This window comes from Acartia tonsa, chromosome 15 (genome assembly GCF_053477335.1).
Source record: "Acartia tonsa isolate MP-2025a chromosome 15, ASM5347733v1, whole genome shotgun sequence".
NCBI classification, from domain to species: Eukaryota; Metazoa; Arthropoda; class Copepoda; order Calanoida; family Acartiidae; genus Acartia; species Acartia tonsa.
In genome coordinates, this window is record NC_137274.1 from 22,863,019 (window position 1) to 23,007,197 (window position 144,179).

At 31.6% G+C, this 144,179-nt stretch overlaps 3 protein-coding genes and 2 long non-coding RNA genes across 5 annotated transcripts; 2 read left to right on the forward strand and 3 right to left on the reverse strand.

The window, feature by feature from the left end:
* The first annotated feature begins 21,771 nt into the window (after positions 1-21,771).
* Positions 21,772-73,633, forward strand: LOC145307665 (uncharacterized). The gene is made up of 16 exons (XM_080150157.1): positions 21,772-21,825; positions 23,090-23,135; positions 23,905-23,964; positions 24,893-24,988; positions 27,057-27,173; positions 28,478-28,576; positions 29,831-29,929; positions 30,102-30,167; positions 30,312-30,410; positions 30,771-30,869; positions 67,261-67,359; positions 67,529-67,627; positions 67,789-67,887; positions 70,935-71,033; positions 72,193-72,247; positions 73,568-73,633. Exons 1-15 carry the CDS (start codon positions 21,808-21,810, stop codon positions 72,219-72,221), a joined length of 1,224 nt encoding a protein of 407 aa, XP_080006283.1. The 5' UTR covers positions 21,772-21,807; the 3' UTR covers positions 72,222-72,247; positions 73,568-73,633.
* Positions 31,787-34,075, forward strand: LOC145307666 (uncharacterized). Its single transcript, XM_080150158.1, has 7 exons — positions 31,787-31,881; positions 32,040-32,138; positions 32,306-32,404; positions 32,558-32,656; positions 33,172-33,270; positions 33,519-33,573; positions 34,020-34,075. Exons 1-6 carry the CDS (start codon positions 31,797-31,799, stop codon positions 33,545-33,547), a joined length of 510 nt encoding a protein of 169 aa, XP_080006284.1. The 5' UTR covers positions 31,787-31,796; the 3' UTR covers positions 33,548-33,573; positions 34,020-34,075.
* A 4,632-nt stretch (positions 73,634-78,265) lies between the features above and the next one.
* LOC145307006 (thimet oligopeptidase-like) lies at positions 78,266-81,547 on the reverse strand. The gene is made up of 4 exons (XM_080149346.1): positions 81,436-81,547; positions 80,313-80,444; positions 78,792-78,896; positions 78,266-78,358 (listed from the first exon to the last, which is right to left on the reverse strand). The coding sequence occupies exons 1-4, from the start codon at positions 81,442-81,444 to the stop codon at positions 78,266-78,268; spliced, it is 339 nt and encodes a 112-aa protein (XP_080005472.1). The 5' UTR covers positions 81,445-81,547.
* A 23,207-nt stretch (positions 81,548-104,754) lies between these two features.
* On the reverse strand, positions 104,755-105,697 carry LOC145307256 (uncharacterized). Its single transcript, XR_013875371.1, has 3 exons — positions 105,669-105,697; positions 105,150-105,246; positions 104,755-104,905 (listed from the first exon to the last, which is right to left on the reverse strand). It is a non-coding gene; the product is annotated as an uncharacterized LOC145307256 (long non-coding RNA).
* Positions 105,698-115,354: 9,657 nt separating this feature from the next.
* LOC145306786 (uncharacterized) lies at positions 115,355-116,297 on the reverse strand. Its single transcript, XR_013875207.1, has 3 exons — positions 116,269-116,297; positions 115,750-115,846; positions 115,355-115,505 (listed from the first exon to the last, which is right to left on the reverse strand). It is a non-coding gene; the product is annotated as an uncharacterized LOC145306786 (long non-coding RNA).
* Between the last annotated feature and the right edge of the window lie 27,882 nt (positions 116,298-144,179).

Sequence of the window (144,179 nt, forward strand, 5' to 3'; positions counted from 1 at the left end):
CATAATGACCATGAAAGACAAAATAACACAATAAAGGAGGTTAGGTGAAATACTCTAGAAATAAAAGTAAAATTTGATCACCAATAGTAATTTAAAAATTTTCTACTATGGGAAGGTACTAATTCAATTTAGGGAAAGCATGTTCTGAACTCACCATAAGGTCCCAGTACATCCTGCATGTGTAAACCATTTCCATATTTTTTTTCTAATCCAACAAGTATAGTAAAGTATAAAAATTTAGGCAAATCTTATTTTTATAATATTAAGATGGCTCCATTTTTAATGTGAATTTAAGGTTTAAATAGTGCAATATATCTAAAAAATAGCAAGAAACATGTTTTATTTTGCATATTTGTCATACTTTAAATTGCTTGAATCATCTGAATTTTTATTTATAAAAAAAATATATATATATTTGTCCCTCATTTTGGTTAGCAAGATAAACTATAGTTAAACATCTTTTATTGAATTTAACCAACATAAACACATATGCGCCCCACCCTGAGAGCTATTGAGAGGTCTCCAATCTCCCATTGTTTTCACAGAAAATAACAAAGTTTTGGGTTCCAGATGTTTTTCTTTGAACATATCTTAACTTTTAAAAATTTAGGTTAAAGTCAGTCTGGCTATTTACAGGATCTTCTGGGATATACACAAAAAACACATATAAATATAAATTTAATTTAATATTTAGAAATGACAGTGTATGTAATCTTTTGGAAAACAAACCAGAGTCACTAGGAAAGTATTCTTATTTACAGCAAAAAAATAAAGTGTTATCAGAATGTTTCATTTGGAAATTATTCCATGATATAAATTAAAATAGAAATTTACCACACAAAATGTTTGCATGCTTTAAAAGATTTTATGAGGCAAAATTAAAAATTATTAAATGGATTTTTTTGCCATATCATTTATAGTTTATTGTAATTTATATTATATTTATGGTGAAAACTACAAGGTGTTTAAATAAAACCCTGCATTTTCCGGTTTTGGGAAACAACCAGTAGGAGTATGAAAACAATGATTATACAGGGTGCGCAACATATAACCAGACTTTTTCTAAATTGCAAACAAATGAACATAAAATCGTCAATTTTAAAGATTTTATTAAATTTCAAAAACTGGGAAGCAAAATATGTATATGACTATTAGATTATTGAATAAAATCGTTGCCAGCATCAATCACCGCCTCTACCCGCCTCCTCAACTGCCGGCAGGCCCAGGTCAAAATTTACCTGTCCAAGCTGACAAAGTTCTCCTTGATAGTGGCAATGAGGGAGGTCTTTGTGGCATGGGCACGTCTATTGGTGCATGCTTCAAAGTAGCCCCAGGCCCAAAAGTCCATTGAATGAAGATCGGCTGCCGGGAGGCCCCATTTCCTTAGAAACGTGAGTAACCACAGGATCAAAATTCACCCAACTTTCAAGCTACCCTTTGACACGGAGGCCTTTATTTGGACCACAGTTGGGCTAAAACGATGTTTTATACCTTTTTAGAAATGGCATGAAGATTCAGCCTGGATTTTCAGTCCATAGTCTATAGTCTAAAATGAGTTTTTAAGTTCCATATGGGTCTCTAACGTCGAGAAATAAGAAATTTTCATGATTTTACATGATTTTTGACGTTTTTGACATCTCTAAATCTGTCACGCTTCACTTTGCTGGAGTACTACAGCCAAGCCACAGATTTAAGATCAGGCATTTTAACCATACATTTACCTTTCACTACGGCCGCATTTTTGGTGATATCTAAAAAAAAATGGTATGTACATTTTTACAGAGAATATGGAGCTATAATTATTTTTTTCATGCTCCTTCTGGTTCATTTCAAAATCTGGAAAACGCAGTTTTTTAAAACACCTTGTAGATTTGAGGGAAAACACCTTGTAACGATTTAAAATTTATTTGTGCAAACAGGGGAATTCCAAGATTTATATATTTGACTAGCTGCTCTGTATGATATCTTAAAATATAAATCTATCTTGACTTTGTAAACTAACATTAGCCGAATATAAAGCTTGGAAATGTAAAATTTCATTACAAAAAAGCTTTTCCATTTTACATCTATAAAAATACTCATATTATTAGTTGTATCTACTCTCCATGAAATGATCAACAGTGCCAGCACCGATTATAGGAAACCAGATAACAAATTTGAATGGGCAGAGAAAATTATTTCAAGATGCAGACCAAAACACAAAATGTGGACAAAAACAGGGCAAGTTTATATTTTTTATTAGCAAAACTACTCAATCTTTCATTTTGTCCATCTGAATTTTCTAAACTCCCATTTAATGTATAAAGCTTAAATGTTTAATGATGTTTCCTTTGAAAATGAGAACATCCAATTTACTCATTATTTGTTCCATTTGTTTGTCGGTAAAGCTATGAGAGTCATTTTACAGGGAAAATATGATTTACACATCTAATTCTATGTATTAAAACAAGGCTATCAGTTATTGTAAAGAAAATAAATTAAAAATTACAAAAAAACTTTAAATCATTATAAAATTATTTAGGAATGATGTGAAAATTTTGACAGCTTTTCATACAACAATTTTTGTGTGCAGATAAATTAGAGATTGTCCTTATGATCAAGGTAATAGTTGATTTAAATTTGCTACATTGTGGATTTGTTACCTAGATGCTTCCCTCATAGTTAATGGGAAGTCCAACTCCTATAAATATAGAATCGATCTTAAAGCCCAGTTCTACCTTTTTTTCCACATGTCAACCTAAACATGTACAATAACAAGTACCTTTATACAATTGTTTACCTAAATCTTCTAATTATCACTAAAGTCTTTTGTGAAATAGGTATTTGAGATTTTATCAAAAAATTTCTTTTGTCAAATTCGCCCCATAGTGATGTAATTAATTGTTTTTGTATACAAGAGAATAGCCTAAAACCACTACAGCACCAGGAAGTAAATTCAATGTAGAGTTGAACCCACTGAGCTCAGTGGTTACTAAGATACTAAGCTTCTGATGAACAGATATTGTTCTATTATGTATTATAGACTAGCAGTTGTGTTTCTAGATTCTATGCAGGAAATAGCTTAAAACGTTACCATGAATTAATTCTAAAACCATCACAACTGTGATTGGTTTTTGAGCAGATATAGCATTCTGATTAACTGGATTCTAACAGAAGTTAGAGCAGTGTATTTATTGCAGGCTTGCTTTAATTCATTAGACAATAAACCCTCAACTAATTATTCATGTCATTCAGTTGACAAATCTGCGGTATGTACCATTTTCATTTATCTTTTATGACCCCTTTTCGCCATCCAGGATTAATCTGAGAGCAAATTAATACATTGACAAATAGCATGGAGTTTTCACTGAAAGGCAATAAAAACCAGATTTATTCAAAATTAGTTCTAAGAAAAAAAAATTTACTTGAAAAGTAGGTTACCATTGCATCACAATGTAGAAAACTTACTTTAATTAATCAATAGAAAAATTGTTCTTAGAACTTTGTCATCCCTTCTTCTATATCATTATCTGCCATCTACATTCAAGATAACACATTAGGGTTCTTAGTTTGTTTATTACATAAATGTCACAGTAGAGTGTCAACACATGAAATGATATTTTCTTGGAAAAAATATTTTTAGAACCAGCCGCAATAATTTAATTATATATAAACATTTTTGTCTACTAGAAATTGTGTTTATTATTTTTATTGATTTTTGTTTGCTAGGATCATAACAAATTCAGGAGCATATGCACTTTAGTACCCAAAGTCCACCAAATCTGGTTAAATCATTCATGAACACTTTGGGTTGATACCCAAGAGACTTGAATATTTAATCCATTGTCCCCTCCTTTACTCCCTGGACAAATAAGCTATAAATATAGGTTGGTTGGCCTACCAAAAGATGCTGATTACAATATTTAAACATTCTTAAACTGTACAAAATATGAAATTTTCTATAAAATATTTCAGATGATTGTAGAAAGTATCTTTCTCAATGCATCAACTTATTTGATACTGTGGTAATGGTTTACAAAGATGATATAAACATCCAAGATGAAGAAGGTGAAATTTATTAATACAATAAATTATTTTATATACATTTTAAATTTAGTAAAAATCACAAGGTTCAGTTTTCAAATATGTTTTGTAATCAGGAAGAAAACCTCTTGTAATGGCAGGTGGTGATCCTCGTTTTGTGTTGAAAATTAAACAGGCTGGTGGGGATTTTGGACAAAGTCAATGTGGAGGTTTGGCTGCTTTTTGTTATATTTATACACGGTGTTTCAGAAAAAACTGCGTTTTCCGTTTTTCTGACACAACCAGAAGGAATACAGAAAAAACGATTATATGTCCTTATTCTCTGTAAAAAAGTACATCAAATTTATAACAGGTGTTTTTCATTATCTCTAAAAATACGGCCTCTATGATAGGTACATAGTTTCCAAAAATGCTTTATGTGAAATATGTTGTGCAAGAAAAATTAAAATAACTCTTCTATTATGTATAAAAAATCGTAGAATTTCAATATTAATTTAGAAAAAGGTATAAGAAAAGTACCTTAATGAGTTTCAAAGGTGAAATGCTTTTTAGCTCCTCACAAAAGCATTTTTAAGAAACTACAATTTGTCATTTTTTCACATTTCTTGATTGTGATGCATTTGCAATAAAAGAATCTTCTTTAATAACGTAGGTTATAGTAAAAAGAAAAAAACTCCTTTTTATATGACAAAAAAATCTCTAAAGTTTGAATTTTTTTTATTAAAGCATTTAATTACAAATTATGGATAAATTATGAGTTTATATCTTAACCTGTCAATCAAATTAAAGGATTATAGGAATAAATGAGGGGTGGGGATTTACGAATGTGAGCAATTTTTAAGGTCATGTTTTTTAAGTATACAAAAAGAAAAACTGAATATTTGTTTTCAGTGAGGGAATTTTAAATGAAATTTTTAGTGTAATTGGTAGAAAATTGTATTGGCCGTATTAAGATGTTGTTTTCAAGTGAATAAATTTTTGAAAACCAACCTTAAAGTGATCGCGAATTTAATTTTTCAAAATGCATTTTTGTTTACCTTTTCGTATTTTTAAAGTAATTTTCAAAGTATAATGCCTTAAAAGTTCAACTAAGTTAGAAAAAAATCAGTTTAAAATGCAAAGAGTATTTCCACATGAAAATAATGTTAAAATCTGTGCAAGAATTAAATTATGAAATAATAAGCTATTTCTTCGCTCACAGATAAAAACAAAAAAAACAATACTTAGGAAACATTTTTATAATACATCTCTAATATTATTAGTCTTCGAACTTTCTTTAAAATGTAATGAAAAAGTTTGGTTTATTTTATAAAATTATTGACCGAATTTCGGTATGCTTGAGCTGGTATAAAGACAATAGAAAAAGTGTTTAAATCTATAGAAAGAATGATATTTAAGAATTAAATTGTTTAAAAAGTAAAAATGTATTATATTTGCTATATACTTCAGCAAAAAATTCAATCATTTTATTAAAGTTTTTCCATAAAAACAAACATTATTTTTTTTTGTTCCAATGAAAAGTTATTGTAATTTGTCACACACACACACACACACACACACACACACACACGCACACACACACACATACCTTACCTATCTTGCCACACACACGCACACACACACTATCGTAGTATAACACACACACACACTTAACGCACCACCCACGAACCCACTTGCTACATAAATAACCAGGGAATTAGAGGCATAAGACAATGGCCGATAAATTAATGGATATTTTCAATGAAAATATACACAAAATTACCCATTTGTAAACAATATTTGGTGGTTTAAACATTTGGACACTCAAAGTAATAAACCAACCAATTAAAATTCTATGAAAGTCCCCAAAGTTAATTAGCCAACTAACAAAATGTCATTAACTTTGGGAACTAATGTAATAAAAAGCCAAATATCCATTTCCTCCCTGCATACAATTACGTACAGAAGGGTTGTACAGAAGGGTAGTTTTAAATGAAAATATTTAACAATATCCTAATTTATAAAGTTGTAAGCTTTTTTTATCTGTAGAGAAGGGACCGCTGAAACGATATGGTTCACTTTTACAGTGAAGCTTCTTATAGTTTTTGGGAAAGGTTTTAGGCTATTTTATTTTTATTAAAAAAGTCGTTTGTTGGTTTTAAGCTATTTTTCTGCCCTTTTATAGAAAAATATAAATTTATATTTGGTTTCTTTTAATACATTAAATAATATTTATTTAACAACTAAACCCCCAGGTAAAAATCTGAATGTGTGAGAAAGAAAAACAGAGAGAGAGGGAGAGAGAGAGAGAAAGAGAGAGAGAGAGAGAGAGAGAGAGGGGTTATACTCAACAAATGCCTATCTTAGAAAACGCTTATAATAAAAACTTTTGTTCATGGAAAGGATACAAATACAACAAAACCTGCAAACTTGTTTCCTTTCCATGACCTAAAACTTATAAATTATTTTGTGTTTTAAAGCTTATTTGGAATATCTACTATAAGTAGCCCTCTTTCTGTTTAAGTTAATAAATTATATTTAAGTAATACACACATCCTAAATATAAATTGTTAAAATAATGTAACAGGATGTCTGTATTCTTTGTCTGTTCTAAAGGATCTTGCTAACAGCTGAACCAGTATGGTTCTCCTTTACAGGGTAGCTCGTCATAAGTTCTTGAAATGTTTATAACTATTTTGGAGGAGAATACCACCACCCTCAAAAACGATTTATACATTATACATTAAAAATTTTAATTTTTAAAATTTTAATTTTTTATGGAAGTTTGAAGCTTTTTTAGCAAGTAGTAATTATTGAGATAGGATGAGGATGCTATGTTACAATCGACAACTATAAATCAGCTGACCTTATATCCATATTTGGTAATATCTTTTTGATTATCTGTAAAAATCGTTTAATCTCCCCGTAAAAAGAAATTATAAACCTTTTTGGTTAGTTTGATATGTATGTAACAAAAGAATTTATTCTACTCTAAATTTGCAAGTAAACCTTAACATAAAGATTGTTATTTGTCGATTTTGATAGGTTTTAAGATATGTATAATAAAACACAAAATACATCAATGTTTTCAAGGGAATAAATTCGTTTTTTTAAAGTTTGATTTATTTTAAAATGGGAAGTAATTAAGACTTAATTCTCAAAATAGTACTCTTAAAAAACATTAATCAGTGACATATATCAACTTTTTCCCAGCTTCGTGAACACTTTAAGGCACAAAATTCTACCAGAAAAAAGCATCATACGCAGCTTTTGAAATACTTATGCTTTAAAATGCGCCGTTATTTTCAGAGATATTAAAAAACACCTGTAACAATTTCGATGCATATTTTTATAGAGAATATTGACATATAATTTTTTTTTTGTACTCCTAATGGTTGTTTCCCAAATTTGGAAAACGCAGTTTTTTTTTAAATGCCCTGTATATATTTGTATTAATTTTAAAGCCCTCACATATAAGAAAAACAATATTAATAGATTTTGAATCAAAATTAAATAATTAATTATTTATTCTTAGCATCAGAAGTAAGCTACAAGACAGGCGGTAAATATACAATAATAATACTTTGATAAATAAGTTTTTTTCTAAAACAAATTTGGGCAGAATATAAAAATAAAACAGAATGCAACACATGATCATTGACATATTTAAAGCAACAATGCAATTAACATTCAACAATATCTATAATTCTAAACAAGTAAATCTGTTCCAATTCATATTTTCCTCTTTCAATTATATAAAGATTCTATTGCACTAAAGTCTGATGTAACTTTAAAGAAATCATTTCATATTACAGCCTGGCTATTAATATAATATTTCTTTTACAGCTTTGTTTGCAGCATCAGAACTTGGAGACTATATGGAAGTAGAGAATATTTTGAAAACTGGTCAATTTTTTGTTGATGAAACTAACTATTACGGTAACATTTATTAGACAGAGTAAAGAAATTTCAGTCACAGAAGCTTTTACATTAAGATTAGTAAATTATACACATTATTTATTAGGTAATGTGACAATTTTAAGAATTTACTTTAAAAATTGTAAATAATTGTAAGAAGAAAAAGATTTAATTTGCTTTGGATAGAAATAAATTAAAACATTGAAACAAAAAATATCCTACAATTTAAAAAATATTTGATTCACAAATTCCATTTTCTCAAAATTACTTATCTATTTATTACCTATCTATCTATCTATCTATTTTTTTTTATCTACTTATGGTTCCATCTATTTATCCATACAATTATCCATCTATTTATCAATCTATCTATTTATCTACTATTTATGCATCTATTTATCTATCTATTTAACTGTCTATCAATCTGATTATTTGTCTTTCTATTAGATTTATATCTAACTTTCTATCTATTACCTATATTATGAACTTGAGTATGAGCTAGGGGCAAAACTAATGGCAGTACAGACTTTTAATGCACAAAAATATAATTGACGTTAGAAGGCAAACTAAAAATTTTCATTATTCAAGAATCTGAGGTTAATTTAAGTAAGCAACATAGTAAAATAAGCATAATTCTGGTCATTTTTGTTTATTGTTTAAGTATAGCTTGCTCCAAATGCACATAAAAACCTTATCTATATCAGATTTTTTTGGTGGCCTACAATACCAGTTTTTATAGTGTCTGGAGTAAATATCTATCTGTACCTATCTATCTATCTTTATATCTATATAATCTAACTATCTCTCTATCTATCTTAATTTTTTTCTATCAAACTTCCTATCTATCTATAACTATCTCTCCACATATATCTACATATATATCTATAACTGTACTCTGAACTAAAGAATATATAATGTAACTAATATATTTATATCTAGGTAAGACAAGTCTTATGTATGCAGCAGAGTATGGAAAAACAGAAGTAGTCAGACTACTTCTACAATATGGAGCTGATGTCAACCAAACAGATAATGATGGTTAGTTACATAATATTATTTTACTATTTAGTATATTCTATCTATCTATATACATATATATTAATTTAACTATATAACTACCTATCTCTCCACATATATCTTTCTGTATATTTATAACTGTACTCTGAACTAAAGAATATATAATATAACTAATATATTTATATCTAGGTCAGATAAGTCTTATGTTGGCAGCAAAGTATGGAAAGACAGAAACAGTCAGACTGCTTCTGGAACATGAAGCCGATGTCAACTATAAAACAGATGGTTAGTTACATAATATTATTATACCATATATTGTATCTTTAATATATTTCATATAAATATTAACGTTGCAATTATTTTCTTATCTATTCATTAATAGTTCTAATTGCTTTTTAACTGTTTAATTATCTATCTATTTATCTAATTATCTTTCTGCATGTATATATCTTTCTATCAATTTATTTTCTTTATAATGAATTAAAAACTCACAAATGTATTTATTAAACTTAAAATACATTTTGTATTATTAATAGTTTGATGCACAGATATGTATTATACATTCTTCTTTAAACTTCTTTCATCAGTCTCTCTCTTTCTCTTTCTCTCTCTCTCTTTCTCACTTTCTCATACTCTCTCTCTCTATCTATCTCTCTTTGTCTATTTCTATCTCTATCTATCTCTCTACTCAGTAATACTTTGCTATGTTGCTTGTCCATTTACCTTGTAAACATTATGTTTATGTGTACAATTCAAATATAGTTTATGCCAACTTTATAAACTAAATAAAAGTCATATTGCTGACATATTAACAATATTAATAATATTGTAATCATATTATGACTACTTGACTATTATCATTTAACATTGCAAAATTTTGACAGCGTTAATATAGTGTATTATTAGATAATCAATAAATATCATAGGAAACACAGCTCTGGATGAGGCTCTTAATGAATATCCTTGGGACAATGAAAAAAGAATAAAAGGAAAGAGAGAAATAGCAGATATACTTAGAAAAAAAGGTAAGCTTTTCAAGAAATGTGAAAATGTTGTTAAAAAATCATCACATATAGATATAGTCTTTAGTTTATTCAATAGGCGTGCAGTACAGAGGCTATGGGGCCCTTATTTCAAAATTAAGGAGGGGGGGAGGGAAAATCTTGGTTAATCATAAAGGTTTTTTGATTTGTCCTTTAAGATAACCAAGTAACTAATTTAGTTAAAAATTTTAGGGCAATTCACATAGATCCTAAAACTTAAAATCTTTTTTAGGAGCTAAGAAAGGAAGTGAGATTGAGTAAAGTCAGAATAATAACATTATAACAAGGTAAAACATTTAAATAAATTCTTATGAAAAGTTTAAAGAAGAAAAGAGTTGGCTATATCAGTGCTTTCACTTAAAGTGCCTAGGGAGCACAGATCACTCCTCTTCATATTTGTGTAATAGAATTTACAAAGAGAGTCCATTCATTTTTTTTACCATCTTACCTATATATATACATATATATATCTGTCCATTTATTCATTTACTTATCTGTATATATTGTAATTGTATACTTAGCTTATTATCTAATATCTTATAATATAATCCTCAATTTTAAATCTATAACTTTTTAAATTTATAATCTATCTTTACATCTATATATATTTTTATTTATCTAAATATATCAAATCTAAAAATCTCAATGAACATACAAAAATAACTTTCTTTTTAATTTTTAGCTTCTCTATATCTATCTGTGAATTTTTCCAGTCCATCTGTTTATATCTTAGATCTGTTATTTTCCAATATAATTTTTAATAATCAATATAACCATTATTTCAGAACATGACTCCTTTGGGTGAACAAAATGATACCTACAATGCTTCTTAAAAATATTGTGCTTTTTTTATATGAAAATTGATTATTGTATGATTCATAATTTTCAAAATAAGAATAATTAGATTTTAAAGTTGTTTTTTCAATAATTCTATTTTTGCTGCTTAGCTACTTTTAATTTACTTTGTGTGTTTGTTTGTGAGTAACAAGTCTGAAATAGTTATTTTGCACATTGGGTCAATGGAAAATTTAACATAGTCTTTCAGTTTTGAAGAAACCAAAAGTATATTTATTATTTGTCTTTTATGTTTTGAGAAGTTCTAAAAAAAATATTGTAAATATAATCATCCTTAATAGAAAAGAAGAAAAGTATTGTTTACCCATTAAGATCTCAATGACTAAAACTATTGATTTCTTTATTTTATAGGATCTTCATATAGGTTATGAAATACATTAAGGCTTACTTGTGTATAAATTTGAATCTTTAGATTTTTTTCTGTCACCTTTCATTCAATATGATTCCCTTGATGCTAGGGGAGTAGTGGTAAGGAGAATCTATAAGTATAAAGTGTTTAAAGTCATTTGATTACTAAAATTAATAAAAGTAATCAACTAATGTTAGTAGTGCATATTATATCATGGTAATTAATGAATTTGAAAGATATGAAAATTATAAAAATACTCAACCAATGTAATGAGTAATAAAGCTTAACTAAGATCTTTAGTTGTATTGCAGTAAATGTCCGACTTTTGATTATTACTGCCAGATGGGCATCTTTACATGCTTGGATGATACAGGTAAAAATCCTACTGTCAGAAACTGTGGCGACTAGTAATTAAGGTTCCAAATAAATATCAAAAATCAAGAAGCATAACATTAATTACTAAAAGATATACAGGGTGTTCCAAGATAAATGTCTTTTTTAAAAACTTAATTTTGCATAGAAAATAAAAGAATTATATAAAATGCTTTATATATTTAGAAAACCTGTTCTGGTCCATTTATGTTTCAAATACTTAAAAATGATTTTTTCAACAAATTATGCATTAAAAACCGGTTTTTTTCCAAGGCTTTATTTTTGAAGATTTTTTAGGTTTAAAGGTTGAGGAAAAAATATGCAAATTTTTAAAATTCCAATAGCGCAGCTTGTATTAATAGTAGAAAAATTGTATGCATACTTTATGAAATCGTCATAAACTCTAGTTTTTGGAAATATAAGTACTATTTTATGCTATTTGTAATTTAGGAGCTACATTGAAAAATGTGAGAAAAAGGATGAAGAGTTTAAATTGAGTTGGAACATTTTACTATTTAGCTCCTATACTATACTATAGCACAAGAATGATCCTCATATTTCCAAAAAATGGCAAGGTTTTAGAAAAATAGAATGTTTCTTAAAACAAAAATACTCATTTCTAGAATCAAATTATTGGAAGAAAAGTTAAGACACTGTTGATTGGTGGGGAGGGTGGGGACATTGGAATGTTTATCTTAATAGTCCCCTAAGCTTTACATAACAATTTCTTATTCGTTGATTCAACAACTTTGGGGACTTTTATTATATTTTGATTGATTTGTTCATTAAGTTGAGTGTCCAAATGATTTAACTACAAATTATAATCTAAAGAAGAAGTAATTTTGTATCTAATCATTGGTGTTGTACAATAATTTATCGGCCATTGTCTTATCCTTTTACATCCCTGTTTTGTTAGTTTTAATTGTAAGCGCTGTCCATTTGGATCTTATAAGAAAATTGGCGATATAATAAGATTACTATGATGGCAAATTAACAAAATTATAAATTCTGTGGGTTTAAATTAATGGTTGAAAAGTTAAGACAATGCTGGTTTTTACAATCAAATCAAGTCCCAAAAGATTTTAATCAAAGAAAAGTGATAAATTTTTTTGGGAACCAGTAATATTTACAGTCTAATGTCTCCTCCCTCCCTGGCTGTCAATCTACAATTGCTTCCAGTTCATTTGCCTGGCAATTTGTTGAGATTTGCTTCTATGGATGTTGTCATCCTTGTGTATTAAATATTTTACCTTAGTTGATGCTTATTACATTTTATTCTTCAGATGCCAGTAAAAAGTAAAATATAATCTTTAAAGTTCACGGATTTTTCAATTTTAATTTGACGGATTTTTTTTACATGTTTAATTCTTGAAATATCTTTATCAAATTAATTATTAATGTTTAGTTAAAAAACAAGGATGTTAACATCAATAAAAGCGAAGCTCTGAAATGGTAGGACAAATGAACATTAGCACGTGTAGAGTGTCAGAACTGAATAATATTATAATATAAATGTATAGAGTCGTAACTAAATTAAAAGTGAATTTCTTGAAAAACTGCTTAATACAGGATAATGTTTTAGGACATACTTACATTTTTAGGACTTGATTATAGAGATGCTCTGCTTATAACGTTGTACTTTGTTGTCATATTAATCAGTATTCCAAAAATTAGATGAATCAGATAATTTCATCACATAAAAATTTTCTGTTAAAATAGTTAAAAATCAACATGGATGTACGGATTATAGAGTTGCTACGCTATATAAATCCTACATAACTACTACAGGAATCACCATGTAAAGTTTAAAATCTATAAGACAATTCTAACATGTTTTAATTAATGAAAAGAGCTAACCGTTACGGACTGACAGACTGACGGACGGACCATAATTAAAGAAAAGCTTCGCTTTTAAACACAAGGATGACAACATCAACATAGTTGAAATTAGGCAGACAGACAGACGGACAAATTAATGATGATATTAAATAATTAAATAATTAATTCTTAACAAAATTTAATGGTTCTGTCTCAAAATTATTTATATATTGTGCATTATTTGCCAAATGTACCACTTTTCTGCACTACCTCTCCGATTTTGTTAAAACTCTAATTTTGGTCCGTTGGGTCATTCAAGGATGCTGGATGGCCAAAAAAAGTTTCTCTGGATGTCTAGATATCTAGCTATCTATGAAGGTAGGTAACAAAATTTAAAAAACACCCATTTTTTCACAATTTTAAAAATAAATTTTTTCATCAATCTTACATCCAACCTATACATTTTATACACCAAAATGATCGTTTATTCCTGTAAAAAGCGCACATGATGCTATTTTGGCCAAAACTCTAATTTTACAGGGTGTCCAACAAAAAATTGTATTTTGGATATCTAGTGTAATACCCAAAATACCTGTCCGAAAAAAAATCATTTTTTTAGCTTAAATCCTGTGTTTTATCTGTGGGCATATGTTGTATATAACGGTTCGGAGGACCCGGGACTTTATGGTTGTCAAATTTCAATTTGGGACACCCTGTAAATATGATTTTTGTGTCTGTAGAGCTAAAACTTGGTCCAAATTGACTATTTTTTTCAAATTACTCTAATATGTGTCTTAGTATGTTTGGCCATAGTGTTTTCTGACCAGATCAATATTTTCCTATTTTTTGGACACCCTGTATTTTCAAAAAAAGAGAAAAAAAAATTTTTCAAATTTTTTTTCTATTTTCAAGTTACTTAAACTGTCATATAGATACAGATTTTGACTAATAACAATATTATTTGCCTATTTTACAAATTTTTACACTTTTGGGACACCCTGTGCATGTTTTTAAAAAATGATGGTTTTTGCCCATTTTTGGGAGGAAGGAGTCGTTTAAGGGCCATAGACTATTTTTTTATTTTTGTAGAACTTCTCAAGATACATCATTTGTTATTTATGCAAAAAGCGCAATAACCGAACCGTTTTGCCGTTAATCACTGCCAAAGGCGGAATTTTTTACGTTTTTTGCCGTTCCCGAGGTTCTTATGGGCATTTAAGGTAGGAAGACGTTGATTTTTAAATTTCATGTGAAGTAAAAATTTTTGTATATCCAAACGATTTTTGTCAAAAGGAATTTCAAATGCACATGGTTTATGTTTCTTTTATTACTTATGTTATAGCAATTATTTATATTATATTCACTTCATTTTCTTTTTTTAACAATTGAAATCCATCTCGACGAAAAACGGTTAGCTGCACAAAACATTTGACTTCACATGAAATTTAGTAAATTAAAATGCCTAAATAAAAGTATTTCAAAAAACATAAAATTCCGCCTTTGGCAGTGAATAACGGCAAAACGGTTCGGTTTAGAGGAAGACGATTCCCTTTTCTCCCATCTCTTTTGAAGAGATTTTCTTCCTCCCTTCCCTTTTTCTTTTCCGAAATGTATATGACGTCACAGTAATCGTCTTCAAAAGTGACACAAAAGTTATGTAGTTTATTCTTTCTCCTGAAAATAATATATGTAGAGTAAATAGAGTGTGGTTTAGGACAGATGCGGATTTAAGTGGCAGATTCTAAGCCCCAGGAAAGTGTAGTAATGGGGGACGGTATATATCTATCTATCTATCTATATTTCTATCTATCTATCTATCTATCTATCTATCTATCTATCTATCTATCTATCTATCTATCTATCTATCTATCTATCTATCTATCTATCTATCTATCTATCTATCTATCTATCTATCTATCTATCTATCTATCTATCTATCTATCTATCTATCTATCTATCTATCTATCTATCTATCTATCTATCTATCTATCTATCTATCTATCTATCTATCTATCTATCTATCTATCTATCTATCTATCTATCTATCTATCTATCTATCTATCTATCTATCTATCTATCTATCTATCTATCTATCTATCTATCTATCTATCTATCTATCTATCTATATATCTATCTATCTATCTATCTATCTATCTATCTATCTATCTATCTATCTATCTATCTATCTATCTATCTATACACCCTGTACATAGCATGCTCCGCCCCTAGTTTTCTGATTATTGTAATTGTAACTGTTGGCACTCCACCCTCTCTATTATTAGAACGAACGTCCGGTGCAGGGCTGTCAGCCGCAGCTACATACCACAAAAGCTCTCTTGAATATGCGTGGCTGCAGCCTTAGCCATGTTACTGAGAGTTGCTAACAGTGTGTGGCTTATTCTGGTGCTTAAGAGGTCATGTAGCTTGTTTGTGAGCCTTTTATATGCTAGGCTGCGCATGAGAGGGTGGCTTTCATATGATTCAACTTGTCTTCCTTTTTTTTCTTTGATTAAACCTCGCTAACCCTGCAGAACCTATACCCGTGGTAACGAACAAGAAAAAATAGAAAACAAGGGTTTATTATGGAGAGGTTGTTGGTGATATAATTGACAAACTTAAAATACTTATAGAGTAGCTTTGCTGCTAAATTTAAAATGTATGATGTTTGAATTTTTTGTTTAGGAAGTAGACTCGTTATCAGTTAAGCTAGAATTCTTTTATTAAAAGCGAAGCTTTTTATAATTATGGTCGGTCCGTCCATCCGTCACAGAGAGATAAGTATGTCCATGAACATTATCCTTTATCAAGCAGTTTTTCAACAAATTTACTTACAATTTTGCTTCGACTCTTAAACATTTATATTCTGATTATTCAGTTCTGACTCTATACAAGTTTTAATGTCCGTTTGTCCCTCCGTTTCAGTGCTTCACTTTTATGGATGTTGTCATCCTTGTTTTATGATATAATTTTCCTCTTTTCCTCCACAGTCGGACGGACAAACTAACCATAATTCTATTTGATCCATTTGTTTTTATAAATATTGTTTTTTTTGCACTAGACTGCTGCAATATCATATAGTAGGGACTTAACTATAAGTTAGCTATACTAGCGGCTACGCCCCATGATGCCTCTAATTGCACTTTAAATGTTTTTTTTATATTTAAAATATGTCTATGTTGCGTTTGACGTTTATGAATTTTTGTAAATTCTCTTGGGAGGGTGGTGGTACCCTCCCCCAAAATAGTTTAAAACCTTCCCGGAACCTACTGTGTTAAGGAGAACCTGATCGGTTCAGCGGTTAGCACGATCCTTCGGTACAGACACACAGACAAACATCCTGTTACTATCATATAGTAGGACCTCAACAGGGATCTTAAGGGATAAGACAATGGATAATAAATTAATAGACATACCCACACGGATGATAGACAAGATTATTCCTTCTACCCCAAAAATAAAGTGGTTATATGACTTTGGGTACCAGTGATAGTTACAGTCCAATATCCCCTCCCTGCCTGGGGCCTCCAAAGTAGGTTGTAAAGTTTAATTTGTTTTGGATATAAAGGGAAAAGACAATGGCCTAAAATTTGATGCACTTCCCCATTCATGATACACATAATTGCCCCATCTGTAAATAATAATTAGTGGTTGAAACGTTTGGACACTGAACTCAATGAACCAATCACAATTGAATAAAAGTCCCAAAAATTATTAAGAATACGAATAAGAAAATTCAGTGTGAGAAAATGTTATTATAAAACTTTGGGGACTAGTGTAATAAACAGCCCAATGTCCCTTTCCTCCTTGGGGCCCCCCAAACATATCTACGCATCATTGTATATACAATAGATTTACAACCATAGATGGACTCTTGGACACTTAAATCCGTCAAACTTAAAAAGGAAAAGTGGAGGGTGTAAAATCAGGGATCTAAAGGGATAAGACAATGGCCGATAAATTGATGTACATCCCCAATGATGATGCACAAAATTACTCTTTCTGTAGATTACAATTAGCGGCTGAAACTTGAAAATTAATAGTGGCCTTATTTCATTACAGTTTTGTAATTATTTTTGTTAAATTCAGGTATTTTAGAATCGTCCCAACAATTTAAAACTTTGCAAGCTTATTCCTGCAATAGTTAGGCATTTCATATTTGTAATGACATTTCTAGAACAACAAGGTACTAGAAGCCAAGAATCCTAGATATGTAAGTATGTCCTAAAACAATATCATTTATTTGATTTTTAAATCATAATTTTATATTATTTTGATTTGATCTATAGATTAATATTCTGAATTATTAAGTTATGTTTGTCAAACTGTCTGGTGCTTCACTTTTATGTATGTTGTCATCCTTGTTACAACCACAGGTGGAATTTTTATAAGCCTAGTGCATAAACACAGAAAGATAGACATATAGACGTTGTTCTACATTGTATTATTGATATAATTTTTAAAAGAAATTCTTATCAGTCTTATCAGACAGTTTGGGTACATCCAGGCATAATGATCAATATGGCTTCAAAACCGATTCATATCCACTGGATTAGAACTAATTCCTAAAAGAAACTTCTTGCCAATATTCCCTTCATTTACCATAATTAAGTATAAAAAATACATGACTGCTTTTAAGCAGCTTTTTAGCTGCTTTTCTCAAAGACATAAACTTGTTTTTGTAAGGTTTCGTGTTTTTAAGAGTTTGCATATTATCTCTCTTTCTTTTCTTTGGTATAATTACAAATAAACTGATCTATAACTCACTTTGTCAGATAGATTTTGTGCTTTGCTACTTATGGATGCTGTTGTCCTTGTTTAATTATTAATGCCAACAATTATTTTTTTACAAAAAAATAAATAAATATTTACTCAAACTCGACATTCATACAGACTGCAAAAGTTGTAAGAGTAGGAGAAATAGCTCGCCTCTAAACAGTTTTAACTCATTACCATGCATAGTTAGGACTTCTAGATAAAAGTTGTATAATCAAAGGATGGAATGGTGAAATAGATACTTGTTTGGTAAATAAGAGGGCTAGAGTGTATCAAAATAAGACAGAAAGGGAGGTAGAGATAAAATACTATTTTATTTCCTCGGGGAAAATTTGATTTTTATAAGCTCGACGCAAATTTGATTTTCTTTTCATATTCAAAATCAGAACAATGTAGGAGAGGGAAGTTGTATTGTATTTTAGCAAAATCTAAATATGGGGGGGGGGGGGTGATGTTAATCAAGTTTTGGGGAAGTAAAATGGCACATAAAAGCATTTTTAATGCACTAAAAATACTCTTATTTCTACCCAATTGGTAAAATTTAAAAATACAAGGGTGTTTAAAAAGCCTCCACCCCCCCTTAAAATTTCTAAGGGAGTAAAAACCAAAATTATATGTATAAAATGTCAAAACTTTAAATGATGAATAAAATCCAAAGGCTTTGAATCAATATCTTAAAGAAATTCTTAATATTTACACTGGTTTTAACCTATTTTTGAAAGGGATGTTAAAAATATAGTCTGACACCTGTATAATCATACATCAGTATTAATAATAAGTATAATAAGTTAATAACTCACATAAATTTTTATTAGGATTAAAAATTTTAATTTATCATATTCATTAAGTACATTTGGTTATATTTTTACGTGTCTTTCCTTTTCTGGTAATTTATGTAAGAATTATGTTTATGATTGGGAGCATAAAGTGTAACACTGCCTGTATAATAGTATATAGAGAGTATGTCTGCTTTTCATAAACGTGAGTCTAGGTTCTGAGGCGCCTTAAATGTATTTTTACAATGAGTAAAGCTACTCGATCACTTACAAGTAATATTACTCAGGGATCTAAAGGGATAAGACAATGGCCGATAAATTGATATACATCCCTAATGATGATACACAAAATTACCCCTTCAATAGATGAAATTAATAATTAACCAATCAAAATTAACCAAAGTCCCCAAAGTTGTTAAGCCAACTTATAAGAAAACGTTACTATAAAGCCATGGGAACTAGCGTAATAAACAGCCCATTGTCCCCTCACTTTCTGAATACTACCCCCACCCATAAAAAAATGGAAAGTTAATCATTTATGTAAATTCAATGGATAGTTGGTAATAGTCCAGGGCAAGTTTTAGGCATTCTTGTGGGTATAAAGTTCCCCATCTTGCAAAAATAATTCTTTTTGTTTTGGCTTTTCTTAGTTAATCAATCCTTATTATTTCTCTGCTTGGGGAAAAGACTTTATTGTCCTTGTAAAATAAAAGTTTGTGTTATTTTTAAAACTGAAACTTTTCTATGATTAGGGTTGGTCTGTACTTCCAGAACGGATAGCTTTTTTTTGTTAATTTAGAATTGTTAGAATTGTCATATAGATTTCAAACTTTTCATGGTGATTACTGTAGTAGTTAGGTATGATTTTAGATAATCATTGCCAGAATGTCCGTATGTCAGTTTTAAATATGACAATTTTTTATTTAAAAAAAAAACAAGTTTTTTATATGATATAATTATCCGATTGATCTGATTTTTGGAATACTTATTTCTAAAACAACAATGTACATGTACAATGTTATAAGCAAAGCATATCTACTGTTTCAGAGCTCTGCTTTTATGGATGTTGTCATCTTTGTTATGTAGCTAATAAGGAGCTCTGGAGAAAGGGAATTTCCCGATTTTATCAAAAATCCTGAATTTTTTTGTCATGCATTTTTTAGAAATATAAGCTAAATGCTTAAATACTTTTAAGATTAAGAAAATATCAAATATCAATTTAAGATAAAAAATGATAAATTTTAAAGTGACATTTTTAAATTCATATAATAAAGTAACAGGATGTCAGTCTGTCTGTTTTTCTGTTTGTTTTTACTGAAGGATATTGAACTGCTTAATTAATATGATTCTTCTTTACAATACAGCTTCTCATAAGTCATAGAAAGGTTTATAACTAATTCTGTGATGAGTTTGTGTGTGTGTGTGTGTGTGTATGTGTGTGTGTGTGTGTGTATGTGTGAGTGTGTCTGGTGTGTGTGTGTCTGGTGTGTGAGTGTGTCTGGTGTGTGAGTGTGTCTGGTGTGTGTGTGTCTGGTGTGTGAGTGTGTCTGGTGTGTGAGTGTGTCTGGTGTGTGAGTGTGTATGGTGTGTGTGTGTGTATGTGTGTGTGTGTGTCTGGTGTGTGAGTGTGTCTGGTGTGTGAGTTTGTCTGGTGTGTGAGTGTGTCTGGTGTGTGAGTGTGTCTGGTGTGTGAGTTTGTATGGTGTGTGAGTGTGTATGGTGTGTGAGTGTGTCTGGTGTGTGAGTGTGTCTGGTGTGTGTGTGTGTATGTGTGTGTGTGTGTCTGGTGTGTGAGTGTGTCTGGTGTGTGAGTTTGTCTGGTGTGTGAGTGTGTCTGGTGTGTGAGTGTGTCTGGTGTGTGAGTGTGTCTGGTGTGTCTGGTGTGTGAGTGTGTCTGGTGTGTGAGTGTGTCTGGTGTGTGAGTGTGTATGTGTGGTGTGTGTGCGCGCATATGACCAACACCTACAAAAGACCAACACTACAAAAGACCAACACTACAAAAGACCAACACCTACAAAAGACCAACACTACAAAAGACCAACAAATATATATTGTTATATAAACATCAATTTATTAATAAAGTAATACATAATCAAGCCTGCCTAGCCGTGGGCGCTCGGCCCCCTTGCCTATAACCTAACCTAACCTTATCTAAATCTTGTAAAAAAATATTAAAAATTTGAAAAAAATCTACCAACCACTTTTTGTAAAATCCACGAAATTCTAAACTATAAATAAGTTCATGGACATTAAACATTCTAAAATATAGGTTAGGTTAGGTTAGGTTATATGCAAGGGGGCCGAGCGCCCGCCGCTAGGCAGGCCAGGGGGCCCAGCTCTGCGGCCATGACCTTCTAGCATTTTGTAAGTGTTGATCTTTTGTAGGTGTTGGTCTTTTGTAGTGTTGGTCTTTTGTAGAGTTGATCTTTTGTAGCAACGCCCAAAATAAGAAAATGCTATAATAAACCCCGTCCATTGTCCCCTCTCTCTTTGTGTGTGGGGACGTTTTAGTTCTGGTATTTGTGTGTGTTGGTATGTGCAGGAAGGGAGAGGACAGTGGTCTGTAATAATGTTTTCTTATTCGTTGGCTTAATAACTTTGGGGACTTTTTTTGATTGGTTGATTCATTAAGTTGAGTGTCCAAACATTTCCACCACTAATTTAAATCTACAGAAAGGGTTATCTTGTATATCATCATTGGGGATGTACATCAATTTATCGGCCATTGTTTTATCCCTTTAGATCACTACACACACACATACACTGAAAAGTTGGCTTGTGAATTACAATTTAAAAAGAAAACTTGTTGGCCCTGAAAAAAGAGAAATGTGAAGGTCGCTAGCAGCACCACCACCACTAGTTCAGTTCTTTCTCATACGTGATCATGATAACATTTAGTTTTGTGAGTACATCTTATACACATATCTATCTATCTATCTATCTATCTATCTATCTATCTATCTATCTATCTATCTATCTATCTATCTATCTATCTATCTATCTATCTATCTATCTATCTATCTATCTATCTATCTATCTATCTATCTATCTATTTATCTATCTATCTATCTATCTATCTATCTATCTATCTATCTATCTATCTATCTATCTATTTATCTATCTATCTATCTATCTATCTATCTATCTATCTATCTATCTATCTATCTATCTATCTATCTATCTATCTATCTATCTATCTATCTATCTATCTATCTATCTATCTATCTATCTATCTATCTATCTATCTATCTATCTATCTATCTATCTATCTATCTATCTATCTATCTATCTATCTATCTATCTATCTATCTATTTATCTATCTATCTATCTATCTATCTATCTATCTATCTATCTATCTATCTATCTATCTATTTATCTATCTATCTATCTATCTATCTATCTATCTATCTATCTATCTATCTATCTATCTATCTATCTATCTATCTATCTATCTATCTATCTATCTATCTATCTATCTATCTATCTATCTATCTATCTATCTATCTATCTATCTATCTATCTATCTATCTATCTATCTATCTATCTATCTATCTATCTATCTATCTATCTATCTATCTATCTATCTATCTATCTATATATCTTTCTATCTATCTATCTATCTATATCCTAATTATATTGTAACAGGATGTATTTTTGTCTGTCTGTTTGTACCAAAGAATCCCAGTAACTGCTGAATATATAGGCTTCTCCTTTACAGGGTTGCTTATCATAGGTTCTGGGAAGGTTTATAACTATTTTGGGGGAGGGTACAACCTTACTCAGAAGAGAAATCTCCCCTAGAAAATTTTAACCCCACGTTTTTTAAAAAACATTAATATTGGAAGCCTAATTTTCTTATCTGTTCCCCCCAATTCATTAATTACGGACAGACTGACAGATGGACGGACATTGTGAACTATTGAGTAGCTTTGCTACTAAAAAAAGTATATAATATTTATTTCTTGCATCATATTAATTATAAACAGCTTTCCGCGCATATAAAATGTACAATTATAAGATTAAAACCAGTTTTTATATTTGTAGAAAACTGGATATAATATGATGATAGACATAGTTTGTTCGTATTGATGAGAACCAGTTCTAATCCACTGGATATTAATCCGTTTAGAATGAATACGATAAAATTAAAAAAAAAATATTTAAGGTTTGTTTGCTGCTAAATGTTGGAGGATGCTTATCCAAAGCTATAGGTGAGATTTTATTGTCAGGGGGGGGGGGGGAATTGCGCTGTTTATTATACTAGTCCCCAAAGTCTTATAACAACATTTTCTTATTTGTTGACTTAACAACCTTTGGGACTTTTATTGAAATTTGAGTTTTGGTTTATTTAGTTGAGTGTCCAAACGAAACTACTAATTGTAATCAACAGAGATGTACATCAATTTATCTGCCATTGTCTTACCCCTTTAGATCCTTGTTTAATTGTGCTTTCTCTCGAATTATTCTTACCCCAACCCCTATTTATAAAATGAGTTGGTTTCTTTTTTGCCTAACCCATGTGGATGGCATTAACCCTGCAAGTCTCAAATCTAAAAACTAACCCTCCAGGGCTGCCCTGCCTCTAATAAAACTTTACCAAAAAACAAAACACCCCATTTAGATAAGCCCAAAATGTAATCTGTATAAAAAGGTAACAGGATCTGTACTAAAGAATCTCACTAGCTGCTGAACCAACATGGTTCACCTATATAATGTAGCTATGAATAGGTCCTTGAAAGGTTCATAACTATTTTAGGTGAGGGTTCCTTCACCCTCCCAAGATAAATTGTTCCTAGAAAAAAAATTGTATAAAATATTCTAAAGTGCCACTAGTTTTGCTGAAAACCGGTTCTAATCCAGCGAATATTAATCATTTAGAAGGCATTCTGGAAATATTTTTTGGGGTCTAAGGTGAACAGAAAATTACCTAAAAAAAAAAATCTTAAAAGAATGATAAACTTTTGATACATCTTTGTTTAGACATTAAAGAAGATGAAAAAGGATTAGAAAATGATAACAGATATACTGATGTGGATCCGGGTAAGCAATTTTCTTGTATTCATTTGACACAGGTGGATTAGAACCGGTTCTGATTTTTGGAATACTGATTCCTAGAGGAGTAACTCTATAATCAAATCTTTAAAATGTAAGTATGTACTTAACAATTAGCCTGTATGTAAGCATTTTTCAACAAATTTACTTTCAATTTTGTTAACATTTATATATGATTGTTAAGTTATGCCCCTCTACAAGTGTTAAAGTTCGTTTGTCCTACGGTTTCAAAACTTCGCTTCTATGGATGTTGTCATAATTTTATCTAGTTTTATCACTCTTTTCCACACGTAGCGAAGCTTTTTTTATAATTAGGGTAGGTCCGTCTGTATGTAACTTATCCCTTTTTTTTGTTAATTTAGATATGTTAAGGTCTTAGCAATCTACATGTCATTTTATTCTAAAATTTGTTTGAGATAGAAGGTGGTCAAAAAGTAAATAATGAGCATAAATTCAAAACAAACAAAGATTATTTTTATGATAAAAATATTTTTGCTCCTAATTTGAACATTATTAACCTAAAATGTCATGTTTTTTTGGAATCATAAGATCAACACAGAAATAAGGTAGAACCAACGAGCGAGTTTAATCTAGATAATATATTTGGGGGGCAGATGGAGAGGTCGTCAATTTTACATATTTTTTTTCAAATTAATTTATTTTCTGTATGAGCTGAGATTAAACTATGTCTAGGTTGAAACCAATTGTATAGTGTACATTTACATACACAAATACACTCTTAAAAGGGTTTCTTCTAATTAATTACCGACTTATATTAACAACAAAAACAATATGTTATTTCAGCTGTCGTTGGGGGGCAACACATCGCAAAATTGACAAATATTGTTTCAGATTTATTTTGCTTGTTGGTTATACCTTATACCTAATTAATTACATACTTTAATAAATTGTTTAGAATCAAGAAAAGCTGTATGTAATGGAAATGTTTCTACTGACCTTGTTAACAAGTTTCTGGAGCCTAGAGCAAAAATACAAGAGAACAGTTTGTCTGGTAAATTTATTCATTATTTTCTCAACTTTTAAAAGTGAAGCTTTTCTATAATTAGGCTCTGTCCGTACGTCCGGGATTGATAGCTTTTATTTGTTAATTTAGGCATGTTAGAATTGTCCCATCGATTTCAAACTTTGCATGATGATTCTTGTAGTAGTTAGGTACGATCTAGATAGCGTAGCAACTCTATAATCATTACAATAATATCCGTACGTACATTTTAAACATGCTGATTTTTCTACTTTTTTAACAACAAATTTTTATGTGATCTAATTATCCGTTTGATCTGATCTTTGGTATATTGATTCATGGGACAACAAAGAACAATATTATAAGCAGAGCAACTCTATGATCAAGTGCTAAATATGTAAGTATGTCCAAAAACATTATCCTGTATCAAGCAGTTTTTCAACAAATTTACTTTCAATTTTGCTTTGACTCTTATACTTTTATATTCTGATTATTCAGTTCAGACACTATACAACTATTCAGAGCTTTGCTTCGCTTTGTCATCCTTGTTTAAAAACAAACTTGACGATTAACACTTAACAATCAGGGGAGGGGGGGGGGAGTTCTGGTTAGAGGCTGGACCATCAAGGGGAAAGAAATTAAAGGGTTTTAATAATCAAATCAAGCCTGAGTCATATATATATTCATTTTTAGTAGCGAAGCTGCTCTATAATTCACTTTGTCCGTCAGTCAGTCCGTAACGCTATGGGGGAAATGGGATTTACTCAGCTCCTATAAAAAAATTGAATGCTTAAATTTTTAGACAACATTCCCATAATTAACAAGCACAATTGATTATATAACAACAATGGCGGTAGGACCGCTTTTTAGCAGGTTTTAGGCTATTTTTGTATTTCTTACATTTTTCTCCATTATCTTCAGTGTTTATGGTCCGATTTTAAAATTTTTTCAGTTATAGATAACAAAATTAAATTTCCTGTCCTTTAAAGAAAACAACTATGACGGTCAGACTGTGTTTCAGCAGGTTTTAGGCTATTTTTGTATTTTTAACATTTTTCTCCATATCTTTGGTGTTTTTGGTCCGATTTCCAAAATTTTTTCAGTTATATATATCAAAATTAAATTTCCTGTTGTTTAAAGAAAACAACCATGAAGGTCAGACTGCCTCTTTGGAGGTTTTTGGCTATTTTTGATTTTTTCCCTTATTTTTCCATATCTCTGATATATATAGTCCGATTTTCCAAATTTTTTAAGTTAAGGATTTAAAAATTTAATTTCCTGTCGTTTTAAGAAAACAACCATGGTGGTCAGACTGCTTTTAGCAGGTTTTTGGCTTTTTTAAATTTTTTCCCTTATTTTTCCATATCTCTGATGTATATAGTCCGATTTTCTAAATTTTTTAAGGATTTAAAAATTTAATTTCCTGTTGTTTGAAGAAAAAAACCATCGTGGTCAGACTGCCTTTTAGCAGGTTTTTGGCTATTTTTATGTATTTTACATATTTCCCCATATCTTTGGTTTTTTTGGTCGGAAATTCATTATCAAACAGGGGACTTGCACAAAAAATTTTAGCCATCTAGCTCTAATAGGAACTGAGATAATAGGGGGGGGGGTGACTGATTAAGGTTCGGCAAATGGCCTGGCTGTTAAGGGTTAACAACAATAGTCTATAGGTTTTTTATTGCAAAAAGTTAATTTTGTGATAATATAAGATATTTTAGTATTATGGTCTAATAATAATTTTTATACCTGGATGAACCTGCTAGGTTTGCTGGCATCCTGTGCCTGTCAGAAGAAAGATATATAAAAAATGTTATGTATAATCACCAATTTGAAAAAAGTCTATCTTTTATGCACAACAAAATCTTAGAGACTCATCCAATATGAGTTAGCTAAATATAAAACATAATATAAAAAAGCCATAATCAATTACTATATTCACTTTCTTTTGTTTTGTTTTTAATCATCAGTTACAGTACCTCTCAAAAGCAATTGGGAAATTCAAAGAAACGCCCCTTAAGAGGCATTGTCACGAAAGGGACAATACCCAAATCATCTACTGCAATTTTCATTTTCAATAATTTTTGCTCTTTTTTAGTTTTTGAAGATTTGAACCTGACAAGTATAATTTGTGAAATTGAAGTAAATAATACAAAGGAATTAATCAAGCTCTTCTTACAGTATGGAGCAGAAGTTAATGCTACAGATCCCAGAGGTTTAACATACTTTCTTATTTAAAGTAACATGATATATGTCTGTCTGTATGTCTATGTGTTATACAAGAGGATCTTGCTAACTATTGAACTAATATGGTTCTCCTCTACAGTTAAGTTTCGCACAGATCCAGAAAGGTTTATAACTATTTTTTTGGAAGGTTACCACTACCCTGCCAAGAGAAATAACCCATAGAAAAAAATGCTACTCGCTCAAATTTTTTGGGGTTTTCAAATTTACCTACCACTTTAGGGAAGCTTCACTTATGTTTCACCAAGATGATTTTAGGCAATTTTTTTTATCAAATTAAATTGTGATGTTTTTTACTCTAAACCTTTGAATGTAGTCACTTAAATACTTATTGTCTTCTTTCTGTGCACTAAGATCTGGTGAATGGCTGGAACCTATTGTCTTATTATTCAATGGGAAGATTGTGAAATCATCTAAAAAAAGGGAAAGTTCGTTTAAGGTGCGATTCGTCGTATTTTTGAAATGGCTTTTTATATTTTATTTTAGGATAGGTTAGGTTATATTGGGTTAGGTGATTGCCCTACATGGTTAGGCAATTAGCCCCACAGGGTTAGAGCCCTAGAAATAGGAGAAAAGCAACTGTTAAAAGTACAAAGAATCGCCCCTTAAGGTGCATTGCCACAAAAGGGACTATAACCAAAAAAAGAAATCTACCATATTTCTCACTTGGCCCAATATAAAGAATAGTTTTTCTTCAAAAAAGAATGATTGATAGCAATTTGAAAAGTGAAATTTATAATATATATTTTTATCAATAATATAATAGTTATTCATTGCATCCTGTTATAGACAGCTTTCTGCAAATATAAAATGAAGGACTGGGCTAACAAAAATGATATTAAGTTTATGATTTTTTTATAATCATGGAAAATTGTCTGTATTAGGATGCTACACATAATCTTTCAATATGGATGAGAACTGATTATAAGCCAGCAAATATCAACCACTTTCAAAGTTGTACCATAAATATATTTTTAATTCTTAAAATGTTATAGAATACTTATTTCTCGCATAGTATTTAAACAGCTTTCCGCGGATATAAAATGTATTATTATAAGATTAAAACCCATTTTTTAGCTCCAAGATACTGCAGGCATGGGGTAAAAAAAATTGCTTTTAATCTTATGATTGTAAATTTTTATATTCATAGAAAACTGGATATAATACGATGCTAGACATAGTTTTTTTTGTATGGACGAGAAACACTTCTAATCCACAGGATACGAATTGGATTGAGTGAATATGCAAAATCATGTTACATATTCAAATATTTAGGAAAAACAAGTCTCCACTGGGCAAGTCAGAGTGGTCATACTTCTGTAGTACAGCTTCTTCTGGATAGAGGATCTCTTATTGATAAGAAAGATAATCTTGGTATGTTTATTTTATCTATCTATCCTTTATTTAACTGTCCATACATACCTTTTAATTTTATCTATTTCTGTAATTTCTTCCTATTCTTTAATCTATTTATCTATCCAACTAATGTTGTGCCAGATACTTTTTTGGCCGGATACCAGATATCTGGCTGATTTCTAATGCCGGATATTGGCTACACCGGATACCCGGCATTGCAAATCAGCCAGATAGCCATCAAACAGATAAATAGATAGATAGAATAATTTTTGTATTATGTACCAGGATCTATTCCAAATATTTGTGACACCTTGATCAGCACCATGACCACTGTTGTTGGAATTTTTTCAAAAATTGTCTAACTTAAAAAAGTTTGGGGGTCTGTATTTTAAAGGTTAAGAAAATTAAGTGATATACCTTATTGGGATGGGATTCTCATTCAATTTCTTGTGATCATTTATTGAAGCCATATTATCATCCCCTTCTAATAACATACGATGCTCTAATGCGCATAGAGATATTTTGTTAAGCAACATTTAAACAGATAACCAACCCTTTGATTGCACAACCCATTGTCTGGAGCTCCAGATCATGGTAATTAGTTGCGCCTGTTTATTGGTGTAAGTGCCAGACATCCAGAAGTGGGTACCATTTTTAACATCTCTAGTAAAATTATGTTTTTTAGAATGAGCTTTATTTATTACACCTTTTTCTATATTGTCATAAATGGCATGACTTTAAACAAAATAAATATCCACATAAAACTGTGACATAAATTATTATTTAACTATCTTTAATATAGTTGCTGCAATATAATTCCAAGGAATAAAAAATATTGACTGCACCTATTGTCCAATAGTTTTAGGCACCTTAACTGTCCAATTTGGTCAATTTAAAGCAATATTAGAAAGATTTTTAAGAAGATAATTTTCTATAAAATATTTAATTTTATGTTTCACCTTTTTGACCTCCAACATCAATAAATTCAACTTTAATGTGAACGAATTTGCATGATTAATATTAAAGACAAAATAAGACAATAAAGGAGGTTAGGTGAAGGTACTCTAAAAATAAAAGTAAAATTTGACAACCAAAACTAATTTTAAAATTTTCTACTATGGGAAGGTGCTAATTCAATTTAAGGAAAGCATGTTCTGAACTCACAATAAGGTCCCAGTTCACGGGTTGTTTTTACTAACCTAACAAGCCTTCTGGTGGGGTGTGTGTACTCTGAACTAAAAAATATAATGTATCTAAAATATTTATATTTAGGATTGACAAGTCTTATGTATGCAGCAGAGAAAGGAAACACAGAAGTAGTCAGAATACTTCTAGAACATGGAGCCGATGTCAACATTAAAGATAATGATGGTTAGTTACATAATATTATTTTACTATAATTATATAATGTATGTTTAGTATATTCTATCTATCTATCTATAGTCTATTTCTATCTATATATCTCTTTACATGGCTCTCTGTATATCTATAACTGTACTCTGAACTAAAGAATATATAATGTAACTAATATATTTATATCTAGGAATGACAAGTCTTATGCATGCAGCAGGGTGGTATGGAAACACAGAAGTAGTTAAAGATAATGATGGTTAGTTACATAATATTATTTTACTACATAGTGTATCTTTAGTATATTCTATCTATTTATCTATCTCTGTCACCTCTCTTTTTATATCTATAACTGTACTCTGAACTAAAGAATACATAATGTATATAATATATTTATATCTAGGAAGGACAAGTCTTATATGGGCAGCACTGGGTGAGAACACAGAAACAGTCAGTCTACTTCTAGACTATGGAGCCGATGTCAACCATAAAGATAATACTGGTTAGTTACATATTATTATTATACTATATTCGTATATTGTATCTGTAGTATATTCTATCTTTATCTTTATATCCATTTATCTGTATACCTCTCTCTGTATATATAACTCTACTCTGAACTAAATATTAGATTTATTTTATCCATCTATATACATATGTATATATTCATTTAACTATAAAAGGCTAACTCACAAACAAAATATGAATTTACATATTTATTTAGACATTACAAATTGTTTTGTGCATGTTTGCACATTTAACTATATATATCTATCTATCTCTCCACATAAATCTTTCTGTATATCTATAACTGTACTCTGAACTAAAGAATACATAATGTAACTAATATATTTATATCTAGGTTACACAAGTCTTATGTGGGCAGCAATGGGTGAGAACACAGAAACAGTCAGTCTACTTCTAGACTATGGAGCTGATGTCAACCATAAAGATGATACTGGTTAGTTACAATATAATATTATTATACTATTTTTATATTGTATCTTTAGTATATTCTATCTATCTTTATCTTTATAACCATTTATCTGTATGCCTCTCTCTGTATATCTATAACTGTACTCTGAGCTAAAGAATATATAATGTAACTAATATATTTACATCTAGATGGTAGGACAAGTCTTATGGTTGCAGCACTGTATGGAAACACAGAAGTAGTTAAACTACTTCTAGATCATGGTGCTCATGTCAACTTTAAAGATAATGATGGTTAGTTATAATATTATACTATATTCGATCTTTAGTATATTCTATGTATCTATCTTTATATCCATTTATCTGTATACATCTCTCTTTATATCTATAACTGTACTCTGAACAACATAATATATAATGTAACTAATATATTTACATCTAGATGGTAGGACAAGTCTTATGTGTGCAGCACTGTATGGAAACACAGAAGTAGTTAAACTACTTCTAGATCATGGAGCTCATGTCAACTTTAAAGATAATGATGGTTAGTTATAACATTATACTATATTTGTATCTTTAGTATATTCTATCTTTATTTTTATATCCATTTATCTGTATACCTCTCTCTGTATATCTATAACTCTACTCTGAGCTAAAGAATATATAATGTAACTAATATATTTACATCTAGATGGTAGGACAAGTCTTATGGTTGCAGCACTGTATGGAAACACAGAAGTAGTTAAACTACTTCTAGATCATGGAGCTCATGTCAACTTTAAAGATAATGATGGTTAGTTATAATATTATACTATATTCGATCTTTAGTATATTCTATGTATCTATCTTTATATCCATTTATCTGTATACATCTCTCTTTATATCTATAACTGTACTCTGAACAACATAATATATAATGTAACTAATATATTTATATCTAGGAAAGACAAGTCTTATGTCTGCAGCATGGAATGGAAAAACAGAAGTAGTCAGACTGCTTCTAGAACATGAAGCCGATGTCAATCATAAAGATAATGATGGTTAGTTACATAATATTATTATATTATATTTGGAACTTTTTTATTATTTTCTACCTATCTTTATCTGTTTATCTGTATATCCATTTATCTCTCTGTATATCTATAACTGTACTCTGAACTAAAAAAATATATAATGTAACTAATATATTTATATCTAGAAATGACAAGTCTTTTGGGGGCAGCAAGGAATGGAAAGACAGAAACAGTCAGACTGCTTCTAAAATATGGAGCCAATGTGAACCAAATAAATAAAACTGGTTAGTTACATAATTTAATTATACTATATTTGTATCTTTAGTTTATTCTATCTATTTATCTATGTATATATAGTCTAAACATATACCTCTGAACACCTCTCTCTGTAAATCTATAACTCTACTCTGAGATAAAGAATATATAATGTAACTAATATATTTATATCTAGGATGGACCAGTCTTATGTATGCAGCACAGTATGGATTTACAGAAACAGTCAGACTGCTTCTAGAATATGGAGCCGATGTCAACAATAAAAATAAATTTGGTTAGTTACATAATTTTATTATACTATATTTGTATCTTTAGTTTATTCTCTCTATCTATATATAGTCTAAACATATATCTCTGTACACCAATCTCTGTAAATCTATAACTGTACTCTGAGAATATATAATGTATATAAAATATTTATATCTAGGAATGACAAGTCTTATGGCTGCAGCATACAGTGGAAAAACAGAAGTAGTCAGAATACTTCTAGAACATGGAGCTCATGTCAACTATAAAGATAATGGTGGTTAGTTACATAATATTATTATATTATATTTGTATATCTTTAGTTACAGTTTGTTCTATCTATCTATATATATATGTATCTATATACATATATATATAAATATATATCTGTTTATCAATCTTAATATCTAATTATCTATCTATATATCTCTCTATCTAACTATCTATCTATTTATCAATCTTATGCACGAATATGTAAATTTTCCTTTCATCTTTATCTCTCTCACTCTTTCTCTCTATCTCTCTCTTTCTCTATTTCTATCTCTATCTATCTCTCTACTGAGTAATACTTTGCTATGTTGCTTGTCCATTTACCTTGTAAACATTTATATGTGTACAATTCAAATATAGTTTATGCCAACTTTATAAACTAATAAAAAGTCAAATTGCTGACATATTAACAATATTAATAATATTGTAATCATATTATGACTATTTTACTATTATCATTTAACTTGACAAACTTTTGACAGGGTTAATATATGTATATTATTAGATAATCAATAAATATCATAGGGAGCACAGCTCTGGATAGGGCTCAAGAATATCTTTGGGTCGACACTGAAGAAACAATGAAAAGAAAGAGAGAAATAGCAGATATACTTAGAAAAAATGGTAAGCTTTTCAAGAAATGTGAAAATATTGTTAAAAAATCATCACATATAGATATAGTCTTTAGTTTATTCAATAGGCGTGCAGTACAGAGGTTATGGGGCCCTTATTTCAAAATTAAGGAGGGGGGAGGGAAAATCTTGGTTAATTATAAAGGTTTTTTGATTTGTCCTTTAAGATAACCAAGTAACTAATTTAGTTGAAAATTTTATGGAAATTCACATAGATCTAAAAGTTAAAATCTTTTTTAGGAGCTAAGAAAGGAAGTGAGATTGAGTAAAGTCAGAATAACAACAATATAACAAGGTAAAACATTTTATAAGTAAAGTCTTATGAAACATTTAAAGATTAAAAGAGTTGGCTATATCAGTTCTTTCACTTAAATTGCATAGGGAGCATAGATCACTCTACTCCTTATTTGTAAAATATGTATTTAAAAATCTTTTTACACCAACTTAACTGTATATCTGTCTATCTATTTATTTACTTATTCATTATTTATAATCCTTAATTCTGAACCTATAACTATTTAAATGTTTATGGCAGGAGATGTTTATCTTTCTAAACATATCTTTATATCTATTTATCTCAAAATATCTAATCTGAAAATCAAAATGAACAGACAAACAACTCTTTCTAATTTTAAGTTTCTCTATATCTATCTATTAATATTTCCAGTTTATCTGTTTATATCTTATATCTGTTATTAATTCCAATATTATTTTGATCAATTAATATAACAATTATTTCAGAACAGAATTGCTTTGGGTTAACAGAATGATTACCTACAAATGCTTTATAACCTGCATTTTTTTTTATAAAAATTGATTATTGTATGATTCATGATTTTCAAAATAAGAATATTTAGATTTTTTCAGTTTTTTTACTTACAATTTTAATTTGTTTCCCAGCTAGGCTACTTTTAATTTACTTTGTCTCTCAGTTACAAGTCTGAAAGGGCTATTTTAATTTAAGTCTTAAGTCATAAAAACATTATTTAAACATTGAGATTTGTTTTAGGCTATTTTCTGCCACCTTCCTCTTTCATTTAATAGTGTTTATAGTTTTTGATTATAAGAATCGAGGAAAAAACTCAACTAATTTAACTAATAAAATATCCTCTAGTAGTACATCCTCATATTTACCCAAAACCGTGGCTCAACACAATGCGCATCTGCTCATCATCGGGAAGGTGATAGGTTCGAATCTTGGTCCGACACCATGTCATAAATAAAGACGTTAAAAATGGTTCATACTGCTGCTATGTCAGATGCGCGACATAAGTAGTTAGAGTAGGGGGAACACCTTGGCCCAAAAGCATGCCCAACTCGTTACCATGCACAGTTGGGACTTCTCAGACAAAGGTCGTGCCTCACAGAGAGTTGGTTGTCTGTTGGATGTTACTTAACCTAATATCCTTGGGTGTTTGGACAGAGAAGGGTGCGCAACAGTCATCCTTAGTTCTTCTGAATTGCTGGACCAGGACCTGGTAAGGTCCTTAACTGCAATCCCGCCCGTACAAGGTAATTAAAAGGTACATCCTCATATTAAATACAGGTGTTCAAGTCAATGTCAGGTTCGAGGTATGATCCTGCAGGTCCTGATCCTCCAGGTCTCCAGAAATCTTTAAAAGACTCCTGTGATCGCATTTTTTTACTTTAAAGATATTCAAATTATAAAAATACTCATTCAATGTTATCATTATAATAAAGTAGATGGATGTTTGTCTGTCTGTGTGTCTGTAACAAAGGATCTCGCTAACTGCTGAACCAATCTGGTTCTCCTTAACAGGATAGCTTCTCATAGGTCCCGAGAATGTTTAGAACTATTTTGGGGGAATGTACCACCATCCTCCCAAGAGAAATCATATCTAGGAAAAAAATTAATAAAACGACCAAGCTAATATTGCTTGATTCACTTCTACAAGAGACAAAATGAATTAAAATGATTGCTAAAATCGAAATATATCTTCATGTCTTAGAATAGTGTATTTTTTTTTAAAATAGGTTGAAAAACATACTAACTTTAAAATAAAAATAAAAAAAATTTAAAAATGTGGCCAGGGAGGGGTCGCCCCCCTCCCCAACAAAAAAAAATTTGTCTCTTTTTTTTTAAATCTGAATTTTAAAAAGATAGGTTTTGGGATTAAACTCCACCCTCCTCAAGTGCCCCTAGAGAAGTCTAGGGTAGCAAAGCCGCTGTTCAGTAATAAAGCTAAACTATGATGCTTGGCAACAAATGGTTGACTTTTGATTATTAATGCCAGACAGACATCTTTACATACTGGATGATACAAGCAGAATTCCTACTGTCAGAAACTTTTGCGACTAGTAATCATGGTTCCCAATAAATGTCAAAAATTAAGAAGCAGAACATAAATCTATCTATCTGTCCGTCCGTCCATCCATCTGATACTTAAGATCTTGGTAACCACTGAACCGATCGGATTCTACTCTTTAGAGTATATACCTTTTGGTCCTGTGGTGGTTTTAAGGTATTTTTTTGGGGGTGGGACACCCCCAACCCCCTTAAAAAAATGAAGATCCTCCTTGAAAAAAAATGTTTTCTGGGGAAACTGCTTCACATAAATTCATTGGCAGCACCAGAAATTTTTTCAAAATTTTTTTTTAAAATGAACTCTTGGGGCAAAGCCCATAGAGGCTATGGGAGAAGCCGCTAGTAAGTATAAAAGAAATTGTTTATAAATTTGTTGCAAAACTTAGTACCTAAATGTAGAATACACAGCAAAAAGTACATAATTTTAGCATTTGGCATGTTCTCAAGTTATACACACAGACAAACATCCTGTTACTCTTATAAAAGGATTACTATGTACATTATAACAAACTATCATTATTCTGCTGCCAACATAAAACTGAAAATTTTAAAGTTCATATTAACAGATTTTTCTTTATTCAATTGGTAAATTTTGTTCATATTTAATTTTTTTTAAATCCCTACAACCTATAAAACATTGACATAGTGAAAACCGCTCATAAATTAAAATGGAGAACATACAACTAGAGAAATGGAAAAACATAAAAGATATTAAAATATAGAAATCATTTTTAATCATTTGCAAATTTATTAAATTACAGAATTCTTAGGTAATAAAGAGGTATGAATAAATTTATAATTGTATTATGGAGATGCTACATTAATATACAAAGGGAAGGAATATATTTAAATCACCATTTAACCTAACCTAATGCTAAAGATAGAAAGATTAGTTTTGGTAAAACTTTAGGGTATAGTCCCTTTTGTGGCAAAGCAACTTAAGGGGCGATTCTCCTTTTTTTCACATTAGCTTTTCTCCTATTTCTAGCCCCTGCGAGAGGGCTCTAACCGTGCAGGGGCCAGGTACATAACCCTGCGTGACAATCACCTAACCTAAAATAACCATTCAAAAGCTACTGTGAAAATGAAACCCGCAACTTTATTTCCTTTACATGACCAGAAGCTTCTCTACAATTCATAAACTTTTATAATAGGTTGACTGATTAATTTTGTAGGTCAACCTAAACAAGTACAACTAATAAATGACTTTATCAAATAGGTCAACCTTAAATTTCCAGAGGTCTACCTTTGTCTTTTGTAATCAAGGCTTAAGTAACGTCCGTCTCTCACACTAGAATAACCCAAGGATTAGCCATTTAAAAAGTCAAATAAATAGTATCATTATTTCAATAAAATTTTAAAAATCTTTAAAAAGTAATAATTTAATAGTTTAAAATGGTCACACAGACTTTTGAGCTGATAACGAATTTTAAAAGCAAGCTTTCAAGTAAATAGAATGTTTCCTAAAACAAAATTACTTATTTCTAGATTAAGACTATTGGTATAAAAGTTTAGACACTGTTGATTGGTGGAGAGGGTGGGGACATTGGGCTGTTTATCATAATAGTTCCCAAAGCTTTACTTAACAATTTCTTATTCGTTGGTTCAATAACTTTGGGGACTTTTATTATATTTTGATTGGTTTGTTCATAAAGATGAGTGTCCAAATGATTTAACTACAAATTACAATCTAAAGAAGACGTAATTTTGTGTATAATCATTGGCATTGTACATTAATATATCGGCTATTGTCTTATCCCTTTACATTCCTGTTTGGTTGGTTTAAATTGTAGGCGCTGTCCATTTAGATCTTATAAGAAAATTGGCGATAAAATAAGATTACTATGATGGCAAACTAACAAAATTATCAATTCTGTGGGTTTAAATTAATGGTTGAAAAGTTTATACAATGATAGTTTGTACATACAAATCAAGTCCCAAAAGTTTTTAATCAAACAAAAGTGTTAAAATTATTTGGGACCAGTATAATTTACCGTCCAATTTCTCCTCCATCCCTGGCTGTCACTCTATAATTGTTTGCAGTTCGTTGAGCTTTTGCATTTGTGGATATTGTCATCCTTGTTTATTGAATATTTTACCTTAGTTGATGCTTATTAAATTTTCATTTTTCAGATGCAAATAAAAACTAAAATTTAATTTTTAAAGTTCACGGATTTTTCACTTTTTATTTAACGGATTTTATTACATGTTTAATACTTTATATATCTTCATCAAATTATATGTTGAGGTAAAACAAGAATGACAACATCCATTTTTTGGAATACTGATTCCTAGGACAACGAAATACAATGTGATTAGCAAAGCATCTATATAATCAAGTCCTAAATGAAAGTATGTCTTTCAATATTATCCTGTATTTATACAGTTTTCCAACAAATGTACTTGAAATTTTGTTTCGACTTTTATGCATTTATATTCTGATTATCTAGTTATTTAGTTAAAGTCCGATCGTTTCATAGCTTTGCTTTTATTGCCATCCTTGTTTGTTTTAAAACTATGGTTTGAACTGTTATACAAGTAGGTGTATATGTGTGTGTGTGTGTGTGTGTGTGGGTGTGTGTGTGTGTGGGTGTGTGTGTGTGTGGGTGTGTGTGTGTGTGTGGGTGTGTGTTTGTGTGTGTATGTGTGTGTGGGGCCATTGGGCTGTTTATTATTATTGTCATTCGTTGGCTTAACAATCTTGAGGACTTTCAATGACGTTTGTTCATTCAGTTGAGTGTCAAAACGTTTCAACCACTAATTGTAATCTACATCAATTTATTGGACATTGGCTTATACCTTTAGATCCTTGACAGAACCACTCTCCTCTTATTTTGAAAATAAATTAAAAATAAGGGGGTGGGATTATTTCTATGTTCTAATAGTAAATCTGATAAATCATTTAACCGTGCTGCTTCTGCCGCCGCTGGTGGCCAGATTAGGGTTCAGCCACGAACTGTTGGACTGTCGGGTGCGTCAAAAATAATAAGAATGACGGTAGCAGCAAGGGAAGGAGGGAGGGCGGTACAATGGAACAGGAATCTAAAGGGATAAGACAATGCACGATAAATCTATACACATTCCCAATGATGATGCACCAAATCACCCTTTCTTTAGATTACAATTAGTGGTTGAAACGTTTGGACATTGAACTTAATGAAACAACCAATCAAAATTCAATAAAAGTCCCCAAAGTTGTAAAGCTAATTAATGATAAGAGTTTAATATAAAACTTTGGGGACTAGTAGTAGACACCCCGACTAATAAAGCTAAATAAATCTAAACTAATATTTAGGAGGGGGGGGGGGGGGGGGGAGGTTCAGAACTAAAAGAAGTCATTACTACTAAGCTTTGCTAAAAATAAAGTAAAGGTTTCGTGATTTTTATCCTAATAGATATATTCTAGATACATAATAACTTAATATCAGCCAATAGAAAAACAGTTGAGGAACTAAGAAGGAAGGGGACAATTGGATGTTTATTACATTAGTCCACAAAGTTTTCAATAACATTTCTTATAAGTTTTCTTATTCAGTTGCTTAACAACTTTTGGGACTTTTAATGAATTTTGGTTGGTCTATTCATTTAAATGAGTGTCAAAACGTTTTAATAAATAATTTTAATCTACAGAAGAGGAAATATTTTGTATCATCATTGAGGATGTACATCCTGCCATTTATATCCGAACAATATCCGAATTTATAGGAACAATCCGTTAAACTTTTTGGTCAGAATTTAGATTTTTGGGCCAGTCTAACCGTCAACTAAATCTATTGTAAAACTATTGATAGGTTTATAAAACTACTCATTGTATTTAGTGCTTTTAACATAACTAGCGGCTACGCCCCTAGAGGCCTCTAGTGGCACTTAAAATGTTTTTTTTATATTTAAAATATGTCTATGTTGCGTTTGACGTTTATGTTTACATTAAACTCTCTTTCTAAATTCGAGAACATAAGAAAAATTTCGATTTTTTGTGATTTCTCTTTGGAGAGTGGTGGAACCCTCCCCCAAAATAGTTAAAAAATTTTCCCAGGATATATGAGAATCTACCCTGTTAAAGAGAACCCGATCGGTTCAGTGGTTAGCGAGATCCTTGGGTACAGACACACAGACAAACAGTCCCCTCCCTTACTGGATGTGTATTTACACAGAGAGAGAGAGGAGACAATGGGCTGTTTAATACACTAGTCCATAATGTTTTATAATAATGTGCTCCTTTTTGTTGGCTTAACATTTTTGGGGACTGTTATTTTTTTTTTGACAGGTTGGTTCATTAAATAGAGTGTTCAAACGTTTCAATCCATAATTTTAATCTATACAAGGGGTAATTTTGTTCCTTTTATCGGAGTCATTGTCTTATCCCTTTAGTTCCCTGAGTTTTATAAATTAATTTGTATCATCGTAATATAGACAGCTTTCCGCGGACATAATGCGGATAGTATGACTGAGAACCGGTTCTAATCCAGCAGATATACCTGGTTGTCCTCTCCTTCCTCAACCTTAAATTATATCCATATTATAAAGTAACAGGATGTCAATCTGTACGAAGAATCTTGCTTTACAATGTAGCTTTCTATGAGTTCATAACTATTTTGGGGGAGGAAAAATATTCGGCTAAATACCAGCTGAGTATCAACGTGGATATTCAGCTACTATTGTGGTTTTTTGGATACTCAGCTACCATTGGGAAAATTTGTGGATATTCAACTACCATTGGGGGGAAAAAACGTTTTTAAACAATTATTTGGTTAGCTTTTTTGTTAATTTAAACATGTTAAAATTATCCTATCGATTTAATAAAAAAGGTACGATTTAGGAAGCATAGCAACTCTATAATAGAAAGTCCGTAGGTTAATTCTAAACATGTTGCTTTTTAACCTTTTAAACAATTTTTTTCATATAATATATTAAATGAAAGCAAAGTTTTTCTACATTTCTAAGAAATTATATCAACTCTATAAAATCGTGGCTTTAGGGATTTTTGGTCCAAAAATAAATAATTGATTATTAGCCCTGTAGATTGATTATTTTCAAAAGCGAAGCTTTTTATAAAAAGGGTCTGTGCGTCTGTCCGTCCGTCGATTTCAAACTTGGCGTTATGATTCCTGTAGAGCACATTATAATTACCAACAAATCAAATTGATTATTGTATGCCCAACTACGCTTTTAATGATTTTGTCATCCTTGTTTTAAAGTGCAAGGTGCAATAAGTGGGTGGAGATTTTTCGGCTTCTTGTACAATTTAAATTCAAGACAAAAACATACATGGATTGATTTATATCTAAATGGTATTTATCATCTATAAGTTTGAGGATATCTAATTTATGGAATACTGATTCTTATTACGATAAGGTACAATGTTATAAGCGAAACATCTCAATAATCATGTCCTAAAATGTCAGTATGCCCTTAAAAAGTATATACTTAAGCAGTTTTGCAACAATAATTTTTCGGAGCTTTGCTTTTATGGATTTTCAATATTTGGTTCCTAAATCTGTATTAAAGTTAAATGATAGGTGTGAATTGCTTGCTTTAATGTGCTTTATTGTCATGGGAATCAGCATTATGAAAGGATATAATGAAAATACCAATAGGAAACTATTGTGGATATTCAACTACCATAGGGGAAAAGTGTGGATATTCAACTACTCTTGGGAAATATGCGTGGATACTCAGCTACTATTGGGGACTTTGTGGATACTTAGCTGGTATTGAGCCAAATATTCTACTTAAAGAATGCCTCCCCCCTCTAAAAAAAATATTAAATCAGAATTATGTAGGGTATGGCATGGCAAAGTGGGTAATTTTTGTGTGTTTTTTTAAAAAGGGAGTAAATTGATATCTATAATATAAAGTAGAATGATGTCTGTCCGACTATCCCTTAAGATCCCAGTAACCAAACAACCGATCGGATTCTACTCTTCAGGGAATATACCTACTGGTCCTGTGGTGGTATTAGGCTATTTTATTGAGGGGGTAGGACACCCACAACCCCCCCCCCCCCCAAAAAAAAAGCAAAAAATCCCCCAACCAATTTTTTTTTGATTATTTAAAATAGTGGTGGAGTGGGGGCATCTCCAGGTAATAAAAGATGTAATTATACCTCTTGCGGCAAAGCCTCTAAAGGCTGGGGGCGCAGCCGCTAGTTATTTATAAATTAAATCAAAATTATTAGAAAGCTTACAAAAAAGTCTATCAGATCCTAAGATGACATTTTTCTAGGATCTTGGGAAGTTTGTCAAAATTAAACCTAAACAAGGATGATAATATCCATAAAAGCGAAGCAAAAACATTAGGACAAACGGACATTAACACTTGTATAGTGTCAGAACTAAATATTCAGAATATGTATAAGAGTCGAAGCAAAATTGTAAATAAATTTGTTTAAAAACTGCTTGATACAGGATAATAATTATGGACATACTTGCATTTTTAGAAATTGATTATAGAGTTGCTTCGCTTATGATATTGTAATTTGTTGTCCCAGGAATCAGTATACCAAAAATCAGGTCAATCGGATTATTAGATCAATAAAAAAGTAGAAAATCAATATGTTTAAAATGGACGTACGGAAATTTTGGTAATGGTTATAGAGTTGCTACGCTTTCTAAATCGTACCTAGCTACTACAGGAATCACCTTACAATGTTTGAAATCTATAGGACAATTCTAACATGTCTAAATTAACGAAAAAAGCTATCAGCTTCAGACAGACGTATGGATGGACGGACGGACGTACGGACGGACCGACCCTAGTTATAGAAAAAGCTTCAATTTAAAAATACCGCTTTTGGGTGAAGTCAGTAAGTGATTTTTAAGCTTGTATAAAACTATGAAATATTGATTTATACACAGCATGCCATAAAGGTTATAGTTAGAAAATGTAATAATGATCAAAAAATTTTTTACGAGAAATTTCACTTTTTTTGTTTAAGATTTGTCTTTCTTTCTTTCGTTTACACCTCCCTTAATAATATGTATAACATTTAAATCTTATAGTACCTTTCGTGGCAACGCCCCTTAATGACATTTCTTCGTATTTTCACAGTAGTTTTTCCACTACATCTAAGGGGGCTGTACAAAATAAGAAAACGCTATAATAAACCCCGTCCATTGTCCCCTCTCTCTTTGTGTGTGGGGATGTTTTAGTTCTGGTGTTTGTGTGTGTTAGTATGTGCAGGAAGGGAGGGGACAGTACACTGTAATAATCTTTTCTTATTCGTTGGCTTAATAACTTTAGGGACTTTTTTTTGATTGGTTGATTCATTAAGTTGAGTGTTCAAACATTTACACCACTAATTTTAATCTACAGAGAGGGTAATCTTATGTATCATCATTGGGGATGTACATCAATTTATCGGCCATTAGTTTATCCCTTTAGATCACTACACACACACATACACTGAAAAATTGTGAATTACAATTTAAAAAGAAAACTTGTTGTGCCAAGAAAAAATAGAAATGTGAAGGTCACTAGCACCACCACCACTAGTAGTTCAGTTCTTTCTCATACGTGATCATGATAACATTTAGTTTTGTGAGTATATCTTATACATATATATATCTATCTATCTATCTATCTATCTATCTATCTATCTATCTATCTATCTATCTATCTATCTATCTATCTATCTATCTATCTATCTATCTATCTATCTATCTATCCATCTATCTATCTATCTATCTATCTATCTATCTATCTATATATCTATCTATCTATCTATCTATCTATCTATCTATCTATCTATCTATCTATCTATCTATCTATCCATCTATCTATCTATCTATCTATCTATCTATCTATCTATCTATCTATCTATCTATCTATCTATCTATCTATCCATCTATCTATCTATCTATCTATCTATCTATCTATCTCTCTATCTATTTATCTATCTATCTATCTATCTATCTATCTATCTATCTATCTATCTATCTATCTATCTATCTATCTATCTATCTATCTATCTATCTATCTATCTATCTATCTATCTATCTATCCATCTATCTATCTATCTATCTATCTATCTATCTATCTATCTATCTATCTATCTATCTATCTATCTATCTATCTATCTATCTATCAATATATTTATCTATCTATCTATTTATCTATCTATCTATCAATCTATTTATATATAGATAACTGAATAAACTAACCCTTTAAATCTCTCTATCTATCTACATAGCTATCTATCTATCTATCTATCTATCTATCTATCTATCTATATATCTATCTATCTATCTATATATCTATCTATCTATACAGCATGACCCTCGAAAAAGTATTTTTAAGCATCTGCAGCCCTTATTTCTCAATGAATTAAAAAAAAATGCATATGTCCTTGTTCTCCATAGTATTCCACATAAGTATATATAAAAATATTTTTTTTACCTCCATTAACACCGGAGATTTTTAGAGCTAAAGTTTTGAAAAAGTGACTGAGAAAAAGAATTTTTTTTGTTTCTCTTATTTTTTGGATGGTTATATTATGTTTTTCTGGCAATTGAATAATGAGACACAAAGAAAAACAAGTTAACTAAATATTTTTTTTTTATTCCACCAAAAAATATAAATTTTTAATGGCAAAAAATACTACTGAATGAATTGATTATTTGCAAATTTTAGGTTATTTATTAACCCTTATTTATAGAAAAGGATTAATTATGACAGTTGCTCCGCCTACTTTTCTGACATCTCAATTATTTAATAATGGGTAAATTAAGCTTTTTAGACTAAAAATCATTATGTTTTATTTTTATTTTCTTTATAACTTTTTTGCTATTAAAGTTAGGATTGTGAAACAAAAACAATTTTCCTGCTATATTCATAGAGATTTATTTGGTTTTTTAATCTTAAACTATTTTGCCTAATAAGTAAGTTTTTCAAAATATCACTAAACTAAAAAGACTCAAAAAATATGTGTAAAAAAATACTTTTTACTCAAAAACTAAATTTTTTATTTCATTTTTGTATAAAGTTTCTGCTAGTAACAAAAATAAAAGGATTTCTAGCTTAATTTTGCTTAAAAAGTCGTATCATGTTAAAAGTTACTTTTTCCTCAGTCACTTTTTCAAAACTTTAGCACTAAAAATCTCCGGTGTTAATGGAGGTAAAAAAAAATATTTTTATATTTACTTACGTGGAATACTATAGAGAACAAGGACATATGCATTTTTTAATAATTCATTGAGAAATAAGGGCTGCAGATGCTTAAAAATACTTTTTCGAGGGTCATGCTGTATATATATATCTATTTATCTATCTATCTATCTATCTATCTATCTATCTATCTATCTATATATATATATCTATTTATCTATCTATCTATCTATCTATCTATCGATTTATCTATCTATCTATCTATCTATTTATATATAGATAACTGAATAAACTAACCCTTTAAATCTCTCTATCTATCTATCTATCTATTTATCTATCTATCTATCTATCTATCTATCTATCTATCTATCTATCTATCTATCTATCTATCTATCTATCTATCTATCTATCTATCTCTCTATCTATTTATCTATCTATCTATCTATTTATATATAGATAACTGAATAAACTAACCCTTTAAATCTCTTAAATCTATATATCTATCTATCTATCTATCTATCTATCTCTCTATCTATTTATCTATCTATCTATCTATCTATCTATCTATCTATCTATCTATCTATCTATCTATCTATCTATCTATCTATCTATCTATCTACCTATCTATTTATCTATCTATCTATTTATCTATCTATCTATCAATCTATTTATATATAGATAACTGAATAAACTAACCCTTTAAATCTCTCTATCTATCTACATAGCTATCTATCTATCTATCTATCTATATATCTATCTATCTATCTATCTATCTATCTATCTATCTATCTATCTATATATCTATCTATCTATATATATATATATCTATTTATCTATCTATCTATCTATCTATCTATCTATCTATCTATCTACCTATCTATATATCTATCTATCTATCGATTTATCTATCTATCTATCTATCTATCTATTTATATATAGACTAGCGGCTTCGCCCCTAGCCTCTAGGGGCTTCGCCCTATATAGTTTTGGGAAGTCAACCCTCCTTAATAGAAATATTCAAAAAAATATTCTTTGTTTAATTACTCTGTGGTAAAATTAAACCCAGGTTGTGCGCTTTATGCACAAAAATTTTAATTTGTACAAATTAAACCCAGGTTGTTTGCCGTATACACAAAAATTTTAATTCGTAAAAATTAGACCTAGGTTGTTCGCATACACAAAAATTAAGATTAAAAAAAAATATTTTGATTTTTTTTTTGGGGGGGGGGGGATTCATGGGGGCTTCGCCCCATGTTGCAGTGGGGTTCCCCCGCCCCAATTACTGGTTTTTGTTTTAAAAAAATTAAAAAAAAAAAAATTTGGAAGTGGGGATTTTTTTTATTTTTGGGGGGGTTGGGGTGTCCCGACCCCCAAGAAAATAGCTTAAAACCACCAGAGGACCAGTAGGTATATTCCTAGAAGGGTAGAGCCCAATTTGATCAGCAGTTACTGAGATTTTACAAAAAATGTAAAAAAAGATTTGGGGGGTTGGATTTTTTTTTTTTTTGGGGGGGGGGTTGGGGGTGTCCCTGAAGAGTAGAATCCGATCGGTTCAGTGGTTACCGAGATCTTAAGGGACAGACAGACAGACAGACAGACGGACAGACGGTCAGACGGACAGACGGACAGACATCAAGCTACTTTGTATTATAGATAACTGAATAAACTAACCCTTTAAATCTCCCTATCTATCTACATAGCTATCTATATATCTATCTATCTATCTATCTATCTAACTATCTATCTATCTATCTATCTATCTATCCATCTATCTATCTATCTATCTATCTATCTATCTATCTATCTATCTATCTATCTATCTATCTATCTATCTATCTATCTATCCATCTATCTATCTATCTATCTATCTATCTATCTATCTCTCTATCTATTTATCTATCTATCTATCTATCTATCTATCTATCTATCTATCTATCTATCTATCTATCTATCTATCTATCTATCTATCTATCTATCTATCTATCTATCTATCTATCTATCTATCTATCCATCTATCTATCTATCTATCTATCTATCTATCTATCTATCTATCTATCTATCTATCTATCTATCTATCTATCTATCAATATATTTATCTATCTATCTATTTATCTATCTATCTATCAATCTATTTATATATAGATAACTGAATAAACTAACCCTTTAAATCTCTCTATCTATCTACATAGCTATCTATCTATCTATCTATCTATCTATCTATCTATCTATATATCTATCTATCTATCTATATATCTATCTATCTATACAGCATGACCCTCGAAAAAGTATTTTTAAGCATCTGCAGCCCTTATTTCTCAATGAATTAAAAAAAAATGCATATGTCCTTGTTCTCCATAGTATTCCACATAAGTATATATAAAAATATTTTTTTTACCTCCATTAACACCGGAGATTTTTAGAGCTAAAGTTTTGAAAAAGTGACTGAGAAAAAGAATTTTTTTTGTTTCTCTTATTTTTTGGATGGTTATATTATGTTTTTCTGGCAATTGAATAATGAGACACAAAGAAAAACAAGTTAACTAAATATTTTTTTTTTATTCCACCAAAAAATATAAATTTTTAATGGCAAAAAATACTACTGAATGAATTGATTATTTGCAAATTTTAGGTTATTTATTAACCCTTATTTATAGAAAAGGATTAATTATGACAGTTGCTCCGCCTACTTTTCTGACATCTCAATTATTTAATAAGGGGTAAATTAAGCTTTTTAGACTAAAAATCATTATGTTTTATTTTTATTTTCTTTATAACTTTTTTGCTATTAAAGTTAGGATTGTGAAACAAAAACAATTTTCCTGCTATATTCATAGAGATTTATTTGGTTTTTTAATCTTAAACTATTTTGCCTAATAAGTAAGTTTTTCAAAATATCACTAAACTAAAAAGACTCAAAAAATATGTGTAAAAAAATACTTTTTACTCAAAAACTAAATTTTTTATTTCATTTTTGTATAAAGTTTCTGCTAGTAACAAAAATAAAAGGATTTCTAGCTTAATTTTGCTTAAAAAGTCGTATCATGTTAAAAGTTACTTTTTCCTCAGTCACTTTTTCAAAACTTTAGCACTAAAAATCTCCGGTGTTAATGGAGGTAAAAAAAATATTTTTATATTTACTTACGTGGAATACTATAGAGAACAAGGACATATGCATTTTTTAATAATTCATTGAGAAATAAGGGCTGCAGATGCTTAAAAATACTTTTTCGAGGGTCATGCTGTATATATATATCTATTTATCTATCTATCTATCTATCTATCTATCTATCTATCTATCTATATATATATATCTATTTATCTATCTATCTATCTATCTATCTATCGATTTATCTATCTATCTATCTATCTATTTATATATAGATAACTGAATAAACTAACCCTTTAAATCTCTCTATCTATCTATCTATCTATTTATCTATCTATCTATCTATCTATCTATCTATCTATCTATCTATCTATCTATCTATCTATCTATCTATCTATCTATCTATCTATTTATCTATCTATCTATCTATTTATATATAGATAACTGAATAAACTAACCCTTTAAATCTCTTAAATCTATATATCTATCTATCTATCTATCTATCTATCTCTCTATCTATTTATCTATCTATCTATCTATCTATCTATCTATCTATCTATCTATCTATCTATCTATCTATCTATCTATCTATCTATCTATCTACCTATCTATTTATCTATCTATCTATTTATCTATCTATCTATCAATCTATTTATATATAGATAACTGAATAAACTAACCCTTTAAATCTCTCTATCTATCTACATAGCTATCTATCTATCTATCTATCTATATACCTATCTATCTATCTATCTATCTATCTATCTATCTATCTATCTATATATCTATCTATCTATATATATATATATCTATTTATCTATCTATCTATCTATCTATCTATCTATCTATCTATCTACCTATCTATATATCTATCTATCTATCGATTTATCTATCTATCTATCTATCTATCTATTTATATATAGACTAGCGGCTTCGCCCCTAGCCTCTAGGGGCTTCGCCCTATATAGTTTTGGGAAGTCAACCCTCCTTAATAGAAATATTCAAAAAAATATTCTTTGTTTAATTACTCTGTGGTAAAATTAAACCCAGGTTGTGCGCTTTATGCACAAAAATTTTAATTTGTACAAATTAAACCCAGGTTCTTTGCCGTATACACAAAAATTTTAATTCGTAAAAATTAGACCTAGGTTGTTCGCATACACAAAAATTAAGATTAAAAAAAAATATTTTGATTTTTTTTTTTGGGGGGGGGGGATTCATGGGGGCTTCGCCCCATGTTGCAGTGGGGTTCCCCCGCCCCAATTACTGGTTTTTGTTTTAAAAAAATTAAAAAAAAAAAAATTTGGAAGTGGGGATTTTTTTTATTTTTGGGGGGGTTGGGGTGTCCCGACCCCCAAGAAAATAGCTTAAAACCACCAAAGGACCAGTAGGTATATTCCTAGAAGGGTAGAGCCCAATTTGATCAGCAGTTACTGAGATTTTACAAAAAATGTAAAAAAAGATTTGGGGGGTTGGATTTTTTTTTTTTTGGGGGGGGGGGTTGGGGGTGTCCCTGAAGAGTAGAATCCGATCGGTTCAGTGGTTACCGAGATCTTAAGGGACAGACAGACAGACAGACAGACGGACAGACGGACAGACATCAAGCTACTTTGTATTATAGATAACTGAATAAACTAACCCTTTAAATCTCCCTATCTATCTACATAGCTATCTATATATCTATCTATCTATCTATCTATCTAACTATCTATATCCTAATTATGTTGTAACAGGATGTATTTTTGTCTGTCTGTTTGTACCAAAGAATCCCGGTAACTGCTGAACATTTAGGCTTCTCCTTTACAGGGTTGCTTATCAAAGGTCCTGGGAAGGTTTATAACTATTTTGGGGGAGTGTACAACTACCCTCCAAAGAAAAATCATCCCTAGAAAATTTTAACCCCCCCTTTTTAAAAAACATTAATATTGGAAGCCTAATTTTCTTATCAGCTATTCAAGATTTAATTGAATTTTTTTTGCTAATATTAACTACTCCAAAAAGCGGCTAGTATATAATTTACCAGGTCTGTTTGTCTTTCGGTTATGCCAGAAAAGATTTAAATATTAGGAGTCTTTCAAGAGAAGTAGACTTTATTAAAAACTTTAATTTATATGCCTTCCATTTTTTATTTTAGTTTGGGGAGGGGGGAAATTTTTTCCGGGGGATATTTCTCTTGGGAGGGTGGTGTTACCTTCCCTCAAAATAGTTAAAATCCTTCCCGGGACCTATGAGAAGCTACCCTGTTCAGCGGTTAGCGAGATCCTTAGGTACAAACAAACAGACAAACACACATCCTGTTACTGTATTATAAGGATTTGGCCATAACTCTTTAAACGTTAGTTAGCCCAAAAAGTATATAAAATTTTTAAAAATATTTTAGGTTTGTTTGCTGCTATATGTTGGAGGATGCTTATCCAAAGATATAGGTGAGACTTTATTGTCAGGAAGGGAGGGGAATTGCGCTGTTTATTATACTAGTCCCCAACATTTTCTTATTTGTTGACTTAACAACCTTTGGAACTTATTGAATTTTGATTTTTTGGTTTATTTAGTTGAGTGTCCAAACGTTTCTAATACTAATTGTAATCAACAGACGGGTTTAATTTTGTGTATCATCATTGGCGATGTACATCAATTTATTGGCCATTGTCTTATCCCTTTAGATCCCTGTTTTATTGTGTTTTCTCTTGAATTATTCTTACTCCAATCTATATTTATTTTTTGCCTAACCCATGTGGATGGCTTTAACCCTGCAGGGCTCAAATCTAAAAACTAACCCTCCAGGGCTGCCATGCCTATAATAAAACCTTACCTAAAAACAAAACACCCCTATTTAGATAAGCCCAAAATGTAATCTGTATAAAAAGGATAAAAAGGATCTTTGTCTGTACTAAAGAATCTCACTATCACCCCTCCCCCTCCTCCCAAATCCTTACCTAAATCATCCTAAAATAGTTCTTTATTGCACCGTATTATAGACAGCTTTCCTTAGGTATTGAAATGAAAAAAATAGAAGATTGAAACCAATTTTGTTAGCCCAGAGGGGCCAAAGGCCCAGTCTATAAAAACTGGTATTTATTTTATAGTCTTTTTATTTTGATGTTCATAGAAAATTGTCTGTAATACAATACTATACAAGATTTCTAATCCAACAAATATTATAAGCCATAATGGAAATATATTTAAAGATATGAAAAATATGTGCAGGGAAAAATGCCAGAAGGGTTGGGCCGGATATCCGGCCAAATTCCTGATACTGAAACTATCCAGATACCGGATTTTGAATGTCGGATATCCGGTTATATGGCAGGATATCCAGTAATTTGCCAGATATCCATCGTTGGCCAGATATCCAGCAGGATGCTGGATATCCAGCATAAGAAATAAGCCGGATATCCGGCCAAAAAGTATCTTGCCCAACCATAATTGACAGAATAGAAAATTCTGATAAACTTTGGTTACATCTTTTGTTTAGACATTAAAGAAGACGGATTAGAAAATGGTAGCAGATATAATAATGTGGATCCGGGTAAGCAATTTTATACAACCAAAGCTGTAAATAGAAATTTCTATAAGAAATGTTATTTTTAAAAGCCAAGCCAAGAGGGTCAGTCCATTAGTCTGTCCATCCGTCCAGAACGGAATGTTTTTTTTTTTTTTAATTAAGGCAATGTCCCCTTCCTCCCAGCTTAAAACGCTCTTTAAGCTTATAACATTATTTCCAATCAACGAAGAATTAACCACCTCAAAAGTCAAATGAATTGGCAATTATGAATTTCATTCAAATGTACATGCGTTCTTTTTAAAAGCAAACCTTTTCTATAATTTGAGTCAGTATGTTAGTCCGTCCATCCATCCAGAACTGAATTTTTTTTGTTGATTAAGGTATGTTAAAATTTATCTCAAACTTTGCATGGTGATTCCTGTAGTAGTTAGGTATAATTTTAAAAGCATAGCAACTATATAATCATTATCAGAATGTCAGTACGTCCATTTAAAACATATTGATTTGTTAGCAACAGCTGAAAACACATATAGGTTTCGTGATTTTTTTTTCAAATTAATTTTGTTGTTGGTATTAATCTATGTTAAGCTGAAAAAAATCAAGTGTACAGTGTACATTTTCATACATAATATTTTCTTCTATTAATTACAAATTTTTAAAAAAATTGTTTAGAAATAAGAAAAGCTGTATGTAATGGAAATGTTTCTACTGAACTTGTTAACAAGTTTCTGGAGCCTGGAGCAAAAATACAAGAGAACAGTTTGTCTGGTAAATTTATTCATTATTTTCTCAACTAAAAAAAAAACTTGACGACTAACACTTAACAATCAGGGGAGGGGGGGGGGGGAGTTCTGGATAGAGGCTGGACCATCAAGAGGTGAGCAATTAAAGGGTTTCAATAATCAAATCAAGCCTGAATTATTTATCCATTTTTTCTACTGAAAGTTTTTCACTGTGTAGATCTTAATTATAAAAAGTATTTAGATTAATTCCCTAGAAGTCAGGACCTTTTCTAGAACTCTAGGTTACGGGGGGAGAGGAGGCATTGAATGCCCTCCCCCTGTTATCCTAGCTCCTATTAGAGCTAGGGACAAAAAATTGTGCATGTTCTTTGTGATCACTTATAAGTTAGTCAAAGTCATATTTTGCTTCCTTCATCCTCTTTTACTAAAAAATCCAAAAAAGCTCTGATTTTCTTATTTTTGAAGGAAAATATTTTCAGAAAATGTTTATTTTATGTAGATTTTATATTAACATGTATTTTAGGCAGCAGTTTTTGGATTTGACTCCTTACCCTTTTATTTAACAACAATAGTTGATTTTGGACATATATTCCCTATATCTCAAAAAACCAAAATCAGATTCCGTAGGAATCGCATATGACCTATATTTATTTACATATAAAGGGAATTTTGTATCCCTTCCCAAGAAATAAAACTCAGATTCCGTAGGAATCGAAACCATTACTACTTTACTCCTTGTTCATCTAGGTACATTTTCATCTAGGTACATTTTTTCATTTTCATCGTTTACTACCTTATCTTTTTATCTTTTATCTTCCATTTTCGTATTGATTATAGGGCTGGACCGCCGTTATCAAGATATTTATCGTTACCCTGTAATTACTAGTGTGAAACTGTCCTTAGACACGGACATAATTTCACTCTAAAATTAAATAATTTGTTACAAAGGAACCAGTCAGGACAGGGTTGCCAAAGGATCACAACGGGAATAGCGACTTCTCACGAAGGTTTCGGTTCCTTAATTGTTCCGAATTTATGCTTGGAGGAGTTGCAACTGATAGTAGGAGGATGTCTGAATCACACAGCAAGATATTGTATTGTTTATTATTGTTAAGATTTGTATTTGCACAAATAACATTGTATCGGCTTGGCAAGCGTCAAAGTACACCAGTGGCTCCACAACCCTTAAAGGGTTATGCCAACTATCTGGTACAATGTTGCATGGAATTTTTTCTTGTAAAATGATATTTTTTATCCTATATGAATTTGGCTTGGCAACTAGGTGGAGATGAAGTTCGGCCAATTCCATGCTAGGTACCTAATAATAGTTATTATGTAAATTGTTCTTTTTTTCCTAAACTTGTAACCAAATAAAACAAACAAGAAGAAACAAACCAATCAAAGCATAGTAACTTTAAAAAATGCCATATATCTAATAAAAATATGTTGTACCTTTGAGGAAAATAAATCTTATCTTATCTTATCTAGTATAATATAGGATATTTTAGTATTATGGTCCAATAATAATCTTTATACCTGGATTAACCTGCTAGGTTTGCTGGCATCCTGTGCCTGTCAGGAGAAAGATATATAAAAAAACTCACTGTTATGTATAATCACCAATTTGAAAAAGTCTATCTTTTACGCACAAAAAAATCTTAGGGGCTCATCCAATATGAGTTAGCTAAATATAAAACATGATATAAAAAAAGCCATAATCAATTACTGTATTCACTTTCTTTTGTTTTGTTTTAAATCATCAGGTACAGTACCTCTCAAAAGCAATTGAGAAATACAAAGAAACGCCCCTTAAGAGGCATTGTCACGAAAGGGACAATACCCAAATCATCTACTGCGATTTTCATTTTCAATAATTGGATCAAGTCAAGCTGAGTATGCCAATAGCCTGTTCTGGCACACGCTACTTGACTTGGGGGAATATTAGCATACTCTACTTGACTAGGGGGGAAATTGGCGCACTCTGCTTTACTTAACGTAATATTGGCATACTCTGCTTTACTTGTCAAGATATGCTTTTTATAAAACTTTGAAGTAATTTATGTATATATACTAGCGGCTCCACCCCCGCCCCCCTCTTGATGTCTCTAAGGGCATTTGAGGGAAGGAGAGAGCTGAAAATCTCCTTTACATTTAAGTTTTAAAAAGAAAAACTATTGTAACAAAATCATGGTTTTTTAAAGGACCAATAAGAAGCTTCATTGAAAGAAGAACCATAAGAGTCCATCGATTAGTGAGATCTTTTATTTTGAAATTTTAATGGTTTTAGGCTAATTTTCTACTACTTGGAATAAAGAGCTCCTAGATGCTAGGGACGCACATCTAGTTTATATATTTTACGTACACAAAGTAGTAAATTTGTAGGTTGAATTGTTATAATAAAAATCGAAAAAATATGTTAAATTCATCTTTTAAAAAAAAAAATTGTCATTCTGCTTTGTTTGATAAACTATTGGCATACTATGCTTTACTTGATGAAATATTGGCATTCTATGTTTTACTTGGAGGAATATTGGCATACTCTACTTGAATAGGGGGAATATTGGCACGCTCTGTTTTACTTGTTGCCGTTGGCACACTCAGCTTGAATTGATCCCAATAATTTTTTAGTTTTTGAAGATTTGAACCTGACAAGTGTAATTTGTGAAACTGAAGTAGATAATACAAAGGAATTAATCAAGCTCTTCTTACAATATGGAGCAGATGTTAATGCTACAGATCCCTCAGGTTTAATATACTTTCTTATTTAAAGTAACAGGATATATGTCTGTCTGTATGTCAATGTGTTATACCAGAGGATCTTGCTAACTAACGAACTAATATGGTTCCCCTCTACAGTGAAGTTGTGCACAGGTCCAGGAAGGTTTATAACTATTTTTTTGGAAGGTTACCACTACTCTGCCAAAAGAAATAACCCATAGAAAAAAATGCTACTCGCTCAAATTTGCCTACCACTTTAGGGAAGCTTCACTTATGTTTCACCAAGATGGTTTTTAACCCTTAACGGTCGGGGGGGGGGCGTTGAACGCCCCCCCCCTCCGGTTTTTTCTATCTCATTTTCTGTGTGTGAAAGATAAAGAGCCCAAACTGCTTGAATTTTTAAGTATGGGTATGACACATAACTGAGAGTTGGAATTTTTTAAATATCTCCATCCTGGCGGGCACAGGATGCCAGCAAACCTTGCAGGGTCATCCAGGTAAAGAGCAAAAATATTTTTTTGACTAAAACAAAGCATTTTACCATACCAAAATACTAAAATATCCTCTAGTAGTACATCCTTATATAAAATACAGGTGTTCAAGTCACTTTCAGGTTCCAGGTATGATCCTGCAGGTCCTGATCCTCCAGGTCTCCAGAAATCTTTAAATGGCTCCTGTGGCCGCAATTTTTGACTTAGAGACTTCAAATTTTAAACTTAAGCTTTTCTTACATGTCTACATAACGTATTAAAATTTCATGAAGATCCGCCGCCGTTTTCCCGCCAACCGCCGACTGCGGCGGCTGGCAGCTGCCAAGTACAGCTGCGGCCGCTGAAATTTATATTTTGATATTTCTAATGTAAAATTTACATAAAGATAAACATTTTCTGGGAAAAAATTTTTCTTCTAGCTTCAAAAATAAGAAAATTACAGCCGTTTGAAATTTTTAAGTAAAAAAAGACCTAAAAACAAAGGTTGTTAAATAAAAGGGTGAAGGAAGCGAAAATTGACTTAGACTTATAAAAGGTCGGAAATTCATTATAAAACAGGGGACTTGCACAAAAATATTTAGCCCTCTAGCTCTAATAGGAACTGAGATAATTAGGGGGGGCGTTGAACGCCCCCCCCCCCCCCCCGACCGATTAAGGTGCGGCAAGGGGCCCGACTGTAAAGGGTTAAAATGTGATGTTTTTTTCTCTAAACCTTTGAATGTAGTCACTTAAATGCTATGGGTGCAACCTCTATTATTAAATACAGGAATGCTAGAAAATTAATTGTTACAATTCCTATACTTATTGTCTTCTTTCTGTGAACTAAGATCTGGTGAATGGCTGGAACCTATTGTCTTATTATTCAAAGGGAAGATTGTGAAAACATCTAATAAAAAGGGAAAGTCTCTGTAGTGCGATTCGTCGTATTTTTGAAATGGCTTTTTATATTTTATTTTAGTTTAGGTTAGGTTATATTGGGTTAGGTGATTGCCCCACATGAATAATATAATAGTTATTCATTGCATCATTGTTATAGACAGCTTTCCGCAAATATAAAATGAAGGACTGGGCTAACAAAAATGATATTAAGTTTATGATTTTTTTATAATCATTGAAAATTGTCTGTAATAGGATGCACACATCTTTCAATATGGATGAGAACTGATTATAATCCAGCAAATATCAACCACTTTCAATGTCATACCATAAATATATTTTGAATTCTTAAAATGTTATAGAATGGTTATTTCTTGCATTCTATTTAAACAGCTTTCCGTGGATATAAAATGTACAATTATAAGATTAAAACCTGTTTTTTAGTCCCAAGATACCACAGACACGGGGTAAAAAAACTGCTTTTAATCTTATGATTGTAAATTTTTATATTCATAGAAAACTGGATATAATACGATGCTAGACATATTTTTTTGTATAGACGAGAACCAGTTCTAATCCACTGGATACCAATCGGTTTGAGTGAATATACAAAATCATGTTACATATTCAAATATTTAGGAAAAACAAGTCTTCACTGGGCAAGTCAGAGTGGTCATACTTCTGTAGTACAGCTTCTTCTGGATAGAGGATCTCTTATTGATAAGAAAGATAATCTTGGTATGTTTATTTATCTATCTATCCTTTATTTATCTATCCAACATACCTTTTAAATTCATCAATCTCTATAGTTTCTTCCTATCCCTTAATCTATTTATCTATCCAACAAGTTTATATTTACTAGTGTTGTGCCGGATACTTTTTTGGCCGGATACCAGATATCTGGCTGATTTCTAATGCCGGATATTGGGTACACCGGCTACCCGGCATTGCAAATCAGCCAGATAGCCATCAAACAGATAAATAGATAGATAGAATAATTTTTGTATTATGTACCAGGATCTATTCCAAATATTTGTGACACCTTGATCAGCACCATGACCACTGTTGTTGCAATTTTTTCTCCTGTTCAAAAATTGTCTAACTTAAAAAGTTTGGAGGTCTGTATTTTTAAGGTTAAGAAAATTAAGTGATATACCTTATTGGGGTGGGATTCTCATTCAATTTCTTGTGATCATCTATTGAAGCCATATTATCATCCCCTTCTAATAACATATGATGTTCTAATGCGCATAGAGATATTTTGTTAAGCAACATTTAAACAGATAACCAACCCTTTGATTGCACAACCCATTGTCTGGATCATGGTAATTAGTTGCGCCTGTTTATTGGTGTCAGTGCCAGACATTTCAGCAGTGGGTACCATTTTTAACATCTCTAGTGTGACTCAGAATGGGCAAAACTCCCAAGAGTAAGCAGGCATACTAATTCTACAGGATAATATCTATAATACAAAGTTAAACAATGTAGATCCATATGTCTGTCTGCCTGAAGCTTAAGATCTTGGTAACTACTTAAACAACCGGATTTTACTCCTCAGAGAATAAAGCTGCTGGTTGTGCTTTGGATTTAGGATATTTTTTGGTGAGGGGGGAGGGGGAGACAATCAACCTATAGGCTAAAGTAAATATGTATACTCATTTTATATATAATATAACTCTCCCATATATCTACTATGTATTTCTTATATTTATATCTAGGACGGACCAGTCTTATATATGCAGCATGGAAAGGACACACAGATACAGTGATAATACTTCTAGAACATGGAGCTAATGTCAACCATACAGAAAAATCATTTGGTTAGTTATGATATTCTTAAACTTAATTAAAATCTTATTTTTTTCATATTAAAAAAAAAAATCTATCTACATCCCAATTTATTTATGAAATATCTATCTATCCAGAATTTTTGCTTGTTCTCTTTACATTTCCACGCCAGAATAGAGAAAGAAAGTTTTTACATCAATTAATGATGATTTTTTTTATAGCTAAAGTTTGAGAAAGTAACTTTTAATCTTTCTAGTGTGAAATGATATATTTTTTGTATCATATCCATTTTTTGTGCTTTTCTCACTTGTTATAAAAGGAATTTTAGAAAAAGGTATATTGCATAAACTCACTTATCCAAATTTAAAACAACAAAGAATTATAGTTAAAAGTTTCATTTAACATTTACATTGACGTACTGACTAATATTTTTTTCTGATTTATATATTAAAATTAAAACAGAAAATTATTATAGAAAATGTTTTTCGAGTTTTTGATTTAAGAATCTACGCTGTTAATTCAAGCAGAATCATTTTTTTTGGTTGATAAGGACATGGTCATATTTTCTTTTAACAGGGGAATTCTGCAGCTAATACCAATAATGTAAGTAATTCTGAAAAAAAATCACGAATCCTATAGATGTTTTTCAGCTGTTGTTAGGGGGCATTTCGTTATCTTAAAAAAAAAGCAATTTATCTTAATCTAAAATTGTCTCTAAAATTGCTCTTTTATTTACTTAATTATGAGTTCTTTAGTCTTGTGTCAATCAAAAGAGATTAGAAAATTTGAGGGGAGGAGCGATGAACAAACATGAGTTTTTTTTAATACTTTTATATTTGAATAATTATTGAAGCAAAAATAAAATTGGTTATTTGTTCTTTAAACAAGGATGACAACATCCATAAGTAGCGAAGCACAAAATTTCGTGAATGGGAATGACCGTCATGGTTGTTTTCTTCAAACAACGGGAAATTTAATTTTGATATCTAAAACAGAAAAAAATTTGAAAATCGGATCATAAACACCAAAGATATGGGGAAAAATTAAAAATTTAAAAATAGCCAAAACCCTGCAAAAAGGCAGTCTGACCATTATTGTTGTTTTCTTTAAACGACGGGAAATTTGATTTTGATATCTATAACTGAAAAAAATTTGAAAATCGGTTCATAAACACCAAAGATATGGTGGAAAATATAAAAAATGTAAAAATAGCTAAAAACCTGCAAAAAGGCAGTCTGACCGTTATTGTTGTTTTCTCCAAACGACGGAAAATTTAATTTTGATATCTTTAACTGAAAAAATTTTTAAAATCGGACCATAAACACCAAAGATATGGGGGAAAATGTGGAAAATTTTAAAATAGCCTAAAACCTGCTAAAAAGCCGTCCGACCGCCAGTGATGTTTTATAGTTAATTGTGCTCCTTAATGATGGGAATGTTGTCAAAAAATTTCAGAATTCTATCTTTTATAGGAGCTGAGTAAATCCAATTTCCCCCATAGCATTACGGACTGACTGACGGACTGATGGACTGACTGACGGACGGACAAAGTGAATTATAGAGTAGCTTCGCTACTAAAAAGCATTATTAAATTAATTTTAAATGTAATTATTAGAATATTTCGTTGAGCATGCTATATTGTTGTTTCCAAGTAAAACGAAGATCTTAATTGAATGGTATAGCCCTAAATTCAACAAGAATAAAGCAACACAGTAAATTTTTAATTCTTTAAGCTCTAAAAAAAACTGTTGTTTTAAGAGATATTAAAATCACCTTTTATAAAATATATGCATATTCTTATAGAGAATATAAATATATATAATTAATTTTCTCGTATTCATTCGAATCCGGTGGATAGGAACCGGTTCTCATCCATACGAAAAAACTATGTCTAGCATCGTATTATATCCAGCTTTCTACGAATATAGAAATGTACAGTCATAAGATTAAAACCAGTTTTTTCAGCCGGTGCCTTCGGCACCTCGGGGCTAAAAAAACTAGTTTTAATCTCATAATTGTACTTTCTATATCCGCGGAAAGCCATTTATAATACGATGCGAGAAATAACTATTCTCGTATTCATTTGAATCCAGTGAATAAGAACTGGTTCTCATCCAGACGAAAAAACTTTTAATCTTATAATTGTACATTCTATATCCGCGGAAAACTGTTTATAATAGGATGCAAGAAATAACTATTTTCATACTCCTACTGGTTGTTTCCCAAAACCGGAAAACGCAGTTTTTTTTAGATGCCCTGTATGTTTAGGAAAACTCTGAACAACAGAATACATATATAATATTAGTTGGCTCATCCTTGCCTCTAGGGGAGGGTGGAATAGGTCAGAAAAATATTCTAAACAACCAAAAGTTATTTGTTAAGCTTCCCTGAAAAGTACAACAAATTCAGATCTGAGGTGAATTCTTAAAAAACTTTTGCCCCACTAAAATCAGTGAGGCAAACTAAAAATTTAGAGGGGATAATTTTGTCTCATTAAAATTTTAATGAGGGAAAATGATTTTAATGGGGCAAAAGTTTTTTTAAGAATTCACCTCTGCAATTTCTGAGAACTTAAGCTTCAGACAAAAAATATTACTATTTTTTATTAAAGGAATAGTAGCTACACATAGGACCTCTGCATTTATGTGGTAGGGAAAGTAAATAGATGCGCTAAAATCATCCAGAGAATTAAAGCTTCCCTAAAATGTAAAACTCAATCGGTTCAGTAGTTATTGAGATTTTAAACTTTAAACTGACCAAACTATATAAGCTTCATTCACTTCATGAAAATGAAGTTTTTTTTTATATTTTGTCATGAAGCAGCAGTAGTTATTAATTTTTTAGATGTTATGGTTCAGATATATTATACCTGTTAAAAGTTTTAAATTTCAGACAACAATAACATAACTACTTTATATTGTAGATTAGTGGTGATGCCCCTAGAAGTCTCTAGGGGCAACTATAGTTGAGGAAAAAAAGTAGACAACCCCCATATTCAATTTAAGTTTTAAGAAGAAAAATATTTTTTAAGGAAGGGGGGGGTCTAATTTCCTAATGGAATTGTGGAGATACCCTAACTGAAATAGTTGAAAACCTTCCCTGGACCTATGGGAAGCTTCACTGTAAAGGAAAACCATATAGGTTAAGTGGTTAGCGAGATCCTTTGCTTTAGACAAAAAAGCTTACTACTTTACATTGTAGATATGCAGTATATTTATATCTAGGAATGACAAGTCTTATTGCTGCAGCACAGAATGGAAACATGGATATTGTGAAGATTCTATTAGATTATGGAGAAGATGTAAACCAAGACGATAAAAAAGGTTATTTACATGACAAGTAGATTAATGCCTGTTCATCAGTCTGTATGTAAGAAGATTAAGATCTTGGTAACTGCTGATTAAAGATTAAATTAAGCTTTAATCTTCAAGAAATATAGAAAATGGTCAAACTATTATTATATTGTTTTTGTTTTTCTCTATTTTCAGTTTCTTCTTAACATTTTTTAAAAAGATTTTTATAAAGTTGGGTAATTTCCCTTTCCCCTGAAGCCCCTTAATGTTAGAGACTAGTGCCCAGTTCACCAACAAGTTTTAGAGGTCGACTGATTTATTCTGTAGGTCAACCTAAACAAGTACAACTAACAAATGCCTTTATAAAATCGGTCAACCTAAAGCTTCTTTAGGTCAACCTATGTCTTTTGTCAACTAATTAATAATAAAAATCAACAAATTCTGAAATTGAAATGACAAAACTTTAGTAACTTTAAAACTCTTTTGTGAAAATGTGGTAGTTGCTTGAAATCTGGTAATATGTACAACCAACAAGTGAATGAATTATTTAATCCTATTTCACTATAGTTGCTTCAAACCAGTTTTTAAGAAGTTGTTAGCATTATAAGTACCGTAATTTTCATTGTTGTTGATAGTTTTATTTATGAAAGACAAAGCTTGTTAAATAAAAAGGGTAAAGCAGCAACAATTGGACACATTTTAATATATTATGAACTTTAGGGTATAGTTGTTTTTGGGGCAACGCTGCTTAAAAGGACTCTCCACAAGAAAATTAAATTTAGATTTTTGAAAATCATTGCTTCTACTCCGCTATTCATCGCTTTTTAATACATGCTCCCCTCCTATTTGTTCAGAATCTAGATGGAGGTGTTGTGTGAGTGACATAGTGCGGTGTACCAGCAATGAATAGCGGAGTAGCAGTGATCAAGGCGACGATGGCAACAAAAGATGGTTAAATTGGGTGGTGGCGAACACAAAATGGAGGAGGCACTATTGTCCAGCAAGTAGAGAGTGGAGGCAAAACTTATAAACCTTGGATAGTATAGGGTCTATATCTGACCTGGGTAAATTGTGATCGAGAATGTCCTTTTAGAATGTCCAGGAAAATGTTTATTCTAAAATGCACCCAGATTAGCAAATTCCCGAATATACTGTGTGTGTGTGTATAGGAATTTTGGAGTAAAGAAACAGGTTGACATAGGAAAGGGAAGGCGGGAATGTTATAGGTGGGGGGAAGGGGAGGAGGGCAACCTGTGTTGTCAGCTGTTGCTGGCAGGCTGGCTTAGGATTCTGTGGTGGCTAAGGCGGAGGCTGCTAGGGGCTAGATGCTACTAAATATTGTACCAACTTTATTTACTATTTTAGATAGAAAATATACAGGGATTTGACAATGGAGGATAAATTGATTATCCCCCATGGTTAGAAACAAAATTATTCCATCCATAGATTTAGATCATCAGTGCATGGAAAACTAAGCGGTAGTTTATACCAACCAATCATGATTTTTTAGTTTTTGAGAAATAGTGTTTGTAAAACTTAGGGTACCACTATGGTTTACAGTTGCTACCTACCCCATCAGTCTATCTGTTTTGGTGGAAAAGTTTGGACACTACTAGTATGAAACCAACCAATCAAATTTTCTTGTGGAGAGTCCTTTTAATTAAGAAATTCTATTTTCTCAAAATTACTTATCTATTTATTACATATCTAACTATATATCTATCTATTTATTTATCCATCTAGTTATCCATTTATTTATCTATCTATTTATATATCTTTTTATCTATCCATTTGTCTATCTATTTATCTATCTATTTATCTATTTAATTATCTATCTAGTTATCCATTTATTTATCTATTTTCTCAAAATTACTTATCTATTTATTACCTATCTAACTATATATTTATATATCTATTTATTAATCTAACTAGTTATCCATTTATTTATATATTATTTATTTATCTATCCTTTTATATATCCATTTGTCTATCTACTTATCTATTTATTTATCCAACTATTTATTTATCAATTTATCTATTTATTTATCTATCTAGTTATTTATTTATTTCACTATTTTCTCAAAATTTCTTATCTATTTATTACCTATCTAACTATATACTTCTCTATTTATTTATGAACTTGAGTATGGTAGTGCAAATGGGGCGCTTGTCCAAGATTATGGTATGGAGATCGCTCTTCTATGAGTACTACTAAAATTCCTACTTTTACTGCAATACACATAGACATTCTCATCGCCGGTTCGTCAGTTTAGAATGCTTTTCCCTTTACTCCCACAAGTATAATACAAATTTGGTTGAGCCTGTGGTAGCTCAACAAAGACCCACGCGAAGTATTATATTGCTTTAAACTAAGAATAAATGGCTGGTTATGGTGTTCGATCTATATCATATAAGTATATTAAGCACTTAAAAAGGAAGATGGTTTTATAAAGTGTATTTACATTACAAGTGAATAAGTTAAGTATGAAAATATTTACAGGATAAGTGATAATACACATAAGTAGAGTAGGACAGTAAATGCCCTAAGTCCAAAGCATTGAATTGTGCTAAGTGTTAGATCTCTAACATAAGACCCAAGCTCAATTCATGCTAAGTACTGAGGGACCTAAATTTAAACTACAATGCATGCCAAACAACTAAGTCATTACCTTTAAGCCAGAAGAACTTGATGGTTTGAGAGTCAATGAATAACCAAGATATTTTAAGAAGTGCAAGTTATAACAACAACTATTAATAAGGATCTAAGCCCTTGTCTGTTTAATAAAGTGTTTGTATGTTAAACTTGTGACGTAAATCAAACTATGGTTGTAGGCATACATACTAGTACAAGATGGTTACATGGTTACTTTAACAATAAACATAATGTTTTAATAAGCATATAACAATATTCAATCACATACAGTTTACCATGATTAGGCTAGCGTTACCCATATAAGGTATTATATTGGTAAGTATAGGCTAATAAATTCATAAAAACATATAAAAAGTGCCTTAGGGCTAGCTAGAGTAATTGTACCTTGTGCCTGAGTTACGCGCGATAATTACCATGGCATGTCAATCAAATATTTAGATCCAAGTTTTATATGGTGTAAAATTTATAGTAAACATAGGTAAGTGGACTAGATGCGAAGCATTTCTGTGAAAGTCTTGTTCGTACGTTCAAAGAATTTTGAAATTTGGGGATCGCATCTCCAAGTATGAGCTAGTAAGCAATATATTTAGTAAAAATAAGCATGATATTGGTCTTTTTTGTTTATTGTTTAAGTATAGCTTGATCCAAATGCACATAAAATTTATATCAGATTTTTTTGATGGCCTACAAAACAAGTTCTTATATTGTCTGGAGTAAGCATCTATCTGTACCTATCTATTTGTCTAGTTACAAAAAATTATTTTAGTATATTCTTTCCATCTGTATAATAAATATTCATTTATCTATATATCTATCTATTTCTGTACACCTCTCTCTGTATATCTATAACTGTAATCTAAACTGTAGTATATAATGTAACTAATATATTTACATCTAGAAAGGACAAGTCTTATGTTGGCAGCAAAGAATGGAAACACAGAAATGGTGAGGATACTTCTAGAACATGGAGCCAATGTCAACCATAAAGATAATTCTGGTTAGTATTTTGTATTTCTAGTATATTCTATATCCTATGTCAATTTTAAAACTGATTATGGTCAGTTACATAATATTATTTTACTATAATTATATAATGTATCTTTAGTATTTTCTATCTATCTATCTCTCATTAATGTCTCTCTGTATATCTATAACTACACTCTGAACTAAAGAATATATAATAACTATAGTTATTATATATAGTTATATAGTTATATATAGTAACTAATATATTTATATCTAGGATGGACAAGTCTTATGGCTTCAGCAGATAATGGATATACAGAAACAGTCAGACTACTTCTAGAACATGGAGCCAATGTCAACCATAAAGTTAATGATGGTTAGTTACATAATATTATTTTACTATACTTATGTAGGGGGACCGCCATTTACACATCCAGCAAATTTACAGTGGATGTGTTTTCGCCAGTGCAATGGATGTATTTATGACAAACTAAATTTTGACTGTATAAATGACAGTAAAATCTATTCTCATGCCATAAATACATCCAACACTTGCAAAAATACATCAATATTTTTATACATATGTCAAAATACATCTGACTCTGGCATTTAAACATCCATACTTTTTTAATTATAGGTCATACAAATTTATATATTGTAGCTTTAGTATATTCTATCTATCTAACTATATACATACTATTGGCTTCGCCTCTAGCCTCTAGGGGCTTCGCCCCATGAGGTAATGGAAAGTCAACCCTCCAAAATAATTTTATAGTTATATTTTCAAAAAAGTTATTCTTTGCGGAATTACTCTTTGGTAAAATTAAACCCAGGTTGTGCGTCGTATGCAAAAAAATTTCAATTCATAAAAATTAAACCCAGGTTGTTCACTGTTTACACAAAAATTGAAAAGTCTCCTCTGTAAATTTTATTTATATTTAATACCTATAATTGCGAAAACTTTTTAAAGATGTCAATTTTTAAAAGTTACAAAAAGCCCAAAAATTTTTTTTGGTAAATTTTTTTTTTTGGGGGGGGGTAGTTTATGGGGGCTTCGCCCAATGGTGCTGTGAAGTTCCCAACCCAATTACTGGTTTTTGTTTACAAAAATAAAAAATAAATTAAAGATTTGGAAATGGGGATTTTTTATTTTTGGGGGGGTTGGGGTGTCTTAAACCACCGGAGGACCAGTAGGTATATTCCCAGAGGAGTAGAGCCCAATTTGTTCAGAAGTTACTGAGATTTTACAAAAAAAAAATTTAAAAATTTTTTTTGTGGGTTGTTTTTTTGGGGGGGGGTTGGGGGTGTCCCACCCCCCAGGAAAATAGCTTAAAATCATCACCGGAACAGTAGGTATAATTAGATTAGATTAGATTTATTATTCTTGGGTGTACATCCCTGAAGAGTAGAGCCCAATCGGTTCAGCGGTTACTGAGATCTTAAGCTTCAGACGGACAGACAGATGGACAGACATCAAGCTACTTTGTATTATAGATATTTATTTTTGTATACCTCTCTTTGTATATTATAACTGTACTCTAAACTAAATAATTTATAATGTAACTAATATATTCATATTTAGGATGGACAAGTCTTATGATTGCAGTCAGGAATGGAAAGACAGAAGTAGTCAGAATACTTTTAGAACATGAAGCTGATGTCAACCATAAAAATAATGATGGTTAGTTACATAATAGTATTATACTATAATTATGTAATGTATCTTTAGTATATTCTATCTAACTATCTATATATTCATTTATCTATCTCTCTATTTCTGTATATCTCCCTCTGTATATCTATAAATGTAATCTGAACTAAAGAATATATAATGTATCTTTCTGAAGATTGCGAAAGCATGAAACTTTAAGTTAAAGATAAATAAAATTGAAGTAAAAAACGTTGTTTTACTATAAAATATAATGTATATAATATATTTATATCTAGGTTACACAAGTCTTATGGTTGCAGCAGAGAATGGAAACACAGAAACAGTCAAAATACTTCTAGAATATGGAGCCGATGTCAACAATAAAGATAATGGTGGTTAGTTACATATATTATTAAACTATATTTATATATTGTATATTTAGTATATTCTATCTATCTATCAATTTCTGTATACCTCTCTCAGTATATCTATAGCTGTACTCTGAACTAAAGAATATATAATTAACTAATATATTTATATCTAGGACGGACAAGTCTTATGAAAGTTGCATCATGGTATGGATACACAGAAACAGTCAGACTACTTCTAAAACATGGAGCCGATGTCAACTATAAAGCTAATGATGGTTAGTTACATAATATTATTATATCATTTAGTGTATCTTTAGAATATTCTTCTATCTATTTCTGTATATCTATAATTCTACTCTGAGCTAATGTAACTAATATATTTGTATTTAGGAAGGACAAGTCTTATGTATGCAGCAGGGCAAGGATACACAGAAACAGTCAGAATACTTCTAGATCATGGAGCTGATGTCAACTTTAAAGATAATGATGGTTAGTTATATAATATTAGTTTACTATGTAATGTATCTTTCGTACATTCTAGCTAACTATTTATATATCCATTTATCTATCTATATTTCTATCTGTACACATCTCTCTATATCTATAACTGTACTCTGAACTAAAGAATATATAAAGTATATAATATATTTATATCTAGGAAGGACCAGTCTTATGAAGGCGGCACAGTTTGGAGAAACGGAAACAGTCAGAATACTTCTAGAACATGGAGCCAATGTCAACCATGAAGATTATACTGGTTAGTTACATAATATTATTATACTATTTATATATTGTTTAGTTAGTATATTCAATCTATCTATCTATATATCTATAACTATCTCTGCAACATCTCTCTGTATATCTATAGCTGTACTCTTAACTAAAGAATATATAATGTAACTAATATATTACATTTAGGTGAGACAAGTCTTATGCAGGCAACATGGTATGGAAGCACAGAAACAGTCAGACTACTTCTAGATCATGGAGCTGATGTCAACCATAAAAATATGGATGGTTAGTTACATAATTTTATTATACTATATTTGTATATCTTTAGTTACAGTTTGTTCTATCTATCTATATACAGTGTGTTTTTTTTATGAGAACTTTTTTGAAAGCAATTTTACCCCACTTATAGTTATCAGAATTTAATGATTAATGGCTTATTTTCTTCGTTTTTTAAGGCAATTAATAGAACAACAAAAAAATATTTCAGTTTTTATTTAAAAAGTACAGTAAAATCTAAAATTCAAAACTTGGGTGTCAACATCTAAAAATGGTTTTAGCACATTTTTCTTATGCTTAAATAATCAACCTTTTGCAAGAATGGCTGCTAAACACTTCAAAGTTGAGATATAGAGCTAAAAATGTATACAGATACTATTAGGGACATGTACTAGAACATATCAAAGTTTGAAGGTTGGACTGTACAGAGATGATGGATTGGCGGTTTTATCAGCTTCTGGACCATAAATGGACAGAATAAGAAAAGAAGTAATAAAAATCTTTTCAAATGAGAACTTGAAAATAACAGTCAATATGAACATCAAAACTACAAACTTTTTAGATGTTAACTTAAACCTAGAATCTGAAGAATACAAACCTTTTAGAAAAGACAACAACAAACCAAATTATATCAACATTAGATCGTGTCATCCACCTAACATTAAACAAGATCTTCCCTGTATTGTAGAGAAGAGACTTAGTAATCTGTCAAGTAACAACCACCAAAACATATCTACCAAGAAGCCCTAGAATCATCAGGTTATAAAAATAAGTTAATTTTTCAAAATAATGATAGGCAACAAAATAGTCAACAAAACCGCACCAGAACAAGAAAAGTTATATGGTGTAATATTCCTTTCAATACAGCTGTGTCCACAAATATTGGAAAGGAGTTCTTACGCCTGGTAGACAAACACTTTTCAAACAACAGAGTCTTTAAAAAATATTACAACCGAAACACCATCAAAATATCATATAGTTGTATGCCTAATATGGCCAGCATAATCACAAGCAATTATAAGAAAGTTCTTGGACAAACAAAGCATACAACTGAAGCTGGTTGTAACTGTAGGAGAGGCACAACTTGTCCACTGGACGGAAAATGCTTAACTGATTCTTTAGTCTACCAAGCTGAAATTCAAACAGACCAATCTACCAAAAAGTATATAGGAATGGCCTCAACAACTCTGTTTCTAACTATCTATCTATTTATCTATCTATATATATCTCTCTATCTAACTATCTATCTATTTATCAATCTTATGCACAAATACGTAAATTTTCCTTTCAACTTTATCTCTCTCTCTCTCTCTCTCTCTCTCTCTCTCTCTCTCTCTCTCTCTCTCTCTCTCTCTCTCTCTCTCTCTCTATCTCTCTGTCTGTCTGTCTCTCTCTATCTATCTCTCTACTCAGTAATACTTTGCTATGTTGCTTGCCCATTTACATTGGAAACATAATGTTTATGTGTAAAATTTAAATATAGTTTATGCCAACTTTATAAACTAAATAAAAGTTTTATTGCTCACATAACAGCATTAATAATATTGTAATCAAGAATCATATTATGTCTACATAAATATTATCATTAAACTGCACAAAATTTTTAAAGGATTAATATATGTATATTAGGGTGGGCCCATTTCCCCCTTTTTTTAGATTTTACTGTTATCATTAGTTATGGAAGTCATTTATATGTATGATAAGCCTCATTCAAGTTTTAAAAGTGACTTGGCTCTTATGGCTGCCGGCGCGCGGGGGGTATAAAAAGTGCCCACCCCCTTATAACGATTCGTAATTAGCATTCAATGCGGTCATTTTGATATGCAACATGCCTGTGTTTGAAGGAATTTCAATTTTTGGTTTTATAAGGGGGCACATTTTATACCCCCCGCGCGCCTGTTGTTTTTGGATTAAAAAACCTCTTTCAAGTTTCACAGGGTTTTATATTGGCCTAGTAACCCTTGCCAATGTATTTGGTTCTGTTGCTATATCAAAGGACGACAGTCCAGAGTCAACTTTAGAAATCAACTGTCTAAACATAAGAACAACAGATCTGGAGTACCACAAGGGGCCGTAACATCCCCTATACTGTTCAATTTTTACCTGAGACATCATCCAAAACCTCCCAAGAACATCCAAATAGTTCAATATGCTGATGATATCAGTATATACGCTACAGGCAAGCCCATAGCTGGTCTTGCGGATGCCATCAGTCAATACATCCTGGAGGTTCTGGCATTTCTCGAAGAACGAGAACTACAAGTATCTCCAAATAAATCTATAGTCACATTGTTCACCCCAGACACCAAGGAATTTAAAGAACATTCAGAAATTAAGATGAAGGATACCATCGTACCTCTTGAACCAACACCAAAGTTACTAGGTGTCACTTTTGACACAATGTTAACATTCTCAAACCATGTGAAAAACATCACCAACTCTGCCAAGACCAAAATAAATCTAATGAAATCTCTGGCTGGTTCTACCTGGGGACAAGATGTTGAAACCTTAGCTCTTACCTACAAATCCACTTGCCGTAGTGTATTAGAGTATGCTGCTCCAAAATGAAAATTATCCATACTAGAGAAGTGCAGAAGGCCCTGGCAAGCTACCCCCCCCCCCCCCCCCCCAGTAAAGTCCTCAATGCCAACCCCCCTGAGGTGAACAAGGAGGAAGTCCAGAACTTGACCAGAATAACCAGATCCAGACTGTCCCAGCTACGTTCTGGATACAGCAGAATGTTTAATTCCTATATGAGCAGAATTAAGCCTAACATTGACGACAATTGCCCATTATGCAACACAATCCAACACAACACTAAACATCTGTTCAACTGCCCCAATAACCCTACAGATCTCAACATTTTATCACTTTGGACCCAACCTAAACAGGCGGCAGAATTTTTATCACTTGACGAGGGCATTACCTGAACAGAAATTTTCAAGACTGACAAGATGTAGCTCTGGAGGCTAATCAATCAATCAATCAAATGTGAAATTCCAAATTGACCCACCCTAATGTATAGTATATTATTAAATAATCAATAATTATTGTAGGGAACACAGCTCTGGATGAGGCTCTTGAAGAATATGATTGGTACAGTGATGAAAAAATAAAAAGAAAGAGAGAAATAGCAGAAATACTTAGAGAACATGGTAAGCTTATTTAATAATTCTATGTTTATAAGTGTAGCTATCCTATCATTTTATTCGGCTTTTAATTAATTCTTTCTATTTGTCACCTACACTTAACCCTTACAGATCGGGGGGGGGGGGCTCCAAGAGCCCCCCCCCCTCTAGTTTTTTCAATCTCATTTTTTTTGTAGGTAAGATGGAGTGCTGTGACTTCATGACTTTTTAAGTTTAGTAATTATACATCAGCAAGAGTTGATTTTATTAGGATATCTGGTCTGTGTCAATCGTGGTGTCCGGTCAAAGTTGGTTGGGTAGCACCTAAATTAGAAAAAAATTCTAAATAAATCTTAATTTCTACATTATGACTTTTGTGTATAAGGAGAGACCTAAAATTTTTTTGGTGAATACTTAGATATCAATAACCTTCTGAGAAAAGTTGTGTTATGACCTTTTGACCGCTCCCTGACCGACTTTATGACCGATTTTTGTCCGGCTTTTACTACAGACATATATCATGAATATCGTGGCTTCTATTACAGCTAGAGACCTATAATTTTTTTTGGTAAATCCTTGAGCAACATCAAACTGATAAAAATATTAATTGGCGCCGTTAACCGCCGTTTTACCACTGTAACCGCCGAAAATGGCGGTTTCCGTTATTTGCCGTTTTTTGGCGATGATCAAAAAAGTATTTTTTTTGTTATGAAAAATAATCGTTCGTCCTAAAATTTGGTCAACCTAGCTGCAAAATTGGCCGCTCTACAGCTGTTTTAAAATTTAGCGGCTGGCCGCTAAAAAGCGGCTAAGGAGCGGCCTGGCCGCTATGACTAGTAAAAGTAATTTTCTCTAAAAATACACATGAACCACCAGAAAAAAATTTTACGTCTTTATCTGTAAAAGGAGCCGAGATAGAGGGCCCCCCCCCCGATCTATTAAGGTGGGAATTGGGGCCCGAGCTGTAAGGGTTAAGTAAATCAAGAGTGGGGGAGGTGAAGTTAGAGGTGGGGTTCAGGAAAAAATATAATCATGGCAAATAGATATAGTCTTGCAGTATGGATGCTATAGGGGTTTTATTCACCCTTATTCCAAAATTAAGAGGGGGGGGGGGGGTTGTGTGGGGGGAATCTTGGACATAAAGACAAACAAATTTTAATGTCTTAAAGTTAAAACCTTTCTTTAGGAGCTAAGAAAGGAAGTGAGATTGAGTAAAGTCAGAATAACAACAATATAACAAGGTAAAACATTTTATAAATAAATTCTTATGAAAAGTTTAAAGAAGAAAAGAGTTAGCTATATCAGTGCTTTCACTTAAAGTGCCTAGGTAGCACAGATCACTCCACTTCTTATTTGTGTAATAGAATTTACAAAGAGAGTCCATTAATTTTTTATACCAACTTACCTATATATATACATATATATATCTGTCTATTTATTGATTGTATCTGTATATATTGTAATTGTATACTTGGCTTATTATCTAATATCTTATAATATAATCCTCAATTTTAAATCTATAACTGTTAAAATTTATAATTTATCTTTCTATCTGTAAGTATTTTTATTCATCTAAATATATCTTTATATATATATATATATACAGGGTGAAATGTCTTGGCCGTAGTACTCCAGCAAAGTGAAACAGGGCAGATTTTGAGATGTAAAAAACGTCAAAAACAGTGAAAAATTTCTTCGTTCTTGACTTCAGGGACCCATATTGAACTTAAAAACTCATTTTAGACTATTGGTTGCAATGACAACCCTAGCTAAAACTTCATGCCATTTCTAAAAAAGTAAAGAAAGTCGTTCTAGCTCAACTGTGGTCCAAATAAGAGCCACCGTGTATAAGGGTAGCTTGAAAGTTGGGCGAATTTGGATCCTGCGGTTACTCACGTTTTTAAGGAAATGTGGCCTTCCAGCAGCCCGATCTTAATTCAATGGACTTTTGGGACTGGGGCTACTTTGAAGCATGCACCAATAGACGTGCCCATACCACAAAGACCTCCCTCATTGCTACTATTGAGGAGAACTACGCTAGCTTGGACAGGTACATTTTGACCTGGACCTGCTGGCGGTTGAGGAGGCAGGTAGAGGCGGTGATTAAGGCTGGCAGCGATTTTATTGAATAATATAATAGTCATATACCTATTATGCTTGCCAGTTTTTAAAATTCAATAAAATCTTTAAAATTGACGATGTTATGTTCATTCGTTTAGAAGTTAGAATTTGTCCGGTCTTATTTGCCCCACCCTGTATATAAAAGGTTAACTCACAAACAAAATATGAATTTTACATATTTATTTAGACATTACAAATTGTTTCGTGCATGTTTGCACTCTTTAGATGTCAATGTAAAATATATATATATGTATAATTGCTTATTTGTCTATCTAAAAATATCTAATCTAAAAATCTCAGTGAACAGACAAAAAAATCTTTGTTTATAATTTTTAGTTTCTCTATATCTATCTTTGAATAATTCCAGTCTATCTGTTAAATCTTATATCTGTTATTAATTCCAATATAATTTTGATTAATTAATATAACCATTATTTCAGAACAGAACTGCTTTGGGTTAACAGAATGATTACCTACAATGCTTTATTATTTTAAAATATCGTGCCTATATATAAAAATTGATTATTGTATGATTCATGATTTTCAAAATACGAATTTTTAGATTTTAAAGTTTTTTTACTTATTATTTTATTTTTGTTTACTAGCTTAGCTACTTTTATTTCTTAATTTACAAGTCTTAAAGAGGTATTTTAACTTAAGTCTTAGAAAGATGTTTTTTATATTCTAAAATTTTATGGATATTATCAATCCTTGACTCATAATATGATTTGATAGATGTTGATTGTTATATTTAAGTGTTGGTATTCTCATGCTAAATTGTCATTTCTATCCTATTATAACTAGGATGACAATATCCATAAAAGCAAAGGTATAAAGATTGGGGTTATTTCTTATGGATATAAAATTTTCTGGAGGGTCAGAATTTAATAAGCAGAATATTAATTTTTAAGCGTAAAACATTATATAATTTAAGATATTAAATACAGTATACTGTTTAATGACATACTCACATTTTAGGACTTGATTATGGAGATGCTTAGCTTTAAATATTATACCTTCTTGTTAAAGGATGAATAGGATAAAGATATCATACATAAAAAGTTGTCAAAAAGGTTTAAAAATCTGCATGGTTTCATTGGACTTTCTGGTAATGATTATAGAGTTGCTATCCTTTACAAATCTTACCTAACTGATACTGTTATATCCTGTTAAGTTTTAAGTTGAAAAGGACTAACTGTTTGTTGTGATTGGACGGTTATAGATTAACCCTAATTTTAGAAAAACTTAACCTTTAAAAAATAGTAAAGTTTTTTGTGTATCTATTAAGATCTCAACAACTGAACTCATGTGTGGATTACTCCATTTTATAGAAACTTAATATGAGTTCTGGATAATATACCTTAAGGATATTTTGATATTTAAACATCAAAATGGTTTTAGGCTATTTTCTGCCACCTTCCTCTTCCTCTTCTGGCAACGCAACTTAAAGGGCGATTCTTTTTTTTCAAAGTAGCTTTTCTCCTATTTCTAGCCCCTGCGGGGGGCTCTAACACTGCAGGGCAAAGTGCATAACACTGTGGGACAATCACCTAACCTAACTTAACCTAATATCACCTTTCAAACGCTAATGTGAAAATACGAGGAAACCCGCAACTTTATTTCCTTTACATGACCAGAAGCTTCTCTACAATTTAAACTAAGTAGCGTCCGTCTCTCACAATAGAATAACCCTAGGATTATAAATTTCAAAAATCAAATAAATAGTGCATTTATTTCAATAAGATTTTTAAAATCTTTTTAAAGTAATAATTCAAGAGTTTAAAATGGTCACACAGACTTTTGAGCTGATAACGAATTTTAAAAGCAAGGATTAAGGCAAATAGGATGTTACTTCAAACAAAATTACACATTTCTAGATTAAAACTATTTGTAGAGAAGTTTAGACACTGTTGATTAGTGGGGAGGCAGGGGACATTAGGCTGTTTATCATAATAGTCCCCAAAGCTTTACATAACAATTTCTTATTCGTTGGCTCAACAACTTTGGGGACTTTTATTAAATTTTGCTTAGTTTGTCCAAACGTTTGAACCACAAATTGTAATCTAAAGAAGGAGTAATTTTGTATATAATCATTGGGGTTGTACATTAATTTATCGGCCATTGTCTTATCCCTTTACATCCCTGTTTGGTTGGTTTTAATTGTAAGCGCTGTCCATTTGTATCTTATAAGAAAATTGGCAATAAAATAAGATTACTATGATTGCAAATTAAGAAAATTATCCATTTTTTGGGTTTAAATTAATGGTTGAAAAGTTTAGACAATAATAGTTTGTACAAACAAATCAAGTCCCCAAAGTTTTTAGGCCAACAAAAGAGAAAAAAATCTTTTTTGGTGACCAGTATAATTTACAGTCCAATGTCTCCTCCCTCCCTGGCTCTATAATTGTTTATGTTCGTTTCCCCGACAATTTGTAGAGATTCGCTTTTATGGATGCTATCATCCTTGTTTATTAAATATTTTACCTTAGTTGATGCTTATTGCATTTTCATTTTTCAGATGCAAATAAAAACTAAAATTAAATCTTTAAGTTCACGGATTTTTCACTTTTCATTTGACAGATTTTTTTTACATATTAATACTTGAAATATCTTCATCAAATTTAATATTTAGGTAAAAAACAAGGATGAGAACATCCATAAAAAAATGGTACGATAAATCAACATTAACACTTGTAGAGTGTTAGAACTGAATAATGAACATTTATCAGAATATAAATGTATAAAGTTGTAATCAAATTTTAAGTGAATTCGTTGAAAAACTGCTTAATACAGGATAATGTTTTAGGACATACTTACATTTTTAGGACTTGATTATAGAGATGCTCTGCTTATAACGTTGTACTTTGTTGTCATATGAATCAGTATTCCAAAAATTAGATGAATCAGATAATTTCATCACATAAAAATTTTCTGTTAAAAAAGTTAAAAATCAACATGGATGTACGGATTATAGAGTTGCTACGCTATATAAATCCTACATAACTACTACAGGAATCACCATGTAAAGTTTAAAATCTAGTTTAAAGACAATTCTAACATGTTTAAATTAATGAAAAGAGCTAACCCTTACGGACTGACAGACTGACGGACGGACCCTAATTAAAGAAAAGCTTTGCTTTTAAACACAAGGATGACAACATCAACATAGTTGAAATTAGGCAGACAGACATACGGACAAATTAATGATGATATTAAATAATTAATTCTTAACAAAATTTAATGGTTCTGTCTCAAAATTATTTATATATTGTGCATTATTTGCCAAATGTACCACTTTTCTGCACTACCTCTCCGATTTTGTTAAAACTCTAATTTTGGTCCGTTGGGTGATTCAAGGATGCTGGATGGCCAAAAAAAGTTTCAGAGTCCCTGGATGTCTAGATATCAGCTATCTATGAAGGTAGGTAACAAAATTTAAAAAACACCCATTTTTTCACAATTTTAAAAATAAATTTTTTCATCAATCTTACATCCAACCTATACATTTTATACACCAAAATGATCGTTTATTCATGTAAAAAGCGCACATAATGCAATTTTGGCCAAAACTCAAATTTTACAGGGTGTCCAACAAAAAGTGTATTTTGGATATCTAGTGTAATACCCAAAATACCTGTCCGAAAAAAATCATTTTTTTAGCCTTAATCCTGTGTTTTATCTGTGGGCATATGTTGTATATAACAGTTTGGAGGACCCGGGACTTTATGGTTGTCAAATTTCAATTTGGGACACCCTGTAAATATGATTTTTGTGTCTGTAGAGCTAAAACTTGGTCCAAATTGGCTATTTTATTCAAATTGTCTTAGTATATGATATAATTTTCCTCTTTTCCTCTACAGTTGGACTGACAGACCAACCATAATTCTATTTGTTTTTATAAATCTTGTTTTTTTTGCAATAGACTGCTGCTGAGGAAATACACACCAAAAATTTTAAGATGAATTTTGAGCTATTTCAAAAAATTAATAGTTAATGATATATATATGCTTAAGGGACAAGACAGTGGACAATAAATAAATAAGTTGATAAGCCAACGAATAAGAAAATATTATTAAGAAACTTTGGGGACTTGTACAATAACCAGCTCATTGTCCCCTCTCTCTCTCTGGCTAGGTCTACTACTTTGTCTTATCCCTTCAGATCCCTGAAATTTTCTTGTTTATATATAAAATATCGTATTATAGACAGCAGTCTGCAGATACTATCCGCGGATAGTACTACTGAGAACCGGTTTTAATCCAGTGGTTTTAAGCTGTCTGTTGGATGGTGTCCAGTCCTTTGCTTCTCAGGAACGCCTCTGGGTTGGGAGAGCGGCCAAGGAAATCTTCCAGCAGAGCCATTGCGTCGCGAGATCCACCTAGGATAGATGGATAGATTAATATAGATAGATTGATAAATAGATAAATAGATAGATTGAGAGATACATAAATAGATAGATAGGTTGAGAGAACGGCCAAGAAAATTTACCAGCAAAGCGTCGCGGGATCCACCTAGGATTTATGGATGGATTAAAAGATAGATTGATAGATAGATGGATATATTGATAGATAGTTAGATAGATACATAAATAGATAGATAGATGACTAAATGGATGGATAGAATAATAGATCAATAGATAAATGGATAGATGAGTGAATTAATAGATTGATAGATGTATGGATTGGTTGATAGAAGAATAAATAAACAGATGGATTAATATATGAGTGAGTGGATGAATAGATAGATGGATACACAAAAGGATAGATTGATATATAGAGATGGATGGATGAATAGATAAATAAAAGGAAGGTTGATTATTAGATAGATGGATAGATAAATTAATAATTTTATAGAAGGATGTATAGATATATGGATGGATTCTACAAATATCAGAGTACCTAATATTCTACCTTGGGGCACTTCAAAGGACCTAATATGTTTGATTACCTGGGACCAGAATCTTGTTTCTGTAATCAAGGCCAGTTTCTCAATCATGAGGATTATAGACAGCTTTCCGCGGATATTATGCGGATAGTATAGTATGGCTGAGAACCGGTTCTAATCCAGCGGATATTAATAGGATTAAGCATTACCTGGGACCAAAATCTTGTATCTGTAATCAAGGCCAGCTTTCTCATTCATGACTCCACCATCCTTAGCAAATCTAGCCTCAAACATGTCCTGGGAGTAAACTTGGCTCCACATGTAGCCGTAATACTGGCCATCATACCCTACAACAATAATGGATATAAAATACGTGGATATAGTGTCATCAATCTAGTTTCCTATTATTAGGGTTGCCAATCCACCAAATTTTTGGGGTCGGATTCTTACAAAAATCCACCAAATAAAATAGTGGATTCATCAGACAGACAGACAGACAGACAGACAGACAGACAGACAGACAGACAGATAGATAGATAGATAGACAAATAAATAAACAAATTGATAAGACAGAGAGGTGGAAGATAGAAAGACTGATATATGGACAGATAGATAGACAGACAGACAGACAGACAAATAGATAAACAGATTGATAAGACAGATAGATAGACAGATAGACAAATATATAGACAAATAGACAGATAAATATCAAGTTATTTAGAAAGAGAGATTTAAAAACAGATTGATAAAAATATCCACATATTCTATATCCATTCCTACGAGGTGTCTAAAGGTTGCAGCAAAGTTGGTGTCATCAATTGTGGACATGTCAAACATTTCCTTGTTCATTTTCTCCCATTCTGCTGCTGTATCCACATTCTGGGATCCTGTGTTGTTGAAACATGTAGATAAACTTTGTGCTCCAGTGCAATTTACATTCCAATGTCCCCTCCCTCTTTCTGGGTATTAATGCTATGGATCACAATTATGGAATCTCGATCATGAAGTTTTTTTATCCAATCTTTACAGGAGAGGTATTTTTGGAAAGAGAAATATATAAAGAAAACGCATATGTAAATTAGAAAATCCGCAGAAATCATGTTTGCAAGTTAAGAAACATGCATATAAAAGTTTAGACATAAAAAATATCTTCAGTGTTACTTTTTTACCTTTTATGATAAAAAAAGCATAGAAACAAAATAGATGATTTTTTAAAAAGTCAACACAATAATTGGCATAAAATCATCCTGAATGTGAAATTTAGATATAGAATCCTTTTTAGAGAAAATATAGTGCAAAAAGTAATTTAAAATAAATTTGGCATTTCTCTGTTTACCTAATAAATTAATAAAAAGAGTTTTTTTATGCGCTACTTTGGTAATGCTTAAACATAAAAGTGTAATTTAATCAATGACAGTGTTGAAAAAAGTTATAACTTGTTTTACAGGTAGTTTTTGGTTACTATTTTTATAATAGTTATTTCTCACATCGTATTATAAATGTCTTTCCGCAGATATAGAATGTACAATTATAAGATTAAAACCAGTTTTTAATCTTATGATTGTACATTTTTATATTTGTAGAAAGCTGGATATAATACGATACGATAGTTTTTTTGTATTAATGAGAACCGGTTCTTATCTTTTCTACGAGAAACATTTATCTGATATGTACATCAAAATCAAAAAGAACTTTTTCTTTAGATTTTCATACTTTGCATAAAAAGTCTTGGTTACTTTTTGCAATATACCTATTTGCTCTAAAAAGGATTCTAAAATGTGAATGTGAATATTCTACCTTGAGGCATGCCAATTCTAGAAACATGAGAGGACCTAATATGCTATCTTGGGGTACTCCATTCTAAAGATATCAAAGGATCTAATATGCTACCTTGAGCCACTCCATTCTAGAAACATAGTAGGACCTAATATGCTACCTTGGGGCACACCATTATAGGAACATCAGAGGACCTAATATGCTACCTTGGAGAACTCCATTCTAAAGATATCAAAGGTCCTAATATGCTACCTTAGAGCACACTTTTCTAAAGACATTAGAGGACCTTATATGATGCCTTGGGGTACCCCATTCTAGAAACATCAGAGGACCTAATATGCTACCTTGGGGAACTCCATTCTAAAGATATCAAAGGACCTAATATGCTACCTTGGGGGACTCCATTCTACAGACATTAGAGGACCTTATATGCTACCTTGGGGGACTCCATTTCTAGAAACATTAAAAGTCCTAATATGCTATCTTAAAATATAAAAATGGGCATTATTCATGATTAATCTACATTCCTGAGTGGAGCTTCTGATCATAGCTGGCCAACAGGATCTGTCTCAGGTTGAAGATTCCAGCATTGGCATTCTTGGATTGGATCAACTTGTGTAACATCTCGGCAGGCAGAGCACTCCCATCCTTGTAGTGAAAATGTACAATATGTCTCAGAAAACGCCATCCTCAAAGCAAAGCAAAGCTACTCTATTTTTCACTTTAAAGGACCATAAAGTATAAAATGAAATTTTTGTGAGATGAATTTTAAGGGTACTTTTTGGGTCTCAAAGTCGGACAAAAATTTTTTTTTCATAAATTTTTTCACCTAGGTGTATAAAGATCCACCTACACAAAAATTGGTAAGACCTAGAACTGATCCGTACAAACCTTTTAAACTAAGAATTGCCCGCTCTTTCCAAATCCGTTGAGAGCTTAAATGTAGAGTTAATATTTTTTTTTAAAATGACCAAAGTTCGCGCGGGGTATTTTTCGGTAACATTGAAATAAAATTCAAATTCGATTTTTAAGATCAATGTTCAGGTTTCTTTGATAAAATCTAAAATTCAATATGGGCTTTTTAAGAATTAGGCCAAACTGAATAGAACAGGTTTTTTTATATAAAAAATTTAAATTTTATTTTTTAAGAAAATTTTTGTAAGAAAAAAATCAAAATTTCTCGTCTTTAAAAAAAAATGATTTTTGACATAGTAGGAATAGTCCGATCCTTATGAAAATTTTTGTGATTAATCCCTATAACCTATACTAACTATGATTATTAATGTTTGACTGGCTGTTTGGCTGTTTTTCATCGATTTTTTTTAGGTTGAAAAGACGTTACCCATCATGCCCCACCATGGGTTATTGGTCGGTAATTCTTTTGAGTCCAATTATGACAAACTTCTAAAAGTCCTAGGATAACGTCCTTATAGGACCTGATAGTCCATTCCAAAAGCTTTCTAATGGTCTTGGTCACATTTGAAAATATTAATATTTACCCCATTTTTTTCTCAAAAAAACGAAAAAATTACCAGTTCAGCCCCGCCTCACCCTAGGTATGGAGTATATTTTAGTTTATAGCATTGATAGCAGTGCAACTGATTTGAATCAGAGGAATTAATTGATGGACTCCACATAAAATTGGATTACCTGACATGAGGCTGAGGGACTCTTCCTACCAGCACCAGTTCTCCAACATCTGGCTGGGCGCCTCCACAAAGTCTCTCTCCACATGAGTGCCGAAGAATTTGCTTGTGACAATTGAATATATAAGACCCAGTATAACTAAATCTAAACTAAAATAACAGTGGCAGATCAATCTGGCCATTTTATTGGTGAAAAAGGTGCTCACATATAAGATGCTTGTTTGTAAAGGGGAACTATATTGGTTTAGCAGCGGTTAGCAAGACCCTTGGCTACAGACAATAAACTGTAATATTATGAAATATGATACCTGAGAACAGATGCCGTGCATGACATGACCAAACTCGTGGAAGTAAGTCTCGACCTCCTTGTGGTCCAGCAGCAAGGGTTTGTCCGCTGTCGACTTGGAGAAGTTGCAGATCATTGCCACCACAGATTTCTGCCGTTCACCTAAAATAATATCGTATTGTAGACAGCTTTCCGTAAATATTATGCCTGAGAACTGGTTCTAATCCATCGGATATTTATCGGTTTCTACAGTCAACATGGAGAAGTTTTAGATTAATGCAACAACACATTTATGTCTTTCTCCTGTAATATGTTCGTATTATTGGCAGCTTTCAGGCAGACAAATATGCTACCTGCATGTAAATTTCAAAGCATATTACCTTTGTTATCAAGACATCCATGCTGAAGCTGCACCATGCAAGCATGTCTATATTTACCATTTCTGGGATACAGAGGACCTAATATGCTACCTAGGGCCTTTCTAATTCTAGAAATATCAGAGGACTTAATATGCGACCTTGGGGTTCTCCATTCTAGAAATATCAGAGGACCCAAAATTGCTACCTTGGGGCACTCCATTCTAGAAATATTAAAGGACCTAATATGCTACCTTGGGGGGCTCCATTCTGGAAAAATCAGAGGACCTAAAAAGCATTTTACCTTTGTTGTCAAGACATCCTTGCTGAAGTTGCACCATACAAGCATGTCCATATTTGCCATCTCTGGGATACAGGTCCAGATAAAAATAACCCAGCACCTATAAAGAAAAACACTTAAAATCAGTTGGATTTTTTTTCCAGTATTGCTTTGAAACAGACTAGAACTGGTTCTCACCTATACTGAAAAACTATGTATATCACTATATTATTTCTAGTTTTTTAAAAATTTATGAATACACAATCATAAGATTAAACCATTTTTTTAGCCTGTGCCTTCAGCATCTGGTTTTAAAATTATAATTCTATATTTTTTTAACAGCAGAAAGCAGTTTATAATTATGATTTAATATATAACTATTTTTTTCAATGTCTCTAGTGGTACTTAGGACTGTTTCTTACTGAAAGTTATTAACTTTTTATTTTGAATCTTTTTTAGTAGGTACCCAGCTCTTACACCATACAAAACATTTTCAGGTGTCAATTACAGTTACCTGTCCACTGAAGATGTCCTAAACCTAAAAGCTTAGACATCATTATGTCAAACCTCCTAGTTGCCAAGCGTAGAGTGTTCAAAAACAAACTTATAACCCCTATTATTAACTTGACAATCCTCAAATCAGCTGCATTCTGTAAGGGATAAACAAGCACTGAATGTTTATTTATTTTCTTTTATGAATCTTTTTCAGAATCTTTTTTAATTTTTTTATTATTAATCGCTCTCGAACAAAATCTTTTCAATAGGTACAAATCCAAACAAAATAAATAGCACTTAAACAAAATTCTTTTCTTTTCATTTCTTATTTTTCATTTTACATCTTATCTTATCTTCAAATATTTACACCCACACGGTGAACTTGTTAACATTCTTGTTAACATTCTAATGTTTATCTAACACTTATTAATCCGTAGATTGCCACAGGGATGTAGGAAAATGTGGGGATGAGAATAAGTCACTAGGTACCTACTAAAATGGGATGATATATCCCATGGGATATAAAATAACATTATAGTGTACAAACAACTAATCCGGGGAAACCTTGGGGTGGGGCAAGGGAGGAATAGAAACGTAGGGTAACTCTACGGCATCAGTAACATAATCGTACTGATCTTATTCTTGGAAACCCCGAAACTAGTTGGGTGGAACTGTTGCCATAATGGTACTATTAGCGAATTTATTTTATTTTATATGTAGTTATTATTATATCATTCATGCAATATCCTACATATAAGCTCTGACGCGATTTGGTAAGCGCTGCAAAGACACCATGCAGTTAAACAACCCTGAAGGGTTAAGCCATCCACTCGTGTCACAGCTGCTCAGTGTTCATAATTAAAATGTCATGAAATCATATATTTAAAAATAAAATGTATGTGAATAAGGAGAAGAAGTAATGTTCAATACAGCCCTGAGCTGGTACATACCTTAAACATATTTGTGTAAATTAAATAAACTGATAAAAATTACATTCCTGAATCAATAATCCAATGTTATTGTGATTAATATATTAATCTTAACAATGCAATCTATTTTAGAAAGAAACCTAACTAATTAATTATAAATTGCAATCTCTTGCAGGAAGAAATCTATAGTAAAAACATTGTAAACTTTATCAGTAACTCGCCCTAGTTGTATGCACCTTAGGAAATAAATCTTATCTTATCTTACCCAGATGCTTTGTATGACATGGAAAAATATAAATCAGACAAAGCGTTTACCTGTCCACTGGAGTTAACCTCAACCTTGTAGACCTGGACATCATCATGCCACAACTCCATGTCATCAAGCTTAGGGTGTTCAAAACTTTTGACCCTTTCTTACTAAACATTCTAGAAACACCAAAGGGCCTAATATGCTACCTTGGGGCACTCCATTCTAGAAATATTAGAAGACCCAATATACTACTTTGGGGAACTCCATTCTATAAATATCAGAAGACCTAATATGCTACCTTGGGGAACTCCATTCTAGAAATATCAGAAGGACTATTATTTTCAGTGTTTGTAGGATTAAAGTTACCTGTCCACTAGAGTTGTCTTCGACCTTGTAGACCTGGACATCATCGTGCCACACCTCCATATCATCAAGCTTGGTGAACTTGAGGCCCAGGATGCGCTGGTATATCTCCAACAATCCTCTGTACATGTTTACTTTATTATTTTTATCCTTATTATAAAGTAACAGAATGTCTGTCTGTCTGTCTATAAGTATGTCTTTGTACCAAAGGATCTTGCTAACTGCTGAACCAATATGGTTCTCCTTAACAGGGTAGCTTCTCAGAGGTCCAGGGAAGGTTTATAATTATTTTGGGTGAGGGTACCACCACCCTCCCAAGAAAAATTGCCCCCAGAATTTTTTTAAAAATCTAAAATAAAAAAATTAGGGACATTGAGCTGTTTATTACACTAGTCCATAAGTTTTTATAATAACATTTTCTTATTCGCTGGCTTAACAACTTTGGGTACTTTCTAGAATTTTATTTGGTTGAGTATTCAAATGTTTTAAAAACTAATTTTAAACTACAGAAGGGGCAATTTTGTGTATCATCATTGGGGATGTACATCAATTTATTGGCCACTGTCTTATCCCTTTAGATCCCTGACAAATATTAAAGTAAATGCATTCCTTGTGACAATCTCCATTGGAAAATATTCTTTTGATTTTTCTTCATCTATGGCATACTGTTTCTCTTTAACTAAACTCTGAACAAAATAGGTATTAATTTTATAATAATTTAGTTTATTATCCACGGAAAATTGTCTGTAGCTAAATGCTATACATGATTTTTCACCATGGCTGACATACACTCACACAAACACACACACACACACACACTGACTTGTAAGTATCTCAGGTCCCAATAGTTGAGTTTTCCATAATATTCCAGGCCCAAGGTTTCACACTCAGCTTTCTTCATTCCTAGATAGATAGATAGATAGATAGATAGATAGATAGATAGATAGATAAATAGATAGTTAGATAGATAGGTAGGTTGATAGATAGACAGATAAATGGATGGATGGATGGATCAAATTCCAGGCCCAAGGTTTCACATTCAGCTTTCTTCATTCCTAGATAGATAGGTAGATAGATAGTTAGATAGGCAGTTAGATAGATAGATAGGTAGTAGATAGATAGATAGTTAGATAGATTGATAGATAGATAGTTGGATAGATAGAAAGATAGATAGATAGGCAGATAATTGTATGGATGGATTGAATTCCAGAAAGTTTCACACTCTGCTTTCTTTCCTAGATAGGCAGAAAGATAGTTAGTTAAATAGATAGATAGGTAGATAAGATAGTTAGGTAGGTAGATAGATAAATGTATATTTGGATAGATGGATGTAATAGTATTTGAAAATTCTAGACTTTGCTAAGTTAAACCATCTATCAAGATTTCATTTAAGTCTCCATACTTCCATAAGCTTGTAAAACGCAAATAATTTTGAGTCCAATGTCTCCTCCTGGGTCTAAGGTACACCACAGGTGTAGGAACAAACCGGCCACATTATTTGCCAGAAAGTGTCTACAATTTTGGAATGAAAAAGCTGATACTTTTTTATTTCAATGACTATCATATAAAAAATTCCTGTTTAATTTTGACAGATTAATGTCTCTCATTGGACCATGGTTGAAGTTTGACTGTAAATTACACTTGCTACCCAAAGTTTTATAATTACCTAAATTGATCTCTTTCTCCTTGGACCATAAGTTTTACCCAAAGTTTTAGTAAACTTTTGACTGTAAATTACACTTGGTACCCAAAGTTTTAGTAAACTTTCGACGGTAAATTGCACTTGGTACCCAAAGTTTTATAACCATTTGTAAACATGGGACACTTGGTACCCAAAGTTTCATAACTTTTAGTAAACATGCTACACTTGGTACCCAAAGTTTTATAACCATTAGTAAACATGGGAAACTTGGTACCCAAAATTTTATAACCATAAGTAAACATACAAATTTGGGTACCCAAAGTTCTACAACCATTAGTAAACATGGGACTGTAAATTGCACTTGGTACCCAAAGTTTAATAACCATTTGTAAACACTTTTATAAGAACTTTGGGGACTTTTTATAAAAATTACCTAGCATGACCTCTCTCTCCTTGGACCATAAGGGTTGGAGTTTGACCGCCAGCTCGCTCAGAAAGATAGATAGTTGGATAGATAGAAAGATAGATAGATAGATAGTTAGATAAATAGTTATATATATAGTTAGATAGATAGATAGTTAGATAGGTAACAAACATGACCTCAAGAACCTTTGAAGTTTGACTGTAAATTACAATTGGTTCGTACCCAAAGTTTAAGTAAACATTGGAACTCTAAATTAGACTTGGTACCCAAAGTTTAAGTAAACATTGGAACTCTAAATTAGACTTGGTACCCAAAGTTTAAGTAAACATTGGAACTCTAAATTAGACTTGGTACCCAAAGTTTAAGTAAACATTGGAACTCTAAATTAGACTTGGTACCCAAAGTTTAAGTAAACATTGGAACTCTAAATTAGACTTGGTACCCAAAGTTTAAGTAAACATTGGAACTCTAAATTAGACTTGGTACCCAAAGTTTAAGTAAACATTGGAACTCTAAATTAGACTTGGTACCCAAAGTTTAAGTAAACATTGGAACTCTAAATTAGACTTGGTACCCAAAGTTTAAGTAAACATTGGAACTCTAAATTAGACTTGGTACCCAAAGTTTAAGTAAACATTGGAACTCTAAATTAGACTTGGTACCCAAAGTTTAAGTAAACATTGGAACTCTAAATTAGACTTGGTACCCAAAGTTTAAGTAAACATTGGAACTCTAAATTAGACTTGGTACCCAAAGTTTAAGTAAACATTGGAACTCTAAATTAGACTTGGTACCCAAAGTTTTATATTTACCTAGCATGATCTCTCTCTCCTTAGACCATAAGGGTTGGAGTTTGACTTGGTACCCAAAGTTTTATAACCATTAGTAAACATGTGAAGCTTGGTACCCAAAGTTTTATAAAAACTTTGGGGACTTTTTATAAAAATTACCTAGTATGACCTCTCTCTCCTTGGACTACAAAAGTTGGAGTTCCTGGATAAATCTTGTTTTCATTGCCTTTCAGCGAAAACTCTTGAATTTAATAAATTTCCCATTGCGCCCTCCCTTACTCCCTGATTTATTTTTGCATTTCAAAAAGTTGTACTATTGAAAGGAAATCATTGAGACGACCTCATTATTTGTAAGAAAAATTTATAGATCAATCCCATACAAAGTAAATGAAAATAAAATTATATTTAATAAACATTGAAATAGAAAATATGCAGTTACATAACCTTAGATTCAAGTAGGTATGTATATCCATAAAATTGAACAATCAGTATACTTAGATTACCCATTAAAGTAAAGCAAGTAAAGGAAAAAAAAAAATAAATATTAATTAATAAACATTGAAATCAAAGGAAAACATACAGTTATACTTATACTGTATAATCTTAAATTGAAGTAGGTATGCCCAGAGAGAGAGAGAGAGAGGGAGGAAGAGAGAGAGAGAGACAGAAAGAGAAAGAGAGCAGGCAGTAAGGGAGGGGACAATGGGAAATTAATTCAATATAAGAGTTATCAAAGAAAGGGCATGAAATCCAGTTTAATCCAATAAATTTGTAGGAAATTATAAAGGGATTGTTAATTGAATAATAGATTTTCATAGCGTCATGTAAAGTGAAATCACAACTTGTTTTTGATGAAATTTTATGGTGTGATTTTTGTATTACAAGATTATTGGACCCAGCCAGCTGCTAGCAAGAATATGACTGCCCCTTTTTATTCTGTTTATTTCCCTCGCCCCTTGCCCCCACCTCCCTTCTTCCTTCTCCCCGTCTGCTACATTCCAAACTAACACCATGAGTAGTTATTTCCCTTGCCCCCACTTCCCTTATACCTTCTCCCCGTCTGCAATATTCAAAACATACACAACGAGTAGCGGCATTTCATGCGCAAGTACCCAAACTCAGTCAGAAAATGCTAAATTCTTGCACATTCCCTTTAAGCCAGTCCCCAAAGTCTGAGACTCCTAAAAATTGAATATTCGATCCATTGTCCCCTCCCTTACTCCCTAAGGTATGCCTATTTTTAATTTAATTCATATTTAAAAAGTATAAATTTTTAAACTTAAAAATCCAAGAATTAATTAATTTTGCACCTAAACAAATGAATATTTTTCCTCCATGTTTACTGATTTCCAAAAATAACCAAATTATTTTTAACCCTTACAGATCGGGCCCCAATTCCCACCTTAATAGATCGGGGGGGGGGGGGGGAGGGGTCATATTGACCCCCCCTCTATCTCGGTTTCTGTTACAGATAAAGACATACAAATTTTTTCTGGTGGTTCATATATATTTTTAGAGAAAATTACTTTTTCTAGTCATAACGGTCAGACCGCTCCTTAGCCGCTTTTTATTGGCCAGCCGCTAAATTTTAAAACAGCTGTAGAGCGGCCAATTTTGAAGCTAGGATGACCAAATTTTAGGACGAACTTTTATTTTTCATAACAAAAAAATACTTTTTCTGATCATTGCCGAAAAACGGCAAATAACGGAAACCGCCATTTTCGGCGATTACGGCGGTAAAACGGCGGTTGGCGGCGCCAAATAATATTCTTATCTGTTTATGGTTGCTCAAGGATTTACCAAAAAAAATTATAGGTCTCTAGCTGTAGTAGAAGCCACGATATTCATGATATATGTCTGTAGTAAAAGCCGGACAAAAATCAATCAGAAAGTCGGTCAGGAAGCGGTCAAACGGTCATAACACCACTTTTCTCAGATGTTCATTGATATCTAAGTATTCACCAAAAAAAATTTAGGTTTCTACCTTATACGCAAAAGTCATAATGTAGAAATTAAGATTTATTTAGAATTTTTTCTAATTTTGGTGCTACCCAACCGACTTTGACCGGACACCACGACCGACACAGACCAGATATCCTAATAAAATCAACTCTTGCCGACGTATAATTACTTAACTTAAAAAGTCATGAAGTCACAGCTCTCCATCTTACCTACCAAAAAAATTATATTGAAAAAACTAGAGTGGGGGGGGGGTTTGGAGCCCCCCCCCCATCTGTAAGGGTTAAGATGTTTAATTAATCTTGAAATGGAAAAGCTGAAGATATGAAAATATTGAAATGTCTTAGTTATTGCATAAAATACTTTTTATGATCTTTTCCTCTTCAAAAATGATGAATTTTTGCTGGATTAGAACTGGTTCTTAGCCATACTGAAAATTTATTTACACAATCGTATTTTAAACAATTTTCACTATAACAAAGTTCATAAAAGTAATTTCAGTTTTGTTGGCTCGGGCATCTTATATTTTTATATTACCATCCGCGGAAAAGAAACCAGTGCAGATATTGCAGGCAGGCGCGCAAAATAAATTTTAAATTTCTTAGATATTTAAAATATAAGTCTAAACCTTGATCTAAGAAAGAAATAATTTTTTATATATGATGCAAGGTTTAGTGATTTTTAAATTTTGTTTGAAAAACATATTTATTGTAAAAACTAGCAGCTGTGCTCCTAGCATCTAGGAGCTCTGTATTCGAAGGTGTAAGGAAAGTAGGAAAATAGTATAAAACTAAACTTAGATATAAAAATTTAATAGCCTAAAATCATCCAAGGACCTATAAGATGCTTTCATAAAATGAAGATCTTAATCGGTTCAGTAGTTATCAAATCTTAAGGTACAGACAAAAAAAACTACTACTTTATATAATAAACTTTTAAAATCTTGCAAAAGTTCATGGAATTGTTTGTCTGATTTGTTTTATTTTATGTTTAGTTTTAGATATAGGATATTCGTGAATATATTGACATGAGAAATTTTGTTGTCAATTTAGATTGCTAACTTGGACCTCTTTTTATTGGTCAGTTCGTTCATCCAGTAGGAGGGGAGGGGAAGGGGTAAAGAGATGGATGGGGGGTGTTATTTTAGCCAGCTACGCATATCACTATATTAAAGTAAATGAAAATCTGTTGCAAAATCCAAGTAATAGTATATCGATTTGTCTAGTCCATAGTAGAAACAGCTGTTATTAATTTGACTAAATCTATCCCCAGTGATGGCATCGGAGGTTTGGATCTGGTGTTCAAATTATACTTATTATAGACATCCAAGCGGCTAGTATTTTGAACAAGGTTTATTTATGAACCTCAAATCATTTGGTTTAAAACAAAAAAGTTGACTAAAAATTTATTGTAGAAAAAAAGAAAGTTATAAAGATTAGCTAATATTACCATTTTGAATAAAGCGTTAAACTAAATAATTTGATGTAAAAGTTATATTATATCATATTATTATAAATATTAATAAATAGGTGAGAAAAGAAAGTCGAACTGTGAGTATTTGGCAGCTTAATCGTAGTATCCATATCCATAGTATCCATAGCCAGGAGTAGCATTAGCAGCATGTCCATAACCATGGCCATAGTATCCAAAGTAGTAGGGAGGAACATCAAGGGCAGCATCAGCATAAGCAGACCTCTTGCCATAATGATGTGCAAAACGATAACCGTGATGACCGTGTCCATAACCACAGTGTCCATAACCACCGTGTCCATAACCACCGTGTCCATAACCACTGTCATAGTATTTAGAGAAGGGAACAGCAGCATCATTAGCTTCAGGGGCAGCCTCGGCATCAGCAGACCTCTTGCCTATGGGATATGCATAACCAACTTGTTCTTAGTTCAAAATGGCACAGGGATGGCCAAAGTGCACAGTTATGGAATCTTGACCACAAAGAATTTTTTATCCAATCTTGACAAGTGAGGTATATTGGGAAAGAGGAATATACATAGAAAACGCCTATGTAAATTAGAAAATCCGCAGAAATCATATTTGCAAGTTATTTGCAAAAATCTGCAATGTTAATTTGCAAAATTAATTTCATGCCTTAAATGACAGATTTAGAAAAAAATCTTTTTATGAAATGTGTTTATCTATAAGTTTAGAACATAATTAAGGCAAAAAAAATTCTTTAGTGTTACTTTTTTCACCTTATATATGAAAAAAGTAGTTTCTCACATTTTATGATAAAGAAAAGGTATAGGAACAAAAAATATGTTTTTTCTTGATGTAAACACAATAATTAGCATAAAATCTATCATCCTGAATGTAAAAATCAGATATAGAATCCTTTTTAGAGCAAATATAGTGCAAAAAGTAACCAAGACATATTTGCAAAGTATGAAAATCTAAAGAAAATAGTTATTTTTGCTTTTGATATACATATCAGATAAATGTATATAAAATTAAAGATCAAAAACTATAAAACATGTTATAAGTTTTTTCAACACTGTCATTGATTAAATTGCACTTTAAGGTTTAAGAATTACCAAAGTAGTGCATAAAAACTCTTTTTATGAAGTAATTAAACAAAATAAATACCAAAAAACCAACTACAAAATGGTCTACTGCATTATAAAAAACGCCTAATTGTTGATTTGAATTTATTTTGTTTAATAACTTAATAAAAAGAGTTTTTATGTGCAACTTTGGTAATGAGTAAACTTAAAAGTGCATTTTAATCAATGATAGGGTTAAAAAAAGTTATAACTTGTTTTATAGTTTTTGATCACTAATTTTATGTACATTTATCTGATATGTATATCAAAAGCAAAAATAATTATTTTCTTTAGATTTTCATACTTTGCAAAAATGTCTTGGTTACTTTTTGCACTATATTTGCTCTAAAAAAGATTCTATATCTGATTTTTACATTCAGGATGATAGATTTTATGACAATTATTGTGTTTACATCAAGAAAAAACATATTTTTTGTTCCTATACCTTTTTTATCATAAATTGTGAGAAACTGCTTTTTTCGTATATAAGGTGAAAAAAGTAACACTAAAGAATTTTTTTTGCCTTAAGTATGTTCTAAACTTATAGATAATCACATTTCATAAAAAGATTTTTTTCTAAATAAGTCATTTAAGGCATGAAATTAATTTTGCAAATTAACATTGCAGATTTTTGCATATAACTTGCGAATATGATTTCTGCGGATTTTCTAATTTACATAGGCGTTTTCTATGTATATTCCTCTTTCCAAAAATACCTCACTTGTCGAGTAATAAACCTGGTTAAGGTGTCTATAGAAAGGTCGTTACATGTCCCATCAAAAACTCTGAATATTATGGGGTTTAACTACAAGATTTATAATATTTAATACGCTTTGTTGATTTTTAATCTCCATGTAAGGAAAAGGGCTAGGACTTGAGGTGTAGTGCTCTGAAGAGGTGACAAGAAATCAAAATTCAAATTTTTTTTTATCATTGCCATTGCTTCAAAATGATATGGGTCATTTTTTGTTAGTTTTAGACCAAAACTGTAGGGTGTATATTGAAAAAAGTGAAGCAATTCGTTTTTTTTTAACACCCTTTAATTAAGCTTAAAATATTACCATAAGTTTGAAATGCATGGTGAATAGTTATTTGTTACTTCTTGTATGTTGAAGTAGAAATATGCCATTTTTAACACCCAGACATACTTTTATAAACTTTTATACGTGTCATAGCATAATTACTAAACCCAATCCACTCAATAACTATATTTCTAACAATCTCATAGTTTTAGGCATGGCTTGTATTGCAGTAAATGACTCTAAATTCTGTTTGTCTGTCTGTTTGTCAGTCTGTCAGTCTGCCTGTCTGTCTGTATGTCTGTATGTCTGAATGTCTGTATGTCTGTATGTCTGTATGTATGTCTGTATGTCTGTGTGTCTGTCTGTCTGTGTGTCTGTCTGTCTGTCTGTCTGTCTGTCTGTCTGTCTGTCTGTCTGTCTGTCTGTCTGTCTGTCTGTCTGTCTGTCTGTCTGTCTGTCTGTCTGTCTGTCTGTCTGTCTGTCTGTACTTCTGTCTGTCTGTCTGTACTTCTGTCTGTCTGTCTGAAATGGTAAAGATTTTGAAGGAAGTTTGTAATATATGTGGATGTAACTAATTTAGCCTGGCGTTTTTTATATTTTATTATTCATGGTTTCATTTGTATTTAAGATGAATTAACAGGATGTTTATCTGTCTGTCTGTTTGTACCAAAGGATCTCGTTAATCGCTGAACCGGTATGGTTCTCCTTCATACGGTAGCTTCTCAAAGGTCCTGGGAAGGTTTTTAACTATTTAGAGGGAACATACCACCCTCCCAAGAGAAATCAAACCTCTCTCAAAATCTTTTTTTATCTAAAATAAACAAGGATGACAACATTTATACATTTATATTCTGATTATTCAGTTCTGGCACTATACAAGTGTTAATGTCGGTTTGTCCTACCGTTTCAGTGCTTCGCTTTTATGGATGTTGTCATCCTTGTTTCATAATAAATAATTATATACAGACAAAACTACATAGTATAGTACACGAAATTTATAACATTAACATAATTTAGTAGCTTAAAATTTATAAGCAAACAAGGATGACAACATCCATAAAAGCGAAGTACTGAAACGGTAGGACAAACGGACATTACACTTGTATAGTTTCAGAACTGAATAATCCTAATATAAATGTATAAATGTCGAAGCAAAATTGTAAGTAAAATTGTTGAAAAACTGCTTGATACAGAATAATGTTTATGGACATACTTAAATTTTTAGGACTTGATTATAGAGTTGCTTCGCTTATAATATTGTACTTTGTTGTCCCAGGAATCAGTATCAGGTCCTGGGAAGGTTTTTAACTATTTAGAGGGAACATACCACCCTCCCAAGAGAAATCAAACCTCTCCCAAAATCTTTTTTTATCTAAAATAAACAATGATGACAACATCCATAAAAGCGAAGCACTGAAATTGTAGGATAAACGGACATTAACACTTGTATTGTGTCAGAACTGAATAATCAGAATATAAATGTATAAGAGTCAAAGCAAAATTGTAAGTAAATTTATTAAAAAACTGTTTGATACAGGATAATGTTTATGGACATACTTACATTTTTAGGACTTGATTATAGAGTTGCTTTGCTTATTACATTATACTTTATTGTCCCAGGAATCAATATACCAAAAATCAGATCAATCGGATGATTAGATCACATAATAATTTGATGTTAAAAAGTAAAAAAATCAACATGTTTAAAATGGACGTACGGACATTTTGGTGATGATTATAGAGTTGCTATGCTTTCAAATCAAAAATCGTACCTAACTGCTAAAGGAATCACCATGCAAAATTTGAAATCGATAGGACAATTCTAACATGCCTAAATTAACGGAAAAAAGCTATCCGTTACGGACGGACGGACGGACGTACGGACGGACCGACCCTAATTATAGAAAAGCTTTGCTTTTAAAATGTAATCATTTTGTTATTATAAAAGCAAGAAAATCAGAAATTAAATTAGTTTCTTGCCTTTCTGGAAAATTGGGTCAAAAACATGACATTGTTATTTAATTATTCCACTGTACTAGCATATATTTAACACGAATTAGGGTAGATACTCTTTACTTAACAAAATCCATCCTTTCGTCTGTCATGTAATGATGTTTCTGTTCCTTTCTTTTTATGCATAGAAGGATAGGACTTTAGTCTGTTTATTACACTAGCCCCTAAAGTTTTGAAATCATGAGTCGGCTTAACAACTTTGGGTCCTATATTTTGATTGGTTGAGTTGAGTTTCAAACGTTTCAATCACTAATTGGTGATCTACAGAAGGTGAAATTTTGTATATTATCATTGGGAATATATATCAATTTATCGCCATTGTCTTATCCCTTTACATCCCTGGGTTTTATTGGAAATAAAGAGAAGGCTGGACTGATTTCAATAAAATTTAAAACAATATTTATCGGAGAAAGCCTTTGATGTCATCCTGGTTTTAATATAACGGTGCATTTAACAAAACCTTTTGTTTCCAAAATGTCATTGTATATAATTTTCTTACAAAATTTGTGACTATGAATATAATGGATATCTGATTATTTCAAGAATATTTATTTCCTGTCAATAAAGCTAATCACAAACGGTTTATTAGGGACCCCTTAAAAATAAGGGTATCTTTAGCCTTACTTTAGTTTAGGGGAGATAGTCTACCCTTAAATTTAGTAATGTCAAGCTTAGGTAAAGATTTTGATAGGAATACTTTAGCCTTACATAAACCTATCATATCAATATAAGGTACTCTAAGTTGTCTTCCTTTGCCAGCCCCCCCTCCACATCTACCCTTTTCAAACGATTCCCCCCCAATGAATAGCCGCCGCCATAACACTCACCATTCCCCTCCCCCCCCCCCGTCCCTTAGTGTTCTTTCAATTGGGGTTATATAAGAAAAGTTTCATTAGACTTAGAGGCGTTAAAAATTATCATGAGGCTGTATATTCTATTTTAAGTTTTCTACATTTTTTCCCTTAATCTTAATCTTGTTTTTACTAATTAAGGGATTTTTTAGCTGATTAATAAAAACTCTTCCTATCTTTTAAGTAAAAGATTTAGGAATCCCTATCATAAACCCCTCTCCCTTTATGATGCCCCAGCCTTATAAATCCTCCCTTTTCATATAATTCTCCACCTAGGTTTACCTAAGGGTGTCGTTAATTTATTAAAAAAAAATAATGAATAAAATTGTTTCTTAGCTTAACAATTTGATATATTTTTTTAACAAAAAATTTTGTGGATTAAATTAAACTTTAATACAATAGAAAAAAATCTTATATATTCATATAGAGCTAAAAGCATACTCTTTGTAATAAGTTTTAAATATAACTCTTTGTAGAATTTAATTTTCACGTCGCCATAGTTGTTCATTCAATTTAACAAAAAAGGATCAAAGATTCAGCACTTTTTCCATTTCAAATATTTGATTATGAGTCATGTGATTTATCTATATTTCATGTAGTGCCTGTATACCAAGCAAAGAAATCACTCTGTACAAAAAAAAATTTAAAATCTTTCTTTATAAATCTTACATCTTTAAAGTTTAGAAAAGTAGCCGCAATTATGTATAACAAATATAGGATGTATGTCTGTGTGTGCATGGGAATTAAATAGAAACTTTGAAGCTATTTAAGGCCATAATATTTTTTTTTAATTCAAGCTAAAAGAACGATTTGCTGTTTTTAAAAATAACAAAATAATAAGGAAGTACAGCAGTACTACAGTATAATTAACCAATAGATATACTAGATCTAGATGGTCAATCGGGATCCATAATTTGTGAGACTTAACCCTTAACAGTTGGGCCCCTTGCCGCACCTTTATCAGTAGTTCAATGCCCCCCCCCCCCCCATTATCTCAGCTCCTATTAAAACTAGAGGGCTAAAAAAAATTGTGCATGTCCCCTATTTGATAATGAATTTTCGCTTCCTCCACACTTTTATTCAACAACCTTTGTTTTTACATCCTTTTTTACTTAGGGGGGGGGGGGGGATCACCAAAAAAAATATAAAAAAAAACTTTGGACAAAATACAGCTTTTTGGGAGATATATTTTTCATCCCCTCCATTTTATTTTATTTGGGGGAGGGTTTCTTGAACCCCATAAAACATCCCCCCAAACCTGTAGTAGTACATCCTCATCCTTATACTAAAGTAACAGGAAGTTTGTGTGTCTGTCTGTGTATCTGTACCGAAGGATCTCGCTAACCGCTGAACCGATTAGGTTCTCCTTAACAAGGTAGCTTCTATTAAGTCCCGGGAAGGTTTATAACTATTCTCTTGGGGGGTGGGATAACCCCAACGCCCCCAAAAATGAAAAATACCCCCCCCCCACAATTTTTTTTTTTAAATTTTTTAACTAAAATTAAAAATGATGATGGGGGGGCACCCCTAGATATACCACACTTTTCTGGGATCTTGCTGTGTCAAGTATCAACTGTTGGGAATATCAAAGGATAACTTCATGCAAAATTTGAGCCGGATCCGGCCAAAACCGGCCGTGAATTTTATGAAAAACCGTTTTTTTCCGGTTTTTAGTGGGTATCTGTAAATCGATTCAGCTGGAGCAAAACCGGTTGGAGGTACAAAAAATTTTTCATTACATGAAATTTAGCCAATGCAATTGCCTACAAAAATGTACTTCATCATCAACTTGATTGAACAACTCTTTCCCCTCCTAAATGTCCATTAAAACCTCGGAAACGGCAAAAATCGCCAAAAATCACGCCTTAGGCGGCAAATAACGGCTAAACGGTCAGCCGGAGGCGAATGAAACATAAATAAAGAAATGTCCGCCTCAAAAAGTTGTTCAACATTAAAAAGATGCTTGAAGTCTCTAAAACGACTCCTTCCCCTCCTTTAAGGGGAAAAACTGAAAAAACGTGATTTTCAAAAGTATGCCCACTTCGGGGGTGTGGGGGGCACTGAACCCGTCACCCCAGGGTCACCAAATATAAAGTCTAGGCGGCCCACAATGCTGAATTTTCACCAAGTGAAAGTCTTGTGTCATTATCTCTTATGAGAAAAAAGTTATTAATTAATTAAAATTTCAAATTGTGATTTTTTGATGGATTTCTTTGATGAAATGACAGGCTGGTCAATTTTTAGGCCATTTTTTGCGGTTTTTGGGCCGTCACGCCCAAACGGTTTGAGATAATCTCACGGGACCTTTTGCCCAACCTAAGTCTGGTTATTTGTGAGGTCTAGGAAAAAAAAATCAGACTTATGTAAAAGATTATAATTATAATCTTTAAACAGAAAAATGGCACGAGGTGAGGGTTTGAGGGGCCAAAATGAGCCGACCAGCGATTTTAGACGGCGCGCAGCGACGTCGTGCTTCATCCAATCCGGGATTTTTTTTTCTTAGACCTCACAAATAACCAGGCTTAGGTCAGGCAAAAGGTCCCGTGAGATTATCTCAAACCGTTTGGGCGTGGCGGGCCGAAAACAGCAAAAAATGGCCTAAAAATTGACCAGCCTGTCATTTCATCAAAGAAATCCATCAAAAAATCACAATTTGAAATTTTAATTAATTAATAACTTTTTTCTCGTGAAGTAAAATTTTTTGTACCTCCAACCGGTTTTGCTCCAGCTGAATCGATTTACAGATACCCACTAAAAACCGGGAAAAAACCGGTTTTTCATAAAATTCACGGCCGGTTTTGGCCGGATCCAGCTCAAATTTTGCATGGAGTCATCCTTTGATATTCCCAACAGTTGATACTTGACACAGCAAGATCCCAGAAAAGTGTGGTATATCTAGGCAAACCCCCCCAAAAAAAAATGTTTCTAACCAACAAAATTTTTTTTTACTTTTTCTTATAAAATCTAAAATAAGATATTGGGTATTCAAATTTGACTCCCCCTCCTCAAGTGCCCCTAGAGGCCTCTAGGGGCATAGCCGCTAGTAAGAAATATAGGTATACAAGTCAATTTCAGGTTCCATGTATAATTCTGAAGGTCCTGATCCTCCAGGCAGAGATGTTTAAAGAGGGGGTGAAGTGGGGATTAACCCCCTCAAACAATTTGAGGAGGGATAAATACCCCCCCCCCCCCAAAATAAAAAATCTCTAACAAAAAAATTTTTGGCGCGCTTCCAGTGCATTTTTAGTACTAAATATTTAATAAAATTTAAATTACCCCCCAAAAAATTTTACCCCAGGAGTAAATTTGGGGGGGGGGTAAACAAAATTTACCCCTGCAAACAGATTTCAGTTGGGGTAATTACCCCCCCAAGCAAATTTTACCCCCAGGGTAAAAATTTTAAGGAGGTTAAAAAAAATTTGCGGCACGCTTCGCACGCCATTTTTTCCCCCTTTGACAAGAAAAATCTTTTTAGTGAGTGTGGAAGGTCACCCCTTTTCCAAAAAAAAAATTAATTTGAAATTGAAGACAAAACGTTTTTTAAGAGGGTCACCCCATCCCCAGAAAAATTAAAGTGGAAGAAAAAAATATTTGTACCGGGGGGTGTGGGAAGTCACCCCATTTCATGGAAGAAAAATTTTACAATGGAAGATAAAAAAATTTTAGAAAAAATTTTTTTACGGGGGTGTGAGAGGTCACCTCACCCCCCAAAAAATTCAAAAATAAAAGAAAAAAATTAAAAAATTGAAAATGGGAACCCAGTATTAGTGTTGGACTGATTATGACGTAACAAAAAAAATTAGCCAATGAGAGGCCACTATGAATTTTACCATTGGTCAATAATGTCCTCTCATTGGCTAATTTTTTTTGTTACGTCATAATCAGTCCGACACTATTACTGGGTTTGAAAATGGAAGTTAATTTTTTTTTAATTTAAGGGGGTTTGGGAGGGTACTCAACCCCCAAAAAATATAAAATAAAAGAAAAGTATTTTTTTAAAAATTTAAGGTGGTGTTGGAGATCACCCACCCATGAAATAAAAAAGTTGAAAAATTAACAAAGGGGTTTGTCTTATAGGAACCGCTTTATATGTATAACAGAATTTGATGCCAGATAGACCATCTAGATCTTAAATATCTATTCATTGGTTGTCAAAGGTGTTTTAAAACAAGTTAGAGAAGAAAGAAAAATTACCTGCTTTCTCATACCTTTAAGAATACCTTAATTTATTTAGGTGTCCCTAACTTTTAATGTAAGCCTACCTTAAAGTTTTACTAAAAACCTTACATAAGTTTCCTAAGTAACCTTTATCAACCCCCCCCCCTTCCCCTCTCTTCTCTCCTCTACCTGCTTTCTTTCCAATTAAGTACCCTTTAGCTATACCTAACTCTTTATGTAAAGCTAGTCTAATCCCCTCCCCCTTTTCAATGCCCCTAACTCATATATCAACCCCTTTGATCCACTTATCCAAGCCTTACTTATGAAAAATAAAGGTTACCTTAATTAATTTTAAAATAATAAGAATTAAAATTCTTTCATATGCAGACAATTTGATGTCGACTTTGTGTGGATTATTTTTAATTTTACTACAATAGAAAAAAATTATAAGGCAAGATCTTATAGAAATAAAAGCTACTCTTTGTAACAAACATATCAAATTTGATAATATGTGACTCTTTGTAGATTTTAATTTTAACATCTATATAGATGTTCATTCATTTTAACAAAAAAGTACATAGATTCAACACTTGCTTATTTCTAATATTCGATTATGTGTCATGTGTTTTACCTATATTTCACATGGTGCCTATACCAAGGTAAGAAATCACTATATAACAAGGATGACAACATCCATAAAAGCGAAGCTCTGAAATGGAAGGACAAACAAACTTTAACACTTGTAGATTGTCAGAACTTAATTAGCAGAATATTAATGCATCAGTACAAAGAATATTGTAAGTAAATTTGTTGCAAACTGCCTAAATGGATGATACTGTTTAAGGACATACTAACATTTTTGGGACTTGTTTATAGAGATGCTTTACTTATAACATTTTACCTTGTTGCATAAGAAATCAGTTTTCAAAAAAATCTGAAGAATCGGATAATTTTAATATACAAAAATTTGTTGTCAAAAAAGTTAAAAATCGACATGTTTCAAATGGACGTACGGACATTCTGGTATTGATTATAGAGTTTCTAAATTGTACCTAACTACTACAGGAATCATCATGCAAAGTTTGGAATCGATAGGACAATTCTAACCTGTTTAAACTAACAAAAAGAGCTAACTCTCTGTGACGAACGTACGGACGGACCGACCCTAATTATAGAAAAGCTTCGATTTTAAAAAACGTTTTTTAACCTAACTTAAAAATCTAACATCTTTAAATATTAGAGGGGTTGTAGCTATCATGTATAACAAAAACAGGATGTGTGTCTGTGTGTGTGGGACTTCTTAAAAACTAATGAAGGCTATAATACTTTTTTTTAATTTTTAAGAACAATTAGCTGTTTTAGATAGTAACCTTTAAAAAAATATTCTACAGAGAAAGTACAAAAGTATAGTATAATGAACCAATAGATATAGTAGATCTAGATGGTAAATCGGGCCCAACTTAATAAGGAATTTCCAAAGAGTTATCTTTATCCCAAAAAAAGTTAACTATTTAAAGATGATTTCTTATATATGTTATGTTGTATGCTTTACATCATGTGAGGGAAGAAATTTTTTAACCATATGATTAACCTAAGCAAAGGCTTATCCTAAGAAAGACTATTTATAGCTGATTCATTTTGCGAATGATATGAAAGGATAATTGCTCTTTCTAACCAAATTCTGTTTACTTTCTAACCAATATATGGCAGATTGATCCTCCCCTGTATTCCTATTGGCTGAATTTGGGAGTATGTATCTATATTATACCTTTTAATAATTCTTACTTGATAATTTCTTTATTGGTGTTCCTTTATTTCTTCAAAACTTGAATGACAGCTTTAAATGACTTATTTTTGATTAAAGTATTTTTTGGCAATGCTTCGCCTATCTATTACTAAGTGTTGATTTAGGGAAAAGAACACTGAAAACTTTTTTTACTATGCTAAGAAAATTGCTAATAAAACATCACATGTTTTATTTTAATAGAGAAAGAGGGGACAATGGGCTATTTATTACTAGCTTATACCAATAAAGAAATTAATTTTTTTAAAATCACAAACATGGTTTTCAGCTTTATTACATTTGTCCCCAACATTTCAAAATAACAATTTCTTATTTGTGGGAATAACAACATTTTGAAAATTTGATTGGTTGTTTCATTAAGTTGAGTGTTCAAACGTTTCAACACTCAATTTTAATTTACAGTAGGTGTATTTTTGTGTATCATCATTGGGGCTGTACATTAGTCTGCTGGCTTTTGTCTTATCCCTGCTAACTTTATACCTGAGCTTGATCTTTAAATCATTTCAATGGTGCACGGGGTGGTTTAGCGCACCATGGAAATGATTTAAAGATCCAGCTCTGATTTATTTCATTTGTCCCCAACATTTTAAAATAATGTTTTCTTATTCATTGACTTAATAACTTTTGGGACTAGTAAAATTTGATTGGTTGTTTCATTAAGTTGATTGTTAAAACGTTTCAACCATAAATTTTAATTTACAGTAGGGGTATTTTTGTGTATCATCATTGGGGTTGCACAATCACATCAATTTATTGGCTTTTGTCTTATCCCTTTGGATGCCTGTTTTTTTAACCTTTCTTTGTGAATCTAATAACTTTTAAGTTTGAGGGGTAGCTGCTATTTTAAATAACAAAAATAGGATGTTTGTCTGTGAGCTGGGACGTCCAAATGGGGGGGAGGGGATGTAAACCCCCCCTCCCCACCTTCCCCCCAATAAATTTAGGTGTTTTTAAATATGGCTACGGCATATAACTAAGAGTTGAAAAAAACCTTTTGAACTCTACTCTAAGGTTTTTTGAAAAGATTTTTTAATTCCGACCATAAACAAAAAAGTTAGCATTTTGGGAGTTTGTGACCCACCTCCCATTTTCTGTGGGGGGGGGGGGGGGGGTGGCAAATATTCCTCCCAAAAAGTTGTATTTTGTCCTAAAATTTTTTTTACAAATTTTTTTAAGCTAAAAGAACAATTAATTTGCTGTTTTTAAAAATAACCAATTAAATTCTATTTGTTTGGCTTTAAGATTGCTTTTTTTTATGTAAAGTTGTACTTGTCATGAAAACCGTACATTAATTTGTAAGTACTTCTTGTCAACCCCCCTTCCCCTCTCCTAACATTTCTTCTTTTTGAATTTTTACCTGCTTTCTCTCCATTTAAGAACACTTTAAGTATACCTATTTCTTTATGTAAGCCTTCCTTAAAGTTATACTTACATTAATTTCTAAGTAACCCTTGTCTACCCCCCTTCCTTTCTTTATTGTCTACCTGCTTTCTCTCCAATTAAGAACCCTTTTAGTATATCCTATCTTTTTATGTAAGCCTCTCCTAGCGTTTCTTCATTTTGAATTTTTTTGGTTAAATAATGAAGTTAATTTAGAAAGTTTATGCTGAAGTTTTTTATGCATGGAAACTTTAGGCAGCTTTGAGAACCTGTTTTCCTTGAATTTTTGAAATTTTGAAAATTGTGTATTGCAGTTACGAAATTTTGTTTTGGCTTATTTATAAAAACGTTTCCTAGTTTTATATGTATGGATAAGCTTAACTAAAGTGTATGTAGCCTTTCTCAATGTAAAATTTAGGTAAGCCTTATAAAGTAAATTAAAATTAAAATAAAAATCATAAAATTAATGTTTTATGGACCAAAGATTTTTCAAGTTTACTAAAGTAAAAAAAAATGATTTAAGAAAGATCATGAATTAATAGTATTATACTCATTGTAATAAGTTTTTTTATATGTCTCTTTGTAAAATTTAATCTTAATAATCTTTTTTGTTGTTTATACATTTTAACCAAAAAGGTTTTTTAAATGTTTAGCATCTGCCCATTTGATTATAATTCATGATTCGGACCATGCTAAGCAAATTGCGAATAAAAAAAATTATCCTTTACAAAATATTTTGAAGCAATTCTTATAAATCTACTATCTTTAGAGGGGTTTATGTATCTTTAGAGCCGAAAGATAGAATGTATGTCTGTGTGTGTCTGGACTAAGAACTGCGCATGAAAACAGTTTGTTTTATTTTAAAAAGTTTTTTTAAAGCAAGAATAACAGTTTCCTTTTTTTACAAATATAACAAATATAAGAAGCTTCCATGAAAAGAAACCGATTTAATTTTAGACACCCTTTATTATATCTCTTTTTAATGGCCCTTGAATTTTTTACACTTTACTTTATTTTTAAATTTTGGCGTATATTAAGGAACATCTATGAACATATCTTTCATTTGTAAGTAGAGGAAATCAGGGATCTAAAGGGATAAGACAATAGTAGATAGATTGATATTCCGTCCAAATTGAATTTGGGGATGCCTAGGCAAAATTTTTGCATTTTAATTTTTACACCCCTCCCCCCCCCCAACATAAAAAAGCTTGGACGTCATTGTCCTGTACAATTAGTTATTGAAACGGTTGGATATTAAGATTAATAAACATACCACTTAAAATTTTGAAAAAAGTCCCAACAGTTATTAAGTTATTGAATAAGAAAACGTTATAATAAAACTTTGGGGACTAATGTAATATTTTAGAAAGCCCAATGACCCCTCCCTTCCTGGATTGAATGAGAATGTGTACTTGCTTTCTACCTGACTTAACTAGATAAGATACCTTTTATATTTTAAGTATACCTAAGTAATTTTATGTAACCCTAATTAAATAATTAAGAAATAAAATTTAAAAAAATATGAAAGACAAGTCTTAATTAGAGCAAAGTTTTTTTTGTCTACATAAATAGAAAAAAAGAAATATTATAGATAACTAAAAGTGTACTCATTGTAATAAATTTTGAATTATGCCTCTTTAAATGTAGAATGAAATGATCACATATATTTTGTTGTTCATTCTGTTTTGGATAAAAACCCTAATTAGCCGATGTTATCACCTTTGAACATATACATGAATTTAAACAAAATAAAAACAATATCTTCTAAAGAATTAATTTATTGACAATTAACATTAGTTAAACAGATTTAAACAAAATATTTAAGAAATATATCAAAATATAAGCAGATTGAGGTAGGTATTGGTAGGTAATAAGGAAATTCTCTGATTTATCTCTGTCAACAGTGTTGAACTAAAAAAAATACACTTTTTTAAAACACCTTCATAGATTCAATAATATTAGATTGATTTTTTTTACTGATAGCTTTTAACTAATAACTATCTATTTTGATTTTAATATTTTCTTAGACTTGTATTATATAAGGTTTATAGAACACTTAAGAAATATTAAACAAACTAGAAACTCAAAAAAAATCAATGAAATAATAAAAAGAACTCTTTAGAAAAATGTATAAGAATTTATAAGAAAAACTTACCAATTTGTTGAAAAATCAGGGTTTTGATCTAAATATTTACTCCACTGTGGATCACTGCCAAATTTATATGCCATCACTAAGAATTATCTCAATAGGCCTAGATTATCAAAAATTATAACAAAAAAAAATAGCAGTAAAATAAAAGTTACAAACTATTGGTCAATGTTCCTTCAACAATTTCATAACATCTCCAATTACAAAACAGTAATAAAAGAAAACATGAAAATATTTACAAAACATTGACAAATAAAAAATAACCACAACTTTTACTGCTATTTGAGTAAGATCATAACAAAAAAGAATAACAGTAAAATAAAATTTACAAATTATTGGTCAATACTCCTTCAACAACCTCATATTTTCCTCAATCACAAGACAGACTGAGCAGACCGTCAATTAGTAATTAAAGAAAATATGAAAATATCTACAAAATATTGATCAATAAAAAATAACTATAACTTTACTGCTATTCAAGCACTAAAAAATGTTCTTTTGACTAAAAAATAACACGTTTCAAACCTTCTCTGGAGGAGTACAAAATCTTACTGACTTCTTGTTTGTTTTTTACCTCTTTTATAACCCTTTATTGACGAAAAAACCGGTTTGAGTACAAAAATGCTTTAAAATACTTAAAAATTTACTTTTACTTTTATTGTAACATACACGTTTTTCTGATTATTTTAGTAAAATAAAACGATTTTTTTAATAAAAATTAGACATTAGACAAAATAGATATAGACTAGTATGCAATAAAAAAATAGAATTCAATTCATCACAAATTCTCTAAAACACTGGCCAGGACCAATTTGATGAATTGAATTCTTAAAGTACTAACCTTTCTTCTTCAATTTTTTCTGCTTTTTCAAAAAGTTCTTATCTCTTTTCATCTTGTCTTGTAAAATTACACCTTGAGATTTCATGATTTTTTTAAGTTTGTTGAAATTATTAGTAAGTCCCCAATGAAATTGAAAATGTGAAATTTCTTCACCTGAATTTCTTGAATTAGCACACCAATCATGAATAATGCTATGATTTTGGAGTATCTCATTTGTTACTAACACAAATGCCTTATCATGATCTGTTTGTTCAAAATGGTTCAAAATTTCAACAAAAGATAACATTTTTGTCCAATCTCCTTTTGTATTATAAGTTATAATTTTACCATTTTTATCTTTTCCTAGGAAAGGCCTATCAGTGTTTGCAGCTAAAACAATGCTCTCTTCAAAAAGTAAAATTCCAAAATTGTTACTATGGTTTAAGCTTGATCTATAAAGAAATCTGCACAGACTTTGGTGTACTTCAGTTTTCATCTCGGTTTTATACACAGCCTCATTACTATCAGTCTTCTCATTCTCATCAATATCATCAGTCTTCTCATCAATATCATCAGTCTTCTCATCAATATCATCAGTCTTCTCATCAATATCATCATAACTTCTCTCATCAATTTTCCTAGGCTCAAGGAACTTTGGCAAATCAGTCTTTAATTCTCTGACTTTATTAGCATAGTCAAGTCTGAATCCATTCATATCATTATCACTAAAATTGAGACCGATTCCACTAATGGCATGCTCTGCAAATTTACAAACATACATGCCACAATCAGTGTAATTCTGTTGGTGTGGCAAATCTTTCCTGATACTCACAGAGAGTTTAGTTTCTAGAATTTCTTCTATATAATCCTTGCATGATTCAAAAAGTGAATTAGGTTTCTGTTTGTAATGAAATGAATCATAAAACTCTATTTCTTTTGATTTTGGATATATTATTGCAAGTGTCCAATGGGCTCCTAAACATAAAGGTACAATAATCAAGTCATGCCCATCAAAATACATCCTATATTCAGCTTTATACCTCTGTAATACAGATTTACCTTCTTTCAAATCATTAGACAAATATTGACTTACAACAAACTTATGGTCAGGTAAACTAGCAAAAGTATTGATAACACAAAAAATTATAACTTCATTTAGATATTTCTCAGGAGTTGCTAGTCTCTTTAGATCATACACAGCAATTTTCTGATCTTTTACTGCTGATACAATGGTGTCTGGATCCTTGAGTAATAAATTGTCTAGTGGAATATTTTCATATTTATGAAAGTTTTCATGGCTTATATCTTTTTCATATCTAGACTTCTGTCTTCTGAAGGTAAGGCCTCTCTCCAACGCTTTGAATTCACTAAAAATAAAAAAATAAATGAGTAAGAGCTTAAAAAGGAAAGCCAAAAAAAACGAAAAAAAAAACAATTGCACTCTTTTAACTTCTAACCAAAATAAGACTTGGAAATAAAAATTATTCATTTATTTAAGACTCAATATTGTAAATATAAATATTCATACAATCTTACAATAATAAATACATTATATACTAAGGTTTCAAAAAATAAGCAAACCATATAGTATCAAGGTAATCAAAATATAAGATCACCATTAATACAATATCATCATTTATTTCATCAAGAACATTTTGAAAATATACATCAACACTTATAGATTATCAATGCCATAGCGATTTAAGCACAGCATTTGATTGAACTATTGGATATTGAAATCAAAGTGTTTAAGATCTAATATTCTTGATGATATCAAACAATAGACAAGCTTTGACGAAATATAAGTCAAGCATTGATCTAAGTTTGTACAATAAACAAGTAATAGACAAGCTACGACGAGATATAAGCCCAGCATTGTTCTAATTACTTCACACAATAAACAAATATTAGACAAGCTTAGACGAGATATAAGTCCAGCTTTGATATAATCACTTTGTACAATGAATAAATATTAGATAAGCCTTGACAAGTTATAAGTCCAGCATTAACTAATTATTCTGTACAATAAATAAACATTACTATTAGACAAGCTTTGACGAGATATAAGTCAAGCATTGATCCAATTTTCTGTACAGTACTATATACCTGGTATACTAAAAAAACATACAAGATTCTACTTTGAGCTTAACTAAATGGATAACATTTTCTAAATTGCTTTTTGATAATATTAATTAAGCTCAAGCTCATATAATTAAAGATACTTCTGTTGAATATAAGAAGCAAGTTGATGTTCCTTAGAATTGAAATCAATCTCATCAGAAGCTAGTATCAGGACCAGATCTTTGATACTTCTCTCAACTCTCCTCTTGACAACTTCTTCATAATTACGATATTCAACAACAACTTTGTTAATACGACCATCAACGTTCGTTTCAACAATCTTACCATATTTGTATTTTATGTTCCTTGTTCTATTTGATTCTTGAACGACAAAAAGAACAACATCATTCACCTCAGGAGGTCTTGCTTCAGTGAAACGTTTGCCAGGAATAAATCTAGGAATAAAGTCACCTAAAAGTTCAATAAGCTTCTCATTGGTAGCAGCAACTTCCTTGATAGCTTTGGCTGGATTGAAATCAACAGTAACAAACTTCTCAGGACTTCTTGCATTGTTTCTACCTAAAATAAATAAGTTAGGAGTGATTAAACCCAACTCTCCCATTGTGTGAGCTTGATCATCCTGATTTGAAGTAATAGGCAAACTGTTAATCATGGTAGCAATATTCAATCCTATAGTTTCCCATTGTAGGTAACTATGTTTCACACCAAGTTCAGCTGCTTTCTCCAAAAATTCCTTCAATATTTTAATCTTTGATTCTGCTCGTCCCCTTTCATTATGTCCTAGAGGAGTGCTATAATCAAGGATAATGTTCTGCTTAGACCATAAATTCCCAGCTAGATCAGTAAAAGATATCCTTGCATGTTCCAATGACTTGAAACTAGATTGTGAATCAAGCACTAAATACTTTGGCCATCCATATCTGTTTGCTGATCTGGTTAATGCTAACAGGATTGAATTTACAGTCATGTCTTCTAATGCACCTATTGACGTACATCCTGAAATAAGACATACCTGTATCAAGAAGTAAGCAGGCTTAGTTACTCTTTGCTTGATACTATCATGAGCTTTATACACTCCTGCAATGTCAATCATGGTGGAGAAAAAAGGAATAGCTTTCATCAAAGAGTATGCAGATTGATTTCCAGTAAGAGGAAGATAATGTTTCTTCATCAAATATCTGCAACGTGGACAAGTATTCCGAATGAACTTAACCAATTTTCTAATCCTTTCAACATGAATGATCTTTGAAACAAAAGAAACTGTCCTGTCTATTCCACTGTGTGGACAAAGCTCCCAATGAACATACATTACAATAGCATATGTAACTACATCTGATACAAGGAACACTGGTTGATTAAAATCAATTTCATGAATAGGGGTTGAGGTTTCAACTCTGATAGCAGGAAGAGACAATCGACCACCACCATACAAAATATCATCTTTCTCTGTATATTCTTTCAGTTTAGTGTGATGAGTAATGGATTTTACTTCCTTGGTTCCAATCTTGCATATAGCTGTCCAAGCTAAGAAAAAGTCAAGTGGTGAAACTACAAATTTTGATTGTTGATCAGATTTCTTAGAAGTTAGTTTGTTGAAACCTGATGCTTTAAGCTTAGTCTGAACCTTGCAGATTGGACAGTTTGAACAGAACTCAATCTTGTGTTGATTGATATGAACTTTATGTCTTAGTCTTGATACAAACCTGAAAATAAAAGCTAACTGTAAGAATCCTTTCTTGAATCCATGTTTGATAAAATCAACTGCATAAATTTCATTAACTCCTTCGAGGGCTGAGTTCACATCATCTTTAGCTTTAGTATGCAACAGTATATTTGGGTTTACATCATCTTTAGCTTTATTTTGTATCTGTAAATTTGGGTTCATAGCAAAAATTGCAGGAATATCTTTGGACAAAGAAACTTCAACAGATGAATCACAAGATTCTACATCAGCAAGATCATCTACACAGAAACAATTCATAGCAATAGGTTCTGTATGTTCATCTACTTTTGTAGCAGGAAACTCAGTATGTACTTCTTTCTCCACATCAGCAATATGTTCAGGAGTCATTGAAGCACATACTTCTTGATAAGATCTTATTGGCATTCTTTCAAAAGGTAGTTTCATCCAGGCTCTACCTTCTTGCCATTCAGATCCTTCTTTAACATCATCAAAAGTAGCTGTACCCCTAGTCAGTAAGTCAGCAGGGTTATCATGAGAACTTATCAAGAAAAAACTATCTGCTCCAATAAGACGATGAATCTGGGTCACTCTGGAGTGAACAAACTGCTTAAGCTTTGCTTTTGTATTGCTTATCCAGCAGAGAGATATACTGGAGTCAGTCAGGAATATAACAGATGATACTCTACCCTCTAATGCATTACACACCGTAAATGCAGTTTCAGCTCCTAACAAACAACTTATAAGTTCATTTCTAGGAGTATTGAAGTAAGATGACTTATTCCTAGATGTTAGAAGTCTGACATAGTAGCTACCATTTGGAGACTTTGTTCTTGCATAGATACAACAGCCAGCCATAGTTGAAGCAGCATCAACTGCAACAATCAATTCTATTTTCTCCGGATCAATGGCATCTTCTGGAATCACACTTCTTGGAATCAATAAACTCATTGATCTAAACATCAGCTTCAGATTTTGTATCCATTTTCTTCTGAATTCACCAGTAACTTCATCATCTAGGTCAGTAACGGGTAACTTGTGAAGGTCAATCTTGTAATTAACTTTCAAAGGCTCCAATATACCTACAATATCAAAGCATTCAAGAACTCGTCCTAACAAGTTCCCCTTAGTAAATTGGATATCCTTTACAAGTAAATCAATGTCTTCTTCGCAACATAACTGAAAAGGATTTGGCTTCTTTTGACCACGACGTTTAACATTAAAATTGATCTCTTGGCATTTGTAACCCATAACATCAGACATGGGCAACCATCTATACCCCCCATAGGAGGTACAAATGCCATCATCAGAACATTTATCAGAAGGATTTTCTTGATTCTTAGTCACTACTTTGATCTTGAATCCTCCATAATCAACCATTTCAAGCAACTGTCTGATCATTTCATCTCTCATCTCCTTAGTATTAGCTCCACCTTTGGAGTCATCCATGTACGTCCATTTCATAATTATTTTGTGAGCAAGTGGATAAACTAATTTCTTTAGATCAGCAGTTTTCCTCAATCCATATGTTGCTTGAGCACTAGCACTCTTAACTCCATACATAAGAGTTAGTTGACACCATATTTGAAAATCTTCTTGAGGATCTAAAGACTCACTAAATAAATAAAGACTAAACTTGTACATATCTGGAGTAAGTTTTAGAGTGTTAAACATCTTTGTGATGTCTGAGACAAAGATGTATTTGTAACATCTCCAACTTATCAGAATCTTGTACAAATTAGTCAAACAATTTGAACCTTTTGCAATTATGTTGTTGAATCCTGAACAAGTCGGATCAACAACTAAACGATGTGGCGTAGAAACCGAATCCGGTTTAGCCACACTTCTCCAGCAAAAGTAGTGTCGAAACTCTGAATCCAGAATTTCATTTCTTATTTGCTCAGGTAGTTCTGACAAAGGAGCTACAAATCCTTTGTTATAGACTTCTTGGTTAAACCTTACAACAGAAGCTCTAGTTTCAGGAGGTTTATTTCTTTGTGTTTTGAGAATAGAGATAGCCATATCTATGTTGTCTTTCTTATCACCCCATTGCTTGCTGAGATAACTAATAGGATCCTCAGTAAAAGGATACTGGCAGGTAGTAATCTTATTCTCAGGATCAACTTGAACAGAGTTAGAAATCAATACATCTTCAGCAATTTCTTTGATTGATGTGGCTCTCATCTTGTCGCTCTCTTTACATTTTTTGCATATTGCACATTCAGGACATCTGTAATCTACAACACAACCTGCATCTTCTTGCTGTTGATGTTTCTTTTCTAAAACTCTGGAAACTGGTTTGAATTTAAAAATTCTTTCTTTACAGTTATCACAAATAACACAGTTAATACAATCAACATTAACTTTTGGGTCAACATTTAACAAATCAGCTTCTGTTTGTGTAATATCAGTTACATGGGGATCATTGTATAAAGAATTGAAAAATTTGTTAACACAATCATCAACACTTTCATCTTCAGACTCAACTTCAGGAACAGATATACCTTTAAAACCTAATGATTTAGATTCAAATTGCTCTACTATTCTGCATGTTTCTTGAAAGAAAGCAGGCAACTGACCTAGGAAATTGTATGCTTTCTTCACAACTTCAATAGGTCCGGCAAAAATAATATTAGAACCATATATATCCCGCAATGGACTTCTCCATACTTGTAGACCATCCTCAAAGACATACTCACGGGTAGGAAAGATATGAGACTGTTTTATTCCAATTATCATGTGGATTTCTTGTCCCCCAATCTTCTTAGGGAAATCACTTTTAGAATCATTGAAAGAAACTAATGTTCTTTTGACATGATCAATAACATCTGCAAGATCTACTTCAGGTAATTCACTTGAAATCCTCTCAACACCTAGTAATGGAAATGAAAAGAATTCTCCTCTGTCGTTTGGACCAAGGGTCAACTCATACAATGGACAATTAGTATGAACAGTTTGACCACCTGCAACAGTAAAACTTTGACTTTGTTCATCCAATATGGTTAAACTTAATCTCTCAGCTATGTCTTTCTTTATCATCTCTCCAAGAGCACCAGAATCAAATAATATCTGAACAGGAGTTCCATTCAGATTAACTACCTGTGTTGGATAAACAGAGAGACTAGCTGAATCTTGTCTTGTTTTGAAGTAGACATCTGATTTCGCGACAGTTTTACCTGTATTAATGTCAAAAGCATTTTCATTCTTCCTTGTTGGTTTAGGATTTTCTGGAAAACCAAGTTTGAAAATTTTACCAACAAATAATAGATCAATATTAGTATCTTTCCTAAATCCAGGTAAGAACTCAGATATAGCACTTTTGATATTAGTATTGGAAGCATTATTGTGCTCTGAACATAATAAGATATTTTTAAGCACATGATTGTTTTTACAGGTTGGACAAATTATACCTGAAGGCAAAGCATTCAAAAGTAAGCAAGATTCATTGTTTTGCTTTACTTTACAAATATACAATAAACAAACTTTGCAAACCTTCTTTGCTACTGCCATTTTTTCTCTTTCTATTGGTTTCATTTCTAAGAAAGATTTACAGCGGCCACTTAAACAGTCTTTGACTTTTCTCTTTACAGTATCATGAGCAATACACGGAGCCCCAAAATACTTCTCTGTTGCAAAAGTTCTACTCTTTTCTCTGTTTGATTCATTGATGGTTGCCTCAACATTCATAACTTTAGTTTTCACCAATGGTTGTTTAATTTCCTTTTCAGTATCCTCTTCTAGATATAACTCATTGGTAAATTCTAAATCCTTCAAAGTTGTTTTCATCATATCCATAAGTATTTCGAATGTATTTTGTCCAGACAGAGCTTCTTGATTTCTTCTAGCTGCTTCTTTCACATATTTTTGTGAAAAGGAACGAAACATAAAATCTGGCAGCAATTTTGCAAGATCAGTTATATTGGAATAACTAAAAGCTTCAAGCTTAATCTCAGGATAATCTTTCACATTCATTTCAACTAAGCTCTTCAGCTGTTCAAGAACTTCAACATAAGATTTAACATACTTAATTTTATCATTCCTTGAAGATCTTATATTGACACTTTTAAGCTTCTTGATCTGGTTACGCTTGTGCATATGTAGGATATTAACATTACCATGCTTTCTTATGAGCGCTTCTTTCATAAGTGCATAATTAGTGCGAATATGGCGAACTTCTGCTTTGATACTAACATCCAAGTAATTGGAGAATAGATAAAGTGCTTTATCTTCAGTATTAAATCCACGAGAAATTACTTCATAGTTTGAAAAAAATTCATAAATGTTGGTGCTTTGCTCAGTATGTCCTTTGAAACTGCTTAATTCAAGAGGTTTGCTGTACTTTTGTTCGCTTTGCAAATGCAAACCTCGTTCACACACTAGATTTTCAACTTTCTTAATCCACTTTGTAGCAGAACGAAAAGCTTTTACTGCTTCTAACTTTAGACTATCATTACAGATGATTGGAAGTTTTTCACTCTTCCGTTCTAAGTCAGCTTTAAGCTCTTTCAGCTTAGCACAATCTCTTTTTTCTAAAGCAGTCAACTCCACGTCAGCTAAATCCTCACTAATCTTCTTAGATACAATTAAATGTATTGCTTGAAGATCTTCAACAAGAGATATCTCCTCAATCATATTAGTTTGAGGTTCTACAAATCGCCAAGTTTCTTCATCTTCAATTGTAGTAGAATAATCAGACAACACTTTACTGGCTACTACATCTGAAAATCTTACCGTATTGCCATTCCTTAATGGCGTTGATGCTTGATTACTAAGATCCAACTCCTTTTGGTCTTCTAATCTTGGTACAAAGCTTTGACTGTAGGTTTCACTGTTATTTCTATCTGATTGCTTTGCAAAGTTGGGAGTGCCCATTGGAAGAAGATTCTCCAAGTTGTATTCTTCCTTCTTGGTTCCATTGTCGGTATCTTCTTCATCTATAGCTTCCTCAGCTTCCTCAGCCATCTTTTTCACCAACTCATCATATCCATTCAAAGTAATCAAATATAAACCTTTCAAAGCATGGTACTCTTCTTCTAATCTAAGAATATTGTTCTGTTCTTCATCATTGGCTAATCCTTCTAGCAGTCCTACAAATCTTTGCTGTGTTGCAATATTATCAATCAACATCATTAACTCACCTTTTCTTACAAACAAAGTTTTCTTATCCAAAGTTTCATTCTCTTTCAGGTTCAACCTTTCACGTTTGGCCTGAAATCTTTTGATAGAAAAATTCAAATATTTATAAAAATTTTCACTATTTTCATCATATTTCTTCTGTAAAAACTCAAAATCTATTTCACAAACACCTGTATAGTTTAATAATTCTTTAGAATTATCCAATCCTGCTGGATTTAGAATAATTGAAGATATATCTAATCTGGCTTGTGCCATTTTAGTCAATTTTATTTAAATTCAATCTATTTATGTCATAAGGTTTTTAACTTGGCTAATTCATTTGCAGTAATTAAGTAAATCTATTTGAACTTACAACATAGCTTTAAAAAAATAGTATAAACAGAATTACTGCTCTATAATTACAAATTGTTCAATGTTTTGGATAAAAACCCTAATTAGCCGATGTTATCACCTTTGAACATATACATGAATTTAAACAAAATAAAAACAATATCTTCTAAAGAATTAATTTATTGACAATTAACATTAGTTAAACAGATTTAAACAAAATATTTAAGAAATATATCAAAATATAAGCAGATTGAGGTAGGTATTGGTAGGTAATAAGGAAATTCTCTGATTTATCTCTGTCAACAGTGTTGAACTAAAAAAAATACACTTTTTTAAAACACCTTCATAGATTCAATAATATTAGATTGATTTTTTTTACTGATAGCTTTTAACTAATAACTATCTATTTTGATTTTAATATTTTCTTAGACTTGTATTATATAAGGTTTATAGAACACTTAAGAAATATTAAACAAACTAGAAACTCAAAAAAAATCAATGAAATAATAAAAAGAACTCTTTAGAAAAATGTATAAGAATTTATAAGAAAAACTTACCAATTTGTTGAAAAATCAGGGTTTTGATCTAAATATTTACTCCACTGTGGATCACTGCCAAATTTATATGCCATCACTAAGAATTATCTCAATAGGCCTAGATTATCAAAAATTATAACAAAAAAAAATAGCAGTAAAATAAAAGTTACAAACTATTGGTCAATGTTCCTTCAACAATTTCATAACATCTCCAATTACAAAACAGTAATAAAAGAAAACATGAAAATATTTACAAAACATTGACAAATAAAAAATAACCACAACTTTTACTGCTATTTGAGTAAGATCATAACAAAAAAGAATAACAGTAAAATAAAATTTACAAATTATTGGTCAATACTCCTTCAACAACCTCATATTTTCCTCAATCACAAGACAGACTGAGCAGACCGTCAATTAGTAATTAAAGAAAATATGAAAATATCTACAAAATATTGATCAATAAAAAATAACTATAACTTTACTGCTATTCAAGCACTAAAAAATGTTCTTTTGACTAAAAAATAACACGTTTCAAACCTTCTCTGGAGGAGTACAAAATCTTACTGACTTCTTGTTTGTTTTTTACCTCTTTTATAACCCTTTATTGACGAAAAAACCGGTTTGAGTACAAAAATGCTTTAAAATACTTAAAAATTTACTTTTACTTTTATTGTAACATACACGTTTTTTCTGATTATTTTAGTAAAAAAAAACGATTTTTTTAATAAAAATTAGACATTAGACAAAATAGATATAGACTAGTATGCAATAAAAAAATAGAATTCAATTCATCACAAATTCTCTAAAACACATTCGTTTTAACAAAAAAAATAATTTGCAAATGTTTAGGACACCTGCCCATTTCCAATATTTGAATATGATTTGTGTTTTTTATATATATTGGGGGAGGTTAATTTACCATATTTTCTATTAAAAAAATCACCCTATAAAAATATTTTTCAGTAACCATTCTTTATAATTAGAAAAATCAAAAATATCTTTAAAGAGGCCTTGGATGGTTACTTGCTATTATTTATAACACAGATAGGATGTATGTGGCGGAATTTACAAGGAACCGTGCTCAAAAACTTAAAAAAGATAGGAATATTTTTCAAAAATTTTAGTTAGAAAAACAATTGGCTGTTTTAAGACATAACCCAAAAGGTACTCGTATATCATCAAACCTGCTTTTTCTTGACATAGCTTAATGTAACTAAGAACAAAATAGGAACCCCTAGTAAACTTTATAAGGTACCTTAAACCTTTCCTAAGTCTTACTTGACATTACTACATTTAGGAATACTTAACAATAACTAAGAAACTCCAAAGGTATACTTAACTAAAAGCTTACATAAGCCTGACATAAGAAAATACCATTAGGGACACTTATCTTCGTTTGTGATTCTCACTAATATATTCAACATAGTGTAATGTTATAAGCGAAGATTCTCTATAATCAAGTCCTATAAATGTAGGTATCCTGTGTTTAAGCAGTTGTGTAACAAATTTACATACAATTTTGTTTAGACTTCTATGTTTATATTCTGCTTATTCAGTTCTGACACTGGGTAAAGTTCAAATAAAGAAACAAATCCTCACTATGACGAATTAACCTTCACAAAAAAGGGGAGCTATATTGGTCCAGCGGTTCATGAAATCTTTCGTTTCAAATACTGAATAAGACGGACAAACATCCTGATACTTTTATATAGCATAGAGTAATCAACACAGTTTACTCAAACATGCTATTTTTATTAGATAAGTCTAATACACAGTGTTTCATGTTAAAAAAAAACAATCTTCAGTTGGTTATAAATAAAAAGACATGATGCTTTAATGAGCATAAATTTTATACTGTTTATTAATAACAAAAGATGATTTTTTTCCTACAGTGGAGGCAAGGGCGTCCAAGCTTTTTATTTTGGAGGGGGTAAAACTTTTTTAAGGGGGGGGTAATTCGGTTTTGGGGGGGGTAAAATGGCGCACGAAGCGCGCCGCAAATTTTTTTCACCCCCCCCAAAATTTTTACCACGGGGGTAAAATTAGCTTGAGGGGGGGTAATTACCCCCCCTGAAATCTGTTGGCAGGGGTAAAATTTGTTTACTCCCCCCAAAATTTACCCCCGGGGTAAAATTTTTGGGGGGGGTAATTTAAATTTTATGAAAAATTTAGTATTGAAAATGCGCGCGAAGCGCGCAAAATTTTTTTTTGTTACAGATTTTTTATTTTGGGGGGGGGTATTTACTATTTACCCCCCCAAAATTGTGTTGGGGGGTAAATACCCCCTCCTAAATGGTTGGGGGTGCCTACAGCACCCCCAAGGTAGGGGTAAATTTTAAATAGGGGGGGGTAAAATGAAAAAAATTATGGGGGTGCCTAAGGCACCCCCAAATTCGTTTGGTGGGGGTAACCATTACCCCCCCCCCCCCCTTGGACGTCTATGAGTGGTGGTAAGGAATGAGTGGGGGGGAATTTGAGCAATTTTGTACAGTTGAATCTAACTTACATTAACCATATTACTCTCAATTATTAAGATGTTTTTTTAATCTTTTCACAGGGGAAATGTAAATTACTTTGAGATTTAATTTTCTCTATTTTTTTTTATTTTTGAATGAGAAAACAATGTTATGATTAACTTTTAAAAGCATGCTATACGATACATTGTATATTTTTAAAATGTTTCAAGGCAATAGACAGACAAGGGGTTGCGACTTCTTTTTACATTGAGGGAGGGGGGGGGGGTGTAGACCCCTGTAATAATAGGTGTAGTGGGATGGACCCCTAGGAGAGTGTAACCCTAAAAAAACACCCTTCTTCACGCCTTTGGAAGTAATGTACATTTATGGCATCATGTTATAGACAGAAAGTTACGTATTTATGGATGTTGTTATCCTAGTTGTTTAAACCTAACCATATATATTTTGCCACGCTTGTCAGACTGAAGAAATGTTTCAAAGCTGGTATGAAGAAAGAAGCAGTACAGGTAATATTGTTCGGTTAAGTTTTAAAGTATTAATATTCCATTAAAGGACTCACTCATAAATAGATTTATATCTTTCAACTAACTATTTAAAATATCATTCCATTGCAAAAAACGCGATATTGGGTTTGTGTAAATATCCATTTAATTAGGTTTTTTCAAGAATTTCATGCGTGGGAAAATTTTTCAAACATGTGAACCATTTATTTTGATTGAAATGGTACATATGATTTTCATTTAAATTCATTTTTTGGACCCGTGAGAAATTTTTTTAACGTGAGAACCATTTAATTTTCATGTAAATGACGCACATAATTTCATATTTCTGATGCGTGGGAAAAAAGTATGAGATGTTGAAATAATCTACATTTCCAGTATATCTTCGAAACCTATAAATATCCGGTGGATTAGAACCGGTTCTCCGCCACACTAATAATTTTATGTATAGCATCGTATTATATTCAGTTTTCTACAATTATAGAAATATACAGTAAAAAACTGGTTTTAATCTTAAAATTGTACATTTTTATATCCATGGAAAGCTGTTTATAATACGATGCAATAAATAAATACGCACATGAGATATTTATTCATAACTAATTATTACAATCATATAATGTGACCAATCAAGAAAACAAGAAAAAGTTACTACTAGTAGCCATACGGGTTCAGTTTGTACAACAAAAAGGGTGAGCAAAAAAAAATGCGTAGATTTTTAAAATTTTAATTGCGCGGCTTGTGTTAATGGTAGAAAAAAGGCACGCATGCCGTTAGAACCGCTGAGAAATCTATTTTCAGGAAATACAAAAAACGGTTCCTATGCTACGCATAGTTTAGGAGCTACGTGTTAAAATGTCCAAACTGATGTAAAACTTGACTTGCGAGTAAATTTTAAAATATAACTAAATATTAGAGAAGATATTTTGCAAAAAGAGATACCTACATTTTTTAATTTCAAATTGCGCGGCTTGTGTTAATAGTAGAAAAATGTTACGCATACCGTTAAAACCGCTATGAGCTATATTGTTTGGAAATATAAGAAGAAATCCTGTGCTACAAATAATCTACGAGCTAGGTGGTAAAATGTTCCAAAATTTACTCGCAAGTCAAGTTTTAAGTCAGTTGGGACATTTTAACACGTAGCTCCTAAACTATGCGTAGCACAGGAATCGTTTTTATATTTCCTAAAAATAAACTTCTTAGCGGTTCTAACGGTATGCATAACATTTTTCTACTATTACCACAAGCTGCGCAATTTTAATTTTAAAAATCTACGCATTTTTTTTGCTCACCCTTTAGCTAAACATATGGTTGCCATAAAGAGGATTGTTGAAGTTCTGTATGGTTGGTTAGAATCCATGACTGGAAGGAGGTACAACATAGTGGGTGGTAGGTATGGATTGGCCTTGCAAATGATGATTTCCATAAATGGTTGGATTTAATCTACAACTGGTTGGAGGATAGACTGTGATGTCTGCTGGGTAACAATTGAACATTGTATAAAGTCATCTGTAGATTTGGCTGCCTTGCTAATACTCGGTTGGTATGTTATATCTAAGAAAAAAAGATATTTTTATTCAAAATAAGATAATATTTATTACAATGGGGATTGTAGAACATAAATGATTTTTAAACAAAAATTGCAGTTTGTTTTACCATTTATTAAATTTAATTGTTTTCTCTGGAGAAGGCTTTTTAAATTACGTTTATCTACAACCATTTCTGATGGATCCAGATATTTTTTAACCCCAGAAGAAAAGGAAAAATCAAATAATAAGTAACAATACTTCTTTTTAATTTCCAAAGTTGATTCCTTCTTTTTGAATTCATCTTAAATAGGCATAATTTTTAATCACATATCTTAACCAGTTGTCCATTAGTTATAATTAAATAAAAAATAATGGGAAAATATTACCTCAGTCAATATTGTTTTAATTGAATAATCTTCTTGAATAATTCAGCTTTAGATTTGTCGGTAGTTTTAGAATAACTTAATATTATTTCAATAAATTCGAACATTTTATTGAAAAAATTCAAAGATTTTAAAAATTTTCTTTAAAAGATTTTTTTTCATTTTTTTATTTTATTGTTAAACAAAAACACAACAGTAAAATAAATGAAAAAACATGTTCCTGTAACTGGGGAGGAAAATGTTGTTAAATTATTCTTCTAATGTGTAAAAAAAACGAACATAAATTTTGCCTCATTTTTCAGATTATTTTAATTTGAGTGGAATAGTTTTGTCTATCTTTCTCTTTCTCTTTCTTTTCTTTTTCTTTTTTTTTTGCTCCAAATCTCTCTTCTGTTTTCTTTTTTAATTTTTCCTTTTTCTCTATCTCTTTCTCTCATATTTTATTTATTTATCTTTTTGCCTCTATTTTTCTCTCTCTCTCTCTCTCTCTCTCTCTCTCTCTCTCTCTCTCTCTCTCTCTATTCCTTTTATCCTTTCTCTACTTTTTCCTTTTTCTCTCACTTTTTTTTTTCCCCTTTTTATTTTCTTATTCTCTCTCTCTCCAATTCGACGAAGCCCAATCTGTCCTACTTTTGATTCCTTAGACGTCATAAAATTGAGGGATTATCCATCTCTTTTTTAGGGGTTTTCTTTCCCACTTCTCCTCTCATCTCCCTCATTTTTATGACACCACAGGAACAAAAGTAGGACAGATTGGGCTTCGTCTTCAATTCTTATGGGTTCGACAGAATTATTTTTTTCATTTCATTAATGAATTTGATTTTTGAGAGTTGCATTTCAATTTGTAAAAAAAACAATCAAATGAGAATTTGTTAGAATTTTTAGTGTGTGTTTATCTTATCCGGATTCTTGTATTTGATTACATGGATTACCTCATTAAAAGCGAAAACTAAATATTTCTAAAACGCAATAATTTTAGAGTAACAAAGATGACAACATAAAAGCGAAGCTCTGAAACAGTGGGACAAACAAACATTAACACTTGTAGAGTGTCAGAACTGAATATAAATGTATAAAAATGGAAACAAATTTGTAAGTAAATTTGTTGAAAAACTGCATAAATACAGGATAATGTTTAAGGACATAATATTTTTAGGACTTGATTATAGATTTTTCGCTTATAACATTGTACTTCTTGTAACTTCCAAAAATCTGAAATAACATAAAATTTGTTGTTGAAAAGTTAAAAATTATCATGTTTAAAATAGATTATAAAATGATAACGATTATAGAGTTACTATGCTTTCAAAATCGTACCTAAATACTTCAGTAATAAGCATGCAAAGTTTAAAATCGATAGGCCAATTCTAACATGCTTAAATTAATGAAAAAATTTCCCGTTCCGGACGGATGGAAGGAATGACCCAAATTATAGAAAAGCCTCGGATTAAAAAAATATCAAAGCATAAAGCCAAAAAAAATAAATAAATCAAACAAGAATGACAACCTTCAGTTAAGTGAAAAGTATATGTAATCGCTGAACCTATATGGTTCTCCTTTACATTGTAGCTTCTAATAGGTCCTCAGAAGGTTTGCAACTATTTTAGGGGAGAGTAACACCACCCTCTCAAGAGAAATAGCCCCAATCGTAATGACGGACTGCAGGGGCGTCCAAGTTCTTTTTTATTTGGGGGAGGATAAAATATTGAAGAAAATTTTTTTTTATTTTTTTTGGGGGGGGGGGGTAATCTTTATTTCATAGAGGCATTTTTTTTATTTATATATAAATATATATATATAAAACAAATAAAAAAGGGCCCTTTTTGGAAGCGTCAAGAAATTTAGAGAAAGTTATTCTTCTTTCTGGCTAACAACATATTCACCCATAGCAATGAAACCAACTTGGACATTGGATAGCAAATTGTAATTTACATTTTAACTTTACAAATCCAACTTATTAACAAAATGTTTTACTTGTTTAAAGTCTGCAATTACAGACATGAATTAATTATTTTTGATAATTGATATTTATTGAACCCATTAATAGTGTCGGACTGATTATGACGTAAAAAAAAAATTAGCCAATGAGAGGCCATTATTGACCAATGGTAAAATTTATAGTGGCCTCTTATTGGCTAATTATTTTTTTTACGTCATAATCAGTCAGACACTTTTACTGGGTTCATATTAATTATTACACTAGTGGCTTTCAAGTGCTAGGAAATGACAAAAAATGGCCTAAAACAATCCAAAGCCATAAATCCAGAAATAAAATAGTCTAAACCCATCCTGGGACATATTTGAAGATTCCTTAAAAATTATAACTAAATCGGTTCAGCGGTTAGTGAGATCCTTCGTTACAGAGAAAAAAGCTTACTACTTTATATAATAGGATAGGATATCTGCTATGAAACCCTGGGGGCGGCGGCAGCTTATGTTGGCTGTGGCTTACAGTGAGTGTAAGCTGCGACTAAGTAAAATTTGATGACTGCGGCTTCACATATTTGCGCAGTTTGTATTGTGTGCAGTTTTGTCTGAGATGGATGGATTTAGTTGCTTTAAAAGGGGCCATAAAAAGGGTTGGAAAAAAATTAAAAAGTTATGTTCTTTTAAAACTTGATTACAGATATTTTCCTTCCTTCCTTTAGTAACTAAACAAGGAAATTAGAAATTCAGAAGAAGCAAATTTTGTAATATATTAGAGAAGTTTTAATTAAACTTTTTTTAATATTATTTCTATAAGAACATCGATCTTGTAATATGTCTATATAGATATGTTAGATTTATATAGTTTATAATATATATTATATATCTATAATACAAAGTAGAATGATGTCTGTCCGTCCGTCCGTCCGTCTGTCTGTCTGTCTGAAGCTTAAGTTCTCGGTAACCACTGAACCAATCGGATTCTACTCTTCAGGGTATATACCTATTGGTCCTGCGGTGGTTTTAAGCTATTTTCTTGGGGGGTGGGACACCCCCAACCCCCCCAAAAACAAAAAAAAATCCCCCCCCCATTTTTTTTTTTTTTACAAATTTTACGAATTTTACGAATTTTACGAATTTTACGAATTTTACGAATTTCGCGAATTTAATCGCAAAATGTTTTCCTGCTGGGTAGGTGCGAAAATTTGTGATCCGTTCTGCTGGGTAAGTAATAGAAGATGTAATTATACCTCCTGGGGTAAAGCCCCTAGAGGCTAGGGGCGAAGCCACTAGTAGTAATATATAGTACATATAGTAAATTATGTAAAAACTAAAATTAATATAGTGGAGTCGAATAACCCCCCCCCCCCCCAAAGAAATTATTTTTTGAAAATTTTTCTTTTAAATCTAAAATACAGACAGATTAACATAGTTTCTAAGTAGATGCGAGCCTGCGATGCTTATCAAAAAGGTGACCCCTAAAATGGTGGGTCCACGCATTACGTGCATGACAGATATCTCGAGTTTTTTCCGTCTTAATTTCTTATGACTTTTTATACAGTTTTGTATTGTTTTGCATTTACTCCAACTGCCATTGCTTTACAAACTATTTTTCAAATTCTTACCTACTTTGCACAAGTTTCTAATTTAAGAACTAATGTAAACAAAACCAAAATTTGTATTATAGGAAGTAAGCCATCAAATGATTTTTTTCTGGAATTGGATTTAATTGGTATTGAATTGGTTGATGATTTTGATATTTTAGGTTTACATTTTGATTCAAAACTGTCTAATATGCAAAATAATTGGAACAAAATTGTCGCTAAAATGTCAAAAGTTAGAAATTTTTGGGCACTTTTCTACCTTACTACACCTGGAAAAATTGTTACCTTTACTGAATTATGTAGGGGCAGTTGTCTTTCCATCTGAAGATATAATTTTGCAAATTGAAAATCTCATTATCTCCTTCTTATGTCAAAGTAGACCAATTGCAAAATCTAAAATCTTTTCAAGTGTTGAAAATGGAGGTTTAGGAATACCAAAAGTAATAGATTTTTTACGCTCTTTAGATATTTTAATGTATAAAAAATCCTTATCTATAGTAGATACTTGGGCTTTAGAAATAAAAAATACTAGATGTCAAGCAAATGATCCATTTTATTTCAATGAAAAATTAGATAAGAATATTAATCCTATTTTATCTATAATTATTGAATTATATATAATATTTTCAAATTCATTTTGGCTAAACCATGATAACATAAAAGATATGAGAATTTTTAAAAATAATTTCTTTTGTAATAGTGAAAAACAAATTGTAAGCAGGGCAATTTTTACAGAAACAACATGGGTACGCTATGAAAATGATATTAAGTCAATTTGTTTTGGAGACCTGTTAAATATTGATAATATATGTCTAGATTATAGAAACTTTAACATCAAATCAAAGGTCAACTTCAATTACATGGAATTTTTGAGACTTCGAGGATTTGTTCAGCACAATATTGCTTTATATAGGTGTAAACTTTCAAAACCCCAAACTAAAATCCGTTCACTTTTTTTAAAGCCAAAAGTAAAGTCAAAACATTTTCGTTACTTCTTATCAAATGATGATCAGAGGATAGAAAAGTGTAAGTCTTACTTAAATAGGTATAACTGGGCGAAAATAAGAGAATTTGACATAGAGAGAGAGCGTAAATGGCAAAAAGTATGGACTTTTTCCTTCTTACCAATAAATATCCGAGAATTCGCATTTAGGTCCATAAACAATTATAACTATTTTAACGCTAATATCTCAAATTTTAGGCTAGAATCTCCAGAATGTACACTTTGTAAGCTGGACCGGAATCTACCCGCACCGAGAGAAACAACACAACACTTTTTTCTGGACTGTCCCGTCACCACAAACTTTACAACAAACTACTTCACAGAATTTCTACAGAATATGGAATTTAATTTCGACTCAAGCTGGCTGTTAGTAGGAGTTCCAAAAACGCTCACCAGTAATATTATTAATGTAGTTAATATTGAAATTACACTTGTGTTATTTTTTATCTTTCAGTCAAGACTGAAAAAAAAGCTTCCATTAAATTCAAATCTACTTGAATTCATTTCCTTTCAAAGAAAATTTTTGTTTAAAAACAAAAATTATAAATTAGGATATGAAAAATTAACAACATTTCAATTTGACCCGGGATAAATGTCATGTTTCGAGTATAGAAAGAAAACTACCTGCAAATGAGGGCATTTTTAAAAAGTGTTTGTTTATTTAAATTCGTATGTAATATATATATACTATACTCTACACTTACAACAAACACACCAAATCTTTAGACACACTTAAGTATTTCACCTCAACTTCATCTCACCTGTAAAATCTACAGGTGGGTATTGATAAATAAAGTGTAGTAAAAAAAGAATGATCCCGAGGATAATTAATTCTTGTGATTCTTAACTTTAACCATATGAATTTAAGCCTGTTTTTCATATGGTGACGTTTAGACCTACAAGAAAAATTACCTCATCCAATAGAGGGTCAGTATACAACCTTAACAATAATCTTGAGGTGGACCTTTTGTGATCTGCCCATTAAAGCATTCTGCAGTTTTCATTTAACAGGCCACACTTATTTATCCCTCCTTAACAATTTTAAGTTCAGCTGTGTATCCATTATACACATTTTTATATTAAGGATTAATACCTAATGACCTAATATTTTTATCATTAATATTATATTTTACTTCTCGATGACGATTATTTTTCTTTCTGGAACTTACTGAAGTTTTATTTTTTTTGTATAAATTGGACATATTTTGAGAAGATATTATGTTGAATTAGTATTGACCTAATTTAAATGTACACTTTTTATGTTAAACGGCAAAATTTCTTTCTTTGTATTGCTTACTTCTGCTTTACAATGAACTTACACTTTTTATAAGAGAATCATAAATTAATTGAAAATATAATGAAAATAATAATATATAAATTAATAATAATATATAAATAAGGAAAAGTATTGTGGGAGGCGTAGTTAGACAAATTAGTTGGGGGGGAAAGTACCAATTCAACGGTGGGCATTCATTTCCGCATGCTATCACTTCAGCATATTGTTTCATCAATACACAAAAGCAAATTAAATTAGAAGGGGTATACAGTAGTGGGTATAATGGATCTAAAGGGATAATGATAATAAGACAATGGCCGATAAATTAATATATACCCCAATGATGATACTTAGAATAACCCCTTCAGTAGATTAAAATTTGTGGTTGAAAAGTGTGAACAATCAACCTAATGAAGCAACCAATTTAAATTGACCCAATCCCCAAAATTGTTAAGCCAACTAATGAAAAAATGATATTTTAAAACTTTGGGTACTATTGTCATTGCCCACTCTTTCTCTGCTGTACAAAGTTTATACTGTGTTAACAAGGACAAAAGGGATGAAAAGTAGAAAATATTTTTTTTCATGAAATAAAAGAAATATATTTTTTTCATTAAATAAAACAAATATATTTTATATATCAAAATATTGTAGATCCTAAAAAAATTGAGTTGATTCATTTAACACATCGTATTATAGACATCTTTCCGTGGATAATAAGTGAAAACAAGGTTCCAAATGCCTGAGTTAACAAAACTGGTGCTAATCTTATGATATTTACTTTAATACTCATGTAAAATTTCTGTATTATTAATAGTAATAGAGTAGCCCCGCTTCTAGAAATCATTTTGTTTTTTACCAACTGAGAACTTATGGCAAATTTTCAGATATTTAACCCTTACAGATCGGGGGGGGGGGTCATATTGACCCCCCCCTCTAGTTTTTTCAATGTCATTTTTTTTGTAGGTAAGATGGAGAGCTGTGACTTCATGACTTTTTAAGTTTAGTAATTATACGTCGGCAAGAGTTGATTTTATTAGGATATCTGGTCTGTGTCGGTCGTGGTGTCCGGTCAAAGTCGGTTGGGTAGCACCAAAATTTAAAAAATATTCTAAATAAATCTTAATTTCTACATTATGACTTTTGTGTATAAGGTAGAAACCTAAATTTTTTTTGGTGAATACTGAGATATCAATGACCTTATGAGAAATGTGGTGTTATGACCGTTTGACCGCACCCTGACCGACTTTATGACCGATTTTTGTCCGGCTTTTACTACAGACATATATCATGAATATCGTGGCTTCTATTACAGCTAGAGACCTAAAAATTTTTTTGGTAAATCCTTGAGCAACAATAAACAGATAGAATATTAATTGGCGCCGCCAACCGCCGTCTTACCACCATAACCGCCGAAAATGGCGGTTTCCGTTATTTGCCGTTTTTCAGCGATGAACAGAAAAAGTAATTTTTTTGTTATGAAAAATAAAAGTTCGTCCTAAAATTTGGTCATCCTAGCTGCAAAATTGGCCGCTCTACAGCTGTTTTAAAATTTAGCGGCTGGCTGCTAAAAAGCGGCTAAGGAGCGGCCTGACCGCTATGACTAGAAAAAGTAATTTTCTCTAAAAATACACATGAACCACCAGAAAAAATTTTTACGTCTTTATCTGTAACAGAAGCCGAGATAGAGGGGGGGGTCAATATGACCCCCCCCCTGATCTATTAAGGTGGGAATAGGGGCCCGATCTGTAAGGGTCAAATAAATTTTTTTTAAAGAAATAATAGTTGATTATTAAAATCTCGAAAACTTCTTTTCCAACTTTGTTTTAAAAATTAATTTGAATACTAAGAAGAAAAAAATAATTAATCTTGTGTACTTTCTTTAAGAGAAATAATTCTTTAATTTATACATGGGAACGTTTTATGGGGGCGGTTCAAAAAAGTGGTTTATTCACCACCAATCATTAAGATTAAAAAAAAAATTAAAATCTGTATAATAATGTATTTTATATATGTTATAAATTTAATTCCTTAGTAACGTTTATTTGAACAGTTACAAGCAACTTTAGATCAAGTATCTATTAATTTGAATTCGTTCGCATGTGTTCAAATAAGTTCGTATCAAAGTGAATTATGTTTACAGGAATAAATTTAGTTGAAATATGGATCTTGAAATTGTTGACGAAGTTTATCTATAATTTGAAATGTCTGTCAGCTTGTCAATGTAACTTTTTTCTGCTTTTATTTTTAATTTTTATATTTTTTTGTATTTTCCTCAGAGCTTTTGAAACAGAGTGACAGATTAACAAGTAGAAAAACAAAGTGAGTTACAGAGTAGATTTGCTTTAAAAAATGTGTTTATCTGCCAACATTTTTATTTTGTTAGTGAGTAAATAAATATTAGTTTTTTAAAAGCAAAGATTTTCTATAATTAGGGTCTGCCCGTCTGTATGTGAGTTTATCATTATGGGACAGTTAGCTATTCTGGTTAATTTATTTGAAATATAGGTGTTCAAGTCAAATTCAGGCTCCAGGTATGATCCTGCAGGTCCTGATCCTCCAGGTCTCCAGAATTCTTTAAAAGCCTCCTGTGACCGCAATTTTTAACATAGAGCCTTCAAATTTTAAACTTAAGCTTATCTTACACGCCTACATAACGTATCAAAATTTTATTAAGATCCGCTATTTTCCCGCTGACCGCTGACTGCGGTGGCTGGCAGGTGCCAAGTACAGCTGCGGCCGCAGAAATTTATGTTTTGAGATTTCTAATATAAAATTTATATAAATATAAACATTTTCTGAAAAAAAATATTTTTCTAGCTTCAAAGATAAAAAAATGAAAATTTTTAAGTAGAAAAGGACTTAAAAACAAAGGTTGTTAAATAAAAGGGTGAAGAAAGCGAAAATTGACTTAGGCTCAGTTATAGTCGGAAAATCATTATCCAACAAGGGCCATGCACTGAGATAGTAGAGAAGGGGGGGGGGCGTTGAGCCCTACCCCCAACCGATAAATGTGCGGCAAGGGGCTCCAGGTTCAGGTGCTGCAGGCTGGAAGGTAACTTCTGGACAGGTATAAATGAAAAAAAAATTATTTTGAAGAGTTAGAGATCAACTTATTCAACCAAATATGCATCTTTTGGGATGTCATGAGCATATATAAATAAAAAATAAAAATCAGCCTCCAGGTTCAGTTCCTGCAGTTCTCCAGGTGAATTCTGGACAGGTAAAAACTGAAAATTTTTAATTTTATAGTTAGAACAGAACTTATTTTAACAAAAGTTTCTACTTTATTTATGGTATGGACTAATTTGAAAAAAAACTTGAAATCAGGCTCCAGGTTCAGGTCCTACAGGCCTCCAGATAAATTCTCAACAGGTAAAAACTGAAACTTTTACTTTTGAAGTTAGAACAAAACGTATTTAACAAAAGTTGCTATTTTATGGATAGTATTAACATATTTGAAGAAAAATTTTAAATCAGGCTCCAGGTTCAGGTACTGCAGGCCTCCAGGTGTATCCTGGACAGGTAAAACTAAAAATTTTAACTTTTAAAGTTAGGGCGTAACTTATTTAACAAAAGTTGCTACTTTATGGATAGTATTAACTCATCTGAAGAAAAAATTGAAATTAGGCTCCAGGTTCAGGTACTGTAGGCCTCCAGGTGGATCCTGTACAGGTAAAACTAAAAATTTTAACTTTTAAAGTTAGGGCGTAACTTATTTAACAAAAGTTGCTACTTTATGGATAGTATTAACTCATCTGAAGAAAAAATTGAAATTAGGCTCCAGGTTCAGGTACTGCAGGCCTCCAGGTGGATCCTGTACAGGTAAAAACTAAAAAATTTAACTTTTAAAGTTAGAGTATAACTTATTAATCAAAATATATCAATATCAATATAACTAGTTTTAACCAATTTGAAGAAAAATTTTAAATCAGGCTCCAGGTTCAGGTACTGCAAGCCTCCAGGTGAATTCTGGACAGGTTATAAACTGAAAATTTTTACTTTTGAAGTTAGAACATAACTTATTAAATTAAAGTTGCTACTTTATGGATAGTATTAACATATTTGAAGAAAAATTTGAAATCGGGCTCCAGGTTCAGGTACTGCAGGCCTCCAGGTGTATCCTGGACAGGTAAAAACTAAAAATTTTAACTTTTAAAGTTAGGGCATAACTTATTTAACAAAAGTTGCTACTTTATGGATAGTATTAACTCATCTAAAGAAAAATTTGAAATCAGGCTCCAGGTTCAGGTGCTGCAGGCCTCCAGGTGGATCCTGGACAGGTAAAAACTAAAAATTTTAACTTTTAAAGTTGGAGCATTACTTATTAATCAAATAATGCTACAAGATGACTAGTATTAACCAATTTGAAGAAAAATTTTAAATCGGGCTCCAGGTTCAGGTACTGCAGGCCTCCAGGTGAATTCTGGACAGGTAAAAACTGAAAATTTTTACTTTTAAATTTAGAGCATAACTTATTAAATCAAAGTTGCTACTTTATGGATAGTAAATTTTCAGTTTTTACCTGTCCAGAATACACCTGGAGGCCCCGCAGTACCTGAACCTGGAGCCCAATTTCAAATTTTTCTTCAAATATGTTAATACTATCCATAAAGTAGCAACTTTCTTTAATAAGTTATGCTCTAACTTTAAAAGTGAAAATTTTTAGTTTTTACCTATCCAGGATCCAACTGGAGGCCTGCATTACCTGAATCTTGAGCCAGATTTCAAATTTTTCTTAAAATGAGTTAATACTATCCATAAAGTAGCAACTTTTGCTAGATAAGTTTTCTTGAAGTTAGATAATACTATCCATAAAGTACCAAATTTTGTTAAAGAAGTTATGCTCTAACTTTAAAAGTGAAAATTTTTAGTTTTTACCTGTCCAGGATCCACCTGGAGGCCTGCAGTACCTGAACCTGGAGCCCGATTTAAAATTTTTCTTTAAATTAGTTAATACTATCCATTAAGTAGCAACTTTTGTTAAAGAAGTTTTGCTCAAACTTTAAAAGTTAAAATTTTTATTTTTTACCTGTCCAGGATCCACCTGGAGGCTTGCAGTACCTGAACCTGGAGCCCAATTTCAAATTTTTCTTTAAATTAGTTAATACTATTTATAAAGTAGCAACTTTTGTTAAAGAAGTTATGCTCTAACTTTAAAAGTGAAAATTTTTATTTTTTACCTGTCCAGGATTCACCTGGAGGCCTGCAGGACCTGAACCTGGAGGCTGATTTTTATTTTTTCTTTATAAATGCCCATAACATCCCAAAAGATGCATATTTGGTTTAATAAGTTTATCTCTAACTCTTCAAACTAGTTTTTTTTTCACTTATACCTGTCCAGAAGTGACACTTCAGCCTGCAGCACCTGAACCTGGAGACCTATGAAAAAATTTTTAAATATAAGGAAAATACACCCCAAAACTAAACTTTTTTCCCAAATAACCTATCCTCTCACTCCTAAGACAAGGCCTATACTCCCTGTTTACGCAAAAGTGTCAGATCCGCCCTCCCCCCCCCCCCCCACATATCAATCAAACAACAAACCTTTTGATTTCATGAACTTTTTTTTGTAAGGCTCTTGTGACCGCAATTTTCGACTTAGAGACTTCAAATTTTAAACCTAAGCTGTTCTAACATGTATACATGTCATATTTAAATTTCATAAAAATCCAGCGCCGTTTTCTAACCGACTTTTGTCTGCAGCGTCCGGAAACTGCCAAGTACAGCTGCCGCCGCCGAAATTTATATTTGGGATTTCTAATATTATATATACATAAAGGTAAACATTTTCTGAAAAAAAATCTTCTTCTAGCTTTAAGAGTACAGAAATTACAGCCTTTTGAAATTTCTTTGTAAAAAAGGCCCTAAAAAAACAAGGTTGTTCAATAAAAAGTAAAAATTACTTTGATCCACTTATTGTCGGAAATTCAATATCAAACAGGGGACATGCACAAAAATTTCTAGCCGTCTAGCTCTAGTAGAAACCGAGATAACAGAGTGAATGTTCAATCCCCCCCCCCCCCCCCCTCCCCTCGACTTATTAAGGTCAATAAAGGGGACCAACCGATAAAGGTTAAACATAGAGTAAATTCGCTACTAAAAATAAACTGTAAAGTCATCCTAGAATTAATCAAAATTTTTACTTAGTTTCTTGCGAAGAAATCTGCGATACCGTCGCTAATTTTTAAAATTATTATCTATGCTTTTGTCATACAAAATTTAATTCTTTAATAATTTGTATTAAATTTAAATATGGAATGTAAATATCATAAGTAGAAATTATTTGTTTCTATCAATGCGTTGCAAAATTTTAAGTTCGCCAAATTTAAGATATGTCAGAGAGCCAGACCCACCATTTTAGAAGTCACCCTAGAAACGTCGGTATTTATTTAAAATTTTGTATTGACTCTTATGCGTTAATATTTTGTTTATTCAGTTATGAAACTCTACAAGTGTTATTGTTCGTTTGTCCTTCCATTTTAGAGCTTCGCTTTTATGGATGTTGTCATCCTTTTTTCTTAAGTTATACTGAGAATGGACAATTTATGCTAAGAAAAGCTCTAAAAATATACTAGAAAACAGTTTTTGTTCCTAGGGGGATATTTCATAATATCATTTCATTAAGAATAAGAAAAAATGAAAGATAACAAAGCGCATGATTATACAAACCTTGCCTTTTATTATCCATACATAACTTTTTTTTATAATAATGATATTACAGCATAATGAATATACAAATAACTACTTGCCCCCCTTTTCCACTGAACTTTTTCGTCTGCTTGAAAATTGTTTTCTGATACTTGTCTGTGTTTATATTTTCGGCACTATTGGTTGATTTTCAAAGTCCTAATTGAGAGTCGGCACACGGTCCTTGAGATGGGGACCAACAGTTATCTAACCGCTCTAGTGTTTTATTCTAATATTACATTTAATTAATACTTATTATAAAAGAATGTGTACTAACTTTTGTGTTTTTTTAAATAGCTAGTCGGTGCTTTTAGGTTATAGTAGATGTAAAATAATCCATAGAATTTAGATATGCAATCGTTTTTTTGTAGACCTGTTATTTTTTAAGTAATTTAAGTTTTTTTCAATTAAATTGGTTTTAAGGTACTAAAACGCAACAAAGAAAGAAGAAAATTTCCATTATGAACAAAAATAGTAAGATCTTTAATTTGACACCTTACTTTTTGAATCTCAGCTGAAAATCACGTATATCGTCGTATTACAGAAAAATTTCCACGAATATTAAAATAAAATCATGAAATTAATAACAGTTTTGTTAGCTCAGGCCTTTCGGGGTTGGAATTGAAATAGAACCAAAATTATTTTTATGGCAGAATATAAGTTAATGCTGTCCAAGCTTTTTTATATTGAGGAGAGTAAAACGAGGGATTTCGAAGGATTCAGCTGAGTAATCCTTTTTTTAATTTAAGGTAAAAGTATGAGGGGGGGGGGGTAAACATCAAGCTACCCCCATGTACCATCGTTTACTGACAGATTGCAATAGTTATAAAGTAGCTGTGTAAAAAAAGGGATCTAAAGGAATAAGACAATAATTTGATGTACATCCCCATGGTTATATAGATTACAATTGGAAGGTTGAAACGTTTGTGCAATCAACTAAATGAACTAATTAATCAACATTCAATAAAAGTCCCTAAGGTTGTTGAGCCACCGAATAAGAAAACGTCATTATAAGACTGTGGGGACTACTGTAATAAACAGTCCAATGTTCCCTCCCTTCGTGGTGTCAAATACAAAAATTCAAGCTGTGTTAAGAAGTATGCCACCATTTCAGAGAGAGAGAGAGAGAGAGAGAGAGAGAGAGAGAGAGAGAGAGAGAGAGAGAGAGAGAGAGAGAGAGAGAGAAGGGGAATGGTCTGTTTATTACACTAATCCCCAAAATTTATAATTGTTTTCTTATTCGTTTGTTTAACATTTTTAGTATTCCAAGAGGTAGAAAAGGTACGAAAAATAGCCTAAAACCATTAAAATCTCGAAATAAAGGATCTCACTAATCGCTGGACTGTTATGCTTCTCCTTTCAATGAAGCTTCACAATGGGGCCTAAAAAAACACCCCCATTTTTATAACAGTTTTTCTTTTTCTAAAGTTGATGCTCAGCTCTATCCTTCCCTCAAGAGTGCCCCTAGAGGCATCCACAGTTGTAGCTGCTAGTATATATACATAAATTATTCTTATAACAGTTTAGAAAGCGTAGCAACTCTATAATCGTTAAGAGAAAGTCAGTACGTCCATTTTAAATGCTGATTTTTACTTTTGTTACCACAATCCTATTGATCTGATTTTTGGAATACTGATTCATAAGACAACACAATACAATGTTATAAGCGAAGCTTCCCTGTAATCAAATACTAAAATGTAAGTATGTCCTTAAACAACATATTTACTTACAATTTTCTTTAGACTATTATGTATTAATATTCTGCTTATTCAGTTCTTATTTGTCAGTCATACCATTTGCTTTTATGGATGTTGTCATCATTGTTTTTTTTTATATTTATAAAGCTATTTAAAAATCGTTTGATTATGTTTTTTTATCTTAAGAATAGTTCTTTAAAGATTTCATTGTTTGTGAAAATTAGATAATTTTTACATGGAGTATATAAACTGTATAAACATTATTGGATGTTTTCATTGGAGGATTTTTTTTCCATTGTTTTTCAGTTCAAAGATTTTTTTCTTACAATGCAATGTTTAAAAATAGATTGATAAAAAACCTACCGAAACATAAAAAAAAGAGTAAAAAACACTGAAAGAATGCTACCAAAAACATTGATATTGTTAAACCTTTAAAATTAATTTTAGCGTAACGTAACACTGCACCTTATTTAGAAATCTTAATAAAAATTTTGTATTACGGAGGGAGAGGACATTGAGTTGTTTATTACACTAGTCCCCAAAGTTTTATATCAACATTTTCTTATTTGTTACCCTAACAACTTTGGGGACTTTTAATTAAATTTTGATCTGTTGGTTCATTAAATTAGCGTCCTAGCTTTTCAACCACTAATTTTAATCTACAGAGGGGGTAATTTTGTGTATCATTATTGGATATGTACATGAATTTATCGGCCATTGTCTTATCTTTCTTAGAGCCCTGTAAATAAAATTGAGATTAGTGGGAATGTCTAGGCTCACAAACAGGTGCAACTAATGTGTTTCAGACAAAGGTCGTTCAATTAAAGGGTTGGCCGAAGAAGAATCTCCCAACACAGGGTGCTAATTAACCAGATTAATTCTGGTAATTTTTAAATTGTACCCAACTGTACCAGGAATCATCATGCAAAGTTCAAAATTGAAAGGACAATACTAAAATAAGAAAAAAACAGCTGTTTATTAAAAACGGACAGTCGGACGTACACACGGACACATTCTAAATGTAAAAAGCAACGCCCCTAGAGGCCTCCAGTGGCACTTTAAATGTTTGGTTTCTTTTAAAAATAATACAATATCTATGTTGCGTTCAAGTCTATGCGTAGAATTTTTTTTTCTCGATTTTTTTATTATTTCTTTTTGGAGGGTGGTAGTAGCCTCCCCTAAAATAGTTATAAACCTTCCTGGGAGAAGCTACCCTTTTAAGGAGAGCCCGATCGGTTCAGTGGTTAGCGAAAACAGACTGATAATTAGACATCCTGTTACTTTTTTATAAGGTTACAAGAAGCTACTTTGTAGAACACTTTGTCTGTCAGTCTGTAACGCTGTATGGGTTGCTCAGCATCTATCTATCTATCTATCTATCTATCTATCTATCTATCTATCTATCTATCTATCTATCTATCTATCTATCTATCTATCTATCTATCTATCTATCTATCTATCTATCTATCTATCTATCTATCTATCTATCTATCTATCTATCTATCTATCTATCTATCTATCTATCTATCTATCTATATATCTATCTATCTATCTATCTATCTATCTATCTATCTATCTATCTATCTATCTATTTATCTATCTATCTATCTATCTATCTATCTATCTATCTATCTATCTATCTATCTATCTATCTATCTATCTATCTATCTATCTATCTATCTATCTATCTATCTATCTATCTATCTATCTATCTATCTATCTATCTATCTATCTATCTATCTATCTATATATCTATCTATCTATCTATCTATCTATCTATCTATCTATCTATCTATCTATCTATCTATCTATTTATCTATCTATCTATCTTTCTATCTATCTATCTATCTATCTATCTATCTATCTATCTATCTATCTATCTATCTATCTATCTATATATCTATCTATCTATCTATCTGTACCGCTATATGGGTTGCTCAGCATCTATCTATCTATCTATCTATCTATCTATCTATCTATCTATCTATCTATCTATCTATCTATCTATCTGTAACGCTATATGGGTTGCTCAGCATCTATCTATCTATCTATATATCTATCTATCTATCTATCTATCTATCTATCTATCTATCTATCTATCTATCTATCTATCTATCTATCTATATATCTATCTATCTATCTATTTATCTATCTATCTATCTATCTATCTATCTATCTATCTATCTATCTATCTATCTATCTATCTATCTATCTATCTATCTATCTATATATCTATCTATCTATCTATCTATCTGTAACGCTATATGGGTTGCTCAGCTGCCATTTATAGAAATGTTGGCAAAGCTACAATTAGAGAAACCCCAGTCACGCTGTTGATTAAGCCAGGGATCTAAAGGGATAAGACAATGGTCGAATTATTGATGTACATTCCAAATGATGATAGACAAAATTACCCCTTCTGTACATTAAAATTAGTGGTTGAAACGTTAGAAGACCAAACTCAATGAAAGAACCTATAAAAAGTCCTCAAAGTTATTAAGCCAACAAATAAGAAAACGTTATTGTGAAAGTTTTGGGGACTAGTGTAATAAACAGCCCAATGTCCCCTCTTTCTCTCACTGTTGATTAAGCCGCAAAAAGTAACGCGGATTTTTAGAAAACTTGAACCGCAGTAAAATTGATCCATGTAAGACATTGTTGCGGCCATAGCAGCCAACAAACCACTTATGTAAAAAAAATCATCCATGTGACGTCATAAAAATGAGGGAGATGATAAGAGAAGTGGGAAAGAAAACCCCTAAAAAAAATTATGGATGATGCCTCATTTTTATGACGTTACATTGATGATTTTTGACACAATTTTGCAGCAATTTGGAATTTGTCAGCTTATACAGCGAAATTAATAGAAAAAAAACACGAAATATAAACGTCTATTTTAGCTGTTTTGGGGCCAACATATCTTGACGACCTTTATATCTGCCCCCCAAATATTATTTTAGATTTATTTCGCTTGTTGGTTATACCTTGTTCATGAGTTTAGTGTAAGAGAGAGAGAGAGAGAGAGAAAGAGAGGGAGCGGAAAACGATTAATAGACAGAGAGAAAGACAAAGTATGATAGAGAGATAGAGATAGATAGAGAGAGTTAGAGAAAGAGAGAGATAGAAGAAGAGAGAGAGAAAGAGAGAGAGAAAGAAAGAGAGAGAGGGAAAGAGAGATAGATAGATAAATAGAGAGTGATTAGAGAGAATGAGAGAAAGAGAGAGAGAGAGAGAAAGTTAGAAAGAGAAAGAAAGAAAGAGAGATAGATCGATAAATAGTGATAAGAGAAAATGGTTGAAAGAGAATGTGTGTGTGCGTGTGAGAGAGAGAGAGAGAGTAAGAGAGAGACACAAATAAAGGGAGAGAGAGAAAAAAAATATGAATAAAATTATAAGAATTATACTTCCTTTCATATTTTACAAATAATAAAATAAACTTGCGCCGATAACAATCATTGGCGTTGCTACAAAAGACCAACGCCTACAAAAGACCAAATAGTCGGTCCTAAAAAAGACCAACGCCTACAAAAGACCAACTCTACAAAAGACCAACACCTACAAAAGACCAACATTAAAAAAATCGTAATGCTAGAAGGTCATGGCCGCAGAGCTTGGCCCCTGGCCTGCCTAGCCGCTGGCGCTAGGCCCCCTTGCCTATAACCTAACATAACCTAACCTATATGTTTAAATGTTTAATGTACATTAACTTATCTATAGTTTAGAATTTCGTGGATTAAAAAGTGGTTGGTAGATTTTTTTCAAATTTTTAATATTTTTTTGTTACAATATTTAGGTAAGGTTAGGTTAGCACTGCGGCCATGTATTGATTATGTATTACTTTATTAATAAATCTTATGTTTATATAACAATATATATGTATTTGTTGGTCTTTTGTAGGCGTTGGTCTTTTGTAGAGTTGGTCTTTTTTAGCAACACACAATCATTTTTATCAGGGATCTAAAGGGATAAGACAATGGCCGATAAATTGATGTACATCCCCAAGGATGATACAGAATATTACCCCTTCTGTAGATAAAAAATAGTGGTTAAAACGTTTGAACACTGAACTTTATGAACCAACCATTTAAAATTATCTCAAGTCCCCAAAGTTGTTAAGCCAACGAATGATAAAACATATTTATAAAATTTTGGGACTAGTGTAATAAACAGCCCATTTTGGATTTTATATTTAGTTTCAGTTGAGTAAAACCAGTCGGTTGTTTTGCTTCCAATAAAGTAACTTGATGTCAATCTGTTTATCTGTCTGTCTGTACCGGAGAATCTCGCTAACCGCTGAACCGATATTGTTATCCTTTACAGGGTAGCTTATGATATATCCTGGGAAGGTTTTTTTTGGTAAGGGTACCACCACCATCCCAAGAGAAAACGCCTCTAGAAAAAATAACCCCCTACCAAAAAAAAAACTTTTTCAGTTCTTAAAAACTAAAATTGAAAATGGAGAGTTACTTACCCATTTTACCCCTCTTCAAGTGCCCCTAGATGTCTCTAGGGGTGTAGCCGCTAGAGGCATCTAGAAATATGTAGAAGAAAATCAGCTGACATACCAATAACAAAATTAATTCGAAAAAAATACGAAACCTATACTTTGTTTTTAGCTGTTGTTTGGGGGCAACAAAATTCTGATATCTTTTTGTCCTTTTTAGTAGCGAAGCTACTCTATAATTCACTTTGTCCGTCCGTCCGTCAGTCAGTCAGTCAGTCAGTCAGTCAGTCCGTCAGTCCGTAACGCTATGGGGGAAATGGGATTTACTCAGCTCCTATAAAAGATAAAAAGCTGAAATTTTTTGACAACATTCCCATCATTAAGGAGCACAATTAACTATAAAACGTCAATGGCGGTCGGACGGCTTTTTAGCAGGTTTTAGGCTATTTTTTTATTTTCCACATTTTTCCTCATATCTTTGGTGTTTATGGTCCGATTTTCAAAATTTTTTCAGTTAGTTATATCAAAATTAAATTTTCCGTCGTTTGGAGAACCAACAATGACGGTCAGACTGCCTTTTTGCAGGTTTTTGGCTATTTTTATATTTTTTACATTTTCCCCCATATCTTTGGTGTTTATAGACCGATTTTCAAAAATTTTTCAGTTAAAGATATCAAAATCAAATTTCCCATCGTTTGAAGAAAACAACAATGACGGTCAGAGTGCCTTTTTGCAGGTTTTTGGCTATTTTTATATTTTTTACATTTTCCCCCATATCTTTGGTGTTTATGGACCGATTTTCAAAAATTTTTCAGTTAAAGATATCAAATTAAATTTCCGGTCATTTGAAGAAATCAACAATGACGGTCAGACTGCCTTTTTGCAGGTTTTTGGCTATTTTTATATTTTTTACATTTTCCTCCATATCTTTGGTGTTTATTAATCGATTTTCAAAAATTTTTCAGTTAAAGATATCAAAATTAAATTTCCCGTCGTTTGATGAAAACAACAATGACCGTCAGTCCCATCCACGAAATTTTGTGCTTCGCTACTTATGGATGTTGTCATCCTTGTTTTATGACCATTTAACATTTAATTTATTTGTCAGCTTGTCAATAATTTTTTTGTGCTTTGCTACTTTTTATATCATCCTTGTTTTTTTATTATTTGTAGAAAATTGTTTACAAAGCGATATGATATGCAATTTTATGGTATGGCTTAGAAATGGTTCTTATCCAGCGGATATTAATTGGTTTTAAATCCATACTGGAATAAAGATTCCTGATACTACTTGGTTTGATTCATATGTTAAATGTTGGCAGATTTGGGTTGAACACTATTTTTCTATTGGTACATCTAAGGGAGTTTTCATTTAGACTTTATATATTCATTTATAAAGATACTTTTTAAAAGCGAAGCTTTTCTATAATTAGGGTCGGTCCGTCCATACATCCGTCTGTAACAAATAGCTTTTTTCGTTAAGTTAGGCATGTTAGAATTGTTCTATCGATTTTAAACTCTGTATGGTAATTCCTGTAGTAGTTAGGAACGATTTAGAAAGCGTAGCAACTCTATAATCGTTACCAGAACGTCCGTACGTCCATTTTAAGCATGTTGATTTTTAACTTTTTCAACAACAAATTTTTATCAGATACAATTATCCGATCTATCTGATTTTTTAAACACTGAATCATAGGACAACAAAGTACAATGTTACAAGCGAAGCATCTCTAAGTCCTAAAAATGTAAGTATGTCCATAAACATTATCCTTTACCCTTTTGTATAAAAAATTGGATTATTAAAGGAAGTAAAATTGTTATCAATTAAGAATTACAAATTGTATTAAAATATTTAAAGTTTTTTCATTCAGGGAGAGAGGAGACATTGGCCCTCAAAATACATTGGGGCCCAAAGCTCTCTCATTTGTTGACACAAAACACTTTGATTGGGTCGTTTTATTAGCAGTGTCCAGAAGTGGTAATTTTGTTTCTCGTATTCATTCGAATCTGGTGGATAGAAACCGGTTCTCATCCATACGAAAAAACTATGTCTAGCATCGTATTATATCCAGTTTTCTACGAATATAAAAATGTACAATCATAAGATTAAAACCAGTTTTTTTAGCCGGTGCCTTTGGCACCTCGGGGCTAAAAAAACTAGTTTTAATCTTATAATTGTACATTCTATATCCGCGGTAAGCCGTTTAGTATACGATACGAGAAATAACTATTCTCGTATTCATTTGAATCCGCGGTGGATAGGAACCAGTTCTCATCCATACGAAAAAACTATGTCTAGCATCGTATTATATCAAGCTTTCTATGAATATAAAAATGTACAATCATAAGATAAAAACCAGTTTTTTTAGCACGTGCCTTTGGCACCTAGGGGCTAAAAAAAACTGGTTTTAATCTTATATATTTTAATCTTGTATATTCTATAATTGCGGAAAGTTGTTTATAATATGATGCGAGAAATAACTATTATCATTAAATTTATTGTGGATTGTCTTATCCCTTAAGATCCCTGGGGCAGCACTACTCTAAGTCTGTAATATGAACACAGTAATAGTGTCGGACTGATTATGACGTAACAAAAAAAATTAGCCAATGAGAGGCCGTTATTGACCAATGGTAAAATTTATAGTGGCCTCTCATTGGCTAATTTTTTTTGTTACGTCATAATCAGTCAGACACTATTACTGTGTTCCTGTAATATACAGGGACTTTAGTGATAAGACAATTTATGATGAATTCATACTCTCAACCCAAATTATTAGACACAAATTTTTGGTTGGAACCAGCCAAGTAAAAAGTACCCAAATTTTTTGATCAACGAAAAAGAAAATTTTGGGTACCAGTGTAGTTTCCTGTCCAATGTCCTTTCCTTCTGTAGTAATTAACCAAACACCTATATCCTCACTTTGAAAAAACAAATAAGGGAAGGTTTTTGCTTTCTTGCCACTTTTATTTAGCAATCTTTATCTCTAAATTTTTCTATAATTAGGGTTGCCAAATGATGATACACAAACTTACAACGTACAATTAGTAGTTGAAACGTTTGAACACTCAACTTAATAAACCAACCAATCAAAATTTACTTTAATCCCCAAAGTTGTTAAGCAAACCAATAAGAAAACATTATTATAAAACTTTGAGGACTAGTGTAACAAACAGCCCATTGTCCCCTCTCTCTCTGAAAATGTGAAAATAGAAAAGTAGCTAAGAACCTGTCTTAAAGGAGTCCGACCACTATAGATGTTTTATACTCACTCATGCTCCATATTGATAAGAAATTTTTAGCTTCTATCTTTAATAGGAGCCGAGAAAATCAAGTTTCCCCCAAAATATTCTAGACATACAGACGAACATTTCAATTTATAGAGTAGCTTCGCTACTATAAAGGTTATCTAACCATATCATTTTTTCAGTATTTTACAGAAATATTTTTCATATGGTTTCTTGAAACCACTATCTACACGAAAGCACAGTATAGTTCCAATTTAGTGCATTGGTTTGGTACTACTGTAAATTTGGGAAAGAAATAATAATTTCATGATTTAGCCTCAGGCGTTTGTCTATACGCGCAGCTTAGATAGAGCATACTAGTAGTAGAGTTTAGTTTGGTTTAGAACGTGTTTGTGATGTTTTTGGTTGTTTATATAAGTAGTGAAAAAGTTAAAACAATAAAAAAGTTTAAAATTTGAATTTATTTTATACATCTATATGCTGATATCTGACATTTTTTAAAGGCCTTTTAATGCACTAAAACATATCAAAGGAAATTTTATGTTACACACATAATTAAAAACGGCGACGTTTAATATGTCATGTGGACATGTTAGAAAAACTTAAGTTTAAAAATTGAAGTCTCTAAATAAAAAAAAACAGGAGTATTTAAAAATATCTGGAGACACGGAGGATCATGCAGGAACATACCTGGAAGCTGAAGATTGACTTGAACACTTTTATTTTATATTGAGATGTACTATATACAATAGGATATATTTTGGTAACATAAAATTTGAAATTTGCTTTGTTGCTTTGAAATATAGAATAAAAAAGTATTATTGAGTTCAACTCCCTCCTCCTTAAGAGCCTCTAGGGGCATAGCCGCTAGTAAATAAATATAGAGAGTAATTTTGAAAATACTTTCTATTAGTTTTAGAGAGAGAGAGAGAGAGAGAGAGAGAGAGAGACAGAGAGAAAGAGAGAGAGAGAAAGAAAATAAATTTCAATGAAATCATAATTGATAAGAATTTTACTTCCTTACATATTTTACTATTTAACAATTAAAATACCAATGAACAGATATTTAACCCTTTACAGTCGAACCCCTTGCCGCACCTTAATCGGTCGGGGGGGGGGGGGGCGTTCAACGCCCCCCTTTTTATCTCAGTTCCTATTAGAGCTAGAGGGCTAAATTTTTTTGTGCAAGTCCCCTGTTTGATAATGAATTTCCGACCTTTTAAAAGTCTAAGTCAATTTTCGCTTCCTTCACCCTTTTATTTAACAACCTTGTTTTTAGGTCTTTTTTTACTTAAAAATTTCAAACGGCTTTAATTTTCTTATTTTTGAAGCTAGAAGAAAATTTTTTTTCCGGAAAATGTTTATCTTTATGTAAATTTTACATTAGAAATATCAAATTATAAATTTCAGCGGCCGCAGCTGTACTTGGCAGCTGCCAGCCGCCGCAGTCGGCGGTCGGCGGGAAAACGGTGGCGGATCTTCATGAAATATAATACGTTATGTAGACATGTAAGAAAAGCTTAAGTTTAAAATTTGAAGTCTTTAAGTCAAAAATTGCGGCCACAGGAGCCTTTTAAAGATTTCTGGAGACCTGGAGGATCAGGACCTGCAGGATCATACCTGGAACCTGAAAGTGACTTGAACATCTGTATTTTATATTAGGATGT

Bases quoted from the DNA above. Each gene is read 5' to 3' on its own strand.
- LOC145307665 (XM_080150157.1), top strand. The intron at 24,989-27,056 runs GTAAATTTATTC...GCTCTTTTTTAG, and splicing joins ACAAGAGAACAGTTTGTCTG to TTTTTGAAGATTTGAACCTG. The intron at 29,930-30,101 runs GTTAGTTACATA...ATTTATATCTAG, and splicing joins CAACATTAAAGATAATGATG to GAATGACAAGTCTTATGCAT.
- LOC145307666 (XM_080150158.1), top strand. From the start codon at position 31,797: ATGTCTGCAGCATGGAATGGAAAAACAGAAGTAGTCAGACTGCTTCTA. The intron at 31,882-32,039 runs GTTAGTTACATA...ATTTATATCTAG, and splicing joins CAATCATAAAGATAATGATG to AAATGACAAGTCTTTTGGGG. The intron at 32,139-32,305 runs GTTAGTTACATA...ATTTATATCTAG, and splicing joins GAACCAAATAAATAAAACTG to GATGGACCAGTCTTATGTAT.
- LOC145307006 (XM_080149346.1), bottom strand. The intron at 78,897-80,312 runs ATGTAGATTAAT...AACAACACAGGA, and splicing joins ATCAGAAGCTCCACTCAGGA to TCCCAGAATGTGGATACAGC. The intron at 78,359-78,791 runs GTAGGAATGGAT...TTATTGTTGTAG, and splicing joins CTGCAACCTTTAGACACCTC to GGTATGATGGCCAGTATTAC.